Below are 144179 nucleotides of genomic sequence, written 5' to 3' on the forward strand. Positions count from 1 at the left end.
CGGGGATCGCCCAATGATGGAGAAATGGATGAGATCTACATGAACAGCCTGGACATGAGTGGGGGTAATGAAGGGTGAGGGTGGAGGGAAAGAGAGCTTAGGGGAGCAGGAGATCCCAGCTGGATCAAGAACAGAGAAGGAGAACAAGGAATAGGAGACCATGGTAAATGAAGACCACATGAGACTAGGAAGAAGCAAAGTGCTAGAGAGGCCCACAGAAATCCACAAAGATACCCCCACAATAGACTGCTGGAAATGGTCGAGAGACTACCCGAACTGACCTACTCTGGTGATGGGATGGCCAAACACCCTAATTGTTGTGCTAGAAACCACATCCAATGACTGAGGGATCTGGATGCAGAGATCCATGGGCTAGGCCCCGGGTGGAGCTCAGGGAGTCCAATTAGCGAGCAATAGGAGGGTTTATATGAGCAAGAATTGTTGAGATCAAGGTTAGATAAAGCACAGGGACAAATAGCCAAACCAATGGAAACACATGAACTATGAACCAATGGCTGAGGGGCCCCCAACTGGATCAGGCTCTCTGAATAGATGAGACAGTTGATTGGCTTGATCTGTTTGGGAGGCATCCAGGCAGTGGGACCGGGTCCTGTTCTCATTGCATGAGTTGGCTGTTTGAAACCTGGGGCTTATGCAGGGACACTTGGCTCGGCCTGGGAGGAGGGGACTGGACCTGCCTGGACTGAGTCTACCAGGTTGATCTCAGTCCTCGGGGGAGCCTTTGCCCTGGAGGAGGTGGGAATGGGTTTGTGGGTTGGGGGGAAGAGGAGGGGGGCCGGAGCGGGGAGAACAAGGAAATCCATGGCTGATATGTAGAACTGAATTGTATTGTAAAATAAAATAAAATAAAATAAAATGAAAAAAAAACCAGCAAGCACACAATTAAAAAAAAAAAAGAGTGTTGAAGCTTGATTTCATCCCCAGTTTTCATGTCTCAAATTTCCCACTTTTCCCATGACAATAAGTAGCCTTTCTTAGAGATGGGGAATTGAAATCTACCTAAAAATTCAGCTCTAAAGTTCCAAGTAAAATGTGTATTTTTGGATGTCTGTCCTGAAACCATCAGTCTAGTTTATCTTAAGTATAGAAGATATATTGGAAATAAACTTTGTGAGATACATTATGACATTCAATTTTGTATTTTCCTGCTAAGGATGCACTCAGAAAGATAAGGACTGGGGGGTGTCTGTTTTCTTGTGACATACTGATACTGTGCAACTCCTCCATACTCACTGTTTCTGTTTGAAACTGTGGGAACCTGTATTGTTTTATTAAACCTCACACTTATTTTCCCTGACAGTGTTCTGTTTAGCAGTGAATTTTAAACAATTATCAATGAAGCACTATTAGCCATTTAACAGCTGATACAGGAAGGACATGACTTGATGTACAATCCAGAGCTAATCATGTGCTTCACGTGCTGCATAAGATGCCTGACACTTCATTCAGCTGTTCAGAGGTACAGCCACAAATGGTTTTGCCCTGTGGTTTCTGACATTAGGTTTTTAATGTGTTCTTTTTCAATAGATTTGATCATTTTTTATAATTTAGTAGTATGAGAATATGTGACCTTTCCTGAGAAAGAAGAAAGGGAATTCAATTCTCTCAAGCTAATTCATTTTTACCAATTAAATGTAAAAGAACAGCAAAACTTTCAAATGTGTTTTGCAAAATGAACTGAGTACTTTATATATCTTCCAAAAAGTGTAGTGTTTCAGAATGTGTAGGTAGTGGCTAGTAGAACTGAATTGAGTATGGGATAGACATAACAAAATTTTGCTTTAATATCTCTAGCATAATGTTTATTTTGTAATAAAACTCAACATCTAAATGGGGTGATTATTAAAGCAATAAGACATCATTTATTTGCACTCTGAAAAAAATAATTTATACTTTTAAAGAACTAGTTAAATTGGGCCAGTAATATGACTCACTCATGTGCCTCCAAGCCTGATGACATGAAAAGAGTCAACTGAATTCCACAAGTTGTCACCTGACCTTTACTCACTCCATGACAGACATTATATATAAACATGTGTGCATGCATGCACACACACAAATACAAGATAAAATAACGATTGATACTTATATTTAGAAAAGTGACTTTACATAAGCAAAAGCCTTGGATCATTGAGACGATTTTAGTAGAGGATGAATATGTGAGATAATTTATAATTTCATTTTAATTAGTGCTCATATATAGTTTGCTTATTAAGTTTTTCAGTGCTAAATTTCATAACATCAAAGAATGTTCTTTACGAAGTAGTATAAAAAACTCAGAAACTATCCTTTTTTCCCCATTAAGTGGGTCTCTTTCCCTCAAATAAAGTCCTTTAATAAGCAAAATGGAATATGCTGGTTCAAGAACCCCAATGGCAAAAACCAAGGATTACTTTAGGTGTTCAGGAAATGTTGAGGTTGTACCTCCTGGTGACAGTGGAAAAGTTGAAGTCAGATGAGTTAAAAGATTGAGAGACTTAGGGGCATCAGAACAATCTGTTATTTCTCACATCTTAAGACCATGAATTCATTCAGGGGAAGATGTGACCACATAGTAACTTCAAAGCCTGGTGTCAAGCCTATCTGGACTGAAAATCTGAAGTCTACCATTGTCAATGGCTGACCTCAAGCAAGTTACTTAATAATGTCCATTACTTATTTTATATGTGAATGGGGTTAGAACTAATATATGTTACATGTGGTTGTTGGGAAAATTATAAGAAATAGCCCATGTTTATCACTGAATAAGTGATTGATATAGTGTTGTAGTAATTGTAGTTGTATCCCTACAATTTATAAGCCTTATTTATCAAATATACCTTATTCATCAAATATGTCATTCCTTATCTAAAATTTTCTAGGAGTATGGTATTGAACAATAACAAAGACATAAGAAGTTAGATATACATCTCTAAATCTGTTTCTGTTAACCTGGGTGTATATCTTTATAATTTTAGGAATTTTTCACCATACAAAAATCCATCCTAATCCAAAATAGTTTGGAGGCCTGCTGTTGCCTCCTTAGTCTAAAAGAAGTTAGAACGAGAAGCAGAGGAGGGCTCAGTAGAACTAAGAAGGTTGTTTTATTTAACATAATGTTTAATTGATTTCTTTGATAACTTCATATCATGTACCCCAATTTCACTCATTTCCTAGTCCCTGCATATCCACCTGCTGTGGAATAATGCTCTTATATGCTGTAAAGATTTGTCACTTGAATTGGTTTAATAAAACACTGAATGGCCAGTAGCTGGACAGGAAGTTAGGTGGGAAAGAAAGCCAAACAGAGAATGCTAGGAAGAAGGAGGACAGAGTCAAGGAGTTGCCAGCCAGATGCAGAGGAAGCAAGATGAGAATTGAGGAAAGTTACCAAGCCAGGTGGCTAAACATAGATAAGAATTATGGGTTAATTTAAGTGTAAGAGCTACTTACTAATAAGCCTGAGTTACTGGCCAAGCATTTATAAGTATTATTAAGCCTCAGAGTTAATTATTTAGGAAGTGACTACTGGGTATCTGAGAGTTTCTGGCCAGACACAGAAACTTCTGCCTACATCCACCCTTTACCCTTGTAGTGCCCCCCAAAAGAAAATTAAAAAGAAATAAAAATAAGATAGAAATAAAAAAATAAAAATAAAAATATAAATAAGAATATTAGTTAATAACAAATGAAAAATCCCAAAACAAAACAAAACCAAAACCAACAAACAAAACCCAAAAAGCGCACAGAAGCAAACAAAAAAGTCCAGTTTGCTCATCTGTCTTTCCTGCCTATTTGTCTTGGTAGCATTGGGAGCTGCTGTATATCATGCAGTGTACCCTTTTGTCCAGACAGCTTTACCTGCAAATGTTCATTGTATAATGTGTTGTTGGTCAAGATCAAGGTCTCAAGTAAGAGGACTTCAACTTAAAACAATCCTGTACAATAAGAGAACTTCCAGAGGTATCACCTACCACTGATTTCAAGCTCTTTTATAGGGCTATAGTAATAAAAACCACATGGAATTGGCCTAAAAACACATAGGTAGATAAATAGAGTCGAATCAAAGACACAGACATAAATCCACACACCTATGGACACCTGATCTTAGACAAAGAAGTCAAAATTATACAACAGAACAAAGAAAGCATTTTTAACAAATGGTGCTGCCATAACTGGATGTCAGAATGTGGAAGAATATAAATAAATCCATTTCTATCATTTTGCACAAAACTCAAGTCCAAGTGAATAAAAGACTTCAACATAAATCCAGATACACTGAACCTGACAGAGGAGAATGTGAGAAATATCCTTGAATGCATTGCACAGGAGAAAACTTCCTAAACAGGACACGAATAGAGCAGGCACTAACATCAACACAGAATGGGAAAAGATCTTCACTAATCCCATATCTCACAGAGGTCGTATTTCCAAAATAAGTAAAGAACCCAAGAAACTAGACATCAATAAACTAAATAATCCAATTAAAAAATGGGACACAGATCTAAACAGAGCATTCTCAACAAAGGAATCTCAAATGGCAGAGAAACACTTAAAGAAATGTTTAACATCCTTAGCCATCAGGGAAATGCAAATCAAAGCGACTCTGAGATTCCATCTTACACCTGTCAGTATAACTAAGATCAAAAACACAAATGACATCTCATGTTGGAGAGGATGTGGAGAAAAGGGAACACTCCTCCATTGCTGGTGAGGATGAAAACTTGTACAGCCACTTTGGAAATCAATATGGCAGTTTCTCAGAAAACTGGGAATCAATCTTCCACAAGATCCAGCTATACCAATATTGAGCATATATTCATCCAAAGGATGCTCAAACATACAATAAGGACACTCTCTCAGCTATATTTATAGCAGCTTTATTTGTATTAGCCAGAATCTGGAAACAACCTAGATGTTCCTCAACCAAGGAATGGATAAAGAAAATGTGGTACATATACACTATGGAGTATTACTCATTGTTAAAAGCAATGCCATCATGAAATTTGAAGGCAAATGAATATAAATAGAAAAAATTATCTGGAGTGAGGTAACCCAGACCCAGAAAGACAAACATGACATGTACTCACTTCTAAGTGGATATTAGCTATATGATAAAGGAAAACTATGATAAAGGAAAACCACAGACTCAGAGAGACTAGGTAACAAGGAGGGCTCAAGGGGGAATGTCCAGATTTCCCTGGGAAGGGGAAATAGAAGAGATTTCATGAGTGGGCTGCAGGCAGGGATGTGATCATGAGTGATCAGGTTGGGGTGGGGACAGAGGGGGAGAGAACTGAGACTACTGGAAAGGGGGGCATTTTGGGGTCAGGGAAAAACCTGTTGCAAGGGAATCTCCCAGGAATAGACAAGGATGACCCCATCTAAGACTCCTAGAAATGTCAAACCAGGCAAGATTTAACAGTGGAGGGAGTGGGAAACCAACCCAGCCATATAGCCTTAAACCTAGAGTTTGTCATGTCTATGGTATGTGCTAGGGTAAGGATGGCCTAGAGATTGAGAGAGTGACCAATCAATGACTGGTCTAGCCTAAAACTCATGCTAAGAGAGTAAGCCTACATCTGACACTGCCTGGAACACTGGGACACACAGGCTGGATAGTCCAGAGACCAAGAATAGAACCAAACACACCTGGAGGAGGAAAAAGATCAATGTAATGATGCCTAACAATATTCTGCTATATTCAAAGATTGGTGCCTATATCAATTGTCATCAGAGAGGCTTCATCCAGTGACTGATGGAAACTGATGCAGACCCACAGCCAAACATTAGGTGGAGCTCAGGAAATCCTCCAGAAGAGGAAGAGAAAGAATTGTAGGAGGCAGAGGTGTCAAGGACACCACAAGAAAAAAACATAGAATCAAATAACGTGGGCTCAAAGGGGCTCACAGAGACTGAGCTGACAACCAGGGAGCCTGCAAGGGACACACCCAGGCCCTCTGCACATATGTGACAGTTGTGTAGCTTGGTCCTCTTGGGGGATTCCTAACAGTGGGAGCAGGGCCTCTTACTCTTTTACTTGCTTTTGGGACCCTACTCATCATACTGGGTCACCTTTCCCAGCCTTAATACATGGGGACTTGTTTAATCTTACTACAACTTGATATGCTGTGTTTTGCTGATATCCATGGGATAGTGCCCTTTCCTGAACCGAGACAGAGGAGTGGTTGGAGGCTAGGGGTGGGGATGGGGTGAGAACAAAGGAGGGTGGGGGAGACTCTGGAAGGAGAACAGGGAGGGCAAACTGTGGTCAGGATGTAAAATAAATACACATAGATAAGAATATTAATAAAGAAAACAAACAAAAAATTGAAAACACAAAACAAAACAAAAGAACAAACAAAAACAAAAAGCAAACAGAAAAACCCATTTTGTTCCTGTCTTCCCTGCTTCTCCATTCATCTTGGTGGCATTGGGAGCTGATGTGTGTCATTCAGTATATGTTTTTATTCAAACAGCTTTACTTGCAGATGTTCATTATACAATATGTTGGTCAAGTTCAAGGCCTCTGACTTCTGGTACACCATCGGTACTGGACCCTCACCTGAACTTTTCTCTGATATTCTTCAGGTGCCTGAAGTTGTGAAGATCCTGTGGCTATGGTTTCATAGGATCAGTTCCTTCACAAGCTCCAGCAGGTCATAAATTGATTAGATTTTAGGGAGTGTCCATTCAAAGCCCTAGGTATGTGTCTGAGTGGTAGCTGGTTTGTTCTTACCAGGCTGCTGGGACCACCCCCCTCAGGTGAGGAGTGGCGCCAGCTTTCCCAAGGTATCTTATTAGGGTCAGGGCCAAATTTCCTGTGCTGCCATTGGGGTCCATTATCCTAGGGCCAGCTAGAAGTGGGATCAGCTCTCCAGTGAGGGTGTCTGCTTTCCCCATGCCAATGAGGGGCAGGCCCAGCTCAGCAAGGCTCTCTTATTTTTACACATGGTTCAACACATGGTTCCTATGGGCCCCTGTGTTAACATGGGTGATGGACATCAACACAAACCCCAGCTGCAGCAAAATCATTGACCCACACATGACCATCAGCAGTAGTTTGGGTCTACATGTCACCATGTTTCCAGGTAGCAGTGCAGGACTGTTAGATTGGTGTGGACCCATCAGTAGTGTGGTTCCCGGACTCCACATGGCCCTAGGTGGCACTCCAGACCAGACCCTGGGCAGTTGTACAGCCTTCAATGGTAGCATAGCCCTTGGCTGTGGTAGGGCCACAAACCCTGACATGCCCTTGTCAGCAACTCAAGCCCAGTCAACACTGTGGCTATAGGTGGTAGTACAGGCCACTCAAATTGGCATAGCCTCGCTATGGTACATTCCTTAGTCCCCAACATGGCTACAGGTGGTAGCTAAGAAGGTGAGCATCTGTGTGGCCTTTGGTGGTGACATGAGCCATGAAATCAACACAGACCCCCACTGCAGTAGGACCATGGACCCAGACATGGTCCTCAGCAGCAGTCATTGCCTAGATGCCGCTATGGCACCAGATGGCAGCACAGGCTACTCAGATAGGCATCACCGCAGCTGAAGGGTGGCCCTCAGACACCAACATGTTCCCAAGCATAGCCGTGGGTGGTAACAGGAGCCATGGACATCAACACAGACCACAGCTGCTGTAGGGCCAAGGGCCCAGACATGGACCTTGGCAGCAGCTGAAGACTGGACTTCACCAGGGCCCTGATTGGCAAGCAAATCTCTTATATCAGCCTATTCCTCACCACCTTAGTGTCTTCTGATCTGCTTCTCTCCACAGAACGTGAACCAGTCTGCCTCTCTCTCTTTCCCATACTCCACCATATATTTCTTCACCATTAATGGCCTCTGATGGGCCCTTGGTTTTTTTCTCCCAGCTCAGGGCAAATGGCACTGGGTAAACAAGTATGTGTCTGTCTCCATCCATCTAGTCCTAATGGCATCAAGCAGGCCAGTGTATTATTCTCCACACTCAGGGCAAATGACAAAGACTAAAGTTTTATAATTGTTGCTTTAATTGGTTTATACCACATGGCCATCTTAATCAAGATGGTTGTGAATTTTCCTTAGTAAAGATGGCTGCCAGCCACATGGTTGCTTCCATCCTGATAAGGTCATCAGCCAAGGTGGAGGCGAGCCATGTGGTAGCTATTTAAAAGCATCTATTTTCCTAAACAAGAGCTGAATCCAAGTTAAACTCTAAACCAGAGCTGAAGCACATATAAAAAATGCTGTGGCAAATGAAGATTACTTAGGTATATAGATAATTTTAACTACCAGCCTTTTGTTATATGTTAAGTTAACTTTTATTACAGACTTTACAGATTTTTAAACCATATCTAATGAAGCTACAAATCTTGAGTTAAAGAATTTACACAATAGTCTTAAAAGATTTTGTGAGAGCAGAGCTCAAAGAAATTGTAGAGATAAAAGATTTCAAGAGTGGAAAATAAACAAACCTTAGAGATAAGAGACATTTGGAAGTGTAAAGCAGAGACAATTTAGATATAAGAGATCTGGGGACCATTTGTTTTTGCAGTGGTACAAGTTGTTACCATAGAAAGAATTTAAAAATCAGGTGTGCCATTTTTGGCCACAGATTGAGCTGTACTGAAACCAAGCCATTTGCAGGAACACAGTGAAGCTTTACTGAAATTTCTGGGTACAAGGAGTATCAAAGAAAGGGTCATATATGCCCAGGAGGGTAAAAGAAGAGACACAACATGTAGTTCCTAGTGAGAGGAGGCAAGGAAGGGATCTCAAGCAGTAACTAACTCCACCTGAGGGAAGATGCTGATATCATAGAGGCCAAGGAGGGCATAGAGAAGCTGCAGACATGTAGGTTCTAGCGGGGAGGATAAGTGTTGTGCTGACAAGAATTTCCATCCAGGGCATCCCCAAGTGGACTGAGAGCATTGTCAGAAAGAAATGTTCCAAATCACAAGGGAGAGACATCCCTTTTCATGTGATAAGGGCCCAGTAGGGTCAAAGGAGATTCTAGGCACATCGGTTGTGTGTCTTTGGTAGTAATAGCACACAAAGCAGGCAGCTCCATGGTGACATTTACCTAGTAGAGGAGGAGAGACAAGTGGTGAGTGCAGGTAGAGGAGAACACAGCTGAAGAGTGGAAATGGGAGGGTCAATTGGGAAAAGGAAGGGTTCCAATAGGGGGAGATGGATAAGTGTTTTAGTAGAGAGATGCCCACATGGTGGGTGCCCTGGAGTGTGTAGCAGGCTTCAGGAGCCAAAGAAATAGAGGGTGGATGCTCAGGAAGTTCAGCAGCCCCAGGAGCCAGAGGGGACACTTACAGAGCAGGCAAGGACAGGTGGAGAGAAGAAGTGGCTGATGAGGGGACTTTAGAATTTGGAGTCAAATTTGGTGGGTGGCAGAAGCCATCAAAACAAATGGTCTGTACATACCTTAGTAGGGTCACATCAGCAGTTGGTTTGGTTAAGAAAAGTTGAGCCCCTTGCAAGGAGCCTCATATATGCATCTCCTTGGTGTTGGCACCAGATGAATGAAATGAGGCTACTCCAAAGTATGGTTGACAGAGTTTTTTTTTTTTTTTTTTTTTTTTTTTTTTTTGTAGCTATGAGGGAGAGTACATCCAGAGGTGTCTGGAAGAGTCCAGAGCAGGAGGAGAAAGTAGTGGAGTAAACGTGACTAGCAGACTGAACCAGGCCATGAGAGGAGGGAGAAGGGAGAGTGAGAGGAAGAGAAGAGAGATGGGGCCAAACGGAACGAGAGAGGAGCAGAAGGAGCTCCTGGCTGAAATGGCAGGCTTATGTAGGAATCAGAAGCTGGAGAAAGGGAAGCAAAGCCCATGGGCGGGGGGAGTTTAGGGTAGGGGGAGGCGTGAGAAGAGCTGAGAGGAGCCATAGCTACTGAGTGAGCCTACAGGCCAGCATAAGCTTGGATATGCTACTAGGCACCACAGTTAGTCATTTGTTCTGAGTTTCTTTAGGACCTGACAATCACATGTGAAGTACTCAAAAACAAGGAGAGAGTGTTGTGCTATAAGTCCTCTATCAACTCAATTCATTATGCATAGTTCTCTACAATTAAAGAAGGTTATATTAGGCTTTGGACTCGTTACTTTCCTATTGCATGATGAAACATCATGACCAAGGCAACTTCTGAATGAAGCAGTTTACTTGGGCTAATGCTTCCAGGGGGATAAGACTGTCAGGGCAGGAAGACATGACAGCAAGTGACAGGCATGGTGACAAAAGTAGGAAGCTGAGGGTTCAAGTGTTGAACTCTGGTGGACTGAAAGAAAATGGCCCCCAAAGCGAGTGACCCTAATGGGAGGTATGGCTTTGTTGGAGTAGGTGTGGCGTTGTTGGAGAAAGTGTGTCACCCTGGGGGTGGACTTTGAGGTCTGTTTTGCTCAAGCTTCCCTCAGTGTAACACTGATACTACTTCCTGTTGCCTTCTGATTGAGATGTAGTTAGCACCATGTCTTCCCCTATGCCACCATGTTCCACTAAGATGATAATGGACTGAACCTCTGAAACTGTAAGGCACCACCTCAACTAAATGTTTTCCTTTATAAGAGTTGCCGTGGTCATGGTGTCTCTTCACAGCAATAGACACCGTAACTAAGACAAACTGCAAGCATAAAACAGAGAGTTAACTGGGAAATGTGTGAGGTTTGAAACCACGAAGCCTTCCCTCAATGACATTTCCAGCAAGGTAATTCCTCTTAAGCCTCACCAAATATCACCACCATCTGCAAAAAGTATGAAGATGTCTGAAACTTTGGGGGACTTCACATTCAAAGCGTGGGTGTGATTGTGAGTGTGTGTACATGTGTGTGCATGCTTCTGTGTGTGTGTGTGTGTGTGTGTGTGTGTGTGTGTGTGGTGGTGCACACCTGCACGATTGGTGAAGTCAGAGGATACTAGACTCAGTTCCCTCTTTCCATCATGCAGGTAGGTCCTGGGCATCTAACTCAGGTTTCTAGGCTTGGCAACAAGCACTTTTATTTGCTGCGCCATCTTGCCAACTGCTTTATTTCTTATTTAACTTTTAATTGTTTTATTGTGTTTGTTTATATTGGGTGTTTGTTCAATTGTTTTATTGTAACTTGCATCTTGTCTGAATAGATTTTTTTTATCATTTTACTTTTCATCTTCTGTATGTAATTCAAACATTTTTTTTTTTTTACTGTTTCTCATACCTTTAACCTCTGTACATTCTTCCTCATTTATAATTTACTCCCTCATTCTGCTTTCTCCTTTTCCATTTTGTCTATCATTTTAATACTTAATTATTGAAAATTTTAACTCCAAAAAACCCTATACACTGAATATTTCCTAATCAGTACTTTAATGCTACTGTCTCTTAACATTCTCAAAGTACAAGTGAAGTACATAAGTGTGGTGTTCAATTCCAAATTAGCATGGGGCTACTGTCAACTAATTATATTTGCTGCAGTATGAGGCAATCATTTCTTTAAAAAATACTGTTTGACTCTTGCCTTTACAAATCAAACTTTCATCCTACCTGTAATCAAGGTAGCAATGTGCTCTAGAATCATTTAAAACTATGTGTTTCTTCTCCTTACATACTGTGTACTCAACATGTTCAGAATTAGCTGACCTTTAAGAATGACATTGTAATCGATCTTACTCTGCTTTGGACTTCTAATGTAATTAACTTCTCCCAGCTCAGCAGAATGCATAGCTTCAGTGTACCTTGCTCCCATTTTTCCCCCTGGTGATCCATTCATGTCTCTGACTCTGGAAATAAAAAAAAAATGTGTGAATGTGTAAGATGTGGGGGTCAGATGTCAGATCATTCCCGGGGAACAATGGAGAGTGAAAACAATGCCCTTCCCCATGAAAAATGTAGAAAACAACATGTAGGTACCTAGGAACAAAATCTGAGTGTTGGCTGTTGTGTGCTATTCTGAGTTAATAGGGAAAAATAATAATTCCCCCCTTGTGAGACTCCTGTAAATATTAAGACAAAAGTTGCTCATTCCTATTTGTCATGTGATTCAAGAAAATAAAGAGGTTGACATATGATAGAGAGACAAAACAGAGGAGAATTCAGAACTCTTTCTGTACAAATTGTTTACCACTCTAGTTGGTGACGTGAACCTGGGAGTTCAGGGCCAAAAAAGAGGTGGATTAAAGTTTCACACAATAACCAACTTTATTCAGGGCACCAGGCAATTTATATTGTGAAGATTACGAAGAATCACCCGAGTAAGGTGTTTAGTCACAAGGATAAGCCGCACATGGCAAAAACATGTTTTTCCATGGAGGCATATGAATAACAACAGCTGAAGTAAACTCACTCCTATCCACTACACCTATGAAGAGCCTGACTATGCATTCCAAAAACAATTCTTTGTTTTGAAGAAACTGAAACTAAGATCAGAAAATAATTGTCTTGTTTTTTTTTTTTCCTTTCTCTCAAGAACTCAGAATTCTCATACAACTCCATTTTTGGACTGTGTTCCGATATAAACCAGGCTCACATTTTAAACAAAACCAGAGGTCAGTCATTTTACTTTTGTATCATGCCAACCATAGGTGATTTTCACCTCTTCATACAGGAGTGTGTATGAGAGAGAACCTCTACATGACATTAAGATCAAGATGTAAAAATACAAATCAAACAAACAGTATAAAAAGCTGTAGGAAAAACATGAACTCATAGAAAAGCAGAAGAATCGAAACAACATTGGATCTTGCAGCCACACACACTAAGATCCAGGAAAGCATGGGATGGTGTATTCCACTTCTGAGTATAAGCAACCCGGTGTTTTATAACCAGCAAATTTACCTCTTAATACCAATGAAAAAATAACATTTCAAGACAAGCACAAGTTAATGCAATTACGACAACTAAGCCATCACTGCAGAATAAACGTAAAGGGAAATAACACACAAAGGAAGAGGAAAATCTTACTCTCAAGTATACATCATGTAATTAACTTCATGAGAAGAATAGGTTAAAAAGGGAGAGCTGGGAATGGATCTAGCATTGTTTGGAGGCCTTGCTCAAAGATTAACCTTATCTGAAAGATGTCTCGAAGCCTGGATGCTGATTTATCTCTAGTGTGACCCTTGGCATAGCTCCCTGATAAAAACTTTCACCTTGCTGCACATATGGTAACTAAGACTTGTAATAGAAGCTTTGCTATAGGACTCTGCTGCCTCATATGAAGTGTTACAATCATGCTTTTTAATGCAAATTAGGTGATTCCCTCAGCTACTGTCCCCAAACCTATTTATTCCATATACTCTGACATAAAATTGAGTTGTCTCACTGAAGTCATCTCCCAGAGTGTTATCTCTATCTTATCCACATCTGTCCAAACTCTGTTCCCCACTTCTGCTCCCTCCATCTTCATGGGTCAGTGGCCAATGATCCCTGATGAGGAAAGAGAACCACATATCATGACTTAGACATAAAACATACAGGATTAATAGAGGAAGAAGAAACTAACAATAATCCAGCCAGATAATACAGCAACAACAGAAAGAACAACAACAAAAGTCCAACTGATCAGATGTGGTTTAATACTAGCACTTGGGAGGGTCTGTGTGATTCCAGGACAGCCTTGTCCACATAGATAGTCCTAGGACAACCAGGGCTACAGAGGGAGACCCTGTTTCAATACATATATACAGCAAACCTCTCTCAATCATAACCTTAAATGCAAATAACCCAAACACACAATTTTAAAAAAGATGCAGAACTAACTAGATTGAAAAGCAGCTATATAAACACCAGAGACAGAACAGTAAATATTATTTTTTTTTTAAATTTTTATTTTGCAATACAATTCAGTTCCACATATCAGCCACAGATTCCCTTGTTCTCCCCCCTCCCGCCCCCCTCACCCTCCCCCCCAGCCCGCTCCCGATTCCAATCTCCTCCAGGGCAAAGCCATCCCCACAGACTGAGATCAACCTGGTGGACTCAGTCCAGGCAGGTCCAGTCCCCTCCTCCCAGGCCGAGCCAAGGGACCCTGCATAGGCCCCAGGTTTCAAACAGCCAACTCATGCAATGAGCACCGGACCCGGTGCCACTGCCTGGATGCCTCCCAAACAGATCAGGCCAATCAACTGTCTCACCCACTCAGAGGGCCTGATCCAGTTGGTGACCCCTCAGCCATTGGTTCATATTTCATATGTTTCCGTTCGTTCGGCTATTTGTCTCTGTGCTTAATCCGACCTTGGTCACAACAATTCTCGCTCATATAAACCCTCCTCATTCTCGCTAATTGGACTCCCAGAGATCCACCTGGGGCCTAGTCATGGGTCTCTGCATCCAGATCCCTCAGTAGTTGGATGAGGTTTCTAGCACGACAATTAGGGTGTTTGGCCATCCCATCACCAGAGTAGGTCAGTTCGGACTGTCTCTCGACCATTGCCAGCAGTCTGTTGTGGGGGTATCTTTGTGGATTTCTGTGGGCCTCTCTAGCACTTTGTTTCTTCCTATTCTCATGTGGTCTTCATTTACCATGGTCTCCTATTCTTTGTTCTCCCTCTCTGTTGTTGATCCAGCTGGGATCTCCCACTCACCCAAGCTCTCTTTCCCTCGACCCTCGCCCTTCACTACCCCCACTCATGTCCAGTCTGTTCATGTAGATCTCAATCCATTTCTCTGTCATTGGGCGATCCCTGTGTCTTTCTTGGAATCCTGTCTTCCAGGCAGCCTGCCTGGTGATGTGAGTAGCAGTCCAGTCATCCTTGTTCCACATCTAGTATCCTGTTATGAGTGAGTACATACCATGTTTGTCTTTCTGAGTCTGGGATACCTCACTCAGGATGATTTTTTCTAGATCCATCCATTTGTCTGCAAACCTCATGATGTCATTGTTTTTCTCTGCTGAGTAGTATTCCATTGTGTATATGTACCACATTTTGTTTATCCATTCTTCCGTTGAAGGGCATCTAGGTTGTTTCCATGTTCTGGCTATTACAAACAATGCTGATATGAACATAGCTGAACAAGTGCTCTTGTGGTGTGGTTGAGCATTCCTTGGGTATATGCCCAAGAGTGGTATAGCTGGATCTTGGGGGAGATGGATTCCCAATTTTCTAAGAAATCGCCATATTGATTTCCAAAGTGGTTGTACAAGCTTGCATTCCCACCAGCAGTGGAGGAGAGTTCCCCTAGCTCCACATCCTCTCCAGCATAAGGTGTCTTCAGTGTTTTTGATCTTAGCCATTCTGACAGGCGTAAGGTGGTATCTCAGAGTTGTTTTGATTTGCATTTCCCTGATGATTAGGGATGTTGAGCAATTCCTTAAATGTCTTTCAGCCATTTGAGTTTCCTCTGTTGAGAATTCTCTGTTTAGTTCTATAGCCCATTTCTTAATTGGACTGTTGGGCATTTTGGTGTCTAATTTCTTGAGTTCTTTATATATTCTGGATATCAGTCCTCTGTCAGATGTGGGATTGGTGAATATCTTTTCCCATTCTGTAGGCTGTCGCTTTGCTTTGTTGACCATATTCTTTGCCCTACAAAAGCTTCTCAGTTTCAAGAGGTCCCATTGATTGATTGTTTCTCTCAGTGTCTGTGCTACTGGTGTTCTATTTAGAAAGTGGTCTCCTATGCCAATGCGTTCAAGACTACTTCCAACTTTCTCTTCTAGCAGGTTCAGAGTAGCTGGATTTATGTTGAGGTCCTTGATCCACTTGGACTTAAGTTTTGTGCACGGTGATAGATATGGATCTATTTGCAGCCTTCTACATGTTGATATCCAGTTTTGCCAGCACCATTTGTTGAAGATGCTTTCTTTTTTCCATTGTGCACTTTTGGCTTCTTTGTCAAAAATTATTTGTTCATAGGTGTGCGGATTAATGTCAGGGTCTTCAATTCAATTCCATTGGTCCACATGTCGGTTTTTATGCCAGTACCAAGCTGTTTTTATTACTGTAGCTCTATAGTACAGCTTGAAGTCAGGGATCGTGATGCCTCCAGAGGTTGTTTTATTGTACAGGATTCTTTTGGCTATCCTGGGTTTTTTGTTTTTCCATATGAAGTTGAATATTATTCTTTCCAGGTCTGAGAAGAATTGTGTTGGTATTTTGATGGGGATTGCATTGAATCTGTAGATTGCTTTTGGTAAGATTGCCATTTTTACTATGTTAGTCCTGCCTATCCATGAGCATGGGAGATCTTTCCATTTTCTGACATCTTCTTCAATTTCTTTTTTCAGGGACTTAAAGTTCTTGTCATATAGGTCCTTCACTTGCTTGGTTAGTGTTACCCCAAGGTATTTTATGTCATTTGTGGCTATAGTAAAGGGTGATGTATCTCTGATTTCCTTCTCCGCTTTTTTGTCCATTGTATATAGGAGGGCTACTGATTTTTTTGAGTTGATCTTGTATCCTGCTATGTTGCTGAAAGTGTTTATAAGTTGTATCAGTTCCTTGGTGGAATCTTTGGGGTTGCTCAAGTATACTATCATGTCATCTGCAAATAGGGAAAGCTTGACTTCTTCCTTTCCGATTTGTATCCCCTTAATCTCATGTTGTCTTATTGCTCTGGCTAGAACTTCAAGTACTATATTGAATAAGTATGGGGAGAGCGGACAGCCTTGCCTCGTTCCTGATTTTAGTGAAATTGCTTTGAGTTTCTCTCCATTTAATTTGATGTTGGCTGTTGGCTTGCTGTAAATTGCCTTTATTATGTTTAGGTATGTTCCCTGTATTCCTGATCGCTCCAAGACCTTTATCATGAAGGGGTGTTGGATTTTGTCAAATGCCTTTTCAGCATCTAGTGAGATGATCATGTGGTTTTTTTTTTTGAGTTTGTTTATATGGTGTATCACATTGACAGACTTTCTTATGTTGAACCATCCTTGCATCCCTGGAATGAATCCTACTTGATCATGGTGGATAATTGTTTTGATGTGTTCTTGGAGTCTGTTTGCCAGTATTTTATTGAGTATTTTTGCATCAATGTTCATGAGGGAGATCGGTCTGTAGTTCTCTTTCTTTGTTGTATCCTTGTTTGGTTTGGGAATCAGGGTAATTGTAGCCTCATAGAAGGAGTTTGGTAATGTTCCTTCTGTTTCTATTGTATGGAACAATTTAGAGAGTATTGGTATTAACTCTTCTTTGAAGATCTGGTAGAATTCTGCACTGAAACCATCTGGTCCTGGGCTTTTTTTGGTTGGGAGACTTTTAATGACTGTTTCTATTTCATTAGGGGTTATTGGACTATTTAAATAGTTTATCTGGTCTTGATTTAATTTAGGTATGTGGTAACTATCCAGAAAATTATCCATTTCTTTTAGGTTTTCCAGTTTTGTGGAATAGAGGTTTTTGAAGTATGACCTCATGATTCTCTGGATTTCCTCAATGTCTGTTGTTATGTCCCCCTTTTCATTTCTGATTTTGTTGATTTGGATGCTCTCTCTCTGTCTTTTGGTTAGTTTGGATAAGGGCTTGTCTATCTTGTTGATTTTCTCAAAGAACCAACTCTTTGTTTCATTAATTTTTTGTATTGTTCTCTTTGTTTCTATTTTATTGATTTCAGCTCTCACTTTGATAATTTCCTGGCATCTATTTTTCCTGGGAGACTTTGCTTCTTCCTGTTCTAGAACTTTCAGGTGTGCTTTTAAGTCACTAGTGTGAGATTTCTCCAGCTTATTTATGTGGGCGTTTAGTGCTATGAATTTCCCTCTTAGTACTGCTTTCATAGTGTCCCATAGGTTTGGATATGTGGTGTCTTCATTTTCGTTGATCTCTAGGGAGTCTTTAATTTCTTTCTTTATTTCTTCCTTAACCCATTGGTGATTCAGGTGGGTATTGTTCAGTTTCCATGAGATTGTAGGTTTTCTGTAGTTTTTGTTGTTGTTGAAATCCAACTTTAGACCATGGTGGTCTGATAGAACACAGGAGGTTATTCCAATTGTTTTGTATCTGTTTAGATTTGTTTTGTGACCAAGTATGTGGTCGATTTTAGAGAAGGTTCCATGGGGTGCTGAGAAGAAGGTATATTCTTTTTTGTTAGGATGGAATGTTCTGTAGATGTCGATTAAGTCCATTTGAGTCATGACATCAGTTAAGTCCTTTATTTCTCTGTTAAGTTTCGATTTGGGGGATCTGTCCAGTGGTGAAAGTGGGGTATTGAGGTCTCCCACTATTAATGTGTGGGGTTTTATATGTGATTTAAGCTTTAATAATGTTTCTTTTACATATGTGGGTGCCCTTGTGTTTGGGGCATAAATGTTCAGAATTGAGACTTCATCTTGGTGGATCTTTCCTGTGATGAGTATGTAATGCCCTTCTTGATCTCTTTTGATTGATTTTAGTTTGAAGTCTATTTTGCTGGATATCAGGATGGCTACACCCGCTTGTTTCTTAAGACCGTTTGATTGGAAAGTCTTTTCCCAGCCTTTTATTTTTAGGTAGTGTCTATCTTTGAATTTGAGATGTGTTTCTTGTATGCAGCAGAAAGATGGGTCCTGCTTTCGTATCCATTCTGTAAGCCTATGTCTTTTTATAGGTGAATTAAGTCCATTGATATTGAGGGATATTAATGTCCTGTGATTGTTCATTCCTGTTATTTTTTGGTGGTGATGTGTGTGTACTTTTCTTCGTTGGGGTTTACTGCTGTGGCTTTATCTATTGCCTGTGTTTTCGAGGGTGTATCTGACTTCCTTAGGTTGGAATTTTCCTTCTAGTGCTTTCTGTAGGGCTGGATTTGTGGATAAATATTGTTTAAATCTGGCTTTGTCATGGAATGTCTTGTTCACTCCATCTATGATGATTGAAAGTTTTGCTGGGTATATTAGTCTAGGCTGACATCCATGGTCTCTTAGTGTCTGCATTACATCTGTCCAGGACCTTCTGGCTTTCAAAGTCTCCATTGAGAAATCGGGTGTTATTCTTATAGGTTTGCCTTTATATGTCACTTGGCCTTTTTCCTTTGCTGCTCTTAATATTCTTTCTTTATTCTGTACGTTTAATTGTTTAATTATTATGTGGTGAGGGGACTTTTTTTGGGGGTCTAGTCTGTTTGGTGTTCTATAGGCTTCCTGTATCTTCATAGGCATTTCCTTCTTTAAGTTGGGAAAGTTTTCTTCTATGATCTTGTTGAATATATTTTCTGTGCCCTTGAGTTGGTATTCTTCTCCTTCTTCTACCCCTATTATTCGTAGGTTTGGTCTTTTCATGGTGTCCCAAATTTCTTGGACATTTTGGTTCATGACTTTGTTGACTTTAGTGTTTTCTTTGACTGATGAATCTATTTCTTCTATTGTATCTTCAACGCTAGAGATTCTCTCTTCCATCTCTTGCATTCTGTTGTTTATACTTGCATCTGAAGTTCCCAATCGTTTTCTCAGATTTTCTATTTCCAGCATTCCCTCTGTTTGTGTCTTCTTCATTTTTTCTATTTCCCTTTTCAGGTCTTGGACTGTTTCCTTCATTTGTTTCATTGATTTTTCTTGATTTTCTTTCAGTATTTTATTGTTCTCTTCCAGGACTTTATTGATTTCTTCTAATTTGTTTGCCCTTTCCTCTAGTTGTTTACAACGTTCTTCACATTTTTTTGTCTTTTCCTCTACACAAGCCTCTAGCTTCTTCATGATGACATTCATAAGGCTATTGTCTTCTGCTTCTTCCAATTTTTGATGTTCAGGTCTAGGTGTTGGAGGAGGGCTAAGGCCTGGTGATGGTGTATTGCTATTCATTTTGTTGTATGTGTTTCTGCCTTGACGTCTCCCCATCTCCTTGTAGTTCATTCTTGGCCTTATCCGCACACTTGGTTCAGACAGAGCTGACAGATTCAGGAAGTCTCTCTCTCTTGTCCAGATGGGAGCTCTCTTGTCCAAATTGGAAGTCCGGGGCAGGATGGGAGCTCTTGTTCAGAAGGGATGTCCGGGGGAGGATGGGTGCTCTTCTCTCTCTCTCTCTCTCTCTCTCTCTCTCTCTCTCTCTCTCTCTCTCTCCTGTGCTGTGCTGTGCTTCAGAAGGGAAGTCCGGGGCAAGATGGGAGCTGGGGGCCAGCCTCTAAGACTCCCAGAACAGTAAATATTTTAATGAACAGTGTGACTCATTGAAAATATGAAGAAATTTAAAATGTCTGCAATCAAATGAAAATAATACTGCATCTTATCAGAATCTCTAGAATATAGTTAGGATTGTTCTAAAATGAAAATTTATGATTACATAAAAAAAACAGAGATGCTGTGGATATCACTCTGTATAAATAAAATGTTGATTGGCCAGTAGCCAGGCAGGAAGTATAGGTGGGACAAGCAGAGAAGAGAATTCTGGGAAGTGGAAGGCTGAGGCAGAGAGACACTGCCAACTGCCGCCATGAGAAGATGTTAAGATACTGGTAAGCCACGAGCCACATGGCAACTTGTAGATTAATAGAAATGGGTTGATTTAAGATATAAGAACAGTTAGCAAGAAGCCTGCCATGGCCATACAGTTTATAAGTAATGTAAGTTTCTGTGTGTTTACTTGGTTGGGTTTGAGCAGCTGCGGGACTGGCGGGTGAGAGAGATTTGTCCTGACCGTGGGCTAGGCAGGACTGAAGAAAACTCTAGCTACACACAGAGATCTTAAATAAAGACAATATTCTAGAAAAACAAGTTAACTTAAATGCAGTAGGTGGCCAGGAAATAATGATGATTGGGGAAGAAATTAGTGAATGATATATTTAAAATTATATACATAGACTCAATCAAAGAATTTGCTACTTTAAAAAAACAAATGAGATTACAAACTCTTAGCCAAACTAACCAAAGAAAAGTAGGAAAAGGTCCCAATTGTCAAAATTTGAGGGGGAAAAGGTGAGTTTACTATAGACTCCAATGGACTCATGAGAATCTTTAGGTTATACTTTGAAAACCTATAGTATAAAAGCTTAAAAATCTAGAAGAAACATGGGAATTTTTAAATAAATATGAACTATAAAAATTAAATCAAGAAGATATAAACAACACATTACAAGATTAAAACAGTAATTAAAGCTCTGCCTATAGATAAAAGCCAGGACTGGATGGATTCCCTGCTGAATTTTAGTATACTTCCTGTATGAAAGAGTGGGTCTCTAGTTCTTGTGCCTTCTCTTGGGCTCTTTTCCTTCTGCTAATCTTGACCAACTTCAAAATAATGAGCTTTGTTATCTTATTTTATTTTGTTATGTTTTGTTGTTGTTGTTATCTTTTAGAAGCCTGTTCTTATCCAATGAGAGGCAGAAAGGGAGTGCATCTGGATGGGAGAGGTTGTAGAGAGGAACTGGGAAGAGTCTAGGGAGAGGAAACTTTAATTAGGATTTATCATATGAGAAAGGAATCTATTTTCAACAAAAGGGAAAAAAGAAATTAGATAAGGAAAGTATGGTGATGTAGAACACTGAACATTATAAGAAAATCTCATAAAAGCAATTTTAATAAATTGGAATTAAACTAAAATATCTAAACACACATTAGATTAAGAATAAGGTTAAGCTGACTATGAAATGATGTGACAGAAAATTGAAATCAAGTTTGGCTTTGAAAGCTACGGTGAAGGGCAAAATTGTAACTAGATATTAAGACCATTTAATGTTCTTCAGCTTTCCCATACCCTAATAAAAATTACAGCCTTTTAATTGGAGGATCTCAGAATGAGTTTCCTATGGAATCAGGAATTTTAAACAAGTTACTTTTTGTTTTATGCTGGCCTTCAATCAACTTTAGATGATCTTCTGGACATAACTGAAACATGTCCAGATCTATACCATAATTGCTCTATAATAAAGTGTTATGTCATTTCCTATGGTTATGAATATTTATTAAGGTTGAAATAGCATTTTATTGATTGTGTGGATCACATAGCAGCTCCTATGGAAAACGAACTGAATACCATGCAAGAAGCAAAATAAAACTTGAAGTGGAAAGAAAAAGAATAAGGTTTAGTAATATGTTATTAATTAAGATACTATCAAGAGAATGTTCTAAGTATTTAGAAGAGATTCTTTCATTTGTTTATTTTGGGACATTATGTTCTAGAGCCTAGGCTGGCCTTGAACTATCTATGTAGCCAAGAATGACTCTGAAGTCTTGATTTCACTGCCTCTGCCTCATAAGTGCTGGGCTTCAACCTGTACTATCATGATCAATGTTAGAAGAAATTTGGTGGCAGTAGTTGTTTACTCAAATATTGGATGAACAAAATGCAGGCAATGTTTAGTAGTGCATACGGAGGGAGAGAGAGAAGATGGGAGGAATAAGGAAGGGGGAGAGAAGAAGGGAGGGGGGAGAGAAAAGGAGGGGGAGAGAGGAAGGGAAGGATGGAGGGAGAGAGAGAGAGAGAAACCAAGGCCCAAACCTCACTTGCTATGACAGACTGGACAGAGGTGTCACAGCCTGACTGTCACACCTGCTGATGAACTATCAGTGCTGCCTACTATCAGTGCTGCCACTGTGGCTGTGCTGCAGCAACTTCTGTTCTCTCTCTGCCGCAGCTGCTTCTGTCACCACTGAAAACTCTCGCACACTGGAAGCAAGATGAATGGTGTTTCACAATACAAATTCCTATCAGAACACATTAACAGTGTGCTGACAGGGAGCCAGCTGGTAAGAGATGCTGGAAGTGTCGTTTATAGACTCCAGATCCCTCAAAACACAGCATAATAGAGGCCTGTAAGGACAGGGGCTTAAAATAAACATGAATGAGTGACACTATTGTCTAGCACATGTACCATTTCAATGAAAGAATATGGGAGTGTTTATTCATTCATTCAACAAATATTTGTGAAATGCCTCCCAGGTGCCAGCATCTCTTTCAGGTGTTGGGTACAGAAGAAGCAAGATAGATGAAAAGATTTTCTCAATGTACTTTTGACCTTTCAACTCAGGGAAGACAGATGGCAGATAGGATAAGCAGGTAAATTCTACAGTAAATTGAAATTTGGCAAATACAGTAGGAAAATGTTGAGGAGAGAAGAATGCAGGGAAGGCTAAAAGGATGCTTGCCATTCACACAGGTATAAAGGAGAAAATGTGAATCTGGGAGTAAAATGAAATAATTGTTTCAATAATATGCAAGTTAAGTTAAATGAAACATAATGGGGGCATAGAAGGATGATATTTGTTGGCACAAGAAGTGTTGGATTTTGAATGTAGAGGAGTCAAGATGGTACTGGTGGCTGGAGCAGCCTGAGCATCATGCTCTGGGCTTTTCGTGGCAGTGGGGTGGCAGCTGTAACCTCAGCCACGGCCTCGATCTCTCCTGAGAGTGATCGTTCTGGCACCTCTCCTCTGGCCTAGTGAGAAAGGACTGAAAGAGGACCTTGGAGGAGGCTGTGAGCATGTCTGTAGCATGAATCTTAACAGGTCTTATTAATAAAAACAAATCCAGAGCCTGGTATTGGGGTGAATGCTGGAAGATCCGAGAAGCAGAACAAGCCACAGCCACCTCACCTTGCCAATTCCTCAGCTGATCCTTTTTTCCTCAGACTGGATGCCTCTCAGCTGAACTGTGCTGCTCAAAAGCCTAAAAACTTAACCAAGCTCTAGTTCCTCGTCCTCACGCCTTAAATACCTTTCTGCTTCCTGCCATCACTTCCTGGGATTAAAGGCGTGAGTCACCATGCCTGGCGGTTTCCAGTGTGGCTTTGAACTCACAGAGGATCTCTGCCTCGAGAATGCTAGGATTAAAGGTATGTGTGCCACCATTTTCTGGCCTCTGTATCTAGTGGCTGTTCTGTTCTCTGACCCCAGATAAGTTTATTAGGGTGCACAATATTTTGGGGAACACAATATTACCACAAATGTCAAAAAAAATGGTTCTGTCATATGGCAGGCACCATGACTGGGATCATCAAGAAATAAATTCTGGAAGCTGGGAAGAAGCTAGACAACACAGTGGACTGGCCAGCGTCCACAGAAGGTCTGGCTATGCCTGAAAATGCAGAGACAACATGAGATCAGGCCAGGCCCCAGCTGGGCCTGAGCACACAGGGAAATGCCAAGACAACACCTTGGCCCGTGCCTGTCTGGAAGCCATGGGAGGGGAGTTAGCACACAGTGGAGTGACAGTAGAGAAAGAAGTGAGCAAATAGGTGGTGGAGAAATGGGAGACGAAATGTTTGTGTTTTGTGAAATGAGGCAGAACAGGAGACTCTAAGTCGGTTGCTGTTCTTGCTCCTTGGGAAAAGGTGAATTGCACTGCTCACCCACCAATTGAGCCACTAACTAACACAAGTGCTAGTGGGCCTATGCCTTCTTCCTCTGAGAAAACCGACCACTCTGTGAGTTGCTGTGAATCCCAGAGCTGCATCCTAGCCCAGGTAGAAGAGCAGTACCTGAAGAATGGAGACCCACAAATGAGTGACTATGTCCTGCTGTGTTTATTTCCCATCATTGGTCTATCTGTTAATCTTTCTAGTTGGTTGTGGTGCGCTCAACCATGAGACTGCACAACTATGTTGAACTACAGTTTTACAATGCTGCATTTAACTTTGGCCAGAAATTTATTCCTTTGGAAGCTTTGGGTTGGACAAACACTTGAAGACACCCAGAGATCCTGCCCAATGCATGGCCTGCCTGCAGCATGAGACACTAAGATGTGCAAGTATGGGGTGGAGAGATGGGAGAGAAAGAAAAGCAAAACAGTTTGAGCACTATGAAGAGAGGCATTTCTGGAGACACAAGGGTGGAGAGGAACAGCCTGATATGAGTAGCCTTTGAAGGCACCTGAGGCTATGGTGAAGTATCAGCCTATCCTGCTGCTGAAGGCCGTGTCTGGGTCTGTGTCCATGCAGCAGCAGGGGTCTGTGTCATGTCCATGGCCCATGTTACTACCAAAGGTCATATGGATGCTGCTTCTGGACTTCCACCTAGAATCATGTCATTCCTTTGATGATGAGCAGTGATATGGAAGTGTAAGACAAAATAAACACTTTCCTCCCCACCTTGCTTTTTGGTCATGGTGTTTCATAATAGCAATAGAAAATCTAACTAAGACAGGCACTGTCTGAACCAACTAGGTGCTGATGTATCTGATGGTCCATCCCCTAGTCCTTGATTGAATTAAAAAAGAGAACCATACCATGAGAGGGAACTCATAAAGGCTGGACAACCCAGAGACCTGGGATAGAATCAAAGACAACTGGAAAAAAATAAAGTCTAATGATATTTTGCTATACTCACAGATTGATGCCTAGCTCAATTGTCATCAGAGAGGCTTCATCCAGCAACTGATGTAAACAGATGCAGAGACCCACAGCCAAACCTTAAGTGGAGGTTGGGGAATCCTGTAGAAGAGGGGTAGAAGGCTTGTCGAAGCCAGAGGGGTCAAGGACACCACAAGAAGACCCATAGAATCAACTAACCTGGGCTCCTAGTGGCTCACAGAGACTGAACCTACCAGTAGGGAGCCTGCATAGGACTGACCTAGGCCTTCTGCATATATGTTGCAGTTATGTAGCTTAGTTTTCTTGTGGGTTTCCAAACAGTGGGAGTGGAGGCTGTCTCTAATTCTGATGCCTGCTTTTGGAACCCTTTCCTCCTACAGGGTTGCCTCATCCAGCTGTGAAAGGAGAGGAGGTGCCTAGTCTCATTGCAACTTGATATTCCATGGCTGGTTGAAATCTATGAGAGTCCTGCCCTTTTTTGAAGAGAAATTGAGGAGTGGATGGGATGGAGATGTGGCTGGGAGGAACTGGGAGGAGAGGACAGAGGAGAAACTGCAGTTTGGATGTAAAAACAACCAAACAAACATATATATATATATGTCAGTTCACACATTTGATATATCCATATATCTATATATCTGAATCTATATCTATATCTATTTACCTTGCTTCAAACGCTCTATACAGCAAAGGATACTGTTAATAGAGCAAATGTGGAGTCTACAGAATTGGAAAAATCTTTACCAACTATGCATCTGACAAATTATTAGTATAGATATACAAAGTTCTCAAAAAGCTAATCATAAAGAAAACAAACAACCTAATTTGAAAATGGTCTATGGAATTGAATGCATAGTTTTCAAAAGAAGAAACAAAAATGACTAAGCATACTTTAAAAATTATTCAGTACCTCGCCCCCGCAAAGTGTTCGGTATCCTTAGCCACAGGAAAATATAAATTAGAAATACTTTGAGATTTCATCTTATCCCATCAGAAGGACCAGTATAAAACAACAACCAGATAAAAACAAATCAACAAATGCTGCAAGGATGTGGGGAAAGATGAACCTCTCTTTACTGTTAGTAGGAGTGTAAACTGTTATAACTACTGTGGAAATTAGTGTGGACATTACTTAAAAAGCTGCAATTAGAATTACTGTATGACACATCTTTACCATTTCCGGATATTAGGCAATAACTCTGTACTCTAATTCAAAGACACTTCTAAATTCATGTTGTACACAGCAGTGTTTACTATATGAGGAAATGGAATAAGCCTAGATGTCTATCCATGCATGTATAGACCATGAAATTATGGCACTTATATTAAATATAGTTGTATTCAACTGTATTTATATTAAATATAGTTGTATAGAAAGTTGGATGGAACTAGAACATAAATTGAATAGGTAACCTGAAATACAGATGCTGTACAGTTTTTCCTCACATGAGGTCCTGTTATGAATTCTTAGAATAGTATGTCTGACTTTGAGTTCCAGTAAAGGCCAGTAATAGAAATTGGTCATTGAGGTCATAGACAGAAGCTTTAACAGAGGGGGTATAGTAGAACACATCAGACTTGAATATGGAGTAGCAGATGGTAAGTGTAGAAAATTCTAAGCATTGAAGGAGGAGAAGGGCAGGGGAGAGGATTGGAGAAGAGGTAGGGATAACCCTAATTAAGGAAATATGAACAAGACAGGAAACCTATTATTTTATAAATTTGCAAAAAAAAAATAATCTAAAAGAAAAAAGGAGGAGTTTGAACAGAAATTCTCTCCATGTGTGGACAATACTCCTCCCAGAAGTTATGGACCATTAAATGAAAATCTCATTGTTAGGTGTAGGGTGCCTCCTTATGAGTTTTCCCAGAGTCTTCCAAAATAGCAGACTTTTACCATTGATGGTTGACTGAAAACTGGTGGTTAGACCCTGTTGCTGAAGACACCACATACTTTGGACAAAGGACAGAGAAATCAAGCTGGAACTGGAAACTCCTTTGATATTGGCTAGTGTTCATATTACCAGAAAGTGCTATTCAGGCTGATTGGAGAGAAAAATCACCAACAGTTATACTGAGTTGAGAATCTTGTGAGCTATAATAATAACATGCTGGGCAAAATGTGGTTTCTGGTACAACAATAGAATGAATATTGTGGAGGTAACCAATCATTTTCTGATTAAACTTGAAGATCAATCACTCCATAAGAAAGAAAGAAATCCTGTTTTTATAGACCCAGCTAAGTGCTCATGGCTGTGAAGATCAGAGATACAAGAGAGAACCTACTTTTATTGTTCTGCTAAACAGTCATGTTGTCCAACTCCCTTCTACATACTAAAATTTTGAAAATTATATTTAAAATGTTTTATTTTTTAATTATATGTGTAAGATGGATATTTGCACATGAGTGCAGGTGCCTGTGGAGGCCAGAAGTGGGCATTCAATCCCCTGAATCTGGAATTTCAGGCTGTTGTGCCATGGCTGACAAGGATCCTGGGAAAAGAACTTGAGTCCTTTACAAAAGCAGTATGTGCTCTAATTACTGAGGAAACTCTCCAGCTCCTAGCCACTCATGTTTATTTGCATAAATTAGTACTATCCTCAGCAGTCATCAGAGAAACTCCCATTGCAGTGGGTACTGGTTAATGCAGAAATACAAAACTGGCCTAAGTGTCAACAGTGATGATGGTGCTCAGTATTAAATGGGACATCTACAGTATCTCCTTGAAGGCACTGGGATCACTTGGAAAGAAAAGTTGGGAAGAATGTAAGAGCCAGAATATATATGGATGTGTTGCAAAAAGATGTCTTCTTGTCTCCTATTCATGAACTTAATATATTTATAGTTATCTGCACAAGATCTGCATAAAATTTACCCCACCAACATTTCACTACGGATAAGAGAGGGCCTCATGAGGCCCCACTATTCCCCAAGAAGCTAATGGAAGTAATGACTGTTGGAGCAGGAAGTGTCAAGATTTTCACTGATGTAGGCACTGATATCACCCCCACACTCAGTGGACCATATGCAAACAGATAACATAGAAGGAGGAAGGGGAATGGCTTGAAATAAGAAGGACTTTATTGTAAGAGGAAGGGGCTTGAGAGAGCAGATATTCTCCTTAGAAGGCAGAGTGTCAACTTAAGGGGCTTGTCAACCTGAGGTAAGACAGAGATAAAGCTTAGAAAACCCTGCAAAGAAATATTAGCCCAGGAGTAACTGCTGGGTGTGCTTATGGATGCCCTGTAATACAATCACCTCTTCTGTCTTCAGGGGAGATTTATTCGGATCCTTTCCCGGTTTCCACACATTATCAGAAAGTTTGGGAGCTTCATACCAGGCACCACATATTATTAGGGAAAACTTTGGGTGGTCATACCAGTGGTACCATGTACTAACTACCAGGAAAACTAGGGTTTCATTTCATGGGTTTTTTGTTGTTTGTTTGATTGATTTTTTTTTTTAGTCTTGTTAATAAAACAATTAAATGGAATTGGAAAGAATCTTGAAGACAATTTTATTAGAGTTTAAGAGAAAAACAAAAGGGCAGGCAAGCTGTGAATTTCAGCAGCTATCCAGAGGAGGAAGATGGACAAGAGAGAAGACCATGCTATTTGTAAGTAGTCACATGTGTGAAGCAGAAGCCTAGAGGTAGCTTAAGAGAAAAGGACTCAGAAAATCTCGAAGAAAATGAAAAGGTTGTACTTTTTGAGTAGCTCATAGAAGTGGACTGGCTTACCAGAGCTGTGTGGTGTCAGCTCCGTAAGCAACTGCACCAAGAAAGAGGCTTTTGGAAAAACAAATATCTTACCTCTATAGAGATTATTATTACTTCCATCTCCTTAGCATGGCTTTAAGTGTATCAGACTTAATGAGGCATGGTTTGATGATTGACAGCCCTCCTGAATTAACTCTTAAGTGATGAGTACATAATATTTCAACCTTTGGAGAAGATCAGCATGCCATATTGATATCCAGGGTCAGAATTTGTTTTCTTAGGGGAGGGTTCGTCCTTAATGCCATCTAAAGTTATTAATCCCTATCTAGCTAGCTGTCTATCTGCAAGGTAGGAGAGGTATATATGGACTAGGAATAAACTTAGATGGAGAAAACTAAAACTCCATGTCTGAAAGAGTCAACCATATACACTGCTGTTGCACAAAATTCTTTTTCTTTTAAGCATGGTATGATGCCATCTTGGACTTGGGCCCTGGTAGCTATGGCAACCAGAGCACAATAATACATCAGTAGCTAGGTCGGTGGTAACTTTAACAAATATACTGACACTTCCAAGTGGACAGTGGAAGGGCAGGTCAGGAGATCCTCATCTGAGATTCCAGCTATTGTAACTCTCTGTCTCCAGATGAAAGTGATCCTGAGATTCTAGAATATGTAAGGAGTAAAAGGTAAGTTAAAAGTAGGACTCTGATGCAGCTCCCATGAGGTCATCATCTGTGGTGGTCTAGATGAAGCTGTTTGAAAATCATTCCCGCTCTAACAGGTAACTGCCCTTCACCTATGCACTGTGAAAAATCTCAATAAACACTTTGGTGTCACTGAGTTGGAAAATTGTGAAATTGTGCTTTGGTTCATTGTTAGTACCTATCTGGGATTAGTAGACATTTTTTCCTATTTCTCCAGCAAAAGTTAATGCAACAACTGTAAACAAACTGATTCATAGTATTTACTTAAAATAATGGACAATGTAATATTGAGGCTTCTAAAGTAGGTTAGGGCTGATATTCTAAGAGAAAAACCATTCTAGCTGAATCTATAGTTAAATACCTGTAATGTATTTCTCTGGATGTTGCTGCTATTTCTGTCATGACTTCTAGTATCATACGCAGAATGACATAAACAATAGGTTTTTTACATGGCACAAGTCATTATGATAATAAGAAAAAAACAAACAAGATCAAACATCCATTCACAGGTGCATAGAGAAAAGAATTGGAACTAATACATACAGTGGGGTTGATAGAGGGTGTAGAACAAAATAAAATTCAAAGATCAAAGTTTGTGCACTTTTTCTACACAGGGCTTTGTCCATGACAATCTTAAGTCTTGTGGGTGAGGTCCCTGAGGGGAAACTATTCTAGGTTTTCTAGAACTGAAATGCTTTAGTTATCTGTGCTTCATTTCAGGGGAACTGCCAGAGTGCAGCTGATGCCATTTCTTATTTGTTACTTGTTTCAGGATTTTTGTGTGTGGCCATGTGTTCAACAGAAGAGTTTCCTGGTTTTGAAGTATAATGTTCACAGGCTCGAGAGATGGCTCAGTCATTAAAGGATTTACACACAACCAAAAAAATATAAGAAATATAATGTCTATATAGTTTTTAATGAAGTTAGTCTGCTTTGCTGTCAGCAAGCAAGACAGACAGCTCAATCCAAGTATCAACCTAGGCAATTCTCAGAGGCAGCATTTGAACATAAACAGCATTGTGCAGATCACTGAGCAGGATGAATCATTTATATCACTGGTTCTCCTAATGCTGTGACCCTTTAATACAGTTGTGGTGACTGCCAACCATAAAATTATTTCTTTACTACTTCATAACTATAACTTTGCTATTGTTGTGAATTGTAATGTAAATATCTGATATACAGGATGTTTGATATGTAACCCCTAAAGAGGTCAAGACTGACAGATTGAGAACTGCTGATTTATGCGAGTTATATATGTTTATAAACACATGCACAAAAACTGCATACTTGCTTATTTTGAGTACATTAAAGAAGAATATACTTGGGATGGTCATTGGCTACTTGGAGACTGGGTTTGCTTAAACCTTTGGACGCTGAAATCAGAGAAGAAAATGTAAGCATATTTAGCTAATCAACAATAAAATGAGCGATTTGCTGCTTTTTCTCTCAGAGTAATTAAGAACCACCAGACAGCATGGATGGTGTCTGGTGCAAGACTGTCCTTATGTGCCCTGTCTATCTATCTTCCTTGAATAGGGAATGTGCAAACCGTGGTTACTGCTCCCTTTCAGTATCTTCGCAACCTTTTCTGCATTGAACAATGGCATATGAAGCTCCGTTATAGAGGCAGACACACTTCTCTGGAAGAACTATTGCTTCTTGGGGGTCTCTGAGAGAATTCTAGGCATTAATATTTCCTTTTCATACAGTGCTAATAATTGGAGGGCCAGGGAGATGACTGAAATATTTATGAACTACCTGCCCCTGATAGTGCCTAGACTCTCATCAGACTTAGAGGAAGGCAGATCTTGTCATCAAAAAATCGTATGTTCAAAAAAGGAAGCAACATGCAGTCTCAAAACCGTATGTTCAAAAAAAGAAGCAACATGCAGTCTCATACATCTTTAATTGTAAAAACAAACCTTCATATTTCTGCTGAAGGTGTTGGTGTCTATGACATAGCAATATGTTTTCTATTCAAATAAACAAAGAGCGTTGAAATGTATTGTTATTTGTGAAATTTTTTCCACTTCAGGAAAAATGACTCTGGGCTTGACTAAGGTACGAGTTTGATCTCGCTCACTAGCTAGACTGTCCTCCCTGACTAGCACGACACTGGAGCTGTTCAGATCCCATTGCTGTCCTGCTTGAGCTGACCTTAATGACCGCATTCCACCATAGTCATTCTCCTTTCCCTGATCTCAACAAACAAATTGCAGATACAGCAATTAAACACAGAAAATGTGCTCATCAACCTAAAATAGCAAAACAAAACCGTAACAAAAGGAAGTCCTGCTTTGGCTATCTGATAATATAGGCTGTGTTAGCTTGTGCTCTGTATTTTATGTTTAGATTTATGTTAGGATTGATAAGAGTTTTATTTTTAAGGCCAAAACTTCCTTGTTCTGAAGAAAACTATTAATGGACTACTTCAGCCTAGGTAGTCATATTTTACCTTTTCTCTCTAACTTTTAATGACTCAACCCATTTCTCTCTTTGAGCTTCATTAGCAGAAATGTTTCAAATGGGATTCAACATACTCCCACATTGTTTGAAGAGTGTTTTTAAATTGGGCTTTGAAAATATGCTTTGAATCAGAGTTGTACTAGAACATAGATGCACTAATGATTCTTTTATTCTTGCTGCATTTTTCATATTAGTTGTTAAATAAGCAATAACTATATAGAATACTTGGTAGTGATGTGATGCCTTATTACCAGTAGCCAAACACACTCTGAATATGCTAGATATACTCAATGTATCTTAGTGCTTAGATTTCAACAAACATCAGTGCTTAGATTTGTTAATTAATTCTGACTGTAATTGTGAGCACCTATGCTTGTTTCCAAGCTTACCAGATCAGTTTATTATGAGCAAAATTATCAATGAATGTGATTATATAGTTTAATTCTCTGGATTGTCAAATTTATGAATTTAAAACAATAAAATTATTTTGTTTGTAATCTTCATATTCTTACTCTTCTGTTTCATCCGTTTCCCCTACCTTGGTCACATGTCTTTGAAACTATTCAACCTTCTTCCAAGTTGATTTTGAGAAGCAGAAAAATAATCAACATATGTTATTGTTAATCTTGTCATCTGACTTTTCAAAAAATAGTGTTTTTTCATGATTATTTGATAGATGTATAAAGTGAAATTACATAATCAAACTAATGCTGTCGGGAATGGACTGATCAAAGCCCTACCTTTAGGTCTTACAATCTATTACTTATCACCATTATTTCTGTCTCTGTTTTAGGCTGTTTAACATTTCCATCTTATACAGTCCTTATCACTCTCTACATAGGATGCAACAACTTCTTAATCTATAATGATACCTAAAGATATATGACTACAACTGTGGCACAGGGGTAGACCACTTGTGTACTATGACCCACATCCCGATTCCAGGGCAACTCTCTTGCAATAGCTAATTTTCGTGGTAAATCTCACCAAGTTCAGAATCTTCCGGTACATATTACACTCATGAGTGGCTTTTTTTGCTCTAGAAATTGTTATGTGACTTTGAGTATATTCATTCATACATGAGCATTTAATGATAGTAAATCACAAATTCACTTATTTTAAAACAATTATTTGATATATATTTATTATTTATTAAAGGTGAAAGAAAATTTATATACTAATGAGGTACATAGACTTGTATTTTTACACAAAACCTTAAATCTAGGTTGAACATCAGATACTAGAGAGCACAAAGTATCTTCATCATGTTTCATTTCTTGATATCGATCAACACTTTAATTTTATAATTATTAGTACTAGAATGCTGCTTTGATAAATATGTAGTAAAAATTGAATTATGTTTGAGATTGTTTCACAATTTGTTGGAAATTTGGCCTTAATCCTAAGTCAAATTTGTAGTAACTTTTTATAAAACACAAGCTAACAATTCAAAAAGCACTTTTAAAACTCAAACAGGTTAACACAGCACAAACAAAACATACACTAATTTGACACTTGATGAAGAATGATGGTTCAAAGAATGCTAAAAGCCTTTTTTTTTTCTAATTCAATCCACTGTGTTTCCATAAGAACAGAAAACTTTGCATGTAGACTCAAAACAATATACATTAAGCCTTAAACAGAGTCAATGTGCTTAGGCAGCATTGTTGGCTTTGCATAGCACGATGGCATGCTTGGGATTGAGTGCTGTAAAACGAATTGCTAAATGGTCTTATTAATAAAAAACCTGAAGCCAGATATTAGCGTGAAAGCTGACAGATCAGAGGAATAGGACAAGCCACAGCCAACCTCACCTACCAACTCCTCAGCCTCCAGAGAGAGCTACTTCCTATATACTCATGCCTATATACCTCTCTGTGCTCTGCCATCTTACTTCCTTTCTTGGACCATCTTCATCATTTCCTCTTTCCACCCAGCTCTGTCACTTCCTGTCTGTCTGTCCAGACCTCCAGACCTCTACAGTTAACTAGCACTGAGATCAAAAGCATGTGCCACCATGCCTGGCTGTTTCCAGTGTGGTCTTTAACTCACAGAGATCCAGATGAATCTCTCCTTCCCAAATGCTAGGATTAAGGGTGTGTATTACCACTCTCTGACCTCTATGTTTAAAATAGTGGCTGGCTTTTTCCTCTGATTCTCAGATAAGCTTTATTGGGGTACACAAATAAAATATCACCATACAGTGCCCAGGTTATGAGTTCAGAACCAAGGCTGCAGTGAAGACATACGATACAACACAGGCCAAATGCCTCAGATTCATTCCGAGTTCAATTTTGAATTAATCTGTGTCAATCATGTTTAAGAACTAAAACCTTTGATTACTGTAGTCAGATTTCATATTTCCAATGCATTGAGTTCTATACATTTTAGCATTTCCTTTTACATTCCTGTTAATTATTTAATTCGGTTGCAACCTTTGTTGGTTCTTCCCATACATTCATCATTATGTTAAACAAACAAGAAAGACAAGTTTTATTCTTGATGAGTTTGTACTCCAGTGAGAGACCAAAAGAAAAGATGTCAACCTGTGAATAACTCTAGCACAGAACACTAGGGACTATCAGAAGAACAGGAGAGACAGAGCATTGATGTGGTGCAATAGTAAAAAGCGCCTGCCAGTTCCTGCAGTGATTTCCCCATCGGTAAACTGTGAGCTTGAAAGAAACTGTTGTCATTCTGCAGCTCCTCTTTGGTTTAGATGGACTCACATGAGAAGGGGGAGGAGTAGAAAATATATACACATTATTCTGACTAATTTCTGACACGTCGTATATAGCTAGCCCATGCCACGAATTTGATGATTATTATAACCACCAGCCCAACCGTGGAAAAGAAGATGGTATTTGGGACAACTGCAGATTGCTTTTGGGTGAATGAGAACAAAACTTTGAGCTCTGTAATTCAGTTTGGCTTCTGAGTCTGCCACTAGAAAATGATATCCCTTCCACCCGTTGAAACTCAAGATTGTTTAATATAATATGAATGGATTTAATAACCTTTTCTCCCCACTCTTCAACTACTTAGATTATATGTGGATATGTAAATGCATCTTCTCATGGAGCTCAGAAATTTTTTTATTATAATGTTGTTAATTATACTTAAAGAAATAAGATTATAAAATCATATATAAACCGCACAAGTATTTTATTACATAGAACTAACACAAAACAAATATCTTTTGCTTTATTTTGATTTGACTTCATTTAATTTAATTTTAGTCTATAGATTAAAAATAGAGCATGATGTAGTTTTGGCAGACAAAAAAAGGAGCTTTTCCCTTTCAGCCCTTTGATTACATATTATTAAGCACAGGTTATTATTTTTTTTTAGTTACACTCAGGTATGAAATGATTCCATTTTTTGGTTTGAGAAAGTCCAATTACACCTTTACCAAACCATGAAAGGTAACAGACATGAGTGAAAACATACACTACCACAGAATGCACAGATAACTTAGCACACCTTCTTGAATATTCTTGCCAAAGATGAATAAGATACTTGAAATGTGCAGCATTCTATAGAATAGATGAATTTTGAAAGGTGTCAGTGTCATAGGAGTCAAAGAAAACCGAAAAACAGCAGAGACATATATATGACTATAAATGCATTGTTCGTGACTAGACTGTATCTCCAGATATAAAGCATAACTTTGGTGTAGCTAAAATGATTAAGTGAATTCTAAGGATGCCATTAATGTATCAATATTACTTAGCTGGTTAGTTTTTTTGTCATCTCAACACAAGCTAGAGTCATCTGGGAAGAGGGAATCTCAGTTGAGAAAATGCTTCCATCAGATTGTCTGCAAGCAAGCTTGTGTAAGCCATTTTAATTAAAGATTGATGTTACAGAATCTTTCTTCTTCTCCTCCTCCTTCTTCTTCTTAGGACTTTGATGAAGTACTCAGACTACTTCTCAGTAGAATTCCCTGACAAACATAAGAACGCATGTTCTAACTTCCACTCACAGGAACTCCTTCACTGGAATGTTTAGTTGGTTGTCCCCATATCCTCCTAAACAAACTAATATCTGAGAAATCGCTTGTTTCCTTGGAAAATTCAACACCTCCACTCCACTGAGTTTTTGGCAAGTCATCAGTTTCAGATTTACATAAATATTTTTATGTTGACATATTTTACTAAAACAAATATTTGTTTGCCACATAAATATAAATATGGTACTGATAATGCAATGATTCTTTTGATTCATAATGTCATTCCCTCGTTTCTCTCCTCAATTCAAACTGCTGGGCATCTTGATGTTTTTAGTTATTAAAGTGACTTAGTTCTTTAATTATTGGCTTTAAATCTTAATATTTAGAAATCATGATTGTAAACACAGATATATTTTAAGATTATCCAATTTCATAACATTTTAAGTTGTTTATTCAGGTGGTTAAACATATTTTTTTTTAGGTTATCACTAAATTGCAAATATGTAATGTGGTGAACCTTGGTTGAGAAGCATTGACAAGGACAAAATAGCTTCATGCTTTCTTTTAAACACAGAATCACTATGATCATTTTCTTCATACTTTATCCTATATGTGGTTGAAAATAGTCTAGTATTGACAAAAAACAAACTGTCTTTTAAAGCACTTGATGCATTTCCCTTTTCCTTTTTTTGTTATGTTATTCTAAAGTCCAAATGTTTTTTCAAAGAGTTCTTGAGATGTGCCCCTTTCCAGAATATTTGTTTAACTATGCAAAGATGTGTTGCATTTGTTTAACTTTGTAAAGATGTGTTGCTGGTTTACCTTGCCTACCTAAGGCAACTGATTGGTCTAATAAAATGTCAAATGGTCAATTATTGTAGAATGTTATTTTAAGGTGTGTTACTTTTTGTTTATGTTGCATTTGTTTAACTCTATGAAGCTGTGTTACTGTGCCTTTCCAAAACACCTGATGGTCTAATAAAGAGCTGAAGGGCTATAGTGATGCAGGAGAAAGGATAGGTGGGGCTGTCAGGCAGAGAGAATAAATAGGAGAAATCTGGGATCAGGGATGAAGGAATGAGAGAGAAAGGAGAAGGACTTGAGGGGCCAGGCACCCAGCCACCCAGCTACACAACCAGACACAGATTAAGAAGGGAAGAAAAGGTATACAGGAATAGAGAAAGATAAAAGCCCTGAGGCCAAAGATAGACGCAATAATTAGTTAAGGAAAGCTGGCAATAAACAAACCAAGCTAAGGCCAAGCATTTAAAATTAAGAATAAGCCTCCATGTGTGATTTATGTGGGAGCTGGGTGGCAAGCCCCCCAATAGAGCAAAACCAAACAACAACAGCTGATATTGAGGGAGAAGATACAGACAGAACTTCTGGGCAGGGAGAATAAGTAGGAGGAGGAATTTAGGCTCAAGGGAGAAAGAAAAAGAGACGACAGGGAGATGCCAGGGGCCAGCCAGCCAGACACTGAGGAAGCAGGAAAGTACGACAAACAGAATGAAAGAAAGGTAAAAAGCCTCGAGGTAAAATGTAGAAGAATAGAAACAGGTTAACTTTAATTAATTAATTAATAAAAGAGCTAGTGGGTCAATCCTAAGCTAAGGCTGAGCATTCATATTTAATAAGTCTCTATGTCTTTGTTTGGGAGCTGGTTGGTGACCCAAAGGAAAGTCAGGCTAACAGTGCCCTCCATGGTTAAAGTCTTTAGAAAGCTGCATAGAACGTATCTTTCTAACTCTCAGCTTTGGAGAAGTCCACAGAAGGAAGGAAAAGGAACAGAAGGTATAAACCCATGACCTTGCAAAGCTGCTTTTTGATCAAGTTGTGCTTTGCAATGCCCTGGCATAGGATGGGGGTTTCACTGAGTATGCCAAGCTCTCCTGAGACCACATCTTCCTTCACCAGTTTCTTCAGATTCACATAGTGTTCCAAAATGTTGAAGTCTCTCAGACATAAAATGATTAGATAAATGCTGAATGTGTCTCAGCAAAATTAGTCAGGTTTGACGGAATTACACATGAACTTCAGGCTTACATAATGGGTAAGCAAAGATAACACTGAATGATCTCAACTGAAATAATCTCAGTTTACTATTTTTTTTTCTGAGCCTCACATGAGCAAGTTTGTTCAAGATATGTAATTTTAAAACCCATTCAAAACAGCAGGAAATCATAGGCTTTCTTCCATCAACATTATTTGAGATTTCTGAGCTAAAAGTTCTGGGCTCTGCTCTCAAATGCACCTGCTATTTATGTACCATCTGCGTCTTTTGCTTTGATGGTATATAATTTGTAACCAGGCTAGTCAGAATGCAGTAACACTGTTGAGGAGGAAAATGGAGAAAACCATTGTCTCCTGACATTTTGATCACAAGAACTTGGAAAATACTGTACTAATAACAGCATCACCGAGTATACAGGAAAATGCTTTCTGATTTGCTGAAGATTACTTCTTGTCTCTCCAGGAATGCAAAGTGTGCACCTTATTTTTTTTAATGTCCTATTTCTACTTGAAATTAAATTGAATTTGTATGTTCAGTAGGGAAATGATTTTAAAGAGACCTCACTAAGGTTAGCATTTGTATATTCTGACTTATATTTGTGCTAAAAAAGAATTAAGAAATGTTTAGCTCTATGAAGCTACAGAAAATTTACATAATAATTATTTTATTGCTCATCAGCACTCAAGGTAATATTCATGTTCATGACATGAAACCTTGAATCACAATTGATTAAAATTCACTTGGGTCAATAATGGGGGTGGGGTTAAGGAACTAACTGATTCACAGAGTAAGGAAGGTGTCATTGCTCTAAACATCAGGTGAACTCAATTACGAAATGACAAACTTTTGGCTGATTTGAGTTTTATTATTTTATATACGAATTAATATTTATGATTATATACATTCCCAAACATTATGTTTATGGCATATGTTTGTAGTATTGTAAACAAAAAAGAAAACTGTGGTCATTAACAGTTGTGTAAGTGAAGACAGTATCTTTATGCTGATAGCTAAAAATAACTGAGTTCGCATAAAGCCACCAATCATAGGAAAAACCACTGTTAGAGCTGTTCTCATTTTCTCTTGGTAATTGGTTTTCCCTCTTTATGCTTTTGGAATTAGAGACTTGACAGTGGAAGAAAACAGGCAGACAGAGAAAATGAGTGCAGACAGATCCTCAGGATTAATGCTGTGCTCTTTCCAGCTCTGTTAATGACAGATATGCTCAAAATTCCCAGACTCTGGCTCATCTACCTCCCTAGCCACTCACCTTTCCTCTTCCTTCTATTTATCCAGATCAGGTATCTGTCTTGTTTTGCTCACTTGCATTTTCCTTTTCATGTTAGTGTGAAATATTATTGTTAATAATAATGCAGTATTCTACAATAGACCTTAGCAGACAGAGCCCCTAAAGGAAAAACCTGGACCTCAAGCATGGGAGAAAGGAAGGTCTGTACCAGAAGTATGCCTAACACCCTTAAATTTAGTTTAAAGCTACTCTTTTATTGTTCCTAGGTAACAGCCAACACATCACCTATGTATCCCAACAGATAACTTGGTAGTTCTAGAAAAGTTTGTAATTAAAAAAAAAAGCTGGGCGGTGGTGGTGCACACCTTTAATTCCAGCTCTCGGGAGGCAGAGCCAGGCAGATCTCTGTGAGTTCGAGGCCAGCCTGGGCTACAGAATAAGATCCAGGAAAGGTGCAAAGCTACACAGAGAAACCCTGTCTCGAAAAAAAAAATTGTAATTGAGATTTACCATGTTTTACTTCTAAAATTATTTCATTATTACTGTTATTAACATGCTTGATTATCAAAATAAATTATTTTCGAGAAAATATGATGTGTGTGTTAGCATATAAATATTATTTATTGTGAATTTTTTTTTTTTTGGTTGTTCGAGACACGGTTTCTCTGTGTAGCTTTGTGCCTTTCCTGGAACTCGCTTTGGAGACCAGGCCGGCCTCAAACTCACAGAGATCCGCCTGCCTCTGGCTCCCGAGTGCTGGGATTAAAGGCGTGTGCCACCACCGCCCGGTTTATTATGAAATTTAGAAGCATATTTTGTTTACATAACATCACTATACAAGAAAATACATTGTAGAATTTCTTTTTGAACATGTCATTTAACAACTTCCATAATGTGCCTGCTTAGTTTCCTATTCTTAGATTTTTAAAAAATTTGATTATGAATAACATTACAGGAAATGACTATAGTGGAATTTGTGGACATCTCCAATTATTACAAGTTAGATTCTGTAAATGTGGTTTAAAGTAATAGTACACCCTTGTGCTCCTTCATAGGCTGCAAAATGGGTTAACAAAGCTGCAGCAAACAATGCATCTCTCCAAAACAACAGCAAGTATTATTTCCCTACTATCCTAGCCCATGACGTCACTGGCAAAGCTTCGCTGGTGTTCACACTACGACGTTACAAATATTTTATCCAATATAACAGATGAAAAATAATCTTAATTATCATAATTTTAATATCATTGACAATAAGCCTGAATGTATTCATATTCAATACATACTTGTTGATAATGAGGCTGAATATATTCATATTTAATACATACTTGTGTTTCACATGATGATTTTGGTACTGTTCAGCCATGTTTTTCTCTGTTCTCATATATGTAAAAGTTTTTTTTATAAATTTTCTATATTTATCTCATATTTATATATCAAATATATCACCATGCACTTTGCATATTAATTGTATAAGTGACATTTTGAAGACAAATATCATTCTCATAGTTAAACTGTCAGTATTTGATTACTTATTTATATATTTTATATCAAGGCTATAAATATTTATATTGGAAAATGAAATCATATAACTTCTGAAAAATTTATATAGTTAACAATATTAACCAGTTGCATTGGTTGATTATGACAACCTTCATATAATTTACCTCATAATGTTTGTCAAAATACCTCATGATTGTTTTTAGAACCTGAATTCACTCATTTTGAGTCAGTTTCTTGTTCATTTAATTTGCTAAACTAGTAATTTCTTAACACTTGTCCAATATTTTCTTTTTATTAAATTACATTTTTTAAATTTTTCCTTCTTAATTATATATTTTTTTTAGTTTCCCAACTTATTCAAGATTTTACTTCCTCAATGCATATGAATCTCTTCAATTCTTGCATTCTTTGGCTGGAATGGTCATCATGGAATAGTGGGATTTCAGAGAACAGAGGAGGTTTTTATTCCTCATTCTCTATAGTATTTTTCATCTCAGTTTCAATGCATAGAACAAAACAGTTGACGCTTAAGGAAGTTTATTGAATGAGTCATTGAAAACAGACATCAAGACTGAGCAAGAAGTGTAACAGTACTGAGTGAGTGTAATAAGAAAAGATATAAGGAAAATTAATGCAGGGAAATGTGAGGCCAACACTCATATCTGCTCACACTTCTCTACATCACATCCAGCACATTTACCTTAGTGATTATAGACTACTTTTGTCTAATGTCTAAATCATGAAATGTAGGATAGTGTACACAGCCTGTCTATGAAGAGTACTCCTAGACTACTTTTCTCTGTGAGCATCTTGTGAGGAGCAAGAGACCCACTTCCACCACACACTGTATGTGAACACGTATTATTCACTTGTCCTGTGCTTGCTTCTCACAATTCTCTCATTTTGGGGAGCAATAGAATCTCAGGGGATGGTTTAGGAAGTCAGTCATTATGATGATATTTTATTTGTGCTGAAATGTAATTTTATTTGTATAAATAAAGTTGCCTGTGGATCAGAGCTAAGAGCAAGCCATTTAGAAATCCAGCGGTAGTGGCACATGCCCTTAATCCGATCACATGGCAGGCAGAATCTCTATGTGTTTAAGGACACAGCCAAGTGGTAACCTGAACCTTTAATCTCAGTATGAACCATAGAGACCTGGAGGTCTGTATAGACAGGCAGTGACGAGGAAGTCATGTGGTTGGGTTTAGAACCAATGAGAAGGCAGAACAGAAAGAAAAAAAAGACAGGACACAGGAAGAAGGTCTCTCTCAGGGGAAGGACAGCAGCGAGTGGTAAGATAAGGTGGCCTTAGCTCTTGACTACTGCTCGATCTCTGGGCTTTAATTCTTTATTTGGCTCTGTGTTTCTTATTTAATAAGACTGTTTGGAACTACATCTACAAATAACAATGGCTTAGGATATTTAAGGAGGGGTTGAAGTCTTTAAATTGGGCTTCATAGGGGGAAACATAATTTTTTTAAGTCTTCTTTCCTTCCTTCCTCCCTCCCTCCCTCCCTTCCCTCCTCCCTCCCTCCCTCCCTCCCTCCCTCCCTCCCTCCCTTCCTTCCTTCCTTTCTATTGTTTTTGAGACAGGATCTCTCTCCATAGCCCAGGCTGTTCTAGAACTCACTCTGTAGACCAGGCTGGCCTTGAACTCACAGAGGTCCACCGGCCCTTGTCTGCCAATTTCTGGTATTAAGGCCCTATGCACCATGCTTGGCTCCTTTAAAGTATTCCTTGTGTCTTCTCAGGATATAAATTTCACTTTCTTCCAGAGTCACATCAAATATCTGTAGATCACAGACCTTTACCAGGAGAAGTACTAGTAACCAGGACTTGTTTTTTTCCCCCTTTGCCATTTAGTTCTTTTCTTAAGCTTCTCACTCTATGTATTCAATCAGGGAGAGGACAGAAGAGTGTTCAGTTAATTCCTTAGCCTGAAGCCTCCTTCTGCAGTGCCTTGCATCTACATGCACACTGGCAGTGACTTTTCTGGAGGTAAACTATCATTCCTGAGACAGCATAGATGGAACCTGATGACTTAGACAGGGTTTCTTGATGCCAGTTTACAAGGAGATTTCATTTCAAACATGGGCATGATTTTGAAAAATGAAAGACATACTATGGAATAGACTTTCCTTACAAACCATCTTAAGCCCATTTTTATTAAAGTTTTAAGGCCAACAACAGTTAAATTTACACGGTAGCAAAACCTTCCCAGTATGGCAAAACCGTTTGTGATTAATTTTCTCATATTGTTATTTGTTCAATATAAATTCCTGATCATACACTGTGAGCCAGATGCTAAAGTTCCAAAATGAAAGACAATTTGTGTCAGAAGAGATGGCATTTCATTGGGGAAGTTTACATTAAACCAGTCTTTTAAATGAGGTACACAGGCACATTTCAGTTAATTTAAAAAATGATTACAAATAAGGGCAAGAAATCAAAGGTAGGAAAATAACTTAAATCTGCTTATTTAAGTTAACTCAACCTCTATCTTTGTTTGTTTGCTTATTTGTTTATTTATTTATTTTGAGATAGGACTTCACCAGGTGGTTCTGACTTGCCTGGAACTTACTGTGCAGACCAGGCTCGACTTGATCTCATGGCTCTGTCTCCCAAGTGCTGGGCTTAAAAGAATACATCACTATGGCCACCTCTCAACCTCCATCATTTTACACACCCGTTTTCAGGTCAATTTGATGTTTGAATTCTTTAAAAGATTGCTGTCTTCTCCGTGTGTCTCTCCAAGCTGCTGTTTGTTTAGAGAAAAGCTCCGGAGCAGCAGGGCATGCCTTCTTGCCTTGCTGACCTCTGGTCTGGCAAGTGCTATTTCTCTTTTGTTTGTTTTAAATCAGCATGTATTAGTTATCACTATCAATGCATTTCATTACGGCATTTTCTACATGTGTATAATGTGTTTGGATTATATTCTTCCCTATCACCATTCCCGGTCCTCCTCTCACTCACAGTGATCATCATTGTGCCATCTTCTCCCTCTTCTATTTCTTGTCCTTTTTGTTCATGACCTAATGAGTTTCTTTAGGGTCACTTAAGAATGTGAATGAGGCATTATTTACAGAAGTAACAAACAGAAGTTAGTGGCTATGCCACTGAAGAAAATGTTTATCTCTCCCCCAGCAAGCATTTACTGCCTTTAGATCCTTGGTGGAGTGGGGCCTGATGTTCTCCTCTCCCTAATCTACCATTAGCTATCTATAAATAGTCTGGGAAATGTGTGTGCTTGTAAGTCTATTTCCCCTCTGTGCTGGGTTGATGGTAAGTCCAGTCTTGTGCAGGTAATCATGGATGCTGTTAAGTTCAAGTGTACACTGGCATTGTGTTCATGTTCTACAACACTTTTCCCCATTCTCTGGCTCTTAGAGTCTTTCTGTGCTCCATTCTATTCTATGAGAGGGTGATACATTTGTTCCACTTATGGATGGCCACTCAAACTTTGATTATTCTCCTCACTTTGACCGGTAGTTATTAATGAGTATAATTAGTGCTGCTGACTGTATAAAGAAACTTCCTAAAAAAGCTGGTAGAGGTACTAACCTATGGGAATAAATATAAGTATTTTAAAGTTTTTGTTTCCATTGATTTTTTGAGAATTTCATGCACTAGTACTGTATTTATATTATTTCTACCCTCATACTCCCCTCCACTTCCTCCTTTGTCTCCTCCTTGATTTCCTATCAACTTCATGGACTTGTCTTTTCTAATTGTTTTAACCCCCCCCCCCACATACATACACACACACACTCACATACACACACACACACACACACACACACACACCCTCTGAGTCCATTTTTGTTGCTCATTTGGAGGGCTGATGTAGTGGGTAGCCATTCCAGCTTTGATCTGGAAGTTCCAACCCCCATTGAGACTTCGGCAACTGTCACGCCTACAAGGCGGGGCCAAGGGAGGTACCTGGAGACCCGAGATCTGGATCGGCCAGCGCTCTCTCTGTTCTGAAAGACCCCCTGATGGCAGTCTTCCCTCAGGAGAGACCCTTGCCCAAGGAACACACCGAAACCACGAATCAGATGCAAACAGCAAGAGGCTTTATTCCGGAACACGGGTACCCGGGGCGACACAGTCTCTCAAGAAGCTCAAGGGACTGGCGCGCCCACGGGCTGGAGCAGAGGGTTTTTATAGGGTTGGGCACGGGTACAGAAGCAAGAAGCCTGGTTACAGGGTTTTGATTGGATGATGCAAATGAGGCCAGTTCTGATTGGATGATTCGAATCAGGCCAGGTTCAAACCCAGGTCAGCTCGTGGTTTCTCCCCGAGCTCGCCCACGCCTAGCTTCTGTCTAGGGTACAGGGTGTTTTCCCGACCTTTTTCTGACCTTTTAGTTCCTCGCTCTGGGGCCAGGTGGCTAACTGAGCTCCTCAGTACCTCTCAGGCTTTATTCAAAAGCAGCTGAGCTAAGCTATGTTAGGCGGGGAGGCTGGGGGTCTTTCAGTTCCGGGACCCTGGATGGTGGAGGTGGGCCAAACAGAGCTCCAGAGAACACCACTGGACTGCAATACACCTTCTGCAGACCCTGCGACCTACCTATCCCTTAATTTGTAAGTTATGCCATTAAATAAATCTCCTTTTAGCTACGTGGAGTGGCCTTAATAATTTTGCCAATACCTGGCGCCCAACGTGGGGCACGAATCTACGACCCTGAGATTAAGAGTCTCATGCTCTACTGACTGAGCTAGCCGGGCTTTTTTTTTTTTTTTTTTTTTTTTTTTAGTTAAAAGGAGATTTATTTAATTAAGCCTGGCTCATGTTCATTTAGAGGGCCTTGTTTTCTGGTATCCCCCATCCATTCTGGCTCTTATTCTATTTCTATTTCTCTTCACTGGATTCCCAAAGCTTTGAAGGGAGAAATTTGATGGAGACATCCAGTGTCTCATTTAGGGTTTTTGGAATTGTGAGGAGACATCATGACCATGGCAATTATTACATATGAGGGAATTTAAATTAGAGCTGGCTTATAGTTCAGAAGTTTATTCCAGTGTCATCCTGGCAGGAAGCACGGTGGCACACAGAAGACGTGGTGTTGGAGAGGTAGCTGAGAGTTCTGTTTCTGGATAGGCAGGCAGCAGGAAGAGAGAGTAACAATGGGCTTGGCCTAGGCTTCTGAAACTCTAAAGCCCACATCTAGGGAACACCTCTTCCAATAAGGCTGTACCTACTCCAACAAGGCCACACTTCCCAATAGTGACACCCTTTGTGAGCCTATGGAGGTCATTTTCATTCAAACTACTACATTCAGTTTAGGGCTGAGTCTTTTGGGCTCTCTTACTCTCTACATTTTGTCTGACTGTGTGTCTCTGTGTTTGTTCCCATCTGCCGCAGGAGGAAGATTCTCTAATGATGGCTGAGCAAGGTGTTGATCTATGAGTAAAGGAGACTGTCAGTAGGATTCATTTTTCTGCTATATTTTGTTTAGATAGTAGAATTTGACTTTACCCTAGGTCCCTATGCTATCTAGTGTCAGGATTTTGGTCACCCAAGCAGTGTCAGGTATGGTTTCCATGTTGTGAGTGGACTTTCAGTCTAATCAGTTATTGATTGGTTACTCTCACAGACTTTCTGCTACCATTGTGCCAGCATATCTTGTTGTGGTGATATTTTATTTGTGATGAAATGTGGTGATATTTTATTTGTGATTTAATAAATAAAACTTGTCTGCAGATCAGAGGAAAAACCAAGCCATTATAAGTAAACACAAAAGGCATGCAATATTAGCACATACCTTTAACCCTATCACTGGTAGACAGGGATCTGTCTGGATCTATGTGAGTTCAAGGCCACAGCAGAGACAGAGCCAGGTGTGGTTGTGGCACATGCCTTAAATTCCAACACTAGTTAACCATGGAGGTCTGGAGGTCTGTACAGACAGACAGGAAGTGACAGAGCTGGGCAGGAGGAGGAAGTGATGTAGCTGGACAGAGAGAGCAAATCAGATGGCAGAACAGCAAGGCATATAGGTGTGGGTAGGCAGGAAGTATCTTGCATTTGGAATCTTCTGAGTTGGTGAGATTAAGGTTAGCTGTGGCTGTTTCTATTCCTGTGATCTCTCTCAGGCTTTAACCCCAATTTCTGGCTCTGAGTTTTTTATTTAATAAGACCATTTAGAAATTCATCTACATTTTGTGGATAGAACAACATTGTGGTGGGTTTGATGTTTACTTTGCTCATTTGGAAGCATGCAGAGTACTTTCCTGTACCATAGATGCTAGAACAGCGGGGAAAGCGCTCTGTGTAGGTACCAGCTTGAAGTCTTCGTGTTCAGTGAGTTGTGTAAGTGTTGAATTCAGCAATGGGCCCTTGCTGACAGTTTGTGAAGAACAACCTATAATCTTAGCAACACCCTGGTTTGTCTGGAAATTTTCATGTGACCCTTTTAGCTAATAACTCATTTAGATGTCACCCAACCTTGGAACTGGAGGCTTTTTTTTGGTGACATGATATGGCCAGTTAGAACTCTCTCTCTATCATCATTTGGTGATTTCATTTAGACCACCTTCATATGTATATATTTTAATAAGATTCTACTCTATTAGGTTTCCTTCGTACTCCTCACGTGACAATTTTTAGCTGTTTCTTCCCATATTCTCTTCCCCGTTCCCCTCTCTCTTCCCTCTCCTCATTTGATTCTTCCATTTCACTACCAACATCTATCCATAGCTATCTTTCCTATTTCCCTTTCCTTGAGAACTCTATCTTTCTTCCTGTTTACTTACTGTTGACCTTATATTAACAGTAAGTATTAACTTACTGTTTACCTTATATCTGTGGTTCTACTTATTGTAGCTTGGTTATCATTGATTTAAGTTACTATCCACATATAAGCAAATACATACAATATTTTTCTTTCTAGATCCAAAATACCTCACTTGGGATGATTTTTTTTTTCTAATTCCATCCATTCATCTGCAACTTTCATGAATTTCTTTTTCTTAATGGTTGAATAATATTCCATTGCATTAATGTACTGTGTTTTCTTTACCCATTTTTCTGTTGGGGGACTTCTAGGTGGTTTCCAATTTCTGGGTATTATGAATAAAGCAGCAATGAATGTGACTGAGCAAGTATCTCTGTGGTTGGATGAAGTGTCCTTTGGGTATATTCCTAAGAGTAGTATAGCTGGGTCTTTAGGTAGATCAATTCCTATCTTCCTGAAGGAACCACCATACTGAATTTCCTAGTGGCCTCACAAATTTCAACTTCTACCATCAGTGGAGGAATGGTCCCCTTACTCCACATCCTCATCATAATGAGATGTCTCTTGCTTTATTGACCTTAACCATTCTGACATATCTAAGATGGAATCTCATCTTATTGCCTGTGCTAACACGGTTCTGTTCAGAAAGTCTTTTCCTGTGCCAATGACTTCAAGGCTGTTCCCTACTTTCTCTTCTATCAGGTTCCATGTATCTGGTTTTATGTTGAAGTCTTTGATCTATTTGGACTTGAGTTTTGTACAGGATGATAAATATGAATGTATTTGGATTCTTCTACATTTAGCTGCCCTGATGGAACAGCGCTATTTGTTGAAGATCCTGTCTGGTTTTTTTTTCCTCCATGTGTATTTCTGGCATATTTATCAAAAGTCAAGACCATATGCTAGTCTTTCTGGTTTATATGCCCAAACCTCTGCTCATTTGTAGCATCATCTTCCTTTTCTGGGCTCTCCTGTCTGCATTGCTTTCTGCAGCTAAAAATGACCATAGTTGCAAGATTCCCCCCACCCCCACACATGTGCATCAGCTTCTGATACAGTTGTTTTCTGATTTATATGTGACTTGGTTCTATGATTATATAGGTAATATATTATGAGTTTTAAGCATATCCTTTCCTAAAGTCAGAACTGGGAAAGATGCAATTGTCTGTTATCTGACTCTGCTTCATTTCACTATACTGCATTTCCTGCCTAGGGAGATCAGAGGTGAGCACCAGGCTAGCTAAAGAAGTTCTCATGGGTTTGAGAGACTTTCATACTTTGTAAATGGAGGGAGGATAGTTCATACAGAAAACAAAACAAAACAAACAAAAAAATGACTGTTGTCTGGTCAAGAGTATGACCTAGTTACAGACATCATAGTCAGAAGATAATCATCACTTGTCAGAATTAGAATGGAATTATGGAAAATGGCATTTGAAAAGATAATTTGGGGTGAGATTTTGTAAAGGGCAAAACACTTTTGGTGTCTTCTGCTTTGCTTTTTCTTCTTAATTGAACCTAATATTACATTTTGTTACCATCATGACTAAGGAAGTTGAGTTTTATAATAGGTGGTTGGCATCTAATCATTCTCCACCCACTCTAGTCAGCTGCACCCATTAGCATAATTCACTTAGGTTATTATCTTGATTTTTTTTAAGTTGGACTCTTTTCTTTTTACTTTTTTAAAACCAACCATCTATATAACAGACAGAATGACTGCTTTAAAAAGTCAACCAATCACGGTCTCAATATTGCATGACTGGAAAAAGCACAGGGACAAATAGCCAAACTAGTGGAAACATATGAACTATGAACCAATAGCCGAGGAGCCCTAATGGAACTGGATCAAGCCCTCTGGATAAGTGAGACAGTTGATTAGCTTGAACTATTTAGGAGGCCCCCAGGCAGTGGGACCAGGACCTGTCCTTAGTGCATGAGCTGGCTTTTTGGAACCTAGGGCCTATACTGAGACACTTTGCTCACCCTTGGTGTAGGGAGAAGGGGCTTGGGCCTGCCTCAACTGAATATATTAGGCTGAGCTGAAACCCCAGGGAAGACCTTGCCTTGGAAGAGGTAGGAATGGGGGTGGATTGGGGGGGAAGGCAGGGGGTGGGAGGAGGGATGACAGGGGAATCTGTGGCTGATATGTAAAAATTAAATTAATTATAAAATAAAATTTAAAAAAGTCTACCAAATCACGTATTTTCTGTGCTGAACTCAATCTATGAATATTTCATTTGGAAAAAAAACCCCACAAATACCTTCTTCAGTCTTTTGTAGCATCCTTCTTTGAGTACACTTCTGGCTTTGCCCCCTATCTGGTCATCATTCTTATTCTCACTTATTGGATTGCCACCAGATTGGCTATTCTGGGGCCCCTCACTCACACCACAAGTCACCATTATGTGCATTCAGAAGACTCAAACTTTATTTACAAACAAAACCCCAACTCCCTCAAACCTCTGGTGTGCTCCCTCATTTATCTCACACATACTCGATTCATTTCCTCAATTTAATGGGGGTCTTCCCTGTTCTCTAATGAGTCTCACCAGACCTCTTGTCTTCTTTAGTTTGCTCATGTGACTTCACAATTTTCTTCCTGATGTCTTCTACTACTGAACAATCTTATCGTTTGTGGTCTGCCTTCCCCAGTAGACTTTATATTTTTTAGGGATAGGTTACTTTCTTTAAAACTAAAACCAAACATTTTAGATGTTGATTAAAAACTTGAAATGATCAAAAAGACTATTTGAAATTTGAATTATAGCCAATATATTTAAAGATAAATTTTGTCCCAGATAACTAATCATGTTATAAAGCCATCACTAGTATCTGGGTTCTGAAAAATTAATCATTTGGAGAAAAATGAACATGTTTTAAATAACATTTTAGACTATATTAGAATATAGCACCTTTATCAACTAAAACAAATGATGAGTTCTGGTTCTCTAATAGTTCTGAAAGACCAAATATCATTTTTACTACAGAAAGTTTTGTTGTTGTAGTTGTCATTTTCATGGTGAAAATAGGTTGAAAGACTATGTGGAATTAATGTGGGATATTAGGAGATAGAAACACTGCTAAAGAATAAAGTGGCATTTGTTAAATGCACATCATTTCAGGAGGTTGGTTAAACTGATGTGTGAATGCACAAGTTTTCACACTATGATACCTGCTAGATTAGAATTATTTTGTGAACAAAGTAAGATATACCTCTATTTATGTGTTCTCAATATAAATGACTTCATTTAATGAATAATATTTTATGGTGTGTGTGTGTGTGTGTGTGTGTGTGTGTGTGTGTGTGTGTGTAGTGTGTGTGTACACTGATAAAACTTGCTCACTCAAGAATATCTTTGGTCCTAGGAGGAAAAATAGGCTATATTTTGTTAGATGGACATGGTGACAAACTGTCTTCTAAATATTTATTTATTACCATAGATTAGTACTGCTCTCAGCCTTGGTCAGAAAAGTTTCTTTAGCAGTGGATAATAGTCATTGCTTTGAGCTGTAAATTAAATTTCTATTTATGGTTGCAGAGATAGCTTTACAACTGCAATGCTGTGTTATTTGTAAAGAAAGAATTGAAAAACAAAGTATCATTTATAGCTATTTTGAATATAAGTTAAAATGAAAAATAATACTTATAGCAGAACTCTGAATTATTTCTCAACATAACACAAGTAGACATGAATAATAACTCAGGCTACTAGCTGCTATCTTATGTAAACATTTACAAATTTGACAGCTTAAAAGTAACTTTTTCTTTTTAAAAAACTATGATAGTTAATCTTCATTGTCAGCTTCACTGGGTTTAGAATAACCTATGGACATATTTCTGGCCGTGTTTAGGAAGGCATTTCCAGAGGAGTTTAAGAACAGAGAAAGACCCACCCTAAACGTGGGTAGCACCTTCCAAAGACTGAAGTCTGAATACAAAGTGAACAATGGAGATATTGAACTGAACATCAACATTCACCATGTTCTGCTTCTTCCCTGTAGACAACGTATAACCTTCCTCCTCAGATGCTTGCTGTCATTCTTTACTGTCACGATGGACTATGTTCCTTCAACTGTGGAACCGAATGAAGCCTTCCTTCCTCAAGTTGTTTCTATTCTTTTGCTTTGTTTTTAACAGAAACAGGAAAAGTAACTAACACAGAAGGCAACCACTTAAAATTTTTTTGAGCCTTCTGAAGCTGAGAAGGATTATGACACAAAAGACTAATTTTTAAAGTCAAAATATTGTCTTCAAGTTAAATATATAATTTTAACAGAGAGATGTTGAATTCTTATTCAGATAACTTTATGCCATGACAAGAGAATTTTGAAAGTATATAATTCAAAATATTCTGATCATCATGTGGTTTGATTGACAAAAGAAATAGCAGATATACCACCTCTACATTATGAAGTCTGTGTATCTGCATACAGACCTGTTAATATCCTTTAAATTTGCCCAGAGAAGATCTATCTATACTTCAAATATATCTATGTATCTATATATCTATGTATGTATATATGTATCTTATCTAAAATATTTATATCTGTTTTCAATAAAATGTGCTTTATTTTTATAAAGTCTGATTAACATTCAGAAAGGTAAAAATTTACTAGCCCAATTTTATACTGATGGATAAAATTGAAGCAATATATCATGATTTAGTAGATATAGTGTGATAATTTTTCTATTTGAATCATTTTTTCTGCTTAAGCTGTTTATTTTAATACAAGCAATATTTAAAATTTCACATTGTAATGTATTTCATACCTCAGTAACAAATGTGAGAACACCATAACAAGATTATTGGACAGCTACAACAAAAATGCTTATTAGGGCTTATTGTTCCAGACAGAATTAACAGTTACAAAAAGCCTTTAAACGGAAATGATCTCTAAGGTTTTGTGCCATATTTTCCAGGGTGAATGCATGCCATTCAATCAAGTATGAAAACAAAATGAAGGTATAAAATAGACATTGACATTAAAATATCTCAGGATGTTACATAAACATCAACAGTGTTTTATAAGCACCATACAGTTTTAGAATGTGCTCATGGGTTTTATTTTTTTTTTAACTATTTGAGCTCGGGGCATTAATATCTTTATGCCTATATTGAACTCTAAGATGCTCCAATGCTGAGCTGCCTTTCAAGGTTGGAATTAGGCCCAGTCTAAAGTTCTCACATCCCAGAACTTTCTTGCTATTACGTTTCATAACAAAATTTAAAAGGTTTCCTTCTGATATGAATTCTCCATTTTTAAGAAGATAGCATTTACTGTCATTTAAAAATGTGAAATATCACACATTTGAGTGTGCCTGTGTTCCCTTCTCAAAGTCAAGCTTTCTGCCTTCATGTGAGTCCTGGCTGCTCATCCTCATCTGCTCCTCCTTCTTTGTGTCATCTTGCCCTTGAACTAAGGGAGATCTTTCATTCCCTCAGGATTTCATTCAAAACCAGAGCTCAAAACACAAACCAATTTTTGCTTATACTCTACTTCTCATCTAATTTGTATTTTGTTTTGAAACACTAGAAATTAAGTAGTATATTTTTTGTTTGAATTTCTCTACTCATTTCTTTTTCAGAATGTAAAAAGTGTGCCATTCCTTATTTATGTTCAACAATTTCTCTCTTTTTGATTATTTTTTTATACAACGTGTTTTGGATACATTCTTTCTTCTCCTTCAACTCCTCCTCCCAGATCCTCTTCTGTCTGTTCACCAACTTCATGTCCTTCTCTCTCTCTGAAATGCACACACACACAAAAAAAGAGAAAGAGAGAGAGAGAGAGAAGTAAAAATGAACTAACAACAACAACAACAAACAGTAAGAGAAAAAATGCTAAAACAAAGCAAAAAGCACATAATAGAAACATGCAGTTCATTTTGTGTTTCAACTACTCCTGGGCATGAGGTCTGACTTGGAGTATGTTTTATATATATATATATATATATATATATATAGACACTCCATTGGAGAAAATTGATTTTACTCTTTTTCACTAGGTATCAATTGCAAATACTTTCTTGGTTAGGGGTGGGACTTTGTGCCCACCTCCCCTTCTAAGGGCTGGGATTTGGGCTGGCTTGAACCTGTGCTGGCCTTATGTGTGCTATCACAGTTTATGAGTTCATATGTGCACTAGTCCTTTTGTGTCTAGAAGCAGAGAGTTGGAAACTTTGGAACACTCAGCCCTGAATGGGATGTCCTTATCAAATCCCTTTTCTCCAGGCTCAGGTATCCATGCAGAAAAGGAAGTATAAAGACTGCAAGCCAGAGGTGGTAGATGACTACAAAGATTTCTCTTTCAAACTCATGCCTAATTGGTAATTAAATGATCCCTTTTTATTCTGCTCCATGATTTTTCTGCAGCATTTTACTCCTAAAATATCTTTTCTTCATTTTATTTTATGATATCATCCTGCTTCCCCAACATTTCTCACTGATCCTTTTGTAAGTCTCCAATTTACCAAGAATCTATATTAATCCCTATTTATTCTATGACTCTATAGATTAAAAATATCTTTCTTTCATATAGATGTTTCATTGTATTTGTCTACCATTTTCTCTTATACAATTATGAATCTTAAAATAAGAGAATTAAAACAGACTTAAAATGATTACACAGGAGTGGTCAAGTTAAGAGCTCATAATGTGGATAGTGTGTCACTGAGAACATAGTGGTTAAACATTAGTAATCTGAAAGTTGAAATCTGAATATTCCAAAATAAGCCTGTTGAGCACTGACATTGTGACACATGTGAAAACTTACATATGACCTCATATCATATGCCACAGTCAAAAGGCAGTTGTCTGGGAATACTTCATTTAATTAGCTTCAGGTTAAATGTGTAAGGTATATATGAAACACAATTTGAGAGGTGTGTAGGGTTGTGCATACCTGTAACCGTGACACTCAAAAGGATGAAGAGTTTGAGGTCAGAGTATGCCATGTAGTAAGATAATACCTTAAGTCTCAAATATGTTTGTAGCTGGAGTTTTCTCCAGTCCTGTCCAGCCCCACAGACCCCACAACCGCTGCTGTGGGATGTTCTGTATGGCAAATGTGTTGCTGATTTGTCAATAAATAAAACACTGATTGGCCATTGGCTAGGCAGGAAGTGTAGGCGGGACAAGGAGGAGAATAAAGCTGGGAAGTGGAAGGCTGAGTCAGAGAGACACTGCCAGCCACCATGATGAGAAACAGCATGTGAAGATACCGGTAAGCCACGAGCTATGTGGCAAGGTACAGATTAATGGAAATGGATTAATTTAAGCTATAAGAACAGTTAGCAAGAAGCCTGCCACGGCCATACAGTTTGAAAGCAACATAAGTCTCTGTGTTTACTTGGTTGGGTCTGAGGCTGTGGGACTGGCAGGTGAGAGAGATTTATCCTGACTGTGGGCCAGGCAGGAAAACTCTAGCTACAAACCGCTTATAAAATAATCACTCAGAAGCTCATATTAATTAAACTGCTCGGCCATTAGCTCAGACCTACCATTGTCTAGCTCTTACACTTATACTCAGCCCATTTCTGTTAATCTATATGTCGCCACGTGTTCTGTGGCTTTACCTGCTGTCTTTACATGCTGCTCCCTGGACTGCAGGCTGGCGTCTCCTTCCACTCCACATTCCTGTTCCCCCAATTCTCCTCTCTGCTAGTCCTGCCTATACTTCCTGCCTGGCTACTGACAAATCAGCATTTTATTTATCAGTCAAACATAGCACCATATTTTTACAGCATACAGGACATCCCACATATGTTTATATGTAAAGAGGGAAATATATGTACATATATGTAAATTTGAAGATCCTATCCTCTAGCTATTCCTTAATGTATGTGTCCATTTCCTAACAGAATCCTCGTTGCCTTCTGAAACATCATACAGTAGCCATCCACTGTCCACTTTTTTCTCACCATTCTTCCTACTTCCCAATAGAACAGCCCATTAATCTCTGCTTATAGCATTTTAAGGCTCTAGTAACCCAAAGTCCCACACTCTTCTATTCCCCCTACAAACCAGTTCCAAAGGCTACAAACCTCATGGGAAGGTTTACACATCAGAGGCCCTACTTCTCAGCACCAGTTCACTATATTGCTTTCCTTTTTACTGTGACAGAGTACCAGACAGGCAATTTAAGGAAGGAAGAAAAGGAGGGTTTGTTTTGGCTCACAGTTCAAGGGTACAGCCCATCATAATGAGGAAATTAGAATAGCAGACACATGGGGGCAACTGCTCACGCCACATGTGCAGTCAGAAAGCACAGAGAGATGCTCAACCAGAGAGGTTCAGCCAGCTTTGTCCACTTATGCAGTCTCAGACCTGTGCCCACCAAATAATGCCTCCACATCAGGGTGGATATTTTCACATAATATTAAAATTCCTTCACAGACAGGCTCAGATTTTCTTTCCTAAAAAGATTCAGAATCCCATCAGTTAGACAATTGAGATCAACCATCACATCCATCATGGCAGAGAACAACATTTTGAAGCCACTGTAACACTTCATTCTGTGTCACAGTCAGAACAAAATGGAGGATACCAGACTGACTTTCTTTTTATCTTTTCTCAAGCTTATTTTCCATTATAGGTGTTTTATCTTTTTATTTCAGTAACAAGAAGTCAGGGAGATTTGCACTTAGATCTGAGATGGATGGATATACCATAACCCTCACATTGTTTAATGTGCCCCTAGATAGAGATCACAACTGAGGAGGTCACATCTGGTAAAAGACATTTGTTCAAAGATTATGACACTAACACAAAGAATCTCTCTTTTCTTTGATTAAAACATGGAGAGCAAAGAAGAGTTGTTTGTGTAGTTCTTAAAGAAAGTGTTGATCTTCCCTGCCCATTCATACTCCCCTTTCATGAATGTGGTCCAGAGTTTGAGATGTAAAGACAATACATCATACAAGGATCCTGACTATTTTGCCTAATCCAGAGAAATGAATTGTAAAACCTGTCAAAGAATGACATAAAGGCATATAAATGCTGCCCTGTTGGGGACTTAGTACAGTAAACCTATTTCTAATATTGCACATAAAATACAAAAGTCATTCTCCACGGTTCTCTGTGTAGCTTTGTTTCCATTTATCAGCACTGTCTGTAAGCAGGAGAAGGTCTTGAAGATGAATATGTTTGGATTGCTCTGTTTCCCAGTGTTAGAGACAATGAATCCTTCTTGCTCGGGTTTATATAGTAAGCTACACCATGTCCATGACAAACGAAAGGTAAGACAAAGCAATAAATATTTATCTTAGCCAAAATAAAAGCTCAAATATATTATTGTCTAGTTAATTTCCATTTTCCCTGCCATTAGCTGGGTAATACTGCTTGCCTAATTTCATAATGAAAAGAGTGTAAAATAATAGAAGACTTGCTGGTGGTATCCCCTTTCTGTCAAAACAAAACAAGTAAACAGAAAATAAAAAGAGAGGAAAAGAAAGAAAAAAAAAGCCAGTTAAGAGCTGTATTTAACATTTAAATTTTAAATAATATTGTCTTACATTCTGATATTGAAAAGTTCTGTTAGTTGAAGACCAAAACCATAAGCTTGGGTCAAGTCTTTGTCTGCTTTCTTTTAAAAACCTCACTTCCTTTTAGAAGCATTTGCTGCTTTTCACCTGCTAGCATAAAACACACTTTCCCCAATTTGTGACTGGAAACGGGTCTGTGTGCTTGATATTTGGAGATACTAAATGTGCTTGATATTTTTTCATAGGTCCTGAGTTCAGTTCCCAGAACTCACTTCAGGCAGCTCATAACTGCCTGTCACTCTGGCTTCTTCAGGGTATCTCATGACCTCCATATGCGTACAAACACAGACACACAAACACACAGACAAGGACATGGACATGGACACACACACGGACAAACACATACACTCAAAAAATAAGTCTTTAATAAGTTCTATTGCATTGTGTTTAAAACATTAGAACCATGTTATTTTGGAGCAACATTTTAGAAAAAAATCCTTTTAGTAGTCTTTAAACCCCTTCTATCAGACCTTTGTACTATGTCACTGAATTACATTTTTCTTGAATTCATAGTTAGGGGGTAGTAGATGCCTGGGATGTACTGTAACATTGTATGTCCACTAAGGAACAATTTAGATGTTCTGAGTGGCTGTCCTCTATATTGGGGTGAACCAAATGTTGAAAATACCATTTAGATTTATTATCTTTATTTTTAAGTGTGTGTGTGTGTGTGTGTGTGTGTGTGTGTGTGTGTGTGTGCATGAGTATGTCTGTGTGTCTGTGTGCATGTGCGTTTGGCATGTGAATATAAGTGCAGGTGAGTGTAGAAGCCAGAGGCCTGTGGAAATCTGAACACACAAATTCTAGGAGCTGAGCTCATGTCTTCTGGAAGAGAAGTCATTGTTATTGTGCTGTGTCATCTCTACAGGCCCCAAATAATTTTGGAGGTAGGGTATGGTTATGTTGCTTAGTCTGGGATCAAATTCTTGAAGGCATGTACCACCGTGCTTGGAGCTCAAAATAACTATGAAAGTGAAACACAACTAATTTTCCTGAGGATTAATGTCTAATCTATGTCAGAATTGCTTCACAGTTAAATTTTGAATTCTGTGCTCTGAGGGTTTTGTTTCATATGGCTTCTATGAATGTTATAATATAAACACTTTTGGTAAAGGGGTCTTATTTCACAAGCAGAAATTTCACCCTTTTCCATTGTGTTTTCAAATCATTGTTTTAGGGGGATTATTTTCAAAAGTACTTGATCTATATCATAACAGTCTCACTGATGCTCCTGAAAAAGCTGTATTTGAGCTAGTGCCTTTTTTCGGCTGTAGCAGGTGAGTTAGCTTATCATTTCATCGTTCTTTTTCCACTCAGTAGAGGTGCTGAAAGTGGACATTTGTGTGATGTGCTTGTATCTCCTATTCCTATCCACACACATTCCAGGCACACCTGTAGAGTAGGCCAGTGGTTCACTCACTATCCCTGTGCTCTGCCACTGCTTGGGCTCCTATGCTTAACAAGGACTTTCCACCTCCAGTCTATGTGTTTTGAAATACCTTCTGCTAGCCACAAATGGAAAAGTCATTCTAAGTTTATGAGAAATGCTATAAAGGTAGTCATGTACAGAACTTTAAAGTTAACATAATTACACCTTTAAATTTCAAGTTTTCACTGATATAATTGTAAGATTTAAAGCTTGCCTATGACATCATTGATATTCTACTATTGGAAGGAAGTTTTGGAGGTTAATACTGCTTTCACCACAAACTCAGACAAAATTTTTCTTTGTATTATTGTTCTAATATTTTCATTCTGCTAAAATATTCTTTCAGAGGAACCTGAAGCCTTACCTGTTAAATAAGACATCAATTAGAATAATCCATTTTCATCTCTATTCTTTGTTTTTAATTTAGGTAATTCATAACTGTTGATGAGACTTGGACTATAAGAAAGGGTGTGTATGCTATAAAAATACACTTTGCAAATTCTGGTAATATCGTCTTTGGAATGTGAAGTGAATAAATACATTCACAACCCTCCTATGAAATATCATTTTCACAAAAGTTTATTTAAATTCAGATGAGTATTGGTGAAACTGCACTTTTCAGCCAGCAGGAGACATTGGTATAGTCCAAAGCAGGTCCTGTTGAATGCCTTGGCTGGAGGCTGAGTGAGCACAGGCAAAAGTAGGCAGTTCTTTCTGTGACTCCCTGGAGCTTCAGGGCCTGGAGTGTTCCAGGCCATTCTAAGCCCCTCACTGCCTCTACAGACAGGAGGTCTGCCAGCAGGCCCGGCTCCAAGCCCTCTCTGTGCCTCTGTAGCTGGAGACAATGCCGTGTCTATTTTAACTAGGTGAAACTATGGAAGCCTCAGGCTAGGCTGGGGAGCTGGCACTCAGGGAGGAGGAGGAAAGCCTCACTTACAGCAGTTTCCTTGGTCTGGGGGCTAAACTTGCCGTGGAACTGAGACCAGATTAGCTCTTTTTTAGGAATGGAACCCTGTAGGTTTTTCCTGGTTTTACGGAGCTCTGCAGGTGGTACCCTGCAGCTTCAAGTGCCCGCCAGCCAGGGAGGAAGCTGAGGGTGGGAGCTACCCAGGCCTTTGTAATTTGCCCCACGTTGGGCGCCAGATATTGGTGAAATTATTAAGGCTACTCCACATAGTTAAAAGGGAGGTTTATTTTGTGGGGTAACTTGTAAGTGAAGGGATAGTTTACAGGGTCTGGAAAATGTGTGGCACAGTCTGCCGATGTTCTCTGGAGAACTCTGCTGGGTCTACCTCCAGTGTCCAGTGTCCAGGAACCAAGAGAGATGGCATATCTGATCTTGGATCTTCAGGGTCCTCTCTTGGCCCCGTCTTGTAGGCATGACAGTTACTGAAGCCTCAATGGGGGTTGGAACTTCCAGATCAAAGCTGGAATGGCTATCCACTACAGATGAGCATAAGTAGGAAATCAGGTATACTGATCAGGTATATATGCAAAGATTCCAAAATATACATTACATGATTGTTGTTGAGAGAAAAACTGTTTCTGGATGACTTTAAAGCAAACAATGAAAGTAATACAGAGAAGGGAGGGATATATGTTTACATTACAATCTACCTAGGTCACATTGGCATTCCCATTTGCAATCATCTTTACTTTTTGTAGGACCATGCCCTTACAGAATCAGCTGTGAAAATTCATATGACTTGAGGGGCTTGACATTGTCCTCTGTTCTGGTCTTATTTAAAAATGAAACGCTATCTTTGAGGATTCTAGTCTTTAGAGAAAAAGTAGAAATGAAGGAGATGTGGATATCAATAAGATTGGGAACTACTCTATTTTTCTTTATGGGTTAGAAACTTAAACTTTAGTATAGACCCTTTCTTCTCAGTTCCAGACTTGGAGTGAACCTGGGAAAAATGTTGACATTCTCACCTAGTATCTTCTCCCCTTAGATTTCTGGAAGTCTCCCCTTATATAGCATAAATGATGTTGGTTCAATATATGCAAATCAATATATGTGACATGCCACGTGATTATTGGTTTTATAGGCATAGCAGAGTGTCCCCTCAAATGAGGCTTTCAAATAAAAGAACAATCATCAAAGGATAGATATAACATCATTAAATCGGTTACTCACAGCATTCAACATAAAGCCACTGGGAAAGTTGAAGAGTCAACCGGGGTTTCCAGTTGAGATTTCTCTTCATGAATGGATTTTCTATGGCTGAAACTTGACTTCTTTTTCTCACTTGCAGGCATATTGATAACAAGGGGCAAAATTAGTAACCTCTGTTGAATTAATTTACCATCTAGCTATTCTCAAGACATAATAATTTTACTCTTAGGTGTTTTGATTTCTCTTCAGAACCTGTGACAGAGTTAGGGGAGCCAACCTATTATCAGACAAGAGCCTTAAAGGACACTTTAAGACAAACTTGGGTGTGGAATGAAGTAGATAACTGTCTTCCTGAGCCAGTTTCTCCATGAGCTCAAAATGCATGTGACAGTCTACCAATGTAATATGTTATACTTTAGGCTAAATGGAGAAGAGAAAGAATATTTCCTTTCAAACTAGGAAAAAGTCAAGGGTTCCTAAATATAGCACTCAGAATTTTCGTTAGAGGAATAACACAGATAAAAGAAGCAACAAGATTATAAATAGGTAAGAAAAATTCTACATGTTACATTTGTAGATGTTATGTTCTTGTATTTTAAAAAAACTCTCTGGACTCTACTAGAAAACTCTAAAAGCAGATACTTTCATCAAAGTTGTAAGATACAAAAATCAATACACAAACTGAGTAACTTTTGTATGTATCAATAACAAATTTACTAAGGAAGAAATGAAGGGAATAGCGCATTCATGATAACTTCCAAAAATAATACACTTAAGCATAAATTAAAGAAGCAGAAGAAATGTATTTCATAGTGAAAATACTGAAAATACAAATTGAAGAAGATACCAGTATTTGGAAAGACATTCTTTGACCATAAATTGGTAGAAGTAATTGGTAGACCAATGTGACCTACAGATTTAATGCAACCCCATCAATATTTTAATTATGTTCTTTGCAGAACTAGAAAATACAATCCTAACATTCATTTAGAAAAGGAAAAAACTTCTAATAGACAAAACTATCATAAGTTGAAAGAAGAGTTATGGAGGTGACATAGTACCTATCTCCAATTACACTACAAAAGTATAGAGATACAGAGTGATAGCTACAGAAACAGTATAACATTAGCACAAAAACTAACATATAATTCAAGAAAACAGAGTACAAGACCCAGGAGTAAACCCACATAGCTGCACTCACCTATTTTTTCACAGAATGTCAAGAACATGCGTTGGAAAAAAAGACAGTCTATTTTACTTAGGGTGTTACAAAAACTGGACATCCACATGCAGAATTAAATAAGATCCATCAATCTTATTCTGAACAATAATCAGTTTCAAATATATCAAAGATATTTTAGTCAGGCATAGTGGCAAACTTCTTTAACCCCAGAAGTCGGGAGGCAGAGGTAAGAAGATCTGGTTCAAGGTCAGCCTGGTATACAAAGCAAGTTCTATGACAGCCAGGGCTACACATAGAAACCTTGTCTTGAAAAAACAAAATGGAAATGAATAAATGAGAGGGAGAGAAAGAGTAGATAGATAGATAGATAGATAGATAGATAGATAGATAGAGATAGATAGATGATAGATAGATAGATAGATAGATAGATAGATAGATAGATAGAGGAGAACATGAAATAGTAAAATTTATAGAGAAGAATAAGGAAATCACTTAAAGATTTGAGATAGGGAAGAATTTGCTAAAAACAGTTCTAACATTACAGTAAATAATAAAGTTAGACAAATCCAATTCCACAAAATTAAAAATCTATACAGCCAATAAACTATCAGCACAGTAAAAAAAAAAAAAGCCTATAGAACAGGAGTCATCTTTGGCAATTTACTTTATATAAGGACCTATTATCTAGAATATATAAAGAACTGTAAAATTAAACACCCTTCCTCCCCTCCGAAAGATCAGAAATGTAGTAATGTTCTAATCAATAACTTGGCCAATGGGCTTAATAGCTAGTTCTAAAACAAAAGCATAAACGGAAAACAAACACTCTAGAAAGTGTTCAGCATCCTTAGCTATTAAGGAAATACAAGTTACAACTCCTTTAAATTTTCATCTCACTGAAATCAGAATGGTCACCACCAGTAAAACAAAGAAAAGGTACTGGAGAGGATGTGTGAAAAGAGGAACGCTTTTCACTACTTGTAGGATTGTTAACTGGAGCAATCTCTGTGAAAATCGATGAAAGGTTCCTGAAAAAAACTGGAAATATAACTACCCTATGACACAGACATATAAATCATGGCATTTTCAGGAAAATGGATGAAACTTGAAATTATGTTAAGTATTTAAGACTCAGAAAGACAAATACCATGTTTTCTTTTATATGTGGATTTTGTTTTCACATGCACACACACACACACACACACACACACACACACACACACACAGATGAGAGAGAGAGAGAGAGAGAGAGAGAGAGAGAGAGAGAGAGAGAGAGAGAGAGAGAGAGACATAGGTGTTAAAACTAGAAAGGGTACCATAAAAGAAAAAGGGGTCTTAAGTGTGACATAAGATCAGAAGGAAGGCTACACTCAGCAGGCTACCAAAGTGAAATGTGTAGATCAACCTAGCCACAAAACCTTTGATCTACTATGCTTTCATGCCTGGAAAATACGCTAGAGCAATTGTGGTACAATGCTTGTGGGAGTTACCAACCAATGTCTGATTTTTCTCAAGGTACACTCCATGAGATTGAATGCATACCTAACACTGCTTGGGTGACCAAGAACCAGAGACTAGATAACCCAGAGACCTAGGGTAAAACCAAATACTACTTGTCAAATAAAAAAGTAGTGAGCCGGGCGGTGGTGGCGCACGCCTTTAATGCCAGCACTCGGGAGGCAGAGCCAGGCGGATCTCTGTGAGTTCGAGGCCAGCCTGGACTTCCAAGTGAGTTCCAGGAAAGGCGCAAAGCTACACATAGAAACCCTGTCTCAAAAAACCGAAAAAAAAAAGTAGTGAATAAAATGACTCTTAATAATATTCTGCTCTAACCACAGATAAGCATAGATCATGGCCTTATTCAGGCATCATCAGAGAAGCTTCCTCCTGCAGCCAATGGGAACAAACAGAGACCCACAGCCAGACATTGTGCAGTGAGAGAGGGACCTTGGAAAACAAAACTTTAAATGGGATGACTCCATTAAATCCCACCCCTCAGAACTCAGAGAACCTCATAGAAGAGGAGATGTCAAAAATATGTCAGTGGTGATAGAATACACTAGGAGAACAAGTCCTTCTTAATCAACTGAGCAAAGCTCATATGAACTAAAAAAGACTGCAGCAGCAAGCCCAGGGCTTTCGTGAGTCTGGGTCAGGTCATCTATGTATATTCATGAATACATAGCTTTTAGGTTAGTATTTGTATGAGACTCTCAGGTGCATTAATGAGTGGGTCTCTGATTCTAGTGCCTTTCCTTGGGTTCTTATCCTTCTGTTGTTTGCCTTGTCCAACTTCAATGTGATGCTTTTTGTTTTGTATTATTGTATTTTGTTTTGTTATATTTTATTATTATCTCTTAGAAGCCCATTCATTTCTAATGAGAGAGAGAAAGGGGAATGGATCCAGATGGGCAAGGAGGTGAAAAGTACTGGGAGGAGTAGAGGGAGGGTAAATTCTAACCATAATGTATTTATTATACGAGAAAGAAATGCATTTTCAACAAAAGGGGGAAATGTCCATCTTAACACTTAGCATAGTTTTTCATATCACCTCCCTTTTACATACTTCTTACATCACACTGGTCTGAAGCCATTTTCTACTTATTCTCCTTTCTTTCCAGGTATCTACTTTATCTTATCTCACCATGTGTTACTGAAAACAACAATGCACAAAAGGATTGAAGCTTAAAACATTGCTAATCAGTTTTGAGTTTAGACAGTCTGGTGCTAACACAGTTTAAAAAAGTTAAATTTCATCTTCATCAACATTTTTCTGCTTTTTCTAACCTTCAATAGACTTTTAAGCAAATAAAATGTCTTGTTGATAGACTATTGCAGTTTTCTTAGACTTCCATCCTTTTTACATATAAACGTGAAAAGCTTTGATGTTTACATATAATTTTCTGTGCAGTATAGTATAGGTTGTTTTGCCTGGTTGGTAGTACATGTGTTTTCTTCTTTGTATCACTTCTGTTTAATGGGAAAAAATTGCTATTGTCGCCAAAATAGAAGGGCAATCAACAGTCTGTTTCATTTCTATTTTCAGTGATTTTGTGAGAAAGGAGTTAAATTCTCCTGGGATGATAAAGCTTATATAAAATGTGAGTACTATTGAAGACCAGGAAAAAAAGACTAAGTGCTTTCTTAGGGAGAAAATGAAGGAAATTTACAGGGGAGATTAAAAGGGAGCTGAGATATTGGGGCGGGGGGAGAAGAAAAAGCAAAAGCAGACTCAATTAACTTCTGGAGAAGATAACATGGCTCATATCTATAGAACTGGTTGGGAATATGTAACTTTTATTTGTGGATTTATCTAGTTCACTGCGCACATCAGAATTTAATGCAACAAGGCTTCAGATGGGATTTCCTTACATCACATGTTGCATAGTTTTAATTGACACATTATTTATGTTTGAAAAGTGCTAGTAAAGCTTTTGTCAGGGAGTAAAGAGCTGTCAAACCATGTTCTCTGAATCTGTGATGTGTAGGCTTCACTTCTGCAGATTTCACATCCTTGCTAAGAAATGGAGCATGGCAAAAATCCAGCTGATTTTCAGAACACCAGCCTGCCTTCTGCTGCCGATTCCCATGTCTTCTTATCATAGCATTATAAGCTTTTAAATTCTAGCACATTATAATATAAAGCAGTAATTTATTTTCCTGCCCTTAGTTCAGTGACATATTGATAGTTTCCTCTGGGTAAATAAATGTCTAATGTGGTATTTAGACAACATGGAGATGAAAGTATAATGTGCCACTTTCCCATAATTGAAGACCTTAAAATTAATATTTGAACTGGAATAAAATTCATGAAGGTTGTTAGGCTTTGTGGGGAGGCAATGGGGGTTAGTCATGTTATTGGTGGGCAGATAATGCTGAAATAAAAAAGGCACATTTGTTAAAGAGGAAAGTGCCTTTGGTTATACAGTCACACCCAAACAAGAGTGCAGGGAACATAGGGCTAAACAAATGGATAAGACACTTTTCTACATCTATGCTACTCTACCGGCTAGGCTACACTACCCCATACAATTTTCATTTGCTCATCTGATAAATGCTGAAAGCTAAGCCTGTCCTATGTAGTCTCATTATTATTATAATCAATGCCTAGAAAAGCACATATATGAAGATTTTGTACTTTATGTTTATGATTTAAAGATGATGCCATCATTGCTTACTTGATCCTAACAGGGGCAGGAAACATGGTCCAGATGTGGGTTTTTTGTTATTGTAATTTTGTTTTGTGTTGAAATGGACATCAGAAAGTCTATGACTTGCCCAGTGTCACATTTCAGTATATTTATTTCCTTCAAATATACTCTCTACAGCCTTTATTTTTAACAATCACAATTAAGAACAGGGACATTGTAGAAGATTGCAAATAGATCCATATCTACCACCACGCACAAAACTTAAGTACAAGTGGATCAAAGACCTCAACATAAATCCAGTTACTCTGGACCTGATAAAAAAGAAAGTAGGAAGTAGTCCAGAACACATTGGCACAGGAGCCTGCTTCCTAAGTATAACACCAGCAGCACAGGCACTGAGAACAACGATTAATAAATGGGACCTCTTGAAATTGAGAAGCTTTTGTAGGGCAAATGACATGGTCAATAAGCAAAACAACAGCCTACAGAATGGGAAAAGATCTTCACCAACCCCACATCTGACAGAGGGCTGATCTCCAGAATATGAAGCAGAGTACTAGAGAGGTCCCCAGAAATCCACAAAGATACCTCCACTGTAGACTACTGGCAATGGTCAAGAGAGTGCCTAAACTGACCTGCTCTGGTGATCGGATGGCCGGAAAGCCTGGCTGTCATGATAGAACTCTCATCCAGTGTCTGATGGAAGCAGATGCAGAGATCCACAGCCAAGCCCCAGGTGGACCTCTGGGAGTCCAATCGGCAAGAGAGAGGAGGGATTGTACGAGCAAGAGATATTGAAACCATGATTGGAAAAAGCACAGGGACAAATAGCCAAACTAGTGGAAACGCATGAACTATGAACCAATAGCTGAGGAGCCCCCATGGAACTAGACCAGGCCCTCTGGATAAGTGAAACAGTTGATTAACTTGAACTGTTTGGGAGGCCCCCAGGCAGTGGAGCTGGGATCTGTCCTTGGTGCACGGGCTGGCTTTTTGGAGCCTGGGGCCTATGCTGAGACACTTTGCTCAGTCTTGGTGTAGGGAGGAGGGGATTGGACCGGCCTTTGCTGAGTCTGCCAGGCTGGACTGACTCACCTGGGAAGACCTTGCCTTGGAGGAGTTAGGAATGGGGTGTGGATTGGGGAGGAGGGCTAGGGGGTGTAGGAGGAGGGGGGACGGGGATCCATGACTGATATGTGAAATTAAGTTAATTATAAAATAAAAATATTAAAAAACTCAAGAAATAGATATCAAAATACCTAACAGTATAATTAAAAAATAGACTATAGAGCTAAACAGAGAATTTTCAACAGAAGAATCTCAAATAGCCGAAAGACATTTAAGGAATGGCTCAACATCCTTAGTCATCAGAGAAATGCAAATCAAAACAAATCTGAGATACCATCTTACACCTGTCAGAATGGCTAAGATCAAAAACACTGAAGACAGCTTATGTTGGAGAGGATGCAGAGCAAGGGGAACACTCCTATATTGTTGGTGGGAATGCAAACTTGTACACCCACTGTGGAAATCAGTATGGCAGTTTCTTAGAAAATCGGGATTCAGTCTTTCTCAAGACCCAGGCAGTGGGATCAGGACCTGTCCCTAGTACATGAGCCAGCTTTTTGGAGCCTAGTGCCTATGGTGAGACACTTTGCACAGCCTTGGTGCAGGGAGGAGGGGATTGAACCTGCCTCAACGGAATGTACCAGGCTCTGTTGACTCCCCATGGGAGACCTTGCCTTGGAGGAGGTGGGAATGGAGGGTGGGTGAGGGGAAAGGCTAGGGGTTGGGAGGAGGGAGGACAGAGGAATCTGTGGTTGGTATGAAAAATGAATAGAAAATCTCTTAATAAACAAAAGAGTAAAAAAAAAAGAACAGGGTTTTTTGTTGTTGTTGCTAATTAATTGGTTGCTAAGCTTCTTGATTGGTAAGTATATATAGGTTAATTGGTACATATTAGGTTAGACAGCATTTTGCTTGCCAGTGGTGGAAAACAAAATTCAAGCAATTTAGGAAAAATATTTAAAAGGTGTATATTTGTATTCATCTATCTGTACTAGTTAGCCTAGAAATGGTTTTAATGCTATCCACCTCTTGGTAATCAGACCTTTATACTGTTCCCTCCCATATTATATGTTGGTTGGTCTGTGTGACCAACAAATTGTAGTAAAATGATGGTACTAACTTCTGGGGATAAATTATAAATGACTCTGTAACTTTTCACTTCCTCTCTCAGATTATGCAATAGTCGGAGAGATCTCTCTGATGTGCCTTGAAGGTCCTCAAGCAGCATGGTGTAGAGTCTATGTTGTGAAGATCTGAGCCCTCCACATAAGTTAATGAAGACCTGAGGCTTCTGGATAATATATATATGTGTGTGTGTGTGTGTGTGTGTGTGTGTGTGTGTGTGTGTGTTCATCATGGGAAGAATCCTCTGATCCCATTTCATTCTTTAGCTACTGTTCTTCCCAAGTGACATCTTGTCTTCATTATGAGAGATCCCAGGAGAGAGACTTTCCATTTAACCTGCTCCTACATTCTTGACTCTCATAAAATGTAAAAATAACACCTTTTTTCTACTTTAAAATGCAATGTTTAGGGATAATTTGTGACATAGAAATGTCTACCAAATAAAACAATTGAGAAATCTCATGGTAGAATTTGCTGAGGTATGGTACCAATTCAAATATTCAAAGCTGTGATCAGAACAAAATATCACCCCATTTCTTGATTCTGAATTTTTCTATTCTTTTCTATTCTTATAATTCCCCATGTGATAGAAACAAAGATCCCTAGGTAATTCTTGAAACTGAAAGTTTTCCTGTGCCCTCCCGGCTCCCAAGGCCTCACAGTCCCGCAGCTGCTCAGACCCAAATGAACACACAGAGGCTTACATTAATTACGAGCTGTGTGGCCTACTGGCTCAGGCTTCTCACTAGCTAGATCTTACATCTTAAATTAACCCATTTCTTTAAATCCATACTTTGCCACGTGGCTCATGGCTTACCGGTATCTTTACATCTTCTTCCTCATGGTGGCAGCTGGCAGCATCTTCTCCTTTCTGCCTTTCTTCTTCTTCCTCTCTAGTTAAAATGTCCTGCCTAACCCTATTCTGCCTCACCATTGGCCAAACAGCTTTATTTATCAACCAATCAGAGCAACATATTTTCACAGCATACAAAAAGACATTTCCCCATCAAATTCTGGCACACATTAATTTACAATTTTTAATGTTATATGAAAAGTAATATCTTCTATTTCATGCTATATTGATACATGAAGTTGATTATGAAATACATGTGTTTTTATTTTTGTGGCAACCTAGAGCCTCATGTGTGCTAGTCAAGCTCTTCACCAAGAACTATATACCCAGGCCCTACTATTTTTCCTAAAGTAAACATATTTTCAAAGTTAGTTTGGGAGTCACCCTCTTGATCTTATTAGTTATCCCAAGTATCTAAGATAAAGGTGTGTACTAACCTCTTTCAGCTCATACCGTGTTTTTTAATTGTGCATATTTATGAGGTACAGTGAGACATCTCAGAAAATCCACACAATGTACAATGATTTTATGAGGGTTAAGCATCAAGTATATTACTTCAAACAGTTACCATTTCACTATGCTAGGATTGTTAAAATACTTTCTTCTCTTGTGTAAATGTACCACATTTCCTTTATCCATTCTTCCATTAGTGGACAATGAGATGAATTCCATACTTTCATCATTGCAAATAGTGTTGAAATAGCCCCAGACTTCCCTTCTGGACAAGAGGTGAGTGCCTGAGCTCAGGCTAGACCCCATCTCTGGGCACCAGCCACTCTGGGGAAGACCTACCCAAGTTGGCCCCAGGTTCTGGCCACCAGGCAGGTTCCCTTTTAGCCCTACTGGGAAGGTTCCCCTTCTCCAAGACCCCCGTCAGACCCTGCAGTCTCCAAGCCCTGCCTTCACGCCCATCTACCCAAGAACCCAGCCACTTCCTGAGACTTAGAGACCAGCCCCCAGCTCCCATCCTGCCCCGGACTTCTCGTCTGGACAAGAGCTCCCATCCTGCCCCGGACTTCCCATCTGGACAAGAGAGCTCCCATCTGGACAAGAGAGAGAGACTTCCTGAATCTGTCAGCTCTGTCTGGACCAAGTGCACTGATAAGACCAAGAACAAACCATAAGGAGATGGGCAGACTTCAAGGCGGAAGTATATACAACAAAATGAAGAGCAATACAGCATCACCAGAACCTAGCCCTCCTCCAACATCTAGATCTGAACATCAAAAATTGGAAGAAGCAGAAGAAAACAGCCTTATGAATAACATCATGAAGAAGGTAGAGGCTTATATAGAGGAAAAGACAAAAAAAATGGGACGAACACTACAAAAAACTAGAGGAAAGGACAAATAAAGTAGAAGAAAACAAAAAAGCACTGGAAGAAAACAATAAAGCCCTGAAAGAAAACCATGAAAAAGCAATGAAACAGATGAAGGAAACAGTCCAAGACCTGAAAAGGGAAATAGAAAAAATGAAGAAGACACAAACAGAGGGAATGTTGGAAGTAGAAAATCTGAGTAAACGATCAAGAACTTCAGATGCAAGTATAACCAACAGAATGCAAGAGATGGAAGAGAGGATCTCTGGTGTTGAAGATATGGTAGAAAAAAATAGATTCATCAGTCAAAGAAAACACTAAAGCCAACAAAGTCATGACCCAAAATGTCCAAGAAATTTGGGATACCATGAAAAGACCAAACCTATGAATAATAGGGATAGAAGAAGGAGAAGAATACCAACTCAAAGGCACAGAAAATATATTCAACAAGATCATAGAAGAAAACTTTCCCAACTTAAAGAAGGAAATGCCTATGAAGATACAAGAAGCCTATAGAACACCAAACAGACTAGACCCCCCAAAAAAGTCTCCTCGCCACATAATAATTAAACAACTAAACGTACAGAATAAAGAAAGAATATTAAGAGCAGCGAAGGAAAAAGGCCAAGTGACTTATAAAGGCAAACCCATCAGAATAACACCCGATTTCTCAATGGAGACTTTGAAAGCCAGAAGGACCTGGACAGATGTAATGCAGACACTAAGAGAACATGGATGCCAGCCTAGACTAATATACCCAACAAAACTTTCAATCATCATAGATGGAGTAAACAAGACATTCCAAGACAAAGCCAGATTTAAAGAATACTTATCCACAAACCCAGCCCTACAGAAAGCACTAGAAAGAAAATTCCAACCTAAGTGAGTCAGATACATCCTTGAAAACACAGGCAATAGATAAAGCCACAGCAATAAACCCCAAAGAAGAGAAGTATACACACACTACTGCTGTGGGATGTTCTGTATGGCAAATGTGTTGCTGATTGGTCAATAAATAAAACACTGGTTGGCCAGTGGCCAGGCAGGAAGTATAGGCGGGACTAACAGAGAGAAGAATTGAGAGAACAGGAAGCTGAGTGAGGAGACACTGCCAGCCACCACCATGACAAGCAGCATGTGAAGACTCCGGTAAGCCACGAGCCATGTGGCAAGGTATAGATTTATAGAAATGGATTAATTTAAGCTATAAGAACAGTTAGCAAGAAGCCTGCCACAGCCATACAGTTTGTAAGCAATATAAGTCTCTGTGTTTACTTGGTTGAGTCTGAGCGGCTTTGGGACTGGTGGGTGACAGAGATTTGTCCTGACTGTGGGCCAGGCAGGAAAACTCTAGCTACACACTACCACCAAAAATTAACAGGAATGAACAATCACTGGTCATTAACATCCCTTAATATCAATGGACTTAATTCACCTATAAAAAGACATAGGCTTACAGAATGGGTACAAAAACAGGACCCATCTTTCTGCTGCATACAAGAAACATATATCAAATTCAAAGATAGACACTACCTAAGAATAAAAGGCTGGGAAAAGACTTTCCAATCAAACTGTCTTAAGAAACAAGCAGGTATAGCCATCCTGATATCCAGCAAAATAGACTTCAAATTAAAATCATTCAAAAGAGATCAAGAAGGGCATTACATACTCATCACAGGTAAGATCCACCAAGATGAAGTTTCAATTCTGAACATTTATGCCCCAAACACAAGGGCACCCACATATGTAAAAGAAACATTACTAAAGCTTAAACCACATATAAAACCCCACACATTAATAGTGGGAGACTTCAACACCCCACTTTCACCACTGGACAGATCTCTCAAATTGAAACTTAACAGAGAAATAAAGGACTTAACTGATGTTATGACTCAAATGGACTTAATCAATATATACAGAAAATTCCATCCTAACAAAAAAGAATATACCTTCTTCTCAGCACCCCATGGAACCTTCTCTAAAATCGACCACATACTTGGCCACAAAGCAAATCTCAACAGATACAAAACAATTGGAATAACCTCCTGTGTTCTATCAGACCACCATGGTTTAAAGTTAGATTTCAACAACAGCAAAAACTACAGAAAACCTACAATCTCGTGGAAACTGAATAATGCTCAACTGGATCACCAATGGGTTAAGAAAGAAATGAAGAAAGAAATTAAAGACTTCCTAGAGATCAATGAAAATGAAGACACCACATACCCAAACTTATGGGACACTATGAAAGCAGTGCTAAGAGGGAAATTCAGAGCACTAAATGCCCACATAAAGAAGTTGGAGAAATCTCACACTAGTGACTTAACAGCACACCTGAAAGCTCTAGAACAAGAAGAAGCAAAGTCTCTCAGGAAGAATAGACACCAGGAAGTTATCAAAGTGAGAGCTGAAATCAATAAAATAGAAACAAAGAGAACGATACCAAAATTAATGAAGCAATGAGTTGGTTCTTTGAGAAAATCAACAAGATAGACAAGCCCTTATCCAAACTAACCAAAAGACAGAGAGAGAGCATCCAAATTAACAAAGTCAAAAATGAAAAGGGGGACATAACAACAGACATTGAGGAAATCCAGAGAATCATCAGGTCACACTTCAAAAACCTCTACTCCACAAAACTGGAAAATCTAAAAGAAATGGATAATTTTCTGGATAGGTACCACATACCTAAGTTAAATCAAGACCAGATAAACTATTTAAATAGTCCAATAACCCCTAAGGAAATAGAAACAGTCATTAAAATCTCCCAACCAAAAAAAAAAGTCCAGGACCAGATGGTTTCAGCGCAGAATTCTACCAGATCTTCAAAGAAGAGTTAATACCAATACTCTCTAAATTGTTCCACACAATAGAAACAGAAGGAACATTACCAAACTCCTTCTATGAGGCTACAATTACCCTGATTCCTAAACCAAACAAGGATACAACAAAGAAAGAGAACTACAGACCGATCTCCCTCATGAACATTGATGCAAAGATACTCAATAAAATACTGGCAAACAGACTCCAAGAACACATCAAAACAATTATCCACCATGATCAAGTAGGCTTCATCCCAGGGATGTAAGGGTGGTTCAACATACGAAAGTCCGTCAATGTAATACACCATATAAACAAACTCAAAGAAAAAAAAAACACATGATCACTTCACTAGATGCAGAAAAGGCATCTGACAGAATCCAACACTCCTTCATGATAAAGGTCTTGGAGCGATCAGGAATACAGGGAACATACCTAAACATAATAAAGGCAATTTACAGCAAGCCAACAGCCAACACCAAATTAAATGGAGAGAAACTCAAAGCGATTCCACTAAAATCAGGAACGAGGCAAGGCTGCCCCCTTTCCCCATACTTATTCAATATAGTACTTGAAGTTCTAGCCAGAGCAATAAGACAGCATAAGGAGATTAAGGGGATACAAATTGGAAAGGAAGAAGTCAAGCTTTCCCTATTTGCAGATGACATGATAGTATACTTGAGTGACCCCAAAGATTCCACCAAGAAACTGATACAGCTTATAAACACCTTCAGCAACATAGCAGGATACAAGATCAACTCAAAAAAATCAGTAGCCCTCCTATATACAATTGACAAACAGGCTGAGAAGGAAATCAGATCTACATCACCCTTACAATAGCCACAAATGACATAAAATAATTTGGGGTAACACTAACCAAGCGAGTGAAGGACCTATATGACAAGAACTTTAAGTCCCTGAAAAAAGAAATTGAAGAAGATGTCAGAAAATGGAAAGATCTCCCATGCTCATGGATAGGGAGGACTAACATAGTAAAAATGGCAATCTTACCAAAAGCAATCTACAGATTCAATGCAATCCTCATCAAAATACCAACACAATTCTTCACAGACCTGGAAAGAATAATACTCAACTTCATATGGAAAAACAAAAAACCCAGGATAGCCAAAAGAATCCTGTAAAATAAAACAACCTCTGGAGGCATCACGATCCCTGACTTCAAGCTCTACTATAGAGCTACAGTAATAAAAACAGCTTGGTACTGGCATAAAAACCTACATGTGGACCAATGGAATGGAATTGACGACCCTGACATTAATCCGCACACCTATGAGCATATAATTTTTGACAAAGAAGCCAAAAGTGTACAATGGAAAAAAGAAAGCATCTTCAACAAATGGTGCTGGCATAACTGGATATCAATGTGTAGAAGGCTGCAAATAGATCCATATCTATCACCGTGCACAAAACTTAAGTCCAAGTGGATCAAGGACCTCAACATAAGTCCAGCTACTCTGAACCTGCTAGAAGAGAAAGTAGGAAGTAGTCTTGAACGCATTGGCATAGGAGAACACTTCCTAAATAGAACACCAGTAGCACAGACACTGAGAGAAACAATCAATCAATGGGACCTCTTGAAACTGAGAAGCTTTTGTAGGGCAAAGGATACGGTCAACAAGGCAAAGCGACAGCCTACAGAATGGGAAAAGGTCTTCACCAACCTCATATCTGACAGAGGACTAATATCCAGAACATATAAGGAACTCAAGAAATCAGACATCAAAATGCCCAACAGTCCAATTCAGAAATGGGCGATAGAACTAAACAGAGAAATCTCAACAGAGGAAACTCAAATGGCTGAAAAACATTTAAGGAATTGCTCAACATCCCTAATTATCAGGGAAATGCAAATCAAAACAACTCTGAGATATTGTTGAAATACAGACACTGATATTTTTCAGTAAAGATTTACTTTCTTTTGGATGGGTATCATGTACTAGAATTACTGGATGATAATAGTCCTATTTCTAGGTTTTGGACAACATCTACACTGTTTTCTCTAATTGCACAGAGTTACATTCCTGCCAACAGTCCATGAGGAAGTGTGCAGCTACATTCCTATCCGTGGTGTTTGGTAGTTTCTCTGCATCTTTAGCACCACTGGTTTATTTTGTCCTTTAAGGAATAACAATGTAATTGTGGCATGCTAATATCTCAATAAGGTTTTGAGGTGACTTTCACTGTGATCTTCAATATTTTCTCAGACACTGGCCAGCTGTTTGTATTTACTGTGTACTTTTGAGAAATATCTATTCAGATCATTGACTCATTTTCTAGTCATATTGTTAATTTAATATTCTTTGTTGTTGAGTCATTTGAATGTCTGTTATAGACTGGATATAAACTCCTTGTCAAATATACAGTTTGTAATAATTTTCTTCTATTTTGTGATCTGTTCACTCTTTGAATATGTATGTATATAATCTGGCTATCTATATTATCTTTCATACATGTGTATCATTTTCACTGGATACAATATAATGAATGCATTTTTGTTTTGCCACCAATTTTTTGGAATCATATCACCCAAGTTTAGCTTAGATCAACACTCTGAATTATTTTCCCCTTTTCTTTAACTGTTTCATTGCTTAAAATTTTACAGTAAGTGTTTGTTCTGCTTTGAGTTGATTTTTTAAATATGGTGTGAGATAGAAGATTGACTTCATTGATCTCCATATGGAAATCTAGTTCCCCAAGCATCATTTGTTCAAAGGAGAGACCATTCTTCAACTCATGCTCTTGGTTCCTTTTGAAGAATTAGATGGATGTAAATACAAGATTTAATTTGGGTTCTATGCTGTGTTTCATTGATCTATGTATATTTTATGTCAGCATCATGCTGTCTTGGTTATTGTAGACTTTAATATGCTTTGGTATTTAAGTTTCCAGCTTAGACTCTTATATAAGATACTAAATAATGTTATTTGGGATGTGTGCTACCTTTTAGACCAACATTTCGAGGTAGAAATTCACTCCAGGTAACTCTTTGTGGTCTTATTTTACCATGAGCACTATGAAATAATGAATTGCATATACTCTGTTGAGGAAAAAATCACATCATGGGCAGACAGCCCCATACAATCATGCTGAATAAAAATGAGGCTGTTCACAATAAAAGGGATAAAATATATACTTGATAAAATAACATGTTTGTTACAGGACAGGTGTCAACAACAGAACTATATGAATAGGTTTGTGCCGTTTACACTTTCACTGAAACAAGAACACTTCTAAATGGGCTAGCTGTAGCTGAGTTTGCAGGTACTCGGGTAGTGCCTTCTGTAAGGGTTGGCTTAGTATTTGCTACTGGGGGAAAAGGCAACATGAGTTTTAAGATTTTTGATGAATCCATCTCAACTATTCTGTTCGTGGTTTTAAATTCACTTGTAGATGAAAATTTTATAAGTTAGTGACACTTGAATCCACTCTATGTTGGGAATGGACCTTCATAACATGTTTTTGGATATAAAGATGGCACAAAGTATTCAAGAAACCCCCTGATATACCCCATTCCCTTGGCCTTCAGGACATTTCACAGTAGAATTATCAGGCTTCTTGTAGCCTCATGTACTGTGGTGAGATCAAGTATTCTGCTCTACCTCTGCCACAACATTATACAAATCATTATCAACTAAATACTTAACCATATCATTCTTCAAAGAAAAAGTTGTGATAACTGTTAGCTCACTCACCTTTAAAAAGTCCTAAGAAATAAACTCATAATATTTGGTATCACAATTTACCTTTTCACCCCTCACCCCAGCTCAGTTTCAATGCTTGAAGATGTTCAACACCTTTGTCATAAAGCTTGGTGTAATGCTGGTGTCAGTGATCCACAGGTCCTCTTTCCAACCACTTCTTACTACTTTTACACAGTTCTCTGTCTAAGCCATCTGCATTCCTCCCATGAATCACAGCAATGTTTATCCATTTCTTCTATAACTTCCAATTTAATGCCTGGGCTAAAGTTGGCTTTCTGACATCTAAACCAAAACATATGGTTTTCCTCATCAAAACTGTCTTAGTTAGGGTTTCTATTGTGAAGAGATGCCATGACGACAGAAACTCTTATAAAGGAAAATATTTAATTGAGGTGGCAGCTTATAGTTCAGAGGTTCAGCCCATTATCATCATGGCAGGGTGCATAACCATGTTCAGGCAGACATAGTGCTTGCTACATCTTGATCAGAAGGCAACAGGAAGTAGACTGTGACACTGGATCACATCTTGAGCATAGGAAAGCTCAAAGTCTATCCTCACTGTGACACACTGCCTCCAACAAGGCAATACCTACTCCAACAAAGCCATACCTCCTAATAGGGCCATTCCCTACAAGCTTGTGGGGGCCAATTATGTTCAAAGTACCACAAAATCCCTCTTCTATTTTGACTAGAATACAGTTTTAAAGCCCTTACCATATCTGATAAAATGACACATGGTCTGATAACATGTCTGCAACTGTACCTGGCCACTCTTCACCTCCTTTTCTGCTCTTGGGATAATAAACTTAGTGGTGTTTCTCAAACCTGCCATGTTAAATTCTTAGCCTAGACCCCTTTGCACTTTTCACTTTGCCTTTCAAACTCTCCTATCTCACACTTGCACACATTTTAGTGCCTTGTTCAGGTTTCTGCTAAAGTAACTAGGTATTGCCTTGTTTAATAAATAAGTAAGATTACATAGTCTAATAAAGTTTACATAGTCACCATGCAGCTTATTATTCAAGGTGATATGATACCCTTAACAAAACAATACAATAAAAAGCAGTGATTACATGTTTCATTATACAACAAAGTTTACATAACCAATTAAATTTTTTGAATTAAAAAGTAATTGCATCACTTCCCCCTTCCCTCTCCTCCATCCAATTCCTCTAAATGTACCTCCTCACTTGTTCCCTTTCCAAATCATGGTTTCCTTTTCTTTGAGTATATACCCAGAGGTCATAAAATTAGATCTTTAAGACAAAAAGAATCTATAGTCAAACAAAAGCAGTCTTAGCACACGATTCCATGGGAGAGAAAGTTAAACACTTACAGTTTTCAGAGATTTATCATACAGAAAGTAGACAAGATCAGAAATATGTTTAACATGTCACATTAGACAAATCTAATAACAAAGTAAAGCCTGGATCATTGAAATATATAAAGGACTAATTAATTCTAAGTATAACATCTGAGAAGTTTTCTAAAAATTCATTATTTGCTGTGACCTTGAGAAATAAGGACCACTTTTCAGGAATTACTATAGGAGAATCATTTCTGCAAAATAATTAATCTGAGCCTTGGTTGGTTGGGTTTTAAATAAGTGAAGCACATTCCAGCATGATTCTAACATGTACAGAATTTCTGACAAGGAAATTCACACAGACTTAGGCTATACATTTGTAGAAACACTTCTACTTTAGTTTTAGAATACATAGGCATCTTCATGGAAGTTTGCTGCATTTCCTTGATCAGTGATGTGTGCTTTGCCGGCAGAGATGAATTTCTTTCAATAGCAGCAGAGTGGCATCATCTCACATGTGAGACCTGTGGCTGTATTTATTGCTGTTCACATAGCTACACTTCAGTGCTTGGATTTCAGGTCTGCAGTAGTGATCTAGAATCCTAGTAAAACAGACAGCATTCCTTGGGACTGAAGGGGTTCAAAGTGGTTCTAATTAATCCTTTCACAGTATGCTTTGAGTTAAATAGAGTTTATCAAGGCAAAAGAACTAAAGATTGATGGTTTTTTTTGTTACTGTTGCTTTGTTTATTTTTGTTTTGCTTTTACTTTGTAATTTACATCCAAACTTTTTTGATGAATTCATCTTTTTAATGGGCCCCTCATCTTTTGGCACCTGCCCATACAAAAGGTAAGCTCTGATACAGAGAAATTCTCACTCAGCTTTGGAATGTTTCTTGTGATGTGATGGCTACTCATGTGTTTTTACCAAGCAGCCCACATAGTAGGCAAATCTTAAGGCAGGGTTGTAGTGTTAAGAAAGTGTGTCAACTTTCTGATGAGGGAGCATCAGATTAAACTCTCAGCCACCCTTCTTCCTAGTTCTGTACCTGGGTGGTCATAAAATTTCCATTCCTACCTGTGAGGGTGACTTGAAACCTAACAGAGTTTTTAAACCATCAGGACAATTAGTTTCTTCTTATCCCTGACTGTGCACATGCATGCTTTGGCTCAGACTCACCTTGTCTCAGCCTAGTGTTTGTCAATGAACCATTTCCCACTGTTGGAAAATGTCTTTACCACAGTGCCCTAGGAATGTTGAAATACGTACCTTTCTGAAACTCCACTCTTGACAGTATGTGTCACACCTGACCATTTCTCTGTACTTCAGTGACTGAATTTGTAAACTCTGGGCTTGTTGGAACTGGTGTTTTTCACTGTGGCCCCATCTCCACTTTTTGGCTGGCACTAATAGTCTCGGACATATTTACAGCTAAATTATGTGAAAAAAGCAGGCTGTTTTTGTTTGTTTTCTGATATAAGACAACTCTGAACTCATGGAAAGTGTCAAAATTGATGAAAAGATAGAGCTATACATGTGGTTTCTGCTTTATTGGTCAGGTAGACAAGTCTTTTAAACAATTTAACATCTTTGATATTCAGTTTACACCTCTCAAAGATAGTGTTAAATATTCATATGTGCATAGCCTAGAACAGTAGTAGAGACCTTCAATCTTAGCTGCTCAGGAAGCTGAAAGGAGAGAGTGCTGAGTTCTAACTCAGTGGTTCAAGACCAGTTTGGGAAATAGAATGAGACCCCATGTGAACAACAGACAACAAAAAAACTTCAGATACGATTTTTTTCTTTTTATCCTTCATCAAGAGAACATAAATGAAAAGCCTAGTATATATGCAGTATTCATAAACTGTAGTTTTATCTGTAGACACAAATGACAATAACAGTAAAATCAGGCTATAAGTAAATGATATCCCTTATTTATTGTGAAACCATCATTTTCTGTTAATATTAATTTTTTTAAAAAGCGTCCAGTGTTCAGTAAAATGTCTTACAGGGTGAGGGTTTTTTTTTGTTTGTTTGCTTTTTAAATATGAATAACTTAAGAAAGTGAATCCCAGGAGTGTATGCTGTGTCAGTTGCCTGTGTTAAGAAGAGATTAAACACTTCAGTATGGGCAGAGTATGTTGACTTAATCTTTGTGGAGCAAAGAATATTTTGAAAAAAAGAATCAAGTTATTAATTTGTGGTAAAAGAAACTATTAACTCCTTTTTCTTTCTGCAGATGCCTCTGAGGAATAAAAGGAAAATTGCAAATACCTTTGGGAACTGATGACAGAGTGCTCATCTCCATACAAGATGGCTTTATGAAGGCTTCTAAGCTTCATATGTTGAGAAAGGATTAATCTCCTGGATGCTTTTGTCTTGACATCAGAGTCTCCTGTACAAAAAGAGCGATTGATCATTGTTTTCTGCTGACTGCTGTCATCATCTCTGTCAGGTGGACTGCTCTGGCTGACAAAGAAGCCCTTTGAGAGTTTATAAATAAGCCCATGACAGTCTTAATATTAGAAGGTTTGTTGCCTGGGTACGAGGCTACTAGTGGAAGCATTACTTCAAAGGCATGTGGAAAATTTTGGGAAAAACTCTGAAAAAGTTATGGCTTTGGATGACTCATGCAAGTGTAGGAACATGAATGGAACCAGGGTAAGTTACTCATTTCTTGCTAAAGGACACCCAGTCGTTGTAGGAAGGCATCAGACCATAGAGCATGCTGATACCACATGGTATGCAGGAACACCTGTCATTTTCCAATGGCAGAGGAGCCACTTCTAAATTTATTATATACATTAATTTGATTACATAGTGATATATTCGTTAGACAGATTACCACAGGTCTAATTGAAGGGTGGACCTAAAGCCACCTGATTGCTGATTAACATTTCATTTATTCTCTTCCAATGTATTTGTGTAGATAAATTAAATGTAATTTCCAAGTAATAAAACTTAAGTGGTGTAAAATCTCAAGGTTACTAGATTGAAAATGAATGGCGATACTTAACCACATCATTGAGTGCTATGAGCTCTTGAAGGAGGCAGTGTGTATCAGTATCATAAGCACAGTTTAAGAATTGGAATACTTACTTTTTCTCCCTTTGTTTTGTGAGGTCCACATACATTCTCATAGTAAAGAACCTTGATTCTTCAACTCAGGATGGCTTTATTTTCATATACTATCCAGGGATATTTTTAAGAAAACTAGCAAGATGGGAAGATGACTATTTAGTGACAAGCACTCCAAGAGTATGACAACTACATCCTATGGTGTGTACATAAGCCAAAGAAAGTTTTTACTCTCAGATCTTTCTAAAATAATCAAGACCCTAAAATGTCACCAGATCAAGTTTGTTTACCTCTGTCACATGTATATGAAGACATTTTTAAGTACATAAATTATTATTTACCATAGTATCAATGAACATCTGATCAAAATACCATATTTATTAATTCTAAGAAAATTACCGAACTTAGAATCTAACAATATATTGTTATGCAGTTTAAATTATTTCCCAGTTGTTTCAAATGCAGTAGTATCTGAATACGAAGTGAAATTCTCTTTGTATTAAGAAGTAAGACATAAACAGAAGGCTGCCTGTTCTGGGTTTGATATAGTCCTTTTATTGTGGCTCATTAATGAAGTTCACTATTTTTAAAGGTTTGGCCCTAATAGGTTTGAAGCAGTCCACTGGAATATGGACAAACTTTTATAATTCTGAACTATTAATTCATGAAAGATGGCTGAGATAGAATGTAGAAGGAGGAAAGATCAGAAGACTGCTGATGATTGTTTCATGCTCTGGAAAGAAATTGGTCATTCTAGGTTGTAGCTGGAGTTTTCCTGTGTCTTTGTAGCTGGAGTTTTCCTGTGTCCACCTGGCTCCTGCATCCACTCAGACCCAAGTAAACACACAGTGGCTTATATTACTTTTAAACTGTATGGCCATGGCAGGCTTCTTGTTATCTAGTTCTTATATCTTAAATTAACCCATTTCAATTAATATGTAAGTTGCCATGTGGCTTGTGGCTTACCGGTACTTTTACATCTTGCTTCCTCTCTGTCTTCCTGGTAACTTCTCACTCAGCCTTTCTGTTCTCAGAATTCTCTTCTCTGCTTGTCCTGCCTATACTATACTTCCTGCCTGGCTACTGGCTAAGCAGCATTTTATTTATCAACCAAATCAGAGCAACAAATTCACAGCATATAGAGCGATATCCACAGCACTAGGTAATCACCTCACTGTCAGTAAAGAGAATATGAGCAGATGTCTTTCTGTTATGTGCCTCCATTATTGCTTCCTCAGTCAGTCGTGTGTGTGTGTGTGTGTGTGTGTGTGTGTGTGTGTGTGTGTGTGCATGTGTGTGTGTGTGTGTGGGGGGGTGTATATGGCATCTGCAGAGGATTAGTTTCTTTCTTCCTTTTTTTTTTGTTCTACTTGGTGCTGGGAGTCCAGGCATACTGGAAGACTCATATTTGCCAATTTTGCCCTCTGGTATATGAGTAAAATGGAACTGTCCTAAGATTTGGTAAAGGCATCATTTCAAGCCCCATTTCTCTTCCCTGACAGAACCTCAAGGCTACTGTGTGAGTGGCAGCAACTTCAGGTGTTCCCTGTTTCCATTTCCCCTTCACTGCCTTGTTTCCAGTAAATCCTGCTCCTTCTGTGTGTCTACAATCCAGCATGTCTTCATGATGTATTTGTTCATTCTCAAAAATGCTACTTTTATTTTTTAAAAATCACATCACTTCTAAAAGATTCATTTTTATATCTTCCCACTTTTATCTGTGCTATCTGCTTTATTTTATCAAGTTAGTTCTGTTTTCCAGGATGGCAACTGGCTTGTACATATTAGTATTTTCAATAAATGTAGCTTAAGGTGGGAAGCTGAGATAAGCCCAGCCGCAAGTGTTCGTAAGATCCAGTTTTATTTATTGTTCTGTCTGAAGTAATACTAAATTGTTTCCAGCTGCAAATGTTATCAATAAAATTAATCAGAGCTTATAGTTAAGTGTAATGCAATATCTGCCAAAGTTAACTTTTCCAAAACCTGGAAAAAAAGAACAGAAAAGAAAAGCAGTTTGGGGTTAATGTAGTATTTCTTCCAAAAGAAAATTTAATAATGTTGATGACTCAAGCTTAAATTTCCTGATACACCATTATATATTATATTTCTATATAAAATAAAGATCCACTGATTGAAGGTTTGTTTTTCCTTGAAATACATCTTTTCTCTGTATAGCTCATGAGATGATATATATTTTTACTATGATTATGCTACAGAATAAATGTTCTCATATAAATCATAGTAGAGAAATTGTAAATGTTTCATAGATTTAAAACTGAGAAAACATAAGAACATTGTATGAGATCTGGAAGAGAGTGTTTTGATTCAACGTGTTGAGATGACCTGCTGTGGGATGTTCTGTATGTCAAATGTGTTGCTCTGATTGGTTAATAAATAAAACACTGATTGGCCAGTAGCCAGGTAGGAAGTATAGGCAGGACAAGCAGAGAAGAGAATTCTGGGAAGTGGAAGGCTGAGGCAGAGAGACACTGCCAGCCGCCGCCAGGATAAGAAAGATGTAAAGTACTGGTAAGCCACGAGCCACAGGGCAAAGTATAGATTAATAGAAATGGGTTAATTTAAGATATAAGAACAGTTAACAAGAAGCCTGTGCCATTAGTCCAAACAGTTTAAATAATATAAGTGTCTGTGTGTTTATTTTATAAGAGGGCTGTCGGACTGCTAGGGCTTGGCAACTAGCTACAATGTCCCATTAGAGTAGCATTGTTTTCTAGAATGCAAATGTTTGGAAGCTCATAGAAACATATTTTTACAGAGTTAAACACAAAATTTGAGCAACATGAAAAAGTAGTAGATGATTTGTACTTTCCTTAACCAAGTTTTTCCAAAAGTATTTTTTGAGTCTGCTGGGGGTACCAAAAAAGAACTTTGGTTAGTATTAGAGATGGTGAGGGGAAGGGAGAAGGGAAAAGAGAGAAGTGAAGGAAGAGAACACACACACACACACACACACACATACATACATACATACAAACACATACACACACATACATACACACACATACACAAACACACACATACACACATACATACACATACATACACACATAAATATACACACATACACAAATACACACATACACACATACACGCACATACACACATACATATACACACATACACAAATACACACATACACACACATACATACACACATACATATACATACACACATACACACACACACACATACTATACTCATAGATCAGTGCGTTGTTTAGCTATCATCAGAGAAAATTCCTCCTGCAGCAAATGAGAATAAATACAGAGATCCACAGCCAGATATAGCATGAATCTCACCAATTCCTCAAGTGATCCTGTTTCCTCAGACTGGATGCCTCTGAGTCCTCATCCAGAATGAATCTCAGCTGAACTGCTGCTCGAAAGCCTAAATGCTTAACCAGTCAAATGCTTCTAGTTTCTGGTCCTCATGCCTTATATACCTTTCTGCTTTCTACCACTACTCCCTGGGATTAAAGCCTCACTTTCTGGGATTAAAGGCGTGAGTCACCATGCTTGGCTGTATCCTTGAACACATGGATTTCTGCCTCTGGAATGCTAGGATTAAAGGCGTGTGCTACTACTGCCTATCCTAAGTATCTAGTGGCATTTCTGTTCTCTGATCCCAGATAAGTTTATTAGGGTACACAATATTTTGGGGAACACAATACCACCACAGCCAGACATTAAACAGAGAGTGAGAGACCTTGAAACACTCAGCTGAAAAGGGATATCTACATTAAATCCCTCTTCTCAGGGCTTAGGAGACACTATGAAAGAGGAGGCAGAAAGAGTGTAAGAGCTGGAGAGGATAGAAGACATTAAGAAAACAAAGCCTAGTAAATTAAAATGATTGGCTTAGTTAGGGTTACTATTGCTGTGATAAAACACCATTACCAACAAAACCTTGGGAGGAAAGGGTTTATTTGGCTTGTATTTCCATATCACTGGTCATCATCAAAGGATGCCAGGACAGGAATTTAAACAGGGCAGTAACTTGAAGGTGAGAACTGATGAAGCCATGGTTGGATGCTCTTTACTGGCTTGCTCCACATGGCTGGCTCAGCCTGCTTTATTATAGAACCTGGGATCACCAGTCCAGGTTGGCACAAACAATGATCTTGACTTTCCTTATCATTCACTCATTAAGAAAATGAATGTCCTTCAGGTCAATGTTATGGAGGCATTTTCTTAATTGAGGTTTCCTCCTCTCAGATGATTTTTGTTTGTGTGAAAGTAACATAAAACTATCCAGCAAAGTGATCAGAGCTTACAAAGATTGAGGCAGCATGCACAAGTCCTGCAAATGTGTGCCCTGGGCCCTCAGCTTATCTGTTAAGGCTTTCAGTTTAGTGTTTTATGGGATTCCTGCGTGTGTGAAAAGTGGATCTCTGCTTCTGGTGCTTTCTCTTGGGCTCTTTTCCTTTGTTTGTTTTGTTCAGTTCTGATGTGTTAATTTTTGTTTTGCTTTATTTTATTTTATTAGTATTACTCCACAGAAGCCTGTTTGGTTTCCAAAGAGAAACAGAAAGGGAGTGGATCCAGATGGCAGGGGACATAGGGATGAACTGGGAGGAATGTAGGAAGAGGCAAACATAATCAGGATATACTATGTGAGAAAAAAATCTAATTTCAGTAAAAAGAAAAAGAAATACAGACAAAGGAGCACAGGCATCCATGATTTCAAGCCTCACAACCTGAGTTCTGAATTCCATTTCCCAAGTCACACATGGTAGAAGCCAATAATTGTCTCCCTCAAGATGTCCTCTGAGATCTATTCACATATGATTGTACACATATGACATGTGCACATGAACACACACAAATCTCTGTCTCTCTGTCTCTGTCTCTGTCTTTCTCTCTTTATCTCTCTCTCACACACATGCACACACCACAGAAAGACATAAAAATTAATAAAAATATAATGCAAAGTTAGAAAATATACATATGGATGAATTTGTGCAAATTTATTAGTCTAAGAAAATTATTTCAAAGAATTAAGAGAATCTATATTGTAAGAAACATTTGAACAAGTTGAGTGCCATTTTTTTCTTAAAACAAGTGTAGCAGCAACAGAAAAAAACTGAATCAGTAATGTCCCAACTGTAGAAAAACTAGATTTGTTTTGACATATTCAGACAGACCTTGTTGCCTCACTCATTCTTAAATATACATTGAAGAATAGATATAATAACATATGTACACTATTGGCATCTGTGTTTTCACTGTTAAATCTTTATGTTAATTACAGAGTTCCATAACATATCAGCAACATGATTTATAAAATTTCTTCTCATATTTTTATATAGATTTTTTTCTATTTTCTGTTCTACATAGTGAAGTAATTATTTTGATTCAGAGAGCTCTTTCCTGACAATAAAATAATTTTCTTAAAATGCATAGTAAAAGTAATTTTGTTGCATAAAATATATCACATAAGTATAATATACTATGTATATACACAGAAACACATTATAACATATACTATAATTATATATATATATATATATATATATATATATATATATATATATATGATATGTTTTTCCATATGGTAGAAATAAGTTTACAATTTCACAGAATATTCAAATATTCTGGTCTTATTACAACTTTGTCAGCCATTATTTGATCGTTTTATTTCCAAAATTGGGAGGAGGGGAAGAAATCACACAACTTTTCTTTCCTGTTTTTTTCATGATGTCTAATTTTATTTATATTTTTATTTTAAATTTATTTTATATCCTGAACAACCACAGTTTGCCCTCCCTCCCCTCCTCCAAGTTCCTCCCCATTGCCTCTCTCTGATCCCTCCAATTCACTCCTCCTTCAGTTACTGCTCAGAAAAGAGCAGCTTACCATGGACATCAACCCGACATAGCATATCAAGTCCATATCACCTCCCCGTGTGTTACGGCTGGACAAGGCAACCCAGTATGAGGAATAGTGTTCCAAAAGCCAGCAAAAGCGTCAGAGAGACAGCTGCGGCTCCCACTGTTAGAAGTCCCACAAGAAGAGCGAGCTACACAACTGTCACATATATGTAGAGTGCTGAGGTCAGTCCCATTCAGGCTCCCTGGTTGTTGCTTCTGGCTCTGTGAAGGCTTATGAGGCCAGGTTAGTGATTCTGTCAGTTTTCTTGTGATGTCCTTGACCACTCTGGTCCTACAATCCTTTGTCCCTCTCTTCAGCAGGATTCCCCAAGTTCTACTTAATATTTGGCTGTGGGTCTCTGCATCTATTTCCATTAGTTGCTGGATGAAGCCTCTGATGACAATTGGCCTAGGCACCAATCTATAAGTATAGCAGAATGTCATTAGGCATCATGAAATGGAGTTTTTTTTTTTTTTTTTTTTTTTTGCCAGTGGTGTTTGGTTCTATCCTAGGTCTCTGGTTTCTGGGATATCCAGCTTCTGTGTCCTGGCATTCCAGGAAGTGTCAGGAGTGTGCTCAGTCTCAGGAAAATGATTTCAGGATGTACTGGGCATTGGTTGGCCAGTCCCACAATTTCTGTGCCACCTTTACCCTAACACATCCCATAGGCAGGATAAAATGTAGGTCGGAGGTTAAGTGGCTGAGTTGGTATCCCAAATCCTCCCCTGGAAGTCTGACCTGGTCACAGGAAATGTCCAGTTCATGCTATGTTTCTGCTATTGCTAGCTTTAGCTGAGAGCATCCTTGTAGATTCTAGGGAGTTTTCCTTGTAACAGGTTTCTACCCGACACCAAAATGCCACCCTTTTAGTACTCTCATCCCACCTGCCACCTGATCCTTCATGTTCCTGTCCCTACTTGCCTCTAGCCTACCTACAGAATCTCTTCTATTTCCCCATCTCAGAGAGATCTAAGCATCCTCCCCAGGCTTTCTTATTACCTAGACTCTCTGGGTCTGTGGATTGTGGTATGGTTATCCTTTACTTTACAGCTAATATCCACTTACAAGTAAGCATATACTCACATTTTCTTTATCCACTCCTTGGTTGAGGGATATCTAGGTGTTTCCAGGTTCTGGCTATTACAAATAAAGCTGCTATGAATAGAGGTGAGCAAGTGTCCTTGTGGTATGATTTAGCATCCTGTGGGTATATGCCCAAGAGTGGTACAGTTGGGTCTTGAGGTAGAATTTTCCGAGAAACCACCATAATGATTTCTAAAGTGCTTGTATAAGTTTGTACTACCACCAGCAAGGAGGGATATTCCCCTTGCTCCACATTCTCATCAGCATGAGTCGTCTCTTGTGTTTTTGATTTTAGCCATTCTGACAGGTATAGGTTAAATCTCAGAGCCATTTTGTTTGGTAGTCTCTTGATCACTAAGGATATGAAACATTCATTTTAGTGCGCCTTCTGTAGGACTTGATTTATGAATAGGTGTTGTTTAAATTTGAATTTGGCATGAAATATCTTCTTTTCCTCATCTATGGTGATTCAAAATTTTGGTGGGTATAGTTGTCTGGGCTGGCATCCATGGTCTCTTAGAAGTCTGCAAGATATCAGTCCAGGCCCTTCTGGGTTTTAGGATCTCCGTTGAGAATTTGGGTGTGATTCTAGTAAGTCTGCCTTTATATGTTACTTGGCGTTTTTCCTTTGCAGCTTTTAATATTTTTTCTTTGTTCTATCTATTGTTTTTACTATTACGTGGTGCATGAATTTTCTTTTCTGATCCAAACTTTTTGGTGTTCTGTAAACATTTTATACCTTTATGGACATCTCCCTCTTTAGGTTAGAAAATTTTTTCTTCTGTGACTTTGTTAAATATTTTCTCTGGATTTTTGAGCTGCAATTCTTCTCCTTCGTCTATTCCTGTGTTTGGTCTTTTCATAGTGTCCTAGATTTCCTGAATGATTTGTAATAGGAGTCTTAGATTTAACATTTTCTTTTACTGATTAATCTATTCCTTCTGTATCATCAATGCTTGAGATTCTTTCTTCCATCTCTATTCTGTTTGTGATTTTTATGTCTGTACTTCCTGTTTGCTTACCCAGATTTTCCATTTCCATAATTCCCTCACTTTGTGTTTTCTTTATTGCTTCAATTTTGATTTTCAGAATTTGAGTAGTTTCCTTCACCTTTTTTTTTTTTTTTTAGTTTTCTTGGCATTCTTTAAGTGATTTATAGGTTTCTTTGAATTTTTTGGTTGTCTTTTCCTTGATTTCTTTATGGGAGTTTTTCATTTCCTCTTTAAGGACATCTATCATCTTTATAAAGTTGTTTTGAAGATCTTTTTCTTGTGCTTCAGATGCTTTGGAATATTCAGCTCTTGCTGTCATAGGATAGCTGAGCTCTGGTGTTAACATATTGCTCTGGTTGATGTTGATTGTATTCTTACACTGGCATTTAGACATTTGCTTTTGGGATGATTATAGGACTAGGTCTTGATTTCTGAGTTTTTCTTTGTTGGATGGGTGTTTTGCTCCTTTGTTTCTGGTTCCTTTTTGGAGCTATGACCTGAATTTCTAGTGGCCTGCCTGACTTCAGATCTAGTAGGGACTCTCTGTCCAACTTTGGAGCTGGCCTTCTGGTGGTTAGCTTGGCTTTTGGTGTAGCTGGGGTCTCTGTTATTCTGACTAGTATGGCCTGTTTTTATAACTGCTGTCATCTGCACCTGTTCTTCCAATTGGTGTGATCTTTACCTGAGATGCTGACATCCATTCCTCAGACTGATGTGACCTGTACTGGAGCAGTGGAATTCTGTTGGAGTTGGGGTCAGGGCCCAACAGAGGTGCTAGTGATGAAATGAGAGGTGGGGGCCCATGCTGAGGGATAGGGTCTGAGGATCAGAATCTGTGGAGTGGGTAGCTCAGCTGGCAGACAGATCATTCACCTGTTCTTCTGACTCCAAACAATTTTAAAATTATCCACTAAGTTTATCTTGTTACTAAATGTTCTACTTTTCCAATGGAAATTTACTGTCTATTCATTTAGGCTAATTTTCATAAACGGTTTTCTAGGCACATTGATTTGAAATAACTATGTTTTATGAATACAGTTTTAAACAAGATTGTGTAGAACTTTGGAGTAAGCCATTACACCTCTTTTTTGTTTTGTTTTGATTTTATCTTTTGAGACAGGGACTCACTATTATATAGCTCTAGCTGTCCAGGAATTTGATATGTATACAAGGCTGGCCTCAAACTCATAGAGATCCACCTGCCTCAGCCTCCAAATGCTGGAACTAAAATGCATCCATCCATGTTCAAAATGCTGGAACATGTGCCATCCATCACACTCGGCCTTATACTGTTAATTTTTTTTTGTGGGAAAAATTTTTCAGCAATAAGCTGAAGCTCAAAAGTGCATGTTGATGTTGCAGATTATTTTTTTACTTTGGAAAGAATTTTTGTTATATGCTCCTTTCAAGAAATTAATCTATTTCTTCTAAATACAAAACTTGATTGATATAAATTTGTTTATAATATCCCCTCAGCAGTTTACTGATGTCTCTGGAGTCTGTTATCTAACTTCCCTTATTTCCAAGTTTCACTTTTTTTTTGAGATTTTATCCATGAATACTGTAATTATATCATTTTCACCTCACACCACTCTCTGCTCTTTCTGTGCCCTTCCAAATCCCTCTCAAACTTGTGACTTCTTATTATTTAATTATTATCATTACATTTATATGTAACTATATATACACAAGCAATAATTACATACCTTGCTAAGTACATTTAGTGTTGCGTTTTTTAAATATATGGGATTGGGTGTCCTATCGGGGGCTCATCCCCATAGAAAATTCTCTTTTATTTAGCAGGCATTACTTGTCTATAGCCATTCAACTAGGGATGGGCCTTTGTGAACCAACCTACTCCATCCACATTTGGATATTAACTGAAATTTCACTATGGAAGTCTTTTGTAGGTGACAGTAGGGAAGACAATATATCACAGCAGATGCCTTGGTGTTTGGCCTTTAGAATCCTCTGTCTCCTCATCCACGTGGTTTTCTGAGCTTTAGGTTGAGGTGTTGTGTTACAGAACTATCAACTGGGGGTTGGCATCATGTAGTTCATTATTTTCTGCATTTTGACCACTTGTGGATTTCTGTAATAGTGTCTGCTGCAAAATAAAGTTTATTTGGTGATGACTGAGATAAGTCATCTTTACATATAAGATGACTTACCTTTTCATATAAGAATACACATATAGAATGCAGTTAGAATTTATACTGATTCAGGAAAGTGGCAATAGTAGGGTCTGCTCTAGGTCCATAATATCACAAGCCATGGGAAGTCAATTAGGTATTAGTTACCAAGTATTAATTCTCTCCTACTGAGTAGGCCATATGTACAAATAGCTGTTGGTGACTCATAAGATGTATGTGCCACTGTGGAAAACTCAGGCAAATCATGCGATGCTGGTTATTCTTGTGGTTTGTAAGGCTTATAGCTGGTTAGGACTATTCACTGTTTTTTTCCCTTAGTAGTTTGTATAGTAGCTTCAGATAGTATGAACTAGCGTAGGAAGGAGGCTTTCAGTTTAGTTCCGGCTTGATTCCTCCATGTTCTGTGCATGAAGTGTCTTTGGGAATGAAATCTTCAACAAAGAGCAAGTGCAATAACGTATTATTTTGGGATTCTTGAGGATTTTACCGACCAACAGCTTGAAGTGAGGCTTCCCATGCCTAATTCTAGGTTTCTTGTCAGGTAGTCTGTTGTTCTTGTGGGCAACATTATCACTACAACTGGTGTAATGCCATTTAAACTCTTTACACATGTACATATACATAGTATATGTGAAAAGACACCATGATCATGACAATCTCTTATAAAGGAAAACATTTAATTGTGGTGGCTTGCTTACAGTTCAGAGGTTTAGTTCATTATCATCATGGTGGGAATCAAGGCAGCGTGCAGGCAAATATGGCACTGGAAAAGGAGCTGAGGGTCCTTACATACTAACCTGCAGACAACAGGAAGTGGTTACTGAGCATGGTTTGAGTCTATGTGAAATTTCAAAACCTTACTCCACAGTGACACACTTCCTCCAACAAGGTCATACCTGCTTTAACAAAGCCACAACTCCTAATAGTGTCACTCCCTTTAGGGGGCATTTTCTTTCAAACCATCACCACTAAATATCTCTATCTATCTATCTATCTATCTATCTATCTATCTATCTATCTATCTATCATCTATCTATCTATCTATCTATCTATCTATCTATCTATCTAAATAAAGCTTAAATACCATGTTTTCGTACAGTTTCTTCAGTCGTGTTGGTCATGTTGGTGTTCTTTGCCCCCATTTCCTTCCTCTCCCTTAGTGTTGTCCTCCCTCCGTCTCTCCAGTTATCCCCAGCCTAGTTTGTTCAGGTTCCCTTTCATATCAACTGTATCCTATTATTTCCCATCTCTAGAGATCCTCCTTGCCCACCCCAGTGTTCTCTTTTTACTTTTCTGGTTTCTGTTTTTACTCCGGGTTATATATACACACCCAAAGATGTGGTGATATTGTGTTCCCCAAAATATTGTGCACCCTAATAAACTTATCTGGGGTCAGAGAACAGAACAGCCACTAGATAGAGACACCAGAAAATGGTGGCACATATGCCTTTAATCCTAGCATTCTAGAGGCAGAGATCCATCTGTGAGTTCAAGGCCACACTGGAAACAGCCAGGTGTGGTAACAAGAGCCTTTAATCCCAGGAAGTGGTGGCAGGAAGCAGAAAGGTATAAAAGGCATGAAAACCAGGAACTACCTGGTTAAGCTTTTAGGCTTTTAGCAGTAGTTCAGCTGAGAACCATTCAGATGAGGACACAGAAGCTTCCAATCTAAGGAAACAGGATCAGCTGAGGAATTGGCAAGGTGAAGTGGCTGTGGCTTGTTCTGCTTTTCTGATCTTCCAGCACTGACCCCAATACCTGGCATCAGCTTTGATTTTATTAATAAGACCTTTTAAGGTTCTGCTACACAAAGATTCATAGCTAGGATCCCCAAACAGCAGAATATTCAGTGTTTGTCCTCTGAATTTGGGTTACCTCACTTTGTATATTACTTTCCTGGTTTGAACCGTTTACCTGAAAACTTTATTAATTTATTTCACTTTACAACCAAATAGCATTTCATTGTGTATATGCATCACATTTTCATTATCCACTCAACAGTTGAAGAATATTTAGGTTGTGTCTGTATCTTAGCCTTTCTGAATAAAGTGGCAATGAACATGGCTGAGAAAAGTTATTTGTGGTATAGAATATTGAGACTTTTGATCATATGCCAAGTGGTATAGCTGGTATATGGTAGATGTACTTTCAGCTTTCTAAGAAACTTTCAAATTGATTTCCATAGGGGCCACATCAATTTGCAATCTCATCAAGAATGAAGGAAGGTCCCCCCTTTCCCATATTTTCAACAGCAGTTGCTGTCACTTGTTTCCTTGATCTTGTCTGCTCTTTCTGGGGTGGGATCAAATCCTCAAGCAGTTTGAATGAGTATTTCCCTGATCTCTTGACAACTTGTTTCTTCTCTTTTTTCTGTCTCCTATGATTAGTGTAGTAGTTATTTTAAGATTCTCTCTTTCTGTCTTTCTCTGTTTCTCTCTGTCTTCTGTCTCTCTCTCTCCCTCTTTCCATTTCTCTTCTTTTATTGTCTTCTCCTTTACCCTTCTTTCTCCCCTTCCTTCCTACCTACTGTGATTTGGCATTCTATCTGAAATACAGTTTATCTTTGTTGCTTTCCCAGACTAGAAACTCTATCCTCTCTGCTCTAGGATCTTCAGTATCTGTTTCTATTTCCTTTTGAACGTGGTTATGATTTACTTTTCATTTCCGATTATTCTAGTGATTTGCCTCTTTATTTTTGTGTTATGGCCATTCTATCAGGAAGATTATTGAATGAATGATGGGTAATGAATGACGATGTAGCTTCTTCTAATTATTTCTGTTGTTTCTGCTGATCGTTGAAGTTTCTTAGCTGTAGAACTTGAAACTGGTCTTTGATATGAAGTAGGATGATCAAGTGGTCTGATGGCAGTCCTTGCACACCATTCTTTATGACCCCATCATCTGCATGTCTGACTTCATAGATTCTTGCCTAAAATGAGCAATAAAGTATGTAGCATTTTCACTGTTAATTGCTGCTTAGAATTAATTTTTGTCACCCCAAAATTTTGAAGACTTTCAAAGTGTATAAAATACAAATTGGCTTTGCTTTTGGTGACAGGTACTTTAATAACTGTGTAATTCCTCAGCAGAATTTCCCAATCATGTTAAAAGCACTAGATTCAGCTCTTTTTTTATCTTATCTTAACTCTAAAAAATGTATTATGAACCAGCTAATGATTTTTAAATGATCTTTGTAGTTTATTCAGATTTTTAACTCTCCTCAGAAGAAATTTTTAGTATAATATTTAGTCCATGATTTCAGAATCAGAGATCACAGTATTTTCCCTAAATTTGTTAATAAGCAGTGCACTGTAACAGTGATGTTTTTCTTAAATCTTAAGTGTAGTGCTACTGTACACTTTTAAGTTACTATAATATTAAATGCTACATTAAAATGCTTATTCCTCCTTGTTCAGACACAACATGGAACTAAATTACATTTTCTTCTTCTCTATATTCTCTCATTTCTACACCTTTTAGAATTCATCTCCTCTTATCCTGATTCCTAAGTCAAAGAATGCCCTTTCTGTGACTGTGTCTAGTTGTATCTAGTGAATTTCTCCCCCGCTGAAATAGAGTTCTTCTCTGTCTAAAAATCTGTTTGAGAATAAAACCTTGAAAGATGTGAGGACAGATTTGCATCTCAATCCACCATCTTCTAAAAATGCAGCAGAACTAAGTGGGTGTATCTGGTGGCGGTGTGGGGTAGAGGGAATACTGATCACCACTTCGAGTTGAAAAAGAAACTGCTTCCTTAGATTCATTTTGAATTCATTAATAATATTTTTTAACCAAAAAGTAAAGTAAATTAAACCCATTTAAAGCAACTTTTACTTTTTGATGAATTCTTAGAGCACTATACCTCATTTTAAAACAGACTACTTTATATTTTGCTTTCACGTATTTTTCTGAATGCTGTTTCCATATGCATTGCTGACACTTTAAAAATTATTGGAGGAATTTGGTTTCATGTATGAAATTTGATTTGTATACTGATGTTGATATATTTATTCCTTTTACAATCTATATTATGAAATATAAACCATTGTTTTAGTCCATTTTCTTTTGCTATAACGGTATAATTGGGATTAGAAATTTATTAAAGAATGTAGTTCCTTTTGTCTCATGCTTAATGATATATAGAAGTATCAGAGTCTGACACTGACATCTGGTAGGCATTCAGTGAGAGTTCTTGTTGCGTTACGCTTAGTGGGAAAAACCACATGGCAGGGTGGTATGTGTCCACTCTGATCCCCTCTTCCCATCCCTTCCCTTTATACCACTCACATATACATACCAAACATAAACCTACTCCATTCACGTATAAATGCCAAAACATGAACATATACCACTCACGTACACATGCTGAAACATACACCACTCATGTACACATGCCACAACCCCTCCTTTTTTATGTTCAAAGGTTTTGGCTTCATCTTAGTTGAATGTCTAGACTAGAAAGTGTGAAACAGATTGGATGTTGTTTTACAGCCTGCTGGAGTTTCCTCTTAATAGTTACATTGATTTGTTGTCGAAATGCCTTCTAAATATTTATAATTAACCCCATAAATTAGAGCTTCTTTCAGCCTTGTTCAGAGAATTGTCTATTTGCAGTGGGTAACTATGAATGAGGAAAAAGTGCAGAGAATAAGCAGATGTCAAGTGTTCAGCCCTAAACATTACATTTTTTATGCCCTCAAAGGCTCAGTGAGTATGGAAAATGGGGTAGAAAGAATCTAAGAGCTGGAGGATAGGAAAAAGTGGTATGAAACGTTATCTTTCAGACATGACATGGCTGTTTCTTTAATGAACCTACCCCAGTTATGGTTACCTGAAAAAGACCTACACAAATGGGGACCATCAACCCTCCATCAAACAGAGGAGAGGGCCCTGAGGCTCCATCCCGGCCCAATGACTATGGGTAGCTAATAATTACTGGAGGGTATTATCAATTTCTTCACTGATGAACAGTCCATGCTCAAGCAAATAACTCCTCATTTATACTTATTAATATAAACAAACATAATTAAACACAGTGGTTAAAATAAATATAAAGCCAAAAAGCAAGCTAGATGTGAATATACGAGGGGAGCTTTTGAAGAGGAATTCAGGAGGAATAAAAGGGCTAGTAAGAGAGTGGTGGGGGTAGAAATGAACAAAACATATTACAAGTGTTTATTATTATTTTTTTGGGTTTTTTTGTTTGTTTTTTTCCTAGACAGGTTTTCTCCATATTGTTTTAGTGCCTGTCCTGGATCTCACTCTGTAGACCAGACTGGCCTTGAACTCACAGAGATCTGCCTGGCTCTGCTTCCTGGGTGCTGGGATTAAAGGCATGTGCCACCAACCCCCAGCAGAATTTAGAATCCATGAACACAGATACTTGACCATTTTCAGAAAAACCGTATGTATTATTAAAAAGAAGAGTGTGCTGATTTCCATATTGGGCATAGAATATTTTCTAGAATCACTGTGACTTCTTAGGTCTAGACCAATTAGTGTACGCCACAGTCCTCTGGGAAAGGCAGGCATTGGGCGATGACTGAAACCAGAGAAGAAACAGCAATGGACTTTAAAGGAGAATGGCTCAAAGCACCTGACTTGTTATCTTAGTTTCTGAAATGTAAACCGACCTTCTTAAAAAGTAATGTTTTTTAAATCACTTTTGTAACTGTTTTTGACCACTCACACACACACACACACACACACACACACACACACACACACACACACACTGAGTAACAAATGCAAGAGTGTAACACTTGCCTAATATGAGAAACAGATTCAACAGACACTATTTGAAACAATATTTACTAAGAATGATAATTTATAATTTGTCAATTTCTAAATAAACAGCAGGTGTAGATCATACAGCAACAGCCATATAAATGTTTATGTTTCTAAAGTAATAGATTACACATGTATTTGTGGTTAAAGAACTTACAGTTTAAATAATGAAAATATGGACTTGTAAAGCTGCTTATAGATTTGGGGCTTTAAATTTTGCATTCTGGAAGAATCTAGCAATGTGAAAGAAATGTTGGCCCTCTAATAATAATCTATGTCTTCGTTTTCCAGACTCTGCTGTCATTCTTTATGTCCACCAGGCTTCTGGAAGTCAGGCTCATCACCCTGATAACTTGGGCAACATATCATTTTTGAATATATTCCCATTTCTAAAATGATTTCATAGTATAAGATAGATGAGAAATAAAGGCCATTACCTACCTGATAAACAGTTCTCAGCTTTTCTCAAACTGAGACTGTGTCCCCAAAAGGTTGTCAAAATGCTTGCAAAATGATAGTTACCACTGTTACCAGTTTGCTTTATATTTGGTGATTCCCAGAGTTTCAGATGTGAATACAGGTTTTTTGTTTGTTTGTTTGTTTGTTTCAGGGTTTTTGATCACTGACTGTAGGTTTTCAAATATTCAACATTTTTCTTGACTCTCTAAAACATCAAGCTACATTCTTTGTGATGAAAGCATTTCCACTGTCTTCCCACATAATGTAATAGCAATTGAATTAATAACTAATAATTAATAATTAGTAATAATTAATAATTAATAAGTATATTTTAGAAGAAATGGCTTAAAAATGTTTGGAAGGACTGAAGAAAAGATGTGGTGGAAAATACTTGCACTACTATTTAGTCCGGTCCTCTTGTAAATCTATTTGGTATATTAATTTATTTAATGTGCCTTTTTTATGGTGCTTGGGATCAACTAGGATCCTCATATATGCTAGCCAAGTACTTTAAGATTGAGCTATGCTCCTAGTTTTTTTTCTTTTTTGTTTTTATTATTAAAAAATTTTATATTCATTTTACATACTAATGACAAATCCCCCTCTCTTCCTTCCTCCCACCCCCCAGCCTTCCCACCCCCAACCCAGCCCCCTATTCCTACCTCCTTCAAGGCAAGGCCTCCCATGGGGAGTCAGCAGAGCCTGGTACATTCAGTTGAAGCAGATCCAACCCCCTTCCCCTACACCAAGGCTGTGTAAGGTGTCCTACCTTAGGCACTGGGCTCCAAAAAGCCTGTTCATTCACCAAGGATAAATCCTGATCTCACTGCCAAAGGTCTCCTTAAGCAGGCCAAGCTATACAACTGTCTCACCTATGCATAGGGCCTAGTCCAGTCCCATTTGGCTCCACAGCTGTTGGTCTATAGTTCATGAAGACATCATGGGGATAGGGAGAAACCAGATGCTAGGGAAGTTCTCAGAAATCCACAAGGATGACCCCAGCTTAGACTACTAGCAATAGTGGAGAGGGTGCCTGAACTGGCCTACCCCAGTAATCAGACTGGTGAATTACCTGACTGTCATCATAGAGCCTTCATCCAGTAACTGATGGAAGCAAATGCAGAGATCCACAGCCAAGCACCACGCTGAGCTCCAGGAGTCCAGTTGAAGAGAGAGAAGAGGAATTCTATGAACAAGGGGAATTAAAATCATGATGGGGAAATGTACAGAGATAACCAACCCAAACTAATGGGAGCTTCTAGTTTTTAAGATGAAGAAATAGTGAAATGGTGCTCATGAATTTTAAAGGCGTGTGAAAGTGAAATTCTCACTTCTACAAAAATAATAACCACCTTTTCTGCTTCCTTTTGCTTTAGAATATTTTGAAATATTCTATATCTGGAATATATTTTGAGTCATAGCATATATTTCTTTAAATGTAATATTAAGGATGCTAGGACTTTACCAGGGATAGAAATTTCCTGGGAAGTGGATCACATGGAACATGCCAATGGCAGGACTGCCTGGGAAGTGAGTGACGTGGGAGGTGTCAATGGAGTGTGAGTTAGAAGCAAAGAAGAGTCTATAAAATTTGTGAGGAAGTCAAATATAAAAGAACAAAATAACCTGCTACAAAGTGAGGAGTTTATCTAAAAATGGACAAATCCATGAAGGATCCTAATAAGTGTCTGAGTTTTGGGGGAGGGGTAGAGCAATTGGGATCACTGGTTCACTCTAGTAGAACTTTTTCTCTCTCATATTTTATTAATTGTTTATTTCCATTATTAGAGATAATGTCAAACAAGAATTCTGAAACTTTGAAGAGTTGGTCAGTGCAGGTAGAAATTCTTTCAAATTATGTCAACTTAATGAAGCCATGGAAAAAATTCAGAAGAAAAAGTGATCAATTCAATGAAAAGAAAAAGGATCAGGCTTGCAATTTACACCAATACCATTACAAAAAGGATGGGAGAAGGGCGATGTGTTGAAATTCTTCCACAGTGGTCTTCATGTTATTAGATGACTGATGGCAATCAGAAGAAGCAGGTGGTTGAAAGGAGATATCCACAATGTGTGTGTGTGTGTGTGTGTGTGTGTGTGTGTGTGTGTGTGTGTGTGTGTGTGTGTATAGTAGCTATTGTTGACTCTGCAGGCCTGAATTAGAAGTCTGAGGTGAGGATGTATAGAATCAGAGACTAGAGAAAACAGAAAACAAATTCTTTAAGGTTAGAATCAGGACAGAATGAGGTTGTCTTGATCCCCATACAGTGAAGTCCAATTATTAATGGGTCTAGTTGCAGTATTGAACCCATTAAACCAATGCTTAAATAATCTCTATGTGTACACTGGTTGTTGACGTTTGGTTTGATATCTATGATGAATGTGTAATCTGATAAATGTATTTTTAATTCAATATCAGCAAATCTAGACTTGCATGTGAGTGAATAGATTCCAAGGGAATTCATTGAACGTAACCATTTTAAATAACCAAAACTATTGTACATTTAAATTGAATCCTTTTATTTTAAATATTCACATTACAGGAATTCATTAGGCCCTAGTAGAACATCATTATTTACACATCTAATAACTCCAGTGTGAAATCAGTGAGGTATTTACATTGAATATAGTAAATGTCACATAAGGAAGAGACATCTTACATATAGGCTCAAATTCTTTACACATTTACTTCTGCATTGGAATCTTTGTGCAGGTTATAAAAACCATTAATTGCTAAACAAAATTTCACAAAATTGTAGCAGTCACATCATATAGTTATAAGCTTGAAAAGGCATCAATGAACAGGAACATACATTGCAATGGCATATTTTTAAGGGAAGGAAATTTCAAATGGCAATTCCAGCTTAATTTATGGAAAGTACAATTTCTCCAAATAGCAGAAAGTACAGATTTCCTATCACATCTTGCCTTTCATGGCTTATTAAAATATTTGCTTAGCTGCCACAAAGTGTTGTTACTTACAGGTAAACTCAATGAAGGGATGCATGCAGTATCAAACTAGGAGACAAAATCAGATGCTTGCTGAGTGTTACACCCCTACAGTGTCATGAATGGCATAGTTATTCTTTCCCACACCTGCAATATCACAAATGAATGATGCAACGCAGTCATCCATTCTGTGGCAGAATGGACTGCTCACACTTATGATAACATGACTGCTGTAGTCATCCTTTCTGAGCCTGGACAGACTGGCTGCTCATTATGCAAATCAATGTTTTTCTTTTGGACTACAACAGGATTCAGCTTTAGGGTTTTGACTTGGAATAGTAGCTAGAGACAATTTTCTTAGCATTATATTAACTTCACTGTTGCTGATAAAGTTAGACCTCAAAGAAGCAATATTCTGTAGATAAATAAACAAATAAGTAGATAACTAGGATTTCCATTGCTTTGATAACATAACAGTGAAATCACCTTCCAACATTGTAAATGTTTATACTGGTGATTTGAATTGAAAAGCTATGTTCTACCCATTATGTGTTATGATAAATGACTTTTCATATGGAGAGGGAGAGGTTGGTCTTCATATAGTACCTGCTTGAATTAGGCCTTTCAAAAACACAAGTATATTCTGAAACAAATCAGACCAAAGAAACAAAATGCCTGGACACATCCTTTCCAGAATGGGATAAGTTTTATTTTCTAAGATCATTGTGAATTATCAGCATGTAAAGCCATGTCTCTGTTGCCAAAATTCATACTCTTACATTTTTCAAATTACTAAGAAACAAAAGTTTTGGTCTACCATTCCCCCATCTCTGCTGTACCAGTTAGCTGTGGTCTGGATAGTCTCTTATTGCTCAAGTTAGTGTAATGCAGGTCTGACTTAATGCTTCTCCCTTTTGGCAGTAGTACTGATTTGGCAGTGTTTCAAACAATGATAAGCTTTTCTTGATTATACAAAAAGCTGCCGGAATATTGTATTCATATAATGGAACTTGTAAAAATGACTTTTTCACATCTTCATGCTCTGACACATTAAGTTGCTATGCAGTCAGTGGTAAGATTTACCAGGAAATTGTTTTATTTATTGTAGTTAATTGCCAACAACTCCAAGAAAAAATTTTCTGGGAAAATTTACAACACTATAATGCAAAATTAGAAGAAAAACTAAAGCAGAATAGTATTGCACCTTGTCTCAGGGGTTCATCAGCACTAAGACTCACATATCACTTCATAAATACTGAAAGAGGACTCTTGAAAGGATGTAAATCATGCACAGATTAAGACAAAGCTTTTGTGGAAGATGGCAGTGGAAAAACGCACCCTCAAACCTGCATGGTTCATTACAGCATGCATATTTTCACTTACAAACACAATCTTAATATTATCATACAATATTTAACATCTTATTTCAAACATGCATTGGCTACTAAAATAAGGTTTTAAAGAAAAACTGATGTTTGATATAAAATAATCATGTTTTCTCAGGTGTGAAAAAATACTCTACAAAAAAATAAGTAGAAAAGTGATTTCTGATCAATGTGTGATTTTATCTATAAAACCCTAGATGACTAATTAGTGTGCTTACAACAACCCTGTTGGATCTGCATCATAACACACCCAGGGCAAGTTAATAGCGTTAATCAACTGGCACAATGCAATGTAATTCTTATAAGAAATAACATGAACCTATGAACTGTACATTTGGCATTAGATATCAGAGTATTTTAAATTTGCTTGAACATGACAATATCATAGTGCAAATTACATTACAATAATAAAACATACAATTGCTTTCAAAGTAGTTTATGAACTACTGATTCTTAAAGTTTACATATTGGAAGAATTGGCACGTTTTGTTTTAGTGTGATTGCTTTGCCCTCCATTCCTTGAGTATAAGTCCCCTTATGAAAATTACGTGAACTACTCAAGTGTTGGCTATGGTCTATATGGCAACCTTGAACAGAGTCAAGGTGATAGGCACATTCTCTGTTCTTCCTTTGTGGATCTTCACTATAGTTTTCTTCTTTAGCAGCACTTTATTCCAAGCTTTATACGGAAGGGTCTGACCTCCTTACCAGTCATAGAACATAGCCACCTGGCAAAAAGCATGGAGGAAAAGTCTAGAGTATATGATAGCCCATATTTCTGATCAATTTCCATACTTATGAGTTTCTTAGGTGAATCTAATGACAGTCTATCACCTTTAGATAACAGATGAGAAATCTGTGGCTCAGAAATGCTAGCAAATTAGACCATAGGTGCTAAAAGCTAAAATGGTCTTGATCATGAATTTACTTCACATTTTCTTGTTTCTTCTTGATGATTTCTTCTTTCTGCATGATGTAAACCTAGGTCTGAATTTAGACTTGTTTTCTCTTTATCTTGTGTTTTAAAAGCACTTCTTTATCCCATGCTGGTACAGACAGGGAATAAACCACATTATTACTGAAAAGATAATTGAATTTTAAAAGTATGGTCAGTGTATTTATGAAAGGGGGTATGTTGCCTTTTACCTCCCCCTATAACTCCTTTGATTTTTAGGAACTCTATAAAACATTTTTTTATATTGTCACACTCTATTATCCACGTGATTTTAAGACACAGAAAAAGAAAAGGAAGAAAAACATAATATTGTCCCTTGATTAATTTTTTAAAACAATGCATTAGAATCTGTGATAAATCATATGTTTTCTTATGAAATAGATGGCTTCTAGTTTTCTGTAGACAATTAAGTAGTCTGGACTCTGGTCTCAACATAGTCCATGGAGATGCATAATATCCTAACCCACATGAGCACTCCTTTGGTGATCTTATATTGACAAGGATGTCATCTCTAGGGTTGTCTCAACTATGGGCTAAAGGGAGCTAATGAGGCCAGTTTGAGACGGGATACATTTTAACGTGCGTATATTTCTTACAGAATAATTAGTCTTGGGTCTTGGATGTTAATTGAGTCTTTGTGAACCGTTTTTGCCAAGCCTGATTATCTAGCTGCTACACCCTCATTAATCAAAATGGCATTCAGGCATGAGTAAAAAAGTTAACATGCTTCTCCAATTTTAAATTCTATAGAAATCACCTGCAACACTTTTTTTCACTGTGTTTGTTTTTCACAATTAAAACTCTAGCCTCTTATTTAATGTCCATTACATATTCAATTAATTCAAAAATATTCAGTTGCCTGAGAATTCAGTAAACAATCAATTTTTGAGGTTTTCTAATAAGATAAAACATTTCTAATATCTTTTAAAGAAACAGAATTAAAATAATTAATATATTATTTTAAATATCACTCTTTTTTCATGTGAAAACGTTCTTTAAATCTATCTTTTTGGGCCAATCAACTTAAAAATTATACACACACACACACACACACATACACAGCTGAGATTGTTCGTGTCAAAGCCCTATTTATCATGCAGTTAGCAGAGTCTTAATCACAGCAGCCTGGATAAATTATTTCATTTCTGCACCACTGAACAAATTAATTTCTGTTTAATGAGTCTATATCTTAACATTTTGACTCTTTCATTTTCTGTAATCTTTAGGAAAGGTAAAGGGAGGCAGGGTCCTCTTGTAAATTACCCTTAGCTGGTTCTGTGCCTAAGCCAGCAGTTGATGTGAAGTATTCAGTCAGGTTGTTGGATATTTCTAAATTTCCTCACCAGAAAATGATCTCTGAGAACGTATCTGCTATTCCATCCTTGGACTTTAGCTCTATGGACTGCTAACACGCTAAATTAATATTAATTTACCGATTTCTCAAAACAGTGAAAAAAAAGAAGGCCTGCTTATTATAGGAGATGCTATATGCGCTTAGTGAGGCAAACTGTCTATCCACCACCCAGAACCCCGCCCAGTGCTTTCTAATTCCAGTAGATGTTACTGCATGTTTCCACACTGTGCTGTGCATATGCCTTCTATTCAGTATTTGCCCTTTGATTGTTTAAATTTTCATCAATTTTTGTGATCTTCCAGCTTAACACCAACAGATGTTAGAGCTGAAATTTGGATATGTTCTAGATTTTTCTTATTTTCTTTTATAACTGAGAGTGTATCTTAGTGGTGGAACACTCACACATATACACATAAATATATGTATATATCATTGCCTATTATTTTAGAGAGGCATTCATTTGTTTCTAAAATAGGCTACCCCTATCATACATACACAGAACCTGATACTAACAGAGATGAACAGCTAGTGGATTGCATAGCTCACATTTAATTTTGAATTCATCATTGTGGACAATCTACAGTGTTATAACTTGTTGCCATATCCTAGCTATCACACAGGCTTCTGAGACCCAGAAAAGCAATGGGTCAAGCATGTTCAATGGTTTGATGGCTGCAAGAGATCCTTATAACTGTCTACCCTTGTTTTTATGCTGAAAAATAAAAAAAAACGCATTTAAAAACTAAGGGAAAGAGTAAAAGAAAATTTTTCCAGGTAAACAGCTAGAAATGGTAAATAGTTTGTCCTAAATCATAGGATTAGCTGAAGAACAGTACAACTGTGCAAGAAATAATTAACCATGTGGAACATCTTGAGTTATGAAATACAATAATACCTGTCAATATATCTAAGAAGATTCCAAGTTAGCTAAAAATGGCAGTATCTTATGCCTGTATTGTTTCAATATAGAATGATTTCTATATAATATGCAGGACAGAGACTATCAAAACTAGCAACATGTCAGAATTGTCAAGGGAGTTATTAAAATTATGGACCTAGGGCATCAATGTCATATATCATAATGATATTTCAAATCATGTAAATGATTCTTATACCATTGATATAGGGAGTCCTCAAGGCAGATGTGAGTCTGAGAACCCCTGGCACAAGATAATTTTGTATTAATAGCATGGCTTCTTCCTTCTTCCTTCTTTTTGATTCTTAGTTGGAGTGGTTCCACTTGCATGGAACAGGGATCAGTTGTTAGTTATGAGTAAATTCTCTTACAAACTCTAGATCACATTGCTTGGGAACAGTGTAATGCTTTAAAAATTATTGGTAGGGAATTTCATTTTAAATTAAAATACATTCAAAGTATGTTAAATGAATGAACATTAGTCATGGGTTAAAAGAATAAAATTTCTAAATACACACCGCAATCTTATACACTCAAACTATATATTCTTGTTGTTGAAGAACCGCCTGACATATTTCCACTGACTTCCTGAGTTTTGCATCAATAAATAGTTTTGATTACTATAGTAAGAATTTTAATAGTACAGAAAAACCTGAAATATTTTAGAACAGGGTTCAGTATATGGTTGATTTTCTACAGGAAATCAAGTTCTCAAAAAAGTGTGTTACAAAAGACCTAAGAAGAAGAATATAAAGGAGAAAGATTAGTTAATTGAGCATTTGCTACATTGTAAGCTTCAGTAAAGAAGCAAGATTATGTTCTTTCCATTATTAGAGTAACCAGTTTCACATTTTAATATTTATATATTTTGTAGAGAAATAAGAAGAAATTATATTTAGAGTATTAACTTTCAAAAATATTTCTAGATGGTCAAGGAAATTTGAAATTCAAATTTATGCACATATCAATTTAGGCCTTATATTAAAGAGCAGTGGTGCTGAAGGAATCTTTACAGACATAGTCATCCATAGAGGTTAAGTTACTTTCTCAATGCTACAATTTGTTGCAATGATAGCCTAGGGTAGAATTACTTATATTTCTAGTTTAACAGTGTGTCTCCCATTTAGACTCTATTAACTGTTTATGAATATGGATGGACTGAATATGAATTACAAAGGGGGACCACACTTTGGATAGTAGCAGAGTTTACCCATTTTCAAAGTACCATAAAATCTCTGGAGGAGAGATGGCCACAATCAGAAATCACCTGACTGACTGATGTTTGCAGTATCTTCAAAATGCAACAAGTGCAATTAGCAAAGGATGAAGAGTATAACTGTTTCTCTCCTCACAGTTTGATAATACATATTTGCTTATCATGGTGCTTCATTTTGTATCCTCTTTACATAATAATTCCTTTTCTACTAGAAACAGCTGATGAGTAGAATACAAACAAATTCCAAATGTAGTTTAATATTTCTTAACATTATGTTTCTTTCGGGTTCTTTTTTAAAAAAATTTATATACTTGTATTTTATGTATGAGTGCTCTGCATGTATGCCTGCATGCCAGAAGAGGTTATCAGATTCTATTATAGATGTTTGTGAGCCACCCAGAAGGTTGCTGGGAATTGAACCTCTGAGCCATCTCTCCAGGCTCTCTTTGGGGTTCTTAAAGCATGATAAGAACTTATACTGTCTGCCCTCTCTATCCAGGTAGCAAGGGGAACAGTAAAGTTAATATAAAAATTATCTTCATTTAGCCAGAAGAAGCTGGTATTTTGACATTAAAAGTATTTTTCATGCCAACTAATTTTATTGATGTAACCATTTATTAGGCATGTGTTAATAACCCCTCCTTCATCAGGAACTACTTATCCTTTAGCTTCTAAAGTCTATTGTATTCAGTAGCTTGATTACAATTTTTAATAACCCCTTCCCTTGAGATTAGAGTTCAGGAGAGGCAGCAGACATGATCAAACACAAAGTAAACATGGAGAACTAAACTTTATGAAACATTAATTCACATCAAACACTTTCTGGGTGAGTAACAGCCATGGAATCTAGTCTGAAAATAGACAAGTGAAAAAAATCTCGTAATTTATTTTCTGCTTTTGTTCCTCTCTTATTTAATCTTTCATTAGAAGAAAGAATTTAAAGGCTCAGCAAATAATTCCTTAAGTAATCTATCATTTTATATTTCAAGGTTTTTGGTCTAAGCTCCACATATTCTAGGGCTATGCTTTTCACAGTAAATATGAACCTTGTAAACTGTTGCTACTTTGCTACTAAGATTTTTTTTTATAGTTTCTACTTTATATCAAGTCATAGCTGTCCTACAAGATATGGCTGTCATGTTTTCCTTCTTTAAATATGGATATGGATAATTCAGTACATGTTCTCATCAGTAAGGCTTAAAATAATTATTTACATATTCTTACTAATAAGGTCTGCAATAATTAATGAATAAATATTCAGAACACTGGTGGTAATGACTTTCTGCACTTGGAATGAAAACTTGTTCATGGTCTTTAGAGCCATCATTTACTATCAGGCATATTATCTGTCTTTATTTTAACCAACAGCAAACCAAATTGGTTGACTCAATCTATCTTTCACATGGGATATCCTTAAAAAAACTGTAAATCATAGGATTTATTAAAAAAATGGTCACTAGAATATCTTTTCAATGGTTATTTCTCACTTACACATAGAAAAGCTCATTCTTTCTGCTAAAGTTCGACTGCAGAAACATTAAATCAGAAAGAGTGTCAACATTTAAAGTTTTTTTTTTACTATATATTTAAAAGTTGAAGTCCCAGAACATATCATCCTATGTGACAATTTTATATTCACATTATAGGAATTGGGACATATTTGAACAATAAGGTGTAGATGAGGTGAAGAAAAACATGAGATTAATAACCATAGGACCCTTAAATTCTAATCTCTATTATCACCATGTTCACATCCCTGTCTTTCAACATATGTCAGGAGTAAATAACATCTTTATATCTAATTAACTCATAGATCAGAAGAGCTTAACTTACAAATATTGCTGTAATTTCTTCTGGTTAAATAGCTGGTCCATTCACTGTTCACTTGAAGTTCATACACTCATTTCCATGGCTTGGTATTAGGCATTTATTGTACAGATGCACTAGCAAAATACTTGTTGCCTTGGCTTGGCTTATATTACTGGCATTTAGTTGTAGTTTCAGTTCAAGAATGAGCTCAGATTCATTGTCAACCGAAGAGACAACTGCCTTCAAGGCTCTTAGCATTCAGTTTAGCAATGGTGGGTGGAAACAATACTGAATGCTTTCCAGCTTTCAGAGAAAACACTTTCTAAGTTTCTCTTTGCATATTTAGGTACCTACATTTTATGGATCAAAAACATACTGAATAGATGTACACATATGAAATTGACTTTTAAACAAATAAATATATGATAGAGTCTTTAGGACAATATCCATATATACAGACCCTTTCTTTATATATATGAAACAATGTGTGGACAGAAGAAATAAAATCTATGTTGGGTCAAATGAGTAGATAGAACTTGCAATTCCAACACATGTTGAATAGCTAAACAACTGGGTAAAGTTACTAGTATTTTTTTTTTCATTAAATGAACAATGACTCATACAATCTCCATTAAGAGTCATACAAGATAGAACTTATAGGAAGCTTGATGTCACAGTCCCTTTATGGCAGTGAAAACATGTTTTCATTTTTATTTTATTTCTGTGTTGGTTTGGGGCTGACAACATTTCCTGTGTAATTATGTCTAAAAAAAATGAATGCATGATCAATGTCTCTATTTGATTCTGGAGTCTTTCTTTGCTTAAATACTTCCCTTGCCAGGGAAGCTCATTCTTTCACAGGACACACAGTTCTTGCTTACTGAACTGAAATTTATCTTCCCCAATAATCTATGTAGAGGGTGAGTGTAAGTTGTGTTGATTGTAACAGGTAATAGGAAAATTATAAATGAGCCACAAAAGATCCAATTGGATGTCATCAGAACATTACATTTTCTGTAGATTTTGACCAGAGTAGAACACAAGCATTAGGAATCCTTTAGAGAATAATTTTCTGTAAGAGTCTCAGTATCTGTTTTTTTTTCCCTCTAATCCACTGCATCTGCGTATGTCCATCTACCTCAGCTAAACTTACAGAAGAGAATTTCTGCAGGCAGGTGAAAGTTCATGAATAACATGCCCCCCCCAAAATTCAGTGCAATACTAAGTTTATATTGGTTTTGCAAAGCCCTGAATATCATAGCAACATATGCTATGTAGGAATAATTTTTAAAATGGAATAAAAAGATCATTTTCAATTAATAGTCATAGGCTAGATCTGTTCCTTTATTGAAACAAGCAAAAATTACCCATGACTTTTCAATGCTGTTAATTAATTTATTTAACAAATACATATTGAAATCATACTCTGTGTCAGTACTGTCTCTCCCTTGAAAGTTCGTACTTTATTATATTTTATGATATATTAGACCCATTGGTAATAATTTTGCTTAGGTTTTTAAAATAAGGATAGACCTTTCAAGTTTTATATCTATTCATTACCAAATATGGAAAAATAAAACTTTTAAATATGGATGCTTGGGAAAATATTCAAATGGAGAATAATTAAAATTATGTAAATGCTACCATTTATATAGTCTATTTGTATTTGCAGATATTATTTTCCTTGTTGTAGGAGGAAATTGTTTATTTTTACAACAATGACTATGCTCAGGATTTGAAAGGGGACAATCAAAGCTTCTCTTAGCTGTTATTAGGCATTAAAAATATCACAAAAATTGTATGCCCCAAAATTCTTGGATAGTTTAACTTAAGATGTTGAGAGTCTACATTTGCAAAACAGCTTAATGAAAATGAGTGTGAAATCTAATAACATTTCTGCTCCATATCTTTCTTATTTACTACATGAGTAAGTCTGCCTTCACAAATATGGTAAACAGGTAAAAACTACATCAGTTAAGTCAAGGAGGTTAAGAATGAATTGATACTCTGATCCTTCTTTGTTAACATTTTGCAAGCTAGAATCTAGACATTATAATACTTGGTAAAAAATCTTTCATATTTTAGGATATACATTTCCATTTCCCAAACAGTTTAAAGATCTTATTGTTGCAGAAACAATTGAATCATAAATTTACTTTACAGGCAACTATAAAATGTGAAAAAGAATGTTTACAAATGAGAATGAAGAATAAATTATTTTCAGTGTTCATTATCACATATATACAGGATAATTTAAAACCAAATGGAGTGATTGCTAATTTCGAGCTCTTAAAAATTTCCATCAAAATATACATGTTGTTCAAGAGAGGGTGATAAAAATAAACTGTGACACAAAGCAAATTGTTTCTCTTCTTAGCCTCACAACTCGAATGATGTTACATTATTACAATTCATTAAATGTGAAAATGATGGAAACTTTAATTCCAAAACCATTTCTCTAAATTACCAACAGACTTATACTCTTGATGCCTTTTTACATGATCACAAGCCAGGCATGCATGTGACTCCCAAAATCGTGGGAGGTTTACAGTGAAATCCTTCCTCCAGTTAAAGTAACTAAGGTACAACTTATTGTTTTTGTCAACTTCCTTCAGATACCTTGCCAACTCACTGGGAGAGTTATAATCTTCCACATGAATGAATGAATCAGCTGGAATATAATTCTCATAGTTTTCCCTAGATGGTCCCAGGACAACAGGTACTGAGCCAGCTAAAAATGCATTGTAGAGCTTTTCTGTAATGTAATCTTTGTGAATTGAGTTTTCAAAAGAAAGATAAAATTTGCAAGTAGATATGGTGGGAATCAGGTTTTTATCATTCACGTATTCTCCAAATGCTTGCCCATAGGTGTGGATTTCAATACTCTTGCTGAGCTCGTTATAATACTTGACCCTGGCATGCTCAGGGTTCCAGTTACTCACAACCCAGCACACCAACTTCTCTTTGCTTGGCACTTCGAACACAAAGGGATTTGTGCTCACCGTCAAGAAGCCGTAAGGCACTTGAATATCTGAATCACGGCGATAAGTTAGAGTCAGGTTGAACAAGTGTTCGATGCCACTCTTTTGGGGAGTATGAGTCGGAGACTCTAGGTTCATCCAAATCCATTTCTGAAAGGGTGGCCTAGCCTGCTGAGGTAAATTAGTCAGATCCCAGCTGATGTCTCTGTGGTGAATCAGGACCGCGTGGGATTTGTTGTACAGTGAGCGGTCTGTTGTGAGATGGCACCCTTGGATGTTGAACATTGCTTGGCAGGATGTAAGGTCAAAGGTCTGCCCAAATGGCCACACCCACACCAGAATAGTGGTTTCATTAAAATAATCAGTTTTGGTGGAGAAGAAATTTTTCATTTTCAGCACAGAACTGGCAGACTCCATTGGACTGAAGACCCAGCTGTTGGTGGGTTTGATGTAAATGAGCAGACACGCCATGAAGCAGGCCAGGATAATGCAGACGATTAGAAATGGACGGAGAATGCCTTTGGATGTTGAGGTCATACTTTTTTTCTGCGGAAAAGAGAAAGACAAGGGAAGGTAAAGGTAGGAACAAAAAATGAAATTATAAATATAACTTAAGAGAAATATTAAGACTGTCATAATCATGAAATCAACTGTAATTTCTTTCAGTATTAACAACCACTGTGAGAAATGGGTTTCATTTAGGCAGAAAACTGCTTTTAAGTGGAAGTTTCCCAGAAACTCCAGCCTAGAAAGCATAAATCAAAATTCACTCTCAGCACACATCTTGAAGTCAGGTTAACCACTGCTTCAGTGATCTCTATACCTGTTCTGGTTTTGTTTCTGAAAAAAAAACAAAACCTGACAAAACTGATCACCATTATTAAAACCACAATCGAGCTTATTAGTGAGTGTCACCCAGTAAGATTTGCAAACATTTCCCAGTGGCCTATTTGCTTGTTCACAACTATGCTTTAAAAACTTCCTTTTTAAGGAAGAGAAATGACATGAAGTTGGGAGAGTAAGGAGAGAGATCTAGAAGGGGTTGGAGGATGGGAAAGAATACGTTACAGCACTGTGTATGAAATTTTCAAAGAACAAATAAAAAATAAATAAGATAGTAACATACTTTTATAATCAGAGTAAAGTTAGGAAACTATTAAAGTTTTTGAAAAGTTCATATTTCTTTCTGGGTAAAAGTTTATTTTTACTCTTTATATAGAAATGCATCAAGATAGTCATGTGATGAAATGTGTCCTTGATATCTTCTTTTGGTAAATAAGCACATTAATAAATCTACTGTTGTTTTTCTCTTTTTATTTATACATTTCACATTTATCTGACAGTTTTGTGTCAATACCCTTGTAGTGAACTCATTAGTTAGCAGTATTTAATAATCAAGCACACTGTTGTCATTAGAACAAACTCATTTGTCAGGTGTTAGGGCTTCAAGCTTATCCTTTGTATATTATCATAAATAAGATTCTTAAAATAAAGATATACATCATGGAGAAAAACATTAATTCATTGAATTTAGCTTGTGGTTAAATCAGTGAGCCATTTGTCTTTTGTGTGTGTGTATACTGAAAGTTTTTCTTTTACATTTAAATCTCTTTATGAATATGGACATATGAATGTCACATGTAATATATTTACAAGATTATTACAAGATTATTTCTTCTTTTTTGTTGTTTTTTTGTTTTGTTTTGTTTTTTTGAGACAGAGTTTCTCAGTGTAGTTTTGTTTCCTGTCCTGGATCTTGCTCTGTAGTCCAGACTGGACTTGAACTCATAGAGATCCACCTGGCTCTGCCTCCCAAGTGCTGGCATGTGCCACCACCACCCGGCTCACAAGACTATTTCTTAATAGCATTCTTGTAAGACCTCTGAAATTCATAGTTTTTTCTAAAATGATATAACATCAATTTCAGTGTAACACGAATCTTAAAAGTTCTTATTAATAAAAAAACTTGGGAGCCAGGTATTCGGTTGAACGCTGAGTGATCAGAGAAAACAGAACAAGCCACACCCAACCTCACCTTGCCAATTTCTCAGCTGATCGTGTTTCCTCAGACTGAAAGCCTCTGAATCCTCATCCGAATGGATCTCAGCTGAACTGCTGCTAAAAGCTTAAAATGGCTCTAGTTCCTGGGCTTTATGCCTTGTATACCTTTGTGCTTCCTGCCATCACTTCCTGGGATTAAAGGCTTGTGTCACCATGCCTGGCTGTTTCCAGTGTTACTTTGAACTCAGAGATCCAGATGGATCTTTGCCTCCGGAATGCTAGGATTAAAGGTGTGTGCTACCATTGCCTAAACCTATGTTTAATATAGTGGCTGTTCTGTTCTCTGACCCACAGATAAGTTTATTGGGGTATACTATATATCAACCACATTTCAGAAGTATGATGTATCTTGAAATCTTAATCAAGTATAGGGTATTATATATAGAATACTCTTACCTAAATTTAGGTGAACATTTGAAAAGCCACATACACAAATACATTTTATCCACAACTTTTTAAAGAATATGATGTTGTGTGAGTTATTAAGCTTGATCATGTGAGTATAAAAATTGTGGATATTGAATTCTAGAGCATTCCCTATACAGAATTACTGGAAAAATTACAATTTTCCTTCAAAGCTAGATTCAGTATCAAAGTCAGTAATCAAAGAAATTCACAAAATTTATATATAATATAATTATGTGTATAATATATAATATATATAATACATCTAAGACCTATTAGTTCAACCTTAGTTTACAGAGAAAATTGGGGAGGAATTATAAAGGAAATCTCAATATTTATAATAAAGGGATATTGCAGGCACTATTTTCCAAAGTTTATGGTATGTGAAAAAAATAATACTTAGAAGAGATTTACAGGCTTGACAGTTTCCAGGGAATTGATTATTTGACAACACAAGAAGCCTGACGGAACCATGGAACAAAGCTAAAGAAAAAAAAAAACAGAACACCAAAAAAGAAAATGAAGAAAATAAATATAGGAAAGACAAAACTCATTGATGTTAAGAGCTTAAATTTCAGGTGATTAGTAATATTACCATATCTGAAATATCAATAGAAAGGTTATCCAAGACAGAAAATAAGAAATCTAGGTTAAATATCAACAGGATAAATAATGACTGACTAAATGTAGATTAAAATTAGAAATGGCTATTCAGTTATAATATACTAATACATTTAAAGGACTTGATAAAATAAATAATTGTGGTTTGAGCCAGGTGAAAAGAACAAATATTGGCATAAGAAAAATTCCATTGAAGATGGAATTTGTTAAAGAATAGAATTTATGAATAACAACTGAGAGCAAGCAATAGACCTAGACAGCACAAAAAGACTGAAACCAGTAATTCATTAAACAGGGATCGATATCATATTTTTAAAAAAGGAATCATTTTAGAAAACATAAAATTAAGGATAAGTGATTCAATCATTATATGAATTCAGTTACAATCTCACTAACAAAATATATCAGAGAAGTTATTTTCAAAGGTCAATTTCAGTTAAAAAAATCCAGACAAAATTTAGCAAAAAGAGATGTGTAAATGTAAGAGAATGCCATTGCAGAATAAGTTTATGGAAGTCCATATACATGAGCTCCTGGAGTCATGGAGTCAACATATACTTAACTGTTTGACGAACTCTTCATGAAAGTCATGCTCTCCTGCACTAACATGCTCTCCTGCACTAACATGCTCTCCTGCACTAACATGATCTCCTGCACTAACATGCTCTCCTGTGATATAATCTAATCAGAGGTGCTCATTCTATGCTATCAGGTTACAGTGACCACAGCCTTCATTTAATAACTGTCTATTCAGCAAGGACTGCTATGGGTTTACATGGGCCACTCCTCACAGAACTACTGTGGAGAAGGCCATTGTTGTCTCTTCTTTAGAGATGAGCAAATGGGGCAGAGATACATATTAGAAATAACTAGCTTAACCACTGAGTTGCTTTCTATACTCCACACCAAGCAAAACAATACATCAATAATCCATTCATATTGTACCTTGAGTTTCATTATCTACCCCTTTTGACTTAGGGCTATTTGTTAACAGGTGAAATGTGGATCAATTTCTTTTATCAAGCAATATCTCATACTTATATTGTGCCTATTACTGTAGAGACTGATCTAAGAACTTACACTAACTCACATACATTAGCACATCTATCATCTCATATTACCATTTTACTAAGAAATAAACTGAGGCACAAAATGACTAATAAGCAGTTTGCCCAAGGTTAGTCAGCCAAGAAGGTGCAGAACACACTTTCTAGTGCAGGCTGCTGGCTCAGGTTATAAACACCTGAAGACCATGTTTGATGATCTAGAGTTTTGCTCACTGAAGGTAGAATTTGCAATCATTGTAGTGATACCAGAGTCAGGCCCTTGAGAGGCTTAGCTTTCTTCACTGACAAACCATTACCATCTGGGCAGAGTAGGTGCTTAATAAGTGCTCCTCATGTTATGTGAATGAATGAGTGAACTACAGAGCTTCACACTAGTGTAAGATGCCATGTCAGGAACTGCGAACACAAACTATGAACTGAGTGTGATTTTGTGTTTACCTGTTTTCTCTATGAACGTAGTATATGCTCGTGTAGACAGCGAAAACCACTGAAGCTGACAGAAGAAGTATCTGAACAAAATCTTATTTTGGATTATCTTCTGTTTCAAAGTTAGCATGCATGCAGATGTTAAATGAGAATGATTTGGTCACTAGGCAGAAAACAACACTGTGTTTGCTCTGTGTTTTTAGATTTCCCTATTTGGCTTTTTGTATCACTTGTTCATCACTTTAGACCCTCTATCTCTAATTTTTCTTCGCTGATGTCAGGTCAATTACTAAACAATGGGGCAGTCATTCAGTAGCTCATACCATGCACAGAGACTGTCAGAAAAGTTTGCTTCCTAGAGCCAAGTTGACATTCCTTTGACAGGAGCAGTTTTACTTACTCCTCATAACTGAAATTCAGGTGAAAACCTAACACATTTTGATTTATCAGTCAAGCCAACCTATTTTTTAAAGCCTCTAAGCAGAGTGGCCATATAGCTTTCTCAAGCAACAGCAATGAATGTGTAGAATAAGGGAAACTGTAGCCATAAATCAGATAAATGAAACTTTTTAGTTATTCTCAATGGCCTTAGAGAGTGTGAGAGGCAACAAAGACTTAAGCTTTAAAAAAAAAAGAACAGAATCTTTGGTAAAAATCATGCTTGCTAAGATTTGGTATAGGAAAACATTGCCCATTGAGAAACTAATCCTATTTTCCAATACTGCTCTAACGAAAGATTTTTTTAAAAAATGGAAAGAAATTTAAAATACAAAACATTGTGATTTGCAAATGGTAGATACATGTGCAGATATTGGGGGGGGCAAATGAGAAGGTAAAGAAGATGTGAAGCTTCTTCAGAACCTGGTGATTCTACAGAAAGCATCTGTGTGTGAGTTGTTGTTTGAGATTTTTTTCAGCTAATATTCACCCTTATTCTAAAATGGAAAGGGCATGGACTAAAATGTAGCACAGAATTCAACAACTGCCAAAAACTGTATGATAGAATCAACTTTTCGGCTTGGAGCTTACCACTTGGGCATTATCCCCAGGTGATGGCTACTGTATTTTGTTGTCTTGCCCACATTATACATAATGATATAAAGTTGGAAGAGATCACCACTCATATCAGTAGGAGTTATTCAGTCAACATATTTTATCATCATTGTGTAGTCATAGTTACTTTAGATTTTTTTTTTGTGTGTGTGTGTGATGTGTCTGTGTGACATATCTTTTATCCTTGGTCAAAAGAAAAAAGTTGATCAATGCATACCAAATCCAAAAACCAGGAGTAAATTACTAGAAAATTGATAGAGGTTTGAGGTAGTGGTAGTGGTTTGAGTAGGTATAGATAGCTCCCACAGACTCATGTGTTTGAATACTTGGTCCATAGGGAGTGACATCATAGAAGGTTTGGCTTTGTTGGAGTAGGTGTGGCCTTGTAGGAGAAAGCTTGTCATTGTGAAGGTGGGCTTTGAGGTCTCATAAGCTCAAGTCTTGCCAGTATGACATAGACACCTGCTGCTGCCTGCAGATTGAGATTTAGAACTCTCAGCTCCTTCTCCAGCACCATGTTTGCCTGTACACTGTCATGTCCCACCATGATGATAATGGACTAAACCTCAGAAATTGTAAGCCACCCCCAATTAAATGTTTTCCTTTCCTTGCTGTGGTCCTGGTTTCTCTTTATAGTAATAGAAACCCCAATAAAACAGGGGCTAAGTTATAAATAGTTTTTAAAAAATGATTGTCATAAGATGACCCTTTAAGTTATTCTTTCTGAAATAAAGCTTGTAAAGTGTGAAAATTACATGTTTGTTTTTATATTTTTATTATTCTATGGTAACAAATCAGAAATTAGAGTTCTTAGCCAAATGTTGCACAATAGTAGATCTTTTATGATATTTCTGTAGATTATTGTCATTTCTAATTAGCTACACATTCACACAAAATTCTTTTATAAGTTCAAATATAACTGATTATTATGATTAATAATATCTAGATAAATTATATAATACATTCCTAGTATATGAAGTTTCTGAATATCTTTAGGGTCTTTTTATTGTTTATGGAAACTTCTTTAAGGGACATTATTCTAAATATTTGTTGATTTTAACTATGTGAATAGAACTCATCTCCCCTCTACCCACTCTGTGGTACAATACGTTGAACAATGCAAGCCCTCATGCCTTATGCATGCTATAGAAGTGATCACTCCCTCAGCTGCATCCTGGTTTCCTATTGGACAATTACTTCTGCTGGGCAAACTTGTAGAGACTACAGAAAAAAAAAATTTTCTCTTTTCACAGGCAGTGCTGATCAGATCGGGAGTCAGGTTGAGAATGAAGATGTCTGGGTCTGAGGATCACAATGGGGATCTCTGGTTGAGTTCTGGATTAATGGAGCTACTCTGGGCTCACCTTTCTTTGCTAATCTTCAGTCCCAAGAGTTATACTAGGGCTGGAGAGATGGCTCAGCGGTTAAGAGCACTGGCTGCTCTTCCAGAGGTCCTGAGTTCAATTCCCAGCAACCACATGGTGGCTCACAACCATCTATAATGAGATCTGGTGCCCTCATCTGGCCTGCAGGGATTTGTGCAGGCAGAACACTATATACAAAATAAATAAATAAATCTTTAAAAAAAAAAAGAGTTATACTATAACCATCTAACAGTTTCACTTGTGTTATATTCATTATAATTGTTTTATTAGTTGAAATAGACAAACTAGAACAGACAAATGAACAGAACAATCTCCACTTGAAACAATGAGAAAGACCAATTTATATAAAATAGTCTCTACACCAATTCTCTTATTTTCCACTCGAGATACAAAGTATATATCTTGAACCCTTCAAAAAATATATACATTGTTGAAGCAGGAATAAATCACATCACTTTGTATAAATATGTGTACTGACTCCAGGTAAAGCTTAGGGGTTTGGTTGTGCTATGTACAGTGAAACTATTATGTGTATGATGAACTCAGAGAACATTTCTCTTTCAATATTAATGTGATTTGCTAATAGCATCATATTAGTTTGAGGTTACCCAAAGTCCAAATAATACAAGTTTTCAGGATTTTTTCTTTTGGCTTTTCTTATTTTGCTTATCCCACATCTTTTTTTTTTTTTTTTTTTACACTAAGAACACTTTAAAAAATAAAATAACATTCTTTCATTGTATACCAAATTATATTATATTCTCCCTTATACTATAAAGCTGTATATATTCATCACTTATCTTTCAAGGTTCTGTGGACCTTCAAATTGTGTTGAGCCTTTCTCATGGGCATTATTGATTTTTAGTTCCCACAGTTCTCTATATTTGATATAGAGCTGCATACCTCCTGTCTTGGGAGAGATGCTGTTTACTTTTTAGCAACATGACACTGGTTGATTTCTGGAATGCTCTCAAATTTGTGTCTCTGAACCTCTGTCAAATATCCTTAAAGATAATCTCTGGTGTTTCCCTGGGAAAACCTTTGTTTTGCTTCCTTGGACTCTGGGGAACTTTCCACTAAAGTGCTCCAGTAAGGATGGGGTCACTTGCTTTCCCCAGGGTCACCAGTGCTTTTCCTGAGTCTTCTTCAGAATGGTTCCCATAGTTTTGTGTTTAGGCAGCCTAATGAATGGCTTTCTTTTACCCTGCCCATTTCCTTTGTGTCTTCAGATATTTGTTGCTGTTAGTGAATGTGCTACCAGATGCCATTTTTCGTGCACTATCAACCCCTTTATTTTCAGTGCTTTCTATATTCATTCCCTTTGAATTTCTTTTTCAATTCAGGGATTAACCTCTTTTCTTCTGCTCTTTCATCGGCCCTCTCTCCTCTATCACTAGTTCTTAATCGCTGTCTTTATTCAATAACAATCTCTACTTACCAGCTTGAGCTACAGGCATGGCAATCAGATTTGACAGAGAGCCCAAGTGTAGTCTGGCTCATACTCCCTAGGGGATGCTGTAGACAAGACCAGGGGTTCCTTCATGACACTTTTATCTCCTAGAACATGCTTTCCAGTGCCCCTGGAGGCTAGCAGTCCCTCAGAACTTGGCTGTTAGTACCAACATGCTCATGAACTATATTATCTGGTCTAAAACCTGATCAGATAATATAGTTCATGAACACACACATAAACACACAATACCCCCTCATTTTACTTTGGGATATTCATATTTCTTCTTATTTTAAAAATGAAACTCCATTTTATCCAAATGATAAGACAGAACAACTAACTCAGTCAATTCTCTTTGGTGGTCCTGCATCCCTTATATCTACACCAATCCCACACCAAATGTTATCTTCTAGGTATTTGTTGCATTATTTGATTATTTTTCATTTATCTAAGTAAAACACCTGTCATTTCTTGTGTGGAATACTGGCATTACTTCTAAGTTACCCATTTGGCATTGACTTTTTAAAATTTCATTTTGAATGATTTGTAAAAACATTAAATTGTATATGGTAATAGAATACCTATCATGTACTGTTCAATAAATTGTGTAATGTTTCAATCAGATCAAAATATTTATAACTGTAAACATTAATCATTTCTTCATGGTGAAGGCTTTCAAAGTCTTTTCTTCTTCTTTTTCAAATGTCTAGTACATTATTGGCATACCTGTGTATATCACCTTACTACACCTTATGATACAGTACCTGTACATATCAGTATATTGTACAATAAGGTAATGGCTTTTAGCAACTTCTTCTGCTGCAGGCTGCAGGAATATATCATAAGAACTCAGCTGGTTATGGCAAAGCCACTACCTGGAGGGATCAGGGAATTCCTCCAGAGGAAGCCAAATTCCAAGGAGCTTTTGGTGTTATTTGGCTTGTTATATATCAGATGTCTTCTGTTATGAAAATCATGTGTGTCTTCATAGTTTTCCCAATTGACTTTTCCCTAAGAAAGGCTAACAATATGGACTGCTCACTCTCTGGACATACACATTCAAGGTATTTGGAGAACAGCCTCAGGAAAGTCTTCCTCTGGAATCAGATATCTCCCTTAGCCAATTTCAAGGACTAACAGTAATAACAGTCCACATCCAAGTCTCCTGATTTAAGATAAATTCCACAAGGAGACACCACCTAGGTCAGGTGGATGTTAAATAATAACTTTACACAATTTAGCTTGGACCCTCCTTTCTTACAGCCTTACTAACTTTATAGACATCTAACTCCTTATCTAACCACTTCTAGGAATATTTAGATAACCTTCTGTGCTGACAGCTATGCTCAGCCCGAACCCCAGTTCAAGCCTCCCTGTAATTATCATCATTGGCAGCATCCGGCCAGGACCATCCCCAGATGGAGCAAAGTACCTTATCAGAGATACCTCTGTACTCTCTAAGAACAGACTTAAGCATCCAGGCTACCTGTTAGAGAAGGCCTGGAGGATGTGCCAATTTAGCTTTACTTCCTCCTTTCCCAAACCTTACCTCTAGTTCCAGATCTCCCTATAACTATCACCAGAGGCATCTAGCTATACACAGGTTACCTAGCGACTGAGCACACTTTCCCCTACCCTGCAGAAAAATGGCAGATAGCTTGAACAGATAGGAGCCACAGGAAAAAAGAAGACAGTTTTATTTTCTCCCATTGACCTAGCAACTTGTAGATTCTTAACATTTTCTACTAATCACATCTAAGACTATACTTGAGCATATAAGATCCCTCTTCTTAGATATTACCCGAATGTAGTAGCCTTTTTAGTTAATTCATTTCCCCATTGGTCACTTCCCTTTGGGGTTGCAAATGATAATTAATGGTTAGCCTCTCTATGTGATTCTTATCACCCCTCCATTTGACCCTGGAAGCCTGGCTTTGCACTGTTAAGGGAATACTGCTTGTAAGTGTATATATACCGGGACTTCCAGGGCACAGGAGGATGGAGAAGAGAAAAGAGAATGTAAGAACTAGATGGGTAAGAACTTGAGAGGAACAAACTGAGATGGGGAAGAACTAGATTGAAGGGCTAAAAGAGAGCTAGAGGAATGAGATGGAAGATGAGGAAGAGCCAGAAGGGGAAGAACAAGATGAGGAAGAACAAGATGAGAGAGAAGGAGATGGGAGAGGAGCTAATATGGGAAAGAACTAGATGAGTGAGAACCTAGAAAGGGCAGAACTAGATGAAGAAATTAAGATAGAACCTGGAGGGGACAACAGATAAATGTAAACAGAAATTGGGCAAGAAAGGAGCTAAAAATGAGAGCAGAGTATAAGCTTGTAGAGAAAGAACTGATGGAATAATAGTGTATGGACTAAGGAATTTTGTGTACATAGATTCATTTCTTTTCCTCAAAGATTAATTATTAGCTGGTTGTAGATTTTTCCCGGACCCTGGGAGGGGACTATGGAGGGGCTGGACCCCAGTAGTCCCTGATATTCTTCTATATATTTTGCAGTAACTTCTTAGCTGTGAACAAGTCTTTGTCCATTTTTTCATCTCCTCCTCCCTCCTGCCTCTAGGTAGCCACCATGCTCCTGTCTCCTTCTAGGATGTAGATGTTTCTGTCATCTACATATGAGTAAGAGCACACATTACCTGTCTTTCTGCATATAAGTAGAACACATATTACCTGTCTTTCTGCTGGGACTTACTTTGCTCCTTTGAATTCATTCATGGTATTGAGTACCTATGGTCTGTAAGACCTGGTTCCTAGACCAGAAAATTCACCTCCAGCATTTTGACATCCAGAAAATAACACACCAATGAGAAAATCAAATCAATCTCAGAAAGAAATATTCTTTCGGATTTCCCAATTGCTTCCTGTCTCCTTTACCACCTTTCTTCTCCCTTCAAGACAAAGTATATAAACTTCAATTTCTTTTTCTGGATATAAGACATACAAACTGGAAATCCCTTCTTCAAACCAACCCCCACCCCCAATATTGCTCTAATAATTCATGGCCTTCTGTCTTGGAACCGGTGGTGAAGACATTCTTTGATATACCTTGTCATTTAGTGGGTCAGAAGATCCTAATTTCAGAAGGAGTCCTGTTTTATAGTAAAGAAGAATGCATGCTGCAGAGGCTAAAAAGAATCTGAATGCACTGGCCATGCAGGTTTCCTATGTAGTCTGAGTATTAGATCATAATTTCTGGTCCAATCATTTCTCTGATGATGCCCATGCTTCATTAAATTTATAGACAAAATTGATACATAATAGATGTTTATATACTCATTTTTAGGATTCCCTTGCCTTATACGGTCATTATTGCCCAAGAGGTTATAAACTTCACTGTTGACCATCATCCTTCATGATGTCTATCTCTACAATATCACTTGGTATACAGTTAGAAATGTATATTTTCCCAACAAAGCACAAACATATACAATTAACAGCTTGAGTGAGGAATAGTAATCTTAAGACCCCCCTGTTCAGGCAGTCCTGGTGAACAATAAAGTTCAAGGAATCCTGCAGTAGAGTGACATCTCAAACCTCTAGTCAAGGATACATTTTGGTTCAGGCTTTTTCATTCTAATGGCATTTTAGATGAAATTTAAAGTGGCCGTATGTTCCTGATGATGGGCCACTGCAGCTCTAACCACACTCTTGCCAATGTTGCATCCATTGCGTGTCCTTGCTTGTCCCTATATCACACTGGCTCTCACTTTTGCCTGGGAAGTTTTCCCTCCTCTGCTTCTGAGTTACTGCTTTTCATGTTTCAATTCTCAGTTCCATTCAGAGGTCCTTGTGGAAGGGACTGCTAATGACCTTTTCCAACATACTACATCAGAGCTCTTAAGCACATGCTTTCTTGTAGTACATGTTATGTTTGCACTGCTTTATAGGAGCTAGTCCACACATTTGTGTATTTGATGTTGCTGTCCTTGTTCAACTGAAAGAACAAGGGCAGAGATGTCCTTTTATTACTCCGATTTAAATCCTAGCCTCTAAATCACAAAGCATAGTCTTTCTCTTAACATTGTGTTTCATGGGTCACCAAATAGCTATTAACTATTCAGAGCATTTATACTGTGAAAGTCACAGGCTAAGACTTTTTATGATGTCATCATCTGATTGCCAGGAAATTTAATTTTCTTTTTGTTAAAAAATAAAGATCATGAGGTCTCAACCCTAATCAGAACTACAGGAAATTAAAGAATGCTAGGAGCAGGACATATCATCTTCTACAGGGAGGACCACACCAAATGGTTGTCCAATATCAAATGGTCAGACCCAAAAACACACACGCAATAACATTATGCAGACTGAGCATGCCATATTTATATATCTAGGAATACACACACACACACACACACACACACACACACACACACACACACACACGTAATACAAGACAATGAAAGAAAATGAGGCCATGAATTTGAAAGTGATCAAGGGAATGCATGGAAGGTTTTTCAGGGATGGAAGGGGAAGGGGAAATGATGTCATTATATCATAATATCCTAAAATAATAAAAAAAATATTTAATTATAAAAATGTTACTTCCTAAGTACCACAGTATGAAACATTTTAGAAATATGAATTCTTTTAAATCATACAGCAGGGAGTGATTTAGTGACTCTCTTGTCAGGAAAGAGAGAAAGGGGAGTGGGGATCATTGGTGTTCAACCTTTGCTTTCTGGAATTTAATGTCATCAAGTAGATACTTTATTTATTTCACTTGTTTTTAATGTCCTACTACGTATTGGGCAAAATGATCATCCTTTAGAAGTCCGTGACCTGACTGGTGTAGTCCATCCAGTGAGGGAGTTCATTTGCAAGGAGCACCTCACCCAACTCAAGGACACCAGAAACAAATTCCCACAGGAAAAGGTCCCTGCCCTGGAACTCCTAAGCTGCTTGGGACCAAGCTGGAAGAAGTGGAAAGAAGATCCCATGCACAATTACTCCAACTGAGAAACATCCCACTGTGTTCCGGGAACCAGGGGCAGCCTCTTGTCCTGGTGCATGACCTTAGGGTAGAGTAGTGGTTGTGTAAGCAGAAGAGGCCGAGGAAAGAGAAGTGTGTGTCTAATCTTGTAGGGTGCTTGAACTCTGGACCCAGGGAGATGTGGATCCTCATAGTATTTTGTAGGAATCATTAATAGTTAATCTCTTAGAACATGTGAATTGAAAAAAAAACATACAGCAGTCAGATGACATAAACGCTATAACTATATCTTGTTTTGCAGTTGAGGAGACTGACATGCAACTGATTGCCTAAGATATTATGTCCATGGCTAAAGTGACTGAACATGTTGCATTTAAAAATAGACAGTTATAATGGAAACTATAGTTTACAGTTCCAGAGACTTTTATGTTAGGAATCATATGAAAGAAAACATTCTACAGCATGCTACTCTGGACCATTGCTCATTAGGATAGACTCCATATGTGAATGTTACCCTCTGTTCTCATTCTGGGAGCTAGAAGTAGGAATAGTGGGGGTCACGTCCATTGCACATTAAATTAAATTAGGGAAGAAGCCTAGGTTTGTTTTATTGTCTGGTTATTTCTAAAGCAATTAAGAACAGGGCATGTTCACTATCCATGGACAGCTGTTGATTCAAAGCCTCTACCATACTTCTCTGCTAGCCACACTCTTTTTCTGACAACCCTTTACCTACCACTGTCTTCAAGCAGCTTTAAATATTAACTGATTTCAGATTGCCTGTACATACATGTACCAAAAAGAAAAAGGTTAAATAAAAAATTCAGTTATATGTCAGTTTTCCAAACAATTCCATCAGTTAATATTTAAAAGATTTACAAGTATAGATTCCAATCAATACTTAGAGAAAAAAAACACCTTTCTTAAAACAAAAACCAAAAACCAAACTCTATTAAATTTCTTGGCTTTCACCTGGATCTTACCATATAAGTTCATATACTTTAAAAGAAAATATCATGGTGTCTCAATCCTCAGCAGGCTGGCTGATTGGAGTTTTCCTGTATGTTCCTTGTTGCCTTGCTTATCACTTGGCTGCCATTGATTTGTGAATCCTTATCTTCAACTTCATTCCTGCCCACCTCCTCTGAATGTGCAGAACCTGAGTCTTAAATCCAACTGTCCCCCGAACTCTACCCTGCTGGTTGCTAGTTTCTAGGTTTCTGTTGCTCTTGCAGAACCAGTCACCTAAGTTAAATGTGTCATTGACAAAGCAGCTCTGAGTTTGCTGAAATGATCACATTTCTCTCAGACTTTCCCCCTTAATTTCTTATCCTCTGTCCACTTATCACTTATTAGAAGCTTTTCCCCAGTTTATATTGGATAGAAGTGAAACCACAAGAAACCAACTGCTTGATACTCCTATTCTTCCTCCTCCCTCAGGAGCAGGAATCTTAGAGGGTCTTATTAATAAAATGAAACCTGAGGCCAGTTATTGGGGTGAATGCTGGAAAATCAGAGAAGCAGAACAAGTCACGGCTTCCTCACCTCCACAGTTCCTCAGCTGATCCTGTTTCCTCAGACTGGAAGCTTCTGTGTCCTCATCCCAATGGCTCTCAGCTGAACTGCTGTTCAAAAGCCTAAAGTTTAACCAGCTAAAAGCTTCTAATTCCTGGTCCTCACACCTTATATATCTTTTTACTTTCTGCCATCACTCCCTGGGATTAAAGGCTCACTTTCTGGGATTAAAGGCGTGAGTCACCATGCCTGGCTGTTTCCAATGTGGCCTTGAACTCAGAAATCCAGAGGGATTTCTGCCTCTGGAATGCCATGATTAAAGGCCTGTGCTACCACTGCTTATCCTCTATGTTTAATATTGTGGCTGTTCTCTTCTCTGACCCCAGATAAGTTTATTAGCATGCACAATATTTTGGGGAACAAAATACTACCACATCCCTCTCTCCTTTCTCTTCCTTTTTTGAATAGGTACTTTTGCTATGTAGGACAGAAGGGCCTGGACTTTGTGATTCTTCCAACTCAGCCCCCAAATGCTAGGGTTGAAAGCATGCACTACCACACATGACTTGCTTTAAAAGATCATGAAGTACAGATAGGAGCTAGACAGTCTTCTCTTTGATTCTTCCTGGTTACTAAGAGGAAAGTTCTGGAGAACAGTGAAGGAAATTTGTGGAAATGGTCTAATCTACCTGTAAACACAATAACATACAGAGTTCGAGGCAAACAGACTAATAAAGTTTATTGGAAGGAGACTTCTTATCTATGAAATGCTTTGAGGTAATTCTTGATTTGTGGCTGCTTACTAAAAATAAAGTCGAAGTTCCATAGATTAATGAGCTGTGGCTTCCTGGAAGGTTTAAATGAATGTAAAAATTTCATGGGTATTTTTGTTTTTCTGGATCAGAATCTGTGCTTATCCTCTATGTCTTGTTCTCTTTTTTGCCTCTTTCTGTCTCTTTAAACTGTTAGAGCCCAATTTCTGACTGAAGTGATGTGACATTGCATATTTTATGTTGCTATTCTCAACGGCCATTATGATGGTTATTTTCAATTTCTTCCTAATATAAATGTTAAACACAAATGCAATTTATGTAAAATTTTTCTAGTTGGGTTGTTGAGTTTTTCAATTGCATCTTAATTTCTTCAACCTTTCTCTCTTTTTACTGAACTCAGTTCCCTAATCCTGAAATGTCTGTCGTTTCATTCAGCCACATATTTGTCTTTCCTTGGCTCTTGCTCAGGCATTTATTGCTGTTCCCTTTAAGTTCACTGAGTTTTTTGTTTATTACTTTTTTAAACTCCTTCGACTTTTTGACTATACTTATGATTGTTCTTTTAAATTCTGTGTCCTGGCATTTATCAAAGTAATTTCCATTGGAGAACATTTCCATAGGACTAGTAGAGTTTTTTAATTTTTAATTAATTCACTTATTTTATATCCCAGTTGCAGTTTCCCTTCCCTCCGCTCCCCCATTCCCTCGCCTTACCCTCCTCAATCCACTCCTCCTCTGTTTCTGCTCAGAAAAGACCAGGCATCCCATGGGTATCAACAATGCATGGCATACCAAGTTGCACTAAGACAATGAACCTCCCCTTACATTAAGGCTGGCCAAGGCAATTCAGTATGAGGAATAGGTTTCTTTTTGGGGTGTGTGTGTGTGGCATACTCTTTCATATTATTTGTTTTGTTTTGTTTTTTTTTTTTTTCAGTGTGAACTGAGCATGTCAACTTCTTACCTTGGTTGTGTATCTGAAGTGGGATTCTAATCTACCCAAGGCTGGGCTGGTGAGGAAACAAATAAGTTGGTAGGTGAGCTGTGTGATTAGAGAGATCTAGGTCTGGGGGTTGTGGTAGAAATGGCAAGGGTAGACTCCTAGACTTTTCTTGAAGTGTGAACATGAAAATACTTTCTGGACAAATTAGTACCAATTACTAATTTAGGTATAGGAATTTTTTTTTTTTTTTTTTTTTTTTTTTTTTTTTTTTTTTGGTTTTTCGAGACAGGGTTTCTCTGTGTAGCTTTGTGCCTTTCCTGGAACTCACTTGGTAGCCCAGGCTGGCCTCAAACTCACAGAGATCCGCCTGGCTCTGCCTCCTGAGTGCTGGGATTAAAGGCGTGCGCCACCACCGCCCGGCAGGTATAGGAATTTTTACATACATGCCCAGAGTGATATACATATGTAATTTGCTGTAGAAGCTCCCTTAGTTTTTTCTATTACTGCTAAGATACCTACATAAAAAAGTATATGAAATAGTGAAGGCATCACAATGGTCCAAACAAATTGGAAGTATAACGTAAGTGCTGACATTATTTTTATTATCCATTTTATGTATTAGGTAGTATTTCCAAGAAATTTTTGTTGCACAAGGATCACCTTTCCTTTAGCACAATCTTGATTGGACCAGATCTCCTGTTTCTAATACATTTAATAACATTTCTAATATATTTTATTTATGTTGTATATAAATAAAGTCCCTGAGTGGACTTTAACAACTTTTCTTTCTGGTAATTATTCATATTATCAATGTTTTAAAATTTCATAAGTTTTTATATTTGCTTGTATATAGTACATCATAAAAAAGTAACAGCAAAAACCAACATCAATGCTCTGCTTGACTTTGTTCATATGTTGCTTAACCCACATACAAATTTATATGTTATTCTTGAAGACATCAGGTTCAGCCTTACTTTCTATCATTACAGAGGATGAGTGCTTTTCACCCATTCATACACTGAAAATTAAATTCCATCAATGGCTGTATTTGTGGATTGGCTTTGAAGGAAGTAATTAAGGTTAAACGAAGCCCTAATGATGGAGCTCTGATTCAATAGAAATGGGTTTTTAACCACTCCAATATCAATTGTTCATGGAAAATTTGAAACAAATATGTACCTGCTAGACTTGTGTATATAAAGAGTACAATAATTTGTCTTGGACAGTTCCCAGCACAAGGCAAGTATTCAGTAAATATGAACATTAACCAGAGTTACACATATGTGTGTAGAGCTTAAAAATAATAGTATTTCATTCTTGAATGTGAAATTGCCACATATAGTAGTAGCAATTTAAAAATGCACCTTTCCTGAGACAGAGCTACAAGAAATTTTACAATGGTTAACCTTGTCACTTCACTATGCAGTAATAGGTAACCTCTCACAAAAAGAAAATGCTACTTGCATCATTAAAGTGTCTTTGGCCACACTCAAAATTTAATTTGCTCAATTTGAATTTGATTTTGTTTCATCTTTTAGAATCATTACTGGGCAATTATTTTGTCATAAACTGTGTGCTCAATAGGCAAATCTGGCTCCATGAGATTAAGAAACTAATTTCTACTGATGTGGTTTGCTCAGCTTGGACTTCCAATTTATGCAAACATATCTTTTTTAGATGTTCTCTTTGGGAGTAAGTAATCTTCCACTTATTTTTACTCTCTTAATTTTAAGTGTTCTTAAACACTTAAATTCTATTTTTTTCTTTTTCACCCAACAAACTAGTACAGTAAGGCTTTGCATATGAGAAATGTTATTAGATCTTTTAAAATCATATGCTCATGATCTAGTATTATGAATGACTATGACACTTGCTGTAAGAAAATTTCCTTAAAGAATTCATAAACAAAACTAATACAGGTAGTAAATATACAAATTCTGGTGGATAACTCATTCATTTATAAATGTTCCTCTTTTTTTTTTTTTTTTTTTGGTTTTTCGAGACAGGGTTTCTCTGTGTAGCTTTGCGCCTCTCCTGGAACTCACTTGGTAGCTCAGGCTGGCCTCGAACTCACAGAGATCCACCTGCCTCCTCCTCCCGAGTGCTGGGATTAAAGACGTGCGCCACCACCGCCCGGCACAAATGTTCCTCTTAATGATGCTATATTCTATTCTCCCTTCCTTGGAAGATCTCCTCCTCCTCCTGGTCCCTTACTAGCTACCTAACGTCTGTGGTTATTCAAATTGAAACTCATGTATATAAAGCTTAAAAGCTAACATCCATATAGAAGACAAAACATGCAATATTTACCTTTTGGGGTCTAAGTTACCTCACTAGGGATGACTAACTGTTTTTAGCTCCATCCATTTACCTGAAAATTTCAGAATTACATTTTTAACAGTTGAATAATATTCCAATATGTGAATGTACCATATTTTCATTGTCAATTCATCAGTGGTGGATATCTAGGCTATTTCCAATTTATGGGCTTAGGTAAGGAATGAAAAGAATTCTTCAATTTTGTCAAATTGTTGGCCTTACATACTCCTGTGTTGAATATTTGATTTCCAACAAGGCTATTTTGAGAGGGTCTGGATTTGGGAAGAAGTTTGATAATATAACTAAGGATTGTCTCCATCTTGGAGGGCCAAGGGTAGAAGAGGAGGATGCTCAGCAGACAATATGGTACTTTTCCCATTGAGTGATGGTAGATTCACTTCTCACTTCATCTAAATTCTACTCTCTTCCAGATAGATGCATGAGCACAGATATTTAAAAAATGATGCTTTCCCAATGATGTGCATATTATTTCATCCTATCAAGTTGATAACTAAATTTAATCACCAGATTAAATTGTATCCAAGTCTAGGGTTTAAAACATCAAGTTGAATTTAATTTTAAAGTTAATTCTTTTTTATTTATTTATCTCCTTATTCTGGCTGGTTAACCACTAATATATAAGGTGAGAGTATTTTTCAAAATCACACTCAATATTTTATCTTCCTATGGGAATTAAATATACATCTAAAGTTAGGTGTTAGTATTTGCGTGCAAATGACTGTCACATGTAGATGTGGGGTAATTACAATATTTGATGACTGGATTTGTAGATTTATTAAGTGGACCATTAATTTTTCTCTGTTTATTTTAAAAAGATTATATTTACCATATGTTGATTAATAGACAACAAAATGGCAACACATTCAGTTGAAACAAAAAGTGGAAATGGCGTAGAAGAGAAATGAAAAGTTACCTTGCAACTTTTTCATGTGGAAAAAAAAAAGCAGAGCCAAATGGACTAGATGGATGGGAGGACCAAGTGGTGGGGTCATTTTGAAGAGACACACTGTTTTTCTCTTTGATGAACTCCAGGATTTATCACCTTCACTATAGTGTCTAAGAGCCAAAGGGACATTCTTTAGTTCTAAATAGTCCCCAAACAAGGACAATTTCTAAGTGTGGTTCCACCAACAAAGACACCTTTCAAACTCCATTTGGGGAGACAAGACCATGTTTAGCAATTCAGTGATCCATAGCAGCCTACCATCCAGAAACGTTACTTGGGCAGCTATCCTTTCAGAATAGGTGAATGATTTAGAATCTGATAATAAAAAACGCACATATATGAAATAGTTTGCATTAATTTTAGAAGGCTTTGTTTGGGGGTGTTCTAGGTCATTCCTTTTGGACATTAGAACAGGGAAGCAACTCATCCCCTGTGAGTTCTTCTGTATTTTCTACTTATTTCCATTTTCCTCACCCCCATTGCTCTAAATACTCTTGTGTTTACTTGTTTTTTTACCATGTGGTTCCAAATAAAAGCATCATGATGGAGAAAAATTGAAATCCCTTCACCCTTTGTCTCCTAGTTCTAACTTAACCTGTACAAATGAAAGATGACTGTCATTTCAGTGGCCTTCTTTAGGAGTGAGGTTCCTTTTCCTTTCCTTTGATTTTTAGTTTTGGTTTTGCTTCTCCAAGACAAAGTCTTACCTTGCAGCTGTCACTGACCCCAAACTCCTTCTCTAGCCACAACTGGCTTTTTTTGTCTTTACTTTCTTTTTTTTTTTTTTCGAGACAGGGTTTCTCTGTGTAGCTTTGCGCCTTTTCCTGGATCTCGCTCTGTACACCAGGCTGGCCTCGAACTCACAAAGATCCACCTGCCTCTGCCTCCTGAGTGCTGGGATTAAAGGCGTGCGCCACCACCTCCCGGCTGTCATTACTTTCTTAATATGCACATTTATATTGTAATATGCTGCCATTTGTTTTTATTCTGTCCCATGTAGATGAAAACATCTGGTCACCTCTAAAGAGAACATTTTGTATGCTTAAAAACAATTATAAGCAGCTCTCAGCTATCCTTTCTCTATTAGCAGTTTAAGTGTCTTTAACCTGTTTCTGATAATGGGCTGCCCTTTAAGTACAAAGCTGTGATTATTAGGATAGTAATTTTGCCTTTTTGGAACCAGTAAAGAGATTACCCTCCGTCACATCTCTGTTACTTACATCTGCTGTGTGCTGTTTGTAGATTTCAAAGTGGTGAATAGTGCTATTTATTTGCACAAATGCATGAGGGAATCACTGGGCCTTTGAAACTTTGTGTTTTCTATTTTAACCTGTATAAAATATTCTTACTTTAGAATTCCCGTTAGGTACTGATTTCTCTTAATCTTAGTTCAAAGAGTAAAATTTCACATCTGTGTTTACGAAACAACATCTAAATCCAGGACATATTAACCATTTTGCTGTGTAAAAGGTTTCTTAAAAAATGTTCAATCTATGCTTCTCCCTATTCTCATGGTGCCTTCATTTATCATAGTATCTCTTTCCTTGTTCTCCTACTCTGTTCCTGATCCAGCTCGAACCTCCCACTCCCCTAAGCTCTCATTTCCCCGTCCCTTACTCTCCATTACCACCCCCTTACCCCCAGCTCACTCATGTAGATCTTATCTATTTCTCCATCACTGGGAGATCCCTGTGTCTTTCCTAGGGTCCTCCTTACTATCTAGTCTCCCTGGAGGTGTGGGTTGTAGTCTGGTTATCCTTTGCTTTACATCTAGTATCTACTTATGAGTGAGGACATACCATGTTTGTCTTTCTAATTCTGTGTTATCTCACTCAGGATGATATTTTCTAGTTCCATCCATTTGCCTGCAAACCTCATGATGTAATTGTTTTTCTCTGCTGAATAGGACTCCATTATGTATATGTACCATGTTTTCTTCATCCATTCTTCGGACTAGGCAATTTGGATAAGTGAGACAATGGTTTGACTTGAACTGTTTGGGGGGGCCTTCATGCAGTGGACCCAGACCTGTCCCTGGTGCATGAGCTGGCTTTTTGGAACCTGGTGCCTATGGTGAGACACTTTGTGCAGCCTTGGTGCAGGGGGGAGGGGCTTGGACCTGCCTCAAAGGAGTGTACTGGGCTCTGCTGACTCCCCATGGGAGACCTTGCCTTGGAGGAATGGGGGTGGGTGGGAAAAATGGGGGTGGGAGGAGGGAGGATGGGGGAATCTGTGGTTGAAATGTAAAATGAATAGAAAATCTCTTAATTAAAAAAAAAAGGAAAAAAAAAGTTAATCACAACCATCTGGTAATCACATTCATTTGAAAACTCCTACCAGTGTTATAACAAGATAGTGACTATTTTGAAATACTAAAGAATACAAAAGAAAATCTGTAGAAGTTTTCTTTAAACATCCATAATACATGTTAAATTATATTGTGCATATTAAAGTCCAGGGTCACCATTTGCCAAATTTATAAGAGAGATGCAAGACTATTCTATCTCAAGAGGCAGTCAACAATTTTATCTTTTTTTTAAACAATAGACTTTAAACGAAGCAAGAATATGAACCAAGAAAAAAAAAAGCACTAGTGAAGTGATAGCAGAACAAGCCAAAGTCTAAATTCCCATGAAAGGACAGCCAAAGTCATACACGGCAATCTGTCAATATGTTGAATAAGTGATTGGCTACCACCATCATTTCAAACACTTTATAGATTGCTGCCAATGCAGCAAGCAAAGAAGAAAAACCAGTCCTCATATCTCACACAGCTAATTTCTTATTGAGGAATGCCAAAAAAATTGTAAAGAAGGTAAGTGTATAGATGAAACAGCATCAACTCAGGCAAGTTCTACTAAGAAAATAAGACTGTGTGTGTGTGTGTGTGTGTGTGTGTGTGTGTGTGTGTGTGTGTGTGAGAGAGAGAGAGAGAGAGAGAGAGAGAGAGAGAGAGAGAGAGATCTTTGTTAACATAAATAACATGATAGAGGATAGTTAAGTCAAGATTTTGAGTCTTCTTCATAACATCTAAGGAAGAAGCAAAAGAGAGAAACTGAAGAAAATGAGAAACAGTTGTGTACATACGTGCAAATCTTTGTCCATTTTTTTTTACCAACAAATGATGCTTTTCCTAACCCTCTTTTCTACAACTCAAGTCAAAATCAAACTCCCCACATTCTGCAAGTCCTTCTCTAAATCCAGTCATTCATTTTAACATGTGTTCATTAAGCTAGACTCTTTCAATTAAAGAGAATATTTCAACAGCACTAGGAATTTTCACATCTAATTATGTTTATGAATCTTCTATTCTAAAATGAGGATTGTGTTCTTTATTTTGCTTTCCATCATGTCAGACAAATAATGTCGACAAAGTAGGGATCTTAAGCCTTAAAAAAGACTGGAATCAGAATGCTCTCTGATAGGCAAATAGGGAAAAGAGCATCTAGGAAGATTAATGTCTTTTTCACTTAAACATTTAAGAAGAGGAGTTCCAGGTTTTTATTCTTTAAGAAAAAGACTTTTTTCCCTCCAACCCCCAGAGAACTCTTAGGCTAGACTTTCAAATCTCCCACTAGAAACCTCCTGTGGAGGCAACCAATCAGCTCTTTGTCTGGTTCTCTAAACCCTTTTATAGCCCACAGTAGCCAGAACTGAGGGAGAAAGGGAATTTATCCCTGTGCCAAACATATAAAAAGGCTGACTGCTCAGGCAGACTCTCAGACACCATCCCTCAGTCCCCTGTCCTCTCTCTCTTGTGTGTGTGTGTGTGTGTGTGTGTGTGTGTGTGTGTGTGTGTGTTTCACTTTTAATAAAACTTGGCTGAGGGCAGAGACCTTACTTTTTCTGACTTTTTATTCATTAAAAGGGCAGAGAAAAAGAATCCCTTCCTGCAACACTAAACGGCATCACCCTGGCAACATAATGACTATGAATTGATTCAGATTTTCTACACCTTAAAGGAGGTTTCATGAAAAGGAAGGAAGTTGAGATTAATAACTGAAATGCCTTGAAAAATAATGGTAAAAGTATGATAAGAAACAAACAAAATGATGGAACCCATCTGGGTATGGTGGTGCATGCCTGTAATCTCAGTATTCTGTGGAGGCTGGAACTGGAAGATTGCAATCTTGAGGTCAGTTTTGACTACAGAAAGCATGAGGTCAGTGAGAGGTAGATGGTGAGACTTTGTCTTGGAAAACCAAAATCAAAAAGGGTGAAGTAACTGAGTTCTAGCTTCACTTGTCTGCTCTGATGAAAAAAATGGGGGAAGAGAGTATTAATTTTGGTTTACAGGTTATAGTCTATCACTGAGGGAAGTCATTGCAGGATGTAAGCAATGTTTCTTGAAGTAGAAACATGGAGGAACAACTGCTTTCTGTCTCACAGGCTCTTGCTTAGCTAATTTCCTTATACAGTCCAGTAGCACCTGGCCAGAGAATGGTGACCCACACAGTGGGCTGGACCCTCCTACATCAGTTAATATGGCAACCCCCTACAAATATACCCACAGTCTAACCTGATCTAGGAAATACCTCAATTGAGACACCCTTCTCGGGTGACTCAAACTTGCTAGGGCAATATGCTTCTCATTGGATAGAGTAGTTTTACTCTTTCATTTGGATGAATAGCCTGTATATTTCCGGTTAGTTCTCAGCCTTAAGCATTCAATGATTATTCACCTTAAACATTCAGTGATTATTTAGTTTTATTCAAACAGGACTGTTTTCCTTATCTCTGAGAGGCATCTGTGAACATTGGTGGAGTTATTGTAGAAGCACAGTACTAAGGGTTATCTTCAAGAAAAGGAACAAAAACTGTTTATAGGCCTAAGGACCTGATTAGTGATGTGATGGTGTATTGAATGTCAGAAAAAGAGAGCAAAAAGTCACCTAAAATGGTTCTTAGATTCATATGCAATAATTAGCAGCCATTTCGGAAGGAATAAAACAGATACAAATGTTCTGGCTGAATGTGAAGCTAACTCTATGAGACAAAACTCAAACCTGGTTCTGTAAACCTGAGGAAGAGCCTTTAGCTCTGCAGAGGGGAGGTCATAGGCTACAGGTAGGGACCTGCTGCTACTGTTTTTGATAAACAGTCATGTTTTCAAACTGCCTTCTAAACACTCATGTTTATGTCCATAGATCAGTGTTGTGCAAGCTTTCACAGGGAAGTTTCTTTTTTTTTTTTTGGTTTTTCGAGACAGGGTTTCTCTGTGTAGCTTTGTGCCTCTCCTGGAACTCACTTGGTAGCCCAGGCTGGCCTCGAACTCACAGAGATCCGCCTGGCTCTGCCTCCCGAGTGCTGGGATTAAAGGCGTGCGCCACCACCGCCCGGCCACAGGGCAGTTTCTTACTTCAGTGGGCAGTGGGCAATGTGGAGACTGGCAGAACTACAGAGATAATGGGTCAGGTATTTCACCCCCACCCCCACCAAGGCTCAGAAAACATGTGGAAGAGGAGGGTAGAAAAAATACAAGAGACAGAGGATGAGGAGATGTATGGCAAAATGATGTCTTCTGAATAAGGCATAACTATGGCACTGGTGAACTTTAGTTATGATTATATGCCAAGACTATATGGGAAAGATGTGTAATTGACTCTGTAAGAACCCTACCTCCAACCCTAACTCCTGACTTAGTAAGTTGGCAGGCTCTGTCTATATACTCCAGGGTGAATTTCTTTGGGCGACATGCCACCTATTAACTCTCTGGAGTCTTCTCTGACTGGTGAATATGGGCTAGTCTTGGAATCCTCCCAAGTATTTATATTCAAGAACAAAGTAAAAGTGCTGGGCAGATAATACCTGCTTTCTTAGCTTTGTCTAAATGCATCTCGGAACAGACAGCTTTTGTCTTTGATCCCATTTCTTAAGGCCTCCTAGAAAGTACTACAGGCTTGAAAGCTACTTAACTGTGTGTTGGCCAGATTAATAGTTCATTCTAGAAGCAGCTATATCCCCTTTCCCTTTTCCCTTATAGGATTCTATCCACTGCCACCCCAACTGAAGCCAAAGCAGGAAGGATTTAAAGAAAGAAAATGCCCAGAGAAATGAACCACATTTAATACCTCCTCCCCTCGCAAATAGAAAAGTTACTTCATTTCTGTGTTCAATCATTCCTTTGAGTGATAGAGATGGTCACAAACTTTTCATATCACTGGAATTTTCTTTCTACTTTCATTTGACTTTGAATAATCATCCCAGTGTTTTAAATGTATTATATGACTAGACAACTAGAAAAATTAATATACATATGAATAGATCTGTGTGTATGTGTGAAAACATTTGGCTATAGTTTGAAAGTTTGACTTCTGTATAAACTATTCTCTCAAAAACAACAAAGAAGACGTTTTATTTGTACATTGTAGCTCTGATCTTGATGTGTTAAGGAGGATTTTTTTTTCAGTTCTGTGGTTAGTACAAATAAATGCTCTTAATGTTAAATATTACATAGAACATCTTTTAAAATTCTGACATTTAAAACTGAGTTTCTACATTAGTCAAGTAGAAACATTCAACTCTTGGATCATAATATTTATTTGATCTTCAGTGCACATTCTAAGCTATTTATATTCAATTCCCTTGAAACTTATTAATTCTGTAAGATTTGGGTGTAAACTCGATTATCCTGCATGATTTCACATCGCTGACTTATGAATAAGAAACTTCAAGTGCAAAGTGAGTTTGTTATGCTATAGACATGCATTTTTTCTCTGAAACACTTTGTAACCCCATTAGACACTCCAAAACCTATCTGAATGTAAGCATTTTTCAGTATCAAACTTAGTTTGAACTGCAAATGAGTCCTATTTGTTTTCAGGGTTGGTTTTATCTCATTAAATCAAGCGTATTTGTTTTATGATCGTATGCAGAAGTAAATAGCCTTTCACAGGCTGATGCTAAAATATGGAAACTTGTTTTCAAGGTATTTGGTTGTCAGGAAAATGATCTTTCACTCATTGTTACTCTATGATATTATTTTCCATTTCTACTACAATAAAAATTTGATTTGAATTTCCATATATGAGATAAATTAAAAACAGTTTTGAAAACCAAAGGAGAAATAGAAGAGAACACATTATATTTCAGAAGAGATGTGAATAGGAGAGTGCAAAGTCTGGTTTATAATACCAAGACACTTTAGGAAAGTTCTTCAGTTAAACACTCCAAAGAAGGAATAAATTGTCTGAGTTTAAAATGATTGTGCATATCTGCAACAAATAGATGTAGTGAAATAACGAATCCTAGCTCTGATTTTGAATAGAAAATCTGAAGCAAAATGTAGAAATAAAAATAAATTAACAACAAAATGACCCTCGATAAGCCCACTGAAAAGGAGCTATGATTTAGTTTCATTTAGCTCATAACTGGAGCTGACAATCACTGGTAATATACCGAATAATATAATGCTTATCTATATATATATATATATATATATATATATATATATATATATATATATATATATATATCATTAGCATTATTTCATTGAATACTCAAGTAATAATGAGATTATGCTAGTCTGTTTTACTGAGGATGGATTTCCAACTGAAATCATCAAGGAACTCAATTTGAAGCTAAATATATAAGCCATGAGAACCTGAGATCAGATCCCCAATGCATACATAAAACCAAGCACAGTAGTATTTGTTTGTGATCCCAGTGATGATGAGGCAGAGCCAGGCAAGTGCCTGGAACATGCTGAGTAGGAAGCAATGATAAATGAATGAGCAACCATATTAATGAGCACCATGTGAAGTGAGAGACCCTGCTTCACAAAAATAAGAAGATGACTGAAGAAGATACTCAGTATTAACCTCTGGCCTCCACACACTCATGAACACTTACATATATACCATACATATACATAGAGATAAAAATAAATTGAAATTTCTGTATTCCCTTCCTGGTCTTCATAGTTTCCATAATCACATTAGTGGGTTATTATTTGGTGAGTTCACAGAAGACACAATAGGGACACCACACAGGTGCCTCTGCTGTGACTGTAGGAGTCATTTGTTTCTCCATTGCAGTTGATTACGTAAATTTTCCTGGGGATATTTGAAAGCTGGCTATTTATCCCAGATTAGAAACCGAAGAAAGCATCCCATGTAAGAAGTCTAGTATGGTGAAGCAATGAGCTTTCAGGAATTCCTTACAGGAGCATGGATGCTAAAAGCTGAATCATTGGAAAACTGAGAGATCACATCTTTGACTGTAAGCATGAAGCAGAGAGCACAAACTGGAACTAGGTTAGCCTATATACTCTCAAAGCATACTTCTAACAAGGCTGCACCTCCTAAGGGTCTCCAAACTGTATTACCAACAGGAAACCAAGTATTCACATGCCCGAACCTATGAGCAGCATTTCTCTATCCACACCTGGCATGTTGGTGCTATAGCATTTAGAATCTATAAACTAGCAAAGCTGTCAGTGGCAAATCTTCTCCAGCAGACTGTATATTGCATACCAGTACTAGGAAAACCACAAAAGAGGGATCTACCTTCCAGTGCATCCCCTTCTTGGTTTTTCCATGTCCTATTGCCAAAGAGGTCATGTCCTTAGTAACAGAGTATTGAAACATGATCCTAATTAGTCTTAGCAATAAAAACCAGGAGTCAAATACCAGGGTAATAACCTGACAGATCAGAGAAGCAAAGGAGCAGCCACTAGTGACTTCTTACCTCTCTGGGATCCTCCCACTGAATGGAGGGGAGAGCCTGTCTCCACCTCCTCAGTGCTGGGATTAAAGGCGTGTGCCACCACTGCCTAGTTCTGTTTCTCTTTTAGACTGGTTCAATCTTGTGTAACCCAGGGTGGCCTTGAACTCCTGATTTTCTTGCTTCTTCCTCCAGAGTGCTGAGATTAAAGGTGTGTGCCACTACTGTCTAGCCTCTATGGTTAACTAGTGGATAGTTCCACCCTCTGATCTCCAAGCAAGCTTTATTTGTCAGAACACAAACAAAATATTTTACAACAGAGTGTTACCATCTAGCTCTGGCATGCAACCAGTATCAAGGCATTATCTATATGGTTTGTGAGGTACTGGGAGGGACCCTGGCCATAAAATATTGGGAAAGATTTTCAATCCTGGTACCAGAATATTCAATCAACAACCTAATGGCTCCAGAGAGTTGCATTTCTCACTCTCATGGGAAGCTTTCCTTTAAGATTTTACAGATCTGTAAAACATTCAAGGCTTGACATTACATACATTTCGGAGGATCTCTGAAGGCACTCTATTGTCCACTCTAAATAAATGCCAATGATTTTTGTAGCTAAGAAGATACTCTAAAAGACATGTTAGCAAGGCCCAACACAGTGGGAAATGATCTCCTCACTTATATCACTTATTTTATCAAAAGAACTATGTTGACATATTAACATGGATAGGTGGTATTACTCCAAGGGTTATTTCATTATCCAGAGTTATTTCCCACGATCCATTCTGCTTCCTCATTTTGAATGCTAATGTTCTTCAGCACAATTGTGCATCTTTCCAACCCCAATGGTCTTGGCACAGCTTGGCCCAACTCAGGTCCCAGGGAAAACAGGGTTGTGATCAAGCCTTTCATGCTTGTACTGGAGAGGACTCTCCAGTTCAGAAAAGTTTGGCTTTTATTGGCCGTACCTGTCAAATGAAAGGCTTCAGGCTGCATGGATAATCTCCACACATGATGTACTTTCTCATGTGTGTGAGTTTGTGTAGGGGAATTACAGGATATGTCAACAACAAAGTCTGGATAGTGGTCCATACCTACTACAAACTTAAGTTTTTGGAGTTGAACAGCTTTATCACTTACAACTCTCTGAGCTCATCAGTTCAATATTTGAGTTTCCCTTAAAATATTCCCTAAGAACTCCACATTTACACAAGTTTTATCCCATTTGCCTTTGAATGACTTGGGTAGACCACTGTCTCTTTCTGTTCTGTCTATTCTGTTTCTTTCGTGCTCCTCCTTGATTACTTTAGCAATTCAGGAAGATAATTTACATGCTGTTCAAAATTATGTAGACCTCCCTAACCTCTCATAGATTGTATCCCACCATGAGGCTCAGAAAAGCCATCAAAACCTATATCAGTCCCGTGGGCTCTGCTGAACCAACTTCATTTTGAGTTCTGTGAACACAGTCCCAGTAACCTCTCTTATGCCCATTCCCTAAAAAATGCCTGGCTCTCCTCTGTTGTTTTCCAGAAGAGTATTCACAAGGGCCAACCTTAGTCAGTGATGAACAAGTGCTCTTAATTTCTCATATGAATCAGTCCATTAGGAATATTTTCTCTCATATTCCTTCAAGTTTTTCAACCTTTACCTCAAAAAGAGATCAGAAGTTTTATTATCCAGTTTTCCAACTTTCACAAACCTCTTGCCCCTAAGTCCCATAGCTTCTGGAGCCATTCTGTGACAGGGTCTTTTTCGAGACAGAATTTCTCTGTGTAGCTTTGAGCCTTTCCTAGAACTCACACTGTAGCCCAGGCTGGCCTTGAACTCACAGAGATCCTCCTAGCTCTGCCTCCTGAGTGCTGGCATCAAAGGTATATACCACCACCGTCTGGCGACAGGCTCTTTTATTGCCTAGTTAAACATCTTTCCCAACAGAATCAGATAAGATGTGCAGTATTCCTTGGGTGTCATAGTTTTCTGTACTGAGTCATTATTAAAGACCCCTACACCACCACACTTACTCTCACTCATGGATTCTTGCTTTCTCTGTATTAGAGGTCAGAACTGAGGGACATCTTCTATCACTTCTATTAGTTTTTTATCTCCTCACTACTTGGGCTATTAGCTCCAAGGATTCTAAGATTTGGGTTCCCATGAAAAGGTCTTCACATGATTCCTATTTTACACTCTCTTTCACTTGAATACTGCTAACATTCAGAAACAGTACATCAACACTTTTATTCTATTTTTTTGTTCACTTGTTCTGCTGAACCAGAGGATAATACAGTGGAGGGAAACTGGAATTCTTTCCTTGATTTTCCCCACCTCAATTGTGTAGCACGAATCTTAAAAGGTGTTATTGATAAAAACAAACCCAGAGCCAGGTAATGGGGTCAACGCTGAATGATCAGAGAAACAGAACAAACCACAGCCACCTCACCTTGCCAGTTCCTCAGCTGATCCTGTTTCCTCAGAGTGGAAGCCTCTGAGTCCTCATCCAAATTGATCTCAGCTGAACTACTGCTCAAATGCCTAAAAGCTTAACCAGGCTCTAGTTCCTGGTCCTCATGCCTTATAAACTTCCAGCCATCACTTCCTGGGATTAAAGGCATGTGTCATCATGCCTGGCTGTTTCCAGTGTGGCTTTGAACTCACAGAGATCCGGATGGATCTCTGCCTCCAGAATGCTAGGACTAAAGGTGTGTGAGCCACCATTTACTGACCTCAATGTCTATTTAGCGGCTGTTCTGTTCTCTGACCCAAGATAAGTTTATTAGGGTGCACAGTATTTGGGGGGACACAATATATCACCACACATATGGGCATTTTCTTTATCGGAAGATGCCTGAGCCTAAATTTCTTGTCGTAGTGTCCTCAACAAAAACAATGCAACTGATTCTACAGCCTGCTTATGATCTGGTCCTAAACATGTAACTTTCAGTGCTAGCAATATATATTTTCAAGCCATCAGCTGTGGTGCCTATCTCATTCTCCAGGAATATATGCCTCTCGACCACCACTACAAAGAGAAAGATGGCCAACCCTGTGATTCCCCTCAAAGACACTACAATTTCAGATACATCGGCCTTGACTCCATATCTTAGCACCTATTGAAGGGAGTATGAACCGTCACTGCATCGTTACATTTTAGGATTGCCTTCACAGGAAGCTCTGTACTCAGACATCTTCAGTTGCAGGTCTCGTAACTCACGTAGGTGACATTCAACTACAACTTCCAATTAATCATTAGTTCTGTAGGTTGGAGTTTGGGTACTAACTGTACCGTGTAGCTTTTCCTAGGGAGACACTTTAGACAAGGTACTGATGAGAGACCAAAGACATAATTCCACCCACATGTAGCTTGGTGAATGAATATGTCCAGTGTGGTTACTTATAAGAGCATGAGTGACTCAAAGGCAGCTGCATCACTCCTACATGGCTGATGACTCACCCAAGTGGTATTTTTTCAAACTTCCTATACCAGCTGCAGGCGGTTTGTTTAGTCCATCTCTCTCTACAGCTATTGTTTGCTGCTTTTACGATCTTGGACGGGGCTGCTCACATCTTGTAAAGTTCATCAGGCTCTCAGAGCCTTATAAATCTCATTTACTTCCAGAGTTCGATGAATCTCTAGTCTGCCCACAGGCGAATGTTTCAGCTAGAGGAAACAGCCACAATGCTGGATGAAAAATACACATGGAGAAGTCAACACAGCAGCATGCTAGCGTATTCTGCCTTGTTGCCTGTTTTCCTAAGTGAACATTACTCTTGTGAAGACCAATTCTAGAGTTAAAGAGGGATTTCCCTTGCCTTTCATTGATCTCATTGCTAATGCCACTCATTTTTTTTAATTTTCTATATTATCATCAAAATACAAAGAGATCTCCCATTTGCAGTAGTCCAACAAGCCTGTCCTGTTTGCTGATTCATTCTTGTACTGCAAATTGCAGTCAAATCAGCATTATTTTCCATTTTCACATCCTTCAACCTTTTTACTCCTAATTCTGGTAAATCCGTTATAATCTTGCATTTACCTTTGCTGCTTCATAAAAACTCTTCTCTCCTTTGCTAAACCCAGTGATCATTAATCATTTTTCATTTACTTGATTTATATGAAGCAGTTGGTATATTTGCTTCTTACCTCCAGCATAAACTTTCCTTCGAGAAACCATATTTTATTAGTTTTTTTCTTCACTAGTCACTCCTATTCTGCCTATCCTTAAGATCGCAAGGCTCAAGTATCCCCAGACTAGTACCTAATATTACAGTTTCTTTTGTTAAATCAATATTGCACAGTAATAACTTTCATATCTCCAGATCAGATCACTCCTGAATGCTATCTAATCTCAGGTATCAAGATAAGTCATATTTAGTCTTTCCATTTATCTTTTCCACAGACAAAGCTCAAATCCTTTTTAAGATGAATAAGAATGCATCAATAAATGTCAAGATGGGC

General features: G+C 37.9%; 1 protein-coding gene across 1 annotated transcript; it reads right to left on the reverse strand.

Moving 5' to 3' along the window:
* Positions 1-110409: 110409 nt before the first annotated feature.
* On the reverse strand, positions 110410-111653 carry Fut9 (fucosyltransferase 9). The gene has a single exon (XM_059255702.1). It carries the CDS (start codon positions 111651-111653, stop codon positions 110574-110576), a length of 1080 nt encoding a protein of 359 aa, XP_059111685.1. The 3' UTR covers positions 110410-110573.
* Positions 111654-144179: the final 32526 nt, after the last annotated feature.

This window comes from Peromyscus eremicus, chromosome 2, assembly GCF_949786415.1.
Source record: "Peromyscus eremicus chromosome 2, PerEre_H2_v1, whole genome shotgun sequence".
Classification (NCBI taxonomy): Eukaryota; Metazoa; Chordata; class Mammalia; order Rodentia; family Cricetidae; genus Peromyscus; species Peromyscus eremicus.

What these genes read in the sequence shown, in the direction of transcription:
- Fut9 (XM_059255702.1), bottom strand. Translation starts at nt 111,653, where the DNA reads ATGACCTCAACATCCAAAGGCATTCTCCGTCCATTTCTAATCGTCTGC.